Source organism: Salvelinus fontinalis, chromosome 32, assembly GCF_029448725.1.
Source record: "Salvelinus fontinalis isolate EN_2023a chromosome 32, ASM2944872v1, whole genome shotgun sequence".
Lineage (NCBI taxonomy): Eukaryota > Metazoa > Chordata > Actinopteri > Salmoniformes > Salmonidae > Salvelinus > Salvelinus fontinalis.
Genome location: NC_074696.1, coordinates 31,021,161 through 31,143,270, shown reverse-complemented (window position 1 = coordinate 31,143,270; position 122,110 = coordinate 31,021,161). Strand labels below are relative to the sequence as shown.

At 42.4% G+C, this 122,110-nt stretch overlaps 2 protein-coding genes across 2 annotated transcripts; both read right to left on the bottom strand.

Moving 5' to 3' along the window:
- Nucleotides 1-3,974: 3,974 nt before the first annotated feature.
- LOC129831075 (collagen alpha-1(XXII) chain-like) lies at nucleotides 3,975-63,321 on the bottom strand. Its single transcript, XM_055894100.1, has 63 exons — nucleotides 62,869-63,321; nucleotides 60,382-60,528; nucleotides 59,549-60,115; nucleotides 50,045-50,125; nucleotides 45,700-45,811; nucleotides 36,537-36,660; nucleotides 35,773-36,048; nucleotides 35,212-35,292; nucleotides 34,890-35,009; nucleotides 34,193-34,237; nucleotides 34,007-34,069; nucleotides 32,022-32,060; nucleotides 29,926-29,979; nucleotides 29,656-29,709; nucleotides 29,506-29,559; nucleotides 28,362-28,415; nucleotides 28,197-28,241; nucleotides 26,620-26,673; nucleotides 26,440-26,493; nucleotides 25,629-25,664; nucleotides 25,482-25,511; nucleotides 25,118-25,171; nucleotides 24,900-24,953; nucleotides 22,084-22,137; nucleotides 21,395-21,448; nucleotides 21,208-21,261; nucleotides 21,021-21,074; nucleotides 20,661-20,714; nucleotides 18,662-18,706; nucleotides 18,404-18,466; nucleotides 18,230-18,283; nucleotides 17,814-17,855; nucleotides 17,509-17,541; nucleotides 16,982-17,035; nucleotides 16,582-16,635; nucleotides 15,714-15,767; nucleotides 15,576-15,629; nucleotides 15,377-15,430; nucleotides 14,160-14,264; nucleotides 13,298-13,342; nucleotides 12,697-12,774; nucleotides 12,580-12,615; nucleotides 12,358-12,456; nucleotides 12,105-12,140; nucleotides 11,885-11,998; nucleotides 11,362-11,415; nucleotides 11,082-11,189; nucleotides 10,890-10,943; nucleotides 10,631-10,684; nucleotides 10,360-10,413; nucleotides 10,125-10,178; nucleotides 9,846-9,890; nucleotides 9,258-9,311; nucleotides 9,108-9,161; nucleotides 8,832-8,885; nucleotides 8,343-8,414; nucleotides 7,641-7,676; nucleotides 7,373-7,417; nucleotides 7,102-7,281; nucleotides 6,845-6,911; nucleotides 6,537-6,719; nucleotides 6,187-6,264; nucleotides 3,975-5,966 (listed from the first exon to the last, which is right to left on the bottom strand). The coding sequence occupies exons 2-63, from the start codon at nucleotides 60,473-60,475 to the stop codon at nucleotides 5,773-5,775; spliced, it is 4,875 nt and encodes a 1,624-aa protein (XP_055750075.1). The 5' UTR covers nucleotides 60,476-60,528; nucleotides 62,869-63,321; the 3' UTR covers nucleotides 3,975-5,772.
- A 13,800-nt stretch (nucleotides 63,322-77,121) lies between these two features.
- On the bottom strand, nucleotides 77,122-117,663 carry LOC129831074 (potassium channel subfamily K member 9-like). The gene is made up of 2 exons (XM_055894099.1): nucleotides 115,971-117,663; nucleotides 77,122-83,969 (listed from the first exon to the last, which is right to left on the bottom strand). Exons 1-2 carry the CDS (start codon nucleotides 116,569-116,571, stop codon nucleotides 83,035-83,037), a joined length of 1,536 nt encoding a protein of 511 aa, XP_055750074.1. The 5' UTR covers nucleotides 116,572-117,663; the 3' UTR covers nucleotides 77,122-83,034.
- Between the last annotated feature and the right edge of the window lie 4,447 nt (nucleotides 117,664-122,110).

Below are 122,110 nucleotides of genomic sequence, written 5' to 3'. Positions count from 1 at the left end.
GCCAGGGTTCTGGAACACTGTTGGTGTTGGCCAGGGTTCTGGAACACTGTTGGTGTTGGCCAGGGTTCTGGAACACTGTTGGTGTTGGCCAGGGTTCTGGAACACTGTGGGTGTTGGCTTGTGTTCTGGAACACTGGATGTTGGCTTGTGTTCTGGAACACTGGATATTTGGCTTGTGTTCTGGAACACTGTTGGTGTTGGCCAGGGTTCTGGAACACTGTTGGTGTTGGCCAGGGTTCTGGAACACTGTGGGTGTTGGCTTGTGTTCTGGAACACTGGATGTTGGCTTGTGTTCTGGAACACTGGATGTTGGCTTGTGTTCTGGAACACTGTTGGTGTTGGCCAGGGTTCTGGAACACTGTTGGTGTTGGCCAGGGTTCTGGAACACTGTTGGTGTTGGCCAGGGTTCTGGAACACTGTTGGTGTTGGCCAGGGTTCTGGAACACTGTTGGTGTTGGCCAGGGTTCTGGAACACTGTGGGTGTTGGCCAGGGTTCTGGAACACTGTGGGTGTTGGCTTGTGTTCTGGAACACTGGATGTTGGCTTGTGTTCTGGAACACTGGATATTTGGCTTGTGTTCTGGAACACTGTTGGTGTTGGCCAGGGTTCTGGAACACTGTTGGTGTTGGCCAGGGTTCTGGAACACTGGATGTTGGCTTGTGTTCTGGAACACTGGATGTTGGCTTGTGTTCTGGAACACTGTTGGTGTTGGCTTGTGTTCTGGAACACTGTTGGTGTTGGCCAGGGTTCTGGAACACTGTTGGTGTTGGCCTGGGTTCTGGAACACTCTGGGTGTTGGCTTGTGTTCTGGAACACTGGATGTTGGCTTGTGTTCTGGAACACTGTGGGTGTTGGCCAGGGTTCTGGAACACTGTGGGTGTTGGCTTGTGTTCTGGAACACTGGATGTTGGCTTGTGTTCTGGAACACTGGATGTTGGCTTGTGTTCTGGAACACTGTTGGTGTTGGCCAGGGTTCTGGAACACTGTGGGTGTTGGCCAGGGTTCTGGAACACTGTGGGTGTTGGCTTGTGTTCTGGAACACTGGATGTTGGCTTGTGTTCTGGAACACTGGATGTTGGCCAGGGTTCTGGAACACTGTTGGTGTTGGCCAGGGTTCTGGAACACTGGATGTTGGCTTGTGTTCTGGAACACTGGATGTTGGCTTGTGTTCTGGAACACTGGATGTTGGCTTGTGTTCTGGAACACTGTTGGTGTTGGCCAGGGTTCTGGAACACTGTTGGTGTTGGCCAGGGTTCTGGAACACTGTTGGTGTTGGCCAGGGTTCTGGAACACTGTTGGTGTTGGCCAGGGTTCTGGAACACTGTTGGTGTTGGCCAGGGTTCTGGAACACTGTTGGTGTTGGCCAGGGTTCTGGAACACTGTTGGTGTTGGCCAGGGTTCTGGAACACTGTTGGTGTTGGCCAGGGTTCTGGAACACTGTGGGTGTTTGCTTGTGTTCTGGAACACTGGATGTTGGCTTGTGTTCTGGAACACTGGATATTTGGCTTGTGTTCTGGAACACTGTTGGTGTTGGCCAGGGTTCTGGAACACTGTTGGTGTTGGCCAGGGTTCTGGAACACTGTGGGTGTTGGCTTGTGTTCTGGAACACTGGGTGTTGGCTTGTGTTCTGGAACACTGGATGTTGGCTTGTGTTCTGGAACACTGGATGTTGGCTTGTGTTCTGGAACACTGTTGGTGTTGGCCAGGGTTCTGGAACACTGTTGGTGTTGGCCAGGGTTCTGGAACACTGGATGTTGGCTTGTGTTCTGGAACACTGGATGTTGGCTTGTGTTCTGGAACACTGGATGTTGGCTTGTGTTCTGGAACACTGTTGGTGTTGGCCAGGGTTCTGGAACACTGTTGGTGTTGGCCAGGGTTCTGGAACACTGTTGGTGTTGGCCAGGGTTCTGGAACACTGTTGGTGTTGGCCAGGGTTCTGGAACACTGTTGGTGTTGGCCAGGGTTCTGGAACACTGTGGGTGTTGGCTTGTGTTCTGGAACACTGGATGTTGGCTTGTGTTCTGGAACACTGGATATTTGGCTTGTGTTCTGGAACACTGTTGGTGTTGGCCAGGGTTCTGGAACACTGTTGGTGTTGGCCAGGGTTCTGGAACACTGTGGGTGTTGGCTTGTGTTCTGGAACACTGGATGTTGGCTTGTGTTCTGGAACACTGGATGTTGGCTTGTGTTCTGGAACACTGTTGGTGTTGGCCAGGGTTCTGGAACACTGTTGGTGTTGGCCAGGGTTCTGGAACACTGTTGGTGTTGGCCAGGGTTCTGGAACACTGGATGTTGGCTTGTGTTCTGGAACACTGGATGTTGGCTTGTGTTCTGGAACACTGTTGGTGTTGGCTTGTGTTCTGGAACACTGTGGGTGTTGGCTTGTGTTCTGGAACACTGGATATTTGGCTTGTGTTCTGGAACACTGTTGGTGTTGGCCAGGGTTCTGGAACACTGTGGATGTTGGCTTGTGTTCTGGAACACTGTGGGTGTTGGCTTGTGTTCTGGAACACTGTGGGTGTTGGCTTGTGTTCTGGAACACTGGATATTTGGCTTGTGTTCTGGAACACTGTTGGTGTTGGCCAGGGTTCTGGAACACTGTGGATGTTGGCTTGTGTTCTGGAACACTGGGTGTTGGCTTGTGTTCTGGAACACTGGATGTTGGCTTGTGTTCTGGAACACTGGATGTTGGCTTGTGTTCTGGAACACTGTTGGTGTTGGCCAGGGTTCTGGAACACTGTTGGTGTTGGCCAGGGTTCTGGAACACTGGATGTTGGCTTGTGTTCTGGAACACTGGATGTTGGCTTGTGTTCTGGAACACTGGATGTTGGCTTGTGTTCTGGAACACTGTTGGTGTTGGCCAGGGTTCTGGAACACTGTTGGTGTTGGCCAGGGTTCTGGAACACTGTTGGTGTTGGCCAGGGTTCTGGAACACTGTTGGTGTTGGCCAGGGTTCTGGAACACTGTTGGTGTTGGCCAGGGTTCTGGAACACTGTGGGTGTTGGCTTGTGTTCTGGAACACTGGATGTTGGCTTGTGTTCTGGAACACTGGATATTTGGCTTGTGTTCTGGAACACTGTTGGTGTTGGCCAGGGTTCTGGAACACTGTTGGTGTTGGCCAGGGTTCTGGAACACTGTGGGTGTTGGCTTGTGTTCTGGAACACTGGATGTTGGCTTGTGTTCTGGAACACTGGATGTTGGCTTGTGTTCTGGAACACTGTTGGTGTTGGCCAGGGTTCTGGAACACTGTTGGTGTTGGCCAGGGTTCTGGAACACTGTTGGTGTTGGCCAGGGTTCTGGAACACTGGATGTTGGCTTGTGTTCTGGAACACTGGATGTTGGCTTGTGTTCTGGAACACTGTTGGTGTTGGCTTGTGTTCTGGAACACTGTGGGTGTTGGCTTGTGTTCTGGAACACTGGATATTTGGCTTGTGTTCTGGAACACTGTTGGTGTTGGCCAAGGTTCTGGAACACTGTGGATGTTGGCTTGTGTTCTGGAACACTGTGGGTGTTGGCTTGTGTTCTGGAACACTGTGGGTGTTGGCTTGTGTTCTGGAACACTGGATATTTGGCTTGTGTTCTGGAACACTGTTGGTGTTGGCCAGGGTTCTGGAACACTGTGGATGTTGGCTTGTGTTCTGGAACACTGTTGGTGTTGGCCAGGGTTCTGGAACACTGTGGGTGTTGGCTTGTGTTCTGGAACACTGGATGTTGGCTTGTGTTCTGGAACACTGGATATTTGGCTTGTGTTCTGGAACACTGTGGGTGTTGGCCAGGGTTCTGGAACACTGTGGGTGTTGGCCAGGGTTCTGGAACAGTGTGGATGTTGGCTTGTGTTCTGGAACACTGTGGGTGTTGGCCTGGGTTCTGGAACACTGTGGGTGTTGGCCAGGGTTCTGGAACACTGTGGGTGTTCTAGAAATACATGCTGGATCCAGGCTCACATTCATATAAGGAAAGTCTAAAAGACAATATATCTATTTGACTTTATTGGTGACCCGATTAACATTTCGTAACATCAACGTTGATGCGTTACATTTCTTCGCCTTTTTCAAGCCAAAACAATTCCCCTAGAGTGAGCAGTGGGCTATCTATTGTATTTTTTTACTGACTCTCTCTCGCTCGATCAGTCTTGTGAGTTTTAGAGAACGTATAATTGGTCCGCCAGGGGCGTGGGTTGAGTGAGGAACACATCCTTCAGACAGAATACTCACTGACCTTACCAATCAAAATATACAACACAGGGAAGAAGGAACTCATTTTGTATAGCACTTAACCATTTAGTTAAAACAATGTCTTTATTTGAGTCACTGTGTCCCCGACAGACTAATGAGCAGGAGGAAGAGAACGTGGCGTGAACCCAGGAAACAAGTAACTTTTGAGGAACGACTGGAACAAAGGCTGTGGTTTTAGTACCTTCTCTCTCCAGACTGTTTACAGCCAGACTCTGTGGAATCACCAGAGACTTAGGTAGAAACGAAAGGGGAAATGTAGTTTTCCTTTTAAAGTTTTCCATTTCATTTTGAAAAAGTCTTATGGGTTTTGTCTACTTGACAGCCTTCATGACAGCCTTCACCCATTCATGAAGTTTGATTCCCTTTGGTAGAACAATGAACATCGTACAAATAGGCAATTAAAGCTGTCACAAATGGTTTTGTTATTGACACAGTATCTTAGTTAGTAATAAGGTGGACATTCTAGTAAGAGCTCTACAGATACCCAGATAATCTAAGAGCTCAGTATTCACCCTGACCAGTACTGGTGGCCTGGCTATCATTATTCAAGACAATTGCACTATCATAAGCGTACCGGCAAGGCAAAACAAAACAAAGCATTAAGTTGTTCACCACCATCCACATGCTCATTAAAGATCCTCCCATGAAGCTCAGTATTGTTATTTTAGATTGTGCCTTAGTCACCCCCCCAAGGCTAATCTTCCTTCCCATCAATAATAATATAGTAGATAAAACCGTTGATTGGATAATTACCAGTTGACTCCAGAGGAGATGCCTACCTCTGGATCAATGATGTGGACACTGACAAATGGGCTGACGTTAAATCTAATGCTAAACCCATTCCAGGCTGACGACTGTGTACACTGGGAGACTGGCAACACTATTATGGCATCATTTGGTGTCAGTTAAATGGCCGTTCTGTAACTGTGGCTGCATCTCTTACCAGACCTGGGTACCGATAGTTTTCATTTTCTTTGAAATAGTTGTGAGCGTTTGATTGAGCTGATAGGTGTGCTGAAGTGCTGATAGGCAGGGTTTGCACTTTTGGGGACTATTCCATAGGTTCCATTGTGTGAGGCAAGCTCAATCAAGCGAAAACAAATACTATTTGAACCCAGGCCTGGTTCCGTGCTGCCACATTATAGCCCAGTAAGCATGACTGTAGTCGGTGGTCTTCTACATAGTCCTTTGAGACGGATAAGAACAATGGCAGTCCGTCTAAATTGAACAAGTTGTGTAATTCTTGATGACATTACCAAATATTAAATGCCCCTCAACCCTCCACACCCACTTCCCCTGGTCATTTACCCCCCCCCCCCCAAAAAAAAAAAACTAAGGCAGCACACTTCTCTTGAGCTCCCTCCACACTGAGAAGATACATCGTAATAGAAAGAAAAGTTATTGGTTCATCCTGACACATCCCAGTTCATAAATATCTGGACTTGGGTCCTGTAGCTCTCTGGCTGCGTTCGAAATGGCATCTTATTCCCGTTAGATGTTTCCATATCGGATGCACCTTCTGTGTGTCTCTGTCTCTTTAATTCCCCTTGACGTTCTTGGTGTGGGGTCGTGCTCCCAGGCTGGCATAGTAGGCACACTGGGAGGGGTCACACTGCCCTGGGGGTCCGCTGGGGCCTGCCTGGCCATGGGGACCTGGGTTCCCTGGTTCTCCCTGAGCTCCAGCCGCCCCGGGCTGCCCGTCCTTACCATAGCCTGGCATACCTGCTGGTCCTGGGGTTGAAATAGCAAAATGAATGGCAAAGAGTCACAATGAAGCAACTGCTGCTTTCTTAGGAAGTTCAAATGTCAGTCACTCACCCCACTCATGCTGGATAGCTCATAGTTTAGCAACAAAGGATCTCAAGATGGATACAAACAATCATCCATTTAGAATGATACTGTAGTAATAGAGACATTATATTGATATATTGCTGTAATAGATTTACTGTACCTATAGGACCTGATGGTCCAGTCTCTCCTCTCTGTCCAATTCCGTTTTCTCCCTTTTCTCCTCTGGATCCTCTCTCACCTGGATGTCACAGAGATGATGGACACAACACTCACAATGATGTTCTTACAGACAGTGTCTGAATCAAGAGAACCTCAATCAAGACCAATAAAGGCGACTAATATCAATCGGTGTAAAACATGTTTTCTGGGTATGGTGGAAACCTGAAACCTCTCATGTAGTGTTTTGACAATATTACATTCTAATATTATGCTCTCACAGTGTGTTTATCTGAACCAATAACTACAGGAAGTGTGACCAAAAACAATGGGACTTCACTTTGGATCAGTTACCTTTAGGACCCATGGGTCCCCTCATGCCGTCTCCTCCGTTCTGCCCAGGCATGCCAGGCTCCCCTGGTGGTCCGGGGCGACCGTTGCTCCCTTCTTTCCCCGAGGGGCCTGGAGGTCCGGGCCGACCTGCCGTGCTCTTCACATGGGCCGGCTGGATCTGGGCCATCAGGTACGCCATTTTGGCTGGAGGGGGAACACACGGACACACACAATTATGACTTGCACAGCTCATTTGAGGTCAAACGAACTTTGCATACATTGCAGATTGCACTAATGTCCCACTGTTCCTAACAATACTCCAGTCTCACCATCTAGCGCTTTCGCTAGTTCCTCCTGGATCAGCCGTCTCATTGTTTCCAGTGATGGTGACTCTCCCTGTGGAAGGAGAAATTAGCATGTTTACATCATCGAGTTGTAGATGTCTGTACTATTTTCTATAGCACTTTGACTGTGACTGAGATTGAACCAGAGTATTCGGTAAACCACAAGACTGTGTTCACCTGCTTAGCTAAAACCTGGCGGTTAACTCTGGGGGGCTACTGCAAGTATTCAAGTCACTACTCACCCGTGGTCCTGGTTGTCCGGGGTTTCCAGATGTTCCCTGAGGCCCAGTAAGACCCACCTCTCCTGGGGGCCCGGACATACCCATCATCCCTGTGTGGCCCTTACGACCTGGGAGCCCCTGGTTACCAGGCATACCTGGATCTCCAACAGGTCCCTTATCTCCCTTCCCACCTGAGTCGCCCTACAAAGACATCCAACAAAACAGACTCAGAGACAATATCAACAATGTTGTTTAAGGTCATTGGTTGGGCAGGTGTCCTGTATGAACTCACCCTCTCTCCTTTGACTCCACGTTCTCCTGCTCTGCCAGACATACCCTGTGAAACAGATAGAGTTGATATAATGTGCTGTGGGCGAGACTTCGCCCAATCCACGTCCCACATTATATCCATTGTAAAGACGCTAAAAGTATCTGATGAAAATTGAAATATGTCTCAAAAGAAATCTGTCAACAAACCAATCAATCAAATCAAATCATATTTTATTTGTCACATGCGCCGTGAAATGCTTACTTACGAGCCCTTAACCAATGGTTCTTACCTGTTTCCCCTCTGGGCCGACAGGACCAGCAGGACCCTAGATAGACAGACAGATCGAAGGCTGAGACATGTATATAGAAATACATTTGATCAAATCAGAAACGCTTGCATCACAACTTCCAATCTTCTTATGGCAGAACATCAACTCAGACTGTTCCAACATGAGTGGTAGGACTAGGAGGTAAAGAGTAAAAGTAAAGATACTTTAATAGAAAATGACTCAAGTAAAAGTGAAAGTCACCCAGTAAAATACTACTTGAGTAAAGTATCTGGTTTTAAATGTACTTAAGTAGTGGTTGAAAAAGTACTCAAATTTCCTACTTGGTTTGTTTTTAATTAATTTATGGATAGCCGGGAGCACACTGTTTCGTGAGTCCGCAAGATCAGAGGCAGTAGGGATGACAATGCGTTATATTGATAGATGCAGGAATTTAACCATATTGCTGTCCTTCCTGAGCATTTGAAATGTAACGACAACTTTTGGGTGTCAGGGAAAATGTAAAAAGTACATATTTTATTTAAGAATGCAGTGGAGTAAAAGTAAAAGTTGTCAAAAATATAAATAGTAAAGTAAAGTACAGATACCCCCAAAAAACGACTTAAGTAGTACTTTAAAGTATTTTTACTTTACACCACTGGCAACAGTAGCTTAGAACCCTAGTGATAATGTTTACATAAAAAAGGAGCAGGAACCCCTACTTACCGACGGTCCTTTGGGACCACTAAAGCCTGGTATTCCTGGGTTCCCAGGGTCTCCCTTGGCTCCAGCCTGACCCTGTAATACACACAGAAACATGGGGACTTGTGTCTTTCACATGGCGTAGTCATACTGCAGTCATACTGTAGTTGGAACACAGATGCAGCCCCACTAGTTATAAGGGATTTGGTGAGATTAACATAATGTTTAGCTATCTGAAGTTCTTGTGAACGTTGCTACGCTTGGGAGGTAAATCTCATAAAAGATCTTGCGGTGGGAGATGAAACAGCTGCAAGCGATTAATATTCATATTTACAAGGGCTTGGTGGGGCTGGCTGTAGAGTACCAGATACAGGGTAGAGGAAGCTGCTGTCTTCGCTAAATACAAACAGCATTTCACTGCATGTGCATGTTCCTGTTTTCACAGAAGCAACGACTACGATGTCTGCAATGTTAAGAGCATTTACTGCTGTATATAAATAAATGATCACTCACTGGAGTACCAGGGGCTCCTGCCTTTCCTGAAGGTCCTGGTTCACCAGGTTTACCCTTGAGAGAGAGACAGAGGTAGAGGGAGGGAGGGTGGGAGAGAGAGAGAGAGGAAAATAGGGAGAGAGAGAGAGAAAGTGGGAGAGAGAGAGAGAAAAAGTGGGAGGGAGAGAGAGAGAGAGAGAGAGAGAGAGAGACAGTGTCACTTTCTATTAGCTAGGTTGTCATCGTGATGAATCTGGTGTCAGCAGATAAAGGAAGTATAACATAAAGGTGACTTACATTCTCCCCTCTCCGGCCAGCCAGGCCTTCTGGTCCAGGTGGTCCAGTATTACCCTTCAACAAACAAACACAACGCATATATTATTAAGACATTCCCTGTATGCTGATAACTACAGAGTTATGATTGGTTATATTAGTGTTCCCACTCACGTCTTGGCCAGGTTTACCCTCCGGTCCGTTACGTCCTTCCTTTCCATCTTCACCCTGATTGGTCGAACACAGAAACATATTAATCAACGCAACCAATCCATTCACAGTTGGCCTCTCTTTCGAGTCTGGGGTCAAGGCGAGACACTTCACTTTTATACATCCAATATGGTCTATAAAATCCATAGGTTAACGTGGCGGTAGACAGCAGTCTATGTAACAAAAGCCTCTCTTAAGAGTCGTGTTATTGGTGATGCACTAGGGCAGCGATGGCATAAGGAAGTTGCAATCATGAGCGGTCCATCTCTGTCAGAGAACAGGCTAGAGGGGATGTGAGCCTGGCACTGTGTCTCAGTAATGAGGCATGCTATTGGTCACACTATATTGAGACACGCTATTGAGGCAGATATTGTAGCCTAGAGCTGAGAGACATTTAATGAGAGTAGGCATGTGTCACAATTTTGAGCATGAGATTATTTGATCTTGACAGACCAGGGAAGACATATGCCTAACATTCATAGTCACCACATTACAGCCTCCTAGTCATCAACAATGTGTTGAGAATTGTGACATGGGAGTAAATGGGCTGACCTTTGAACCTGGTTGTCCAGGCTCTCCTCTGTGACCCTTGAAGCCCTGTGTGGAAAGAATGATCAACATGAATACACCACCAATGTTCTCTTAATATATCTCCATTAGCCACAGTCTTAAATAATCCTCACTTAGTTACATTCACTTTTACATTTTAGCAGATGCTCTAATTCAGAGTGATTTTGTTCTTACTGGTCCCCCATGGGAATTGAACTCACAACCTTGGTGTTGCATGTGCCATGCTCTACCAACTGAGCCACACAGGACCTAGTTACTTACAGGCATTCCCCTGAGACCTGGTTGTCCTGCTGTTCCTGTCTCTCCCTGTTTACCCTGAAATTACAACACAGAGTTAGATTTCACACCAAGGGAATGATGTGCAGGTAAATATGAAGGGGACACATATTGTGCCATGTATAAAAAGGGACCATTATGGCTGATCAAGCCCCAACAGGATATACAGAACATAGAGAATATCCTGGGAATATAGTCAGGCCATATCATGTGTACTCACAGGTTCTCCTTGTTCTCCTGGTCGGCCATCTTTGCCAATTTTACCCATTTGACCCTGTTGAACAAGGTTATTCAGCATTTAGCCTTTTTGTTGTTAGCCTTGGGTTTCAAACTGTTTATTCACATTCCACTCTATAAATGACACGTGTGTTTCCATGGACAGATTGAAAGCGATGTTATAGTGGTATTGTTACTATCACACCAATACTATTTGAAGTCTTTAGCAGGTCATTTCGAGTCCTTCACAAAACTTGATCAACATTGTTTCTCACCATTAAGCCTGGTAGACCTGGTGGCCCCTGGATTCCCTTTATCCCCTCCTTGCCCTGCAGAGACAAAACAAACACAAGACAGTTCCACAGTTTCAACCATGATAAATCAACAACAGCACGATGACGATTAATGTCCTCTGCCACAACACTCATCCCAGTTGACCTATACGGCCAGCCAGTGGGACGAGGCTGATAGAAAACTGATGACATGTAGTGTAACATGCTGTCTGGAATTAAAACACATTGACAACATCCTGACTTTTTCTCCAGGGCCTCCTGCGGGACCGATGGGGCCGGGTTGACCGTCGTTACCCTACAGAGAGACGAAGAGGGAAGAGTCAGAAAGAACATTCATTCTACTGGCAATACTAAATAGCAAAAAGAGCAGGCTGACAGATGATGGGATAATGGTAGGTTCTGTTAGCACCACCAGGCAGGTACAGGTACTCACAGGATTCCCCATGATGCCAGCAGCACCGGGGTGGCCAGGGGGTCCGGTGTGACCCGTTTCACCTTTGTCTCCAGGTCCTCCTTGGGGTCCTCTATCCCCTTTCACACCCTGTGGAACAAAGAACAAATAATACATATCACCTCTGGCCACTGTGTTATACAGCAGGTGACATAACACACACAAATCACAGGATGTTTTCAGGTCTTCAACTCGATAATTCATATTCTATGGAAGATGAATGGGTGTGGTTGATAAGCAGGTGTGGTTGAGAAGGACTTGCCTTCTCTCCGTTGGCTCCTGGGGGTCCAGTGGGTCCGGTCGGGCCTGCTTGGCCCTGTAATGATAATGACAGAGACACCATCAGTCTCTGGGCAACTAACGGCTCTCTCTCTACATCTCTCTTTCTGGTCTGTTTGTCTTTCGTCTCTCCCCCCCTCTTTCTCCCTCTCCCCATCTCTGGCTCTCTAAAAAGGCCATCTGCAGCCCTGTCTCCAGGTCTTGATCATTCACTGCACCCCCCCGGAGGACAGGAAGCCTAACGATGCTGAGAGCCAGGCTGTTAGCTTACCGAAACTTCAGTCAAACACAGTGTGATGGATGCAGGAGACTCCTTGCTCTTCTCCTAGGCTGCTGTCTGAGAAATACTACTTCTATGAAGTTATACAAAGTCCCCTTTGCAGTGTTTCGAGCATGAAGAAGCGGTATGGGAAGGTTCATAATGATTCAGGATGTGCATCTCCCAGTAAGGGATACCTTTATCAGACAACAGATGGAATAGCAATGTACTATGACTTTGTCCTTACTTGGTACCCGTCCTGTCCATTCTTCCCTGGGGGTCCAGCGGGTCCCTTGTCTCCTGGTGTCCCTGGGAGACCAGGCTGTCCCGGGGGTCCGGCCGGGCAGTCTGAACACACGTCCTGAAGGACAAGGAGAAACACTTAGCGATGAAAGAATATGTCCGTGTCAGGCTGATTTAACAAGATAGAGGCAACAGTACTATGGTAATGGGGTTCTCCTCCTTACCTTCAGATTCAAATCTGACAAGTCTGCTGCTGCTCCCTGAAAGAGATTGCGTCCATTATTATGCAAAGGTTGATTGGACTGATACACTTCACACTGATAATCACATCATGCGTTTGAGTACATCCCCATTGGTGAGCCATCGCGTCAGTGCCGTGACAAAGAAGGTACGGTATAGTGAAGGTACAATATTTGGTCTCAGTTTGCTGTGTTGTTGGGACGTTTCCGACCCCATTTACTGTACTGGTCAACTTACTGGCTCTCCTGGGGATCCCTTCTCTCCTGGTCGTCCTGGTAAACCATGGTGTCCTGCAGGTCCCTGTGTACCAGCGACGCCTGACAGACCTCTCATGCCCTGAACCAGGAAACAAACAGCAGTCAGTTGAACTTTTCTTTGAACATTACTCAGTTTACGTTTTCACTTTGTCACACTAAGGCTGAGCATAATTATGACAAAATGTAAAAAATGTTTTTTTACCGGTGATCCAACGGCACCATTGGGCCCTGAAGGTCCCTGTAAAAGATACATATGTTCTCAGACATGTTCAAAATAATGTGCCTGCGTGTGTGTGTATGTGTGTGTGTGTGTCTCTACCGGGGGTCCGACTTTGCCTTCTCCTGGAGGGCCCCTGTCCCCTGGAACACCCTGAAGTCCCTGGGATCCGGGTTGGCCCTGGAACAGACAGAACCTTGGTTACCATCCAGTAAGACACCAACAGAACCTTGTTCACCATCCATCTAGGGTACATTGTGTCCTGTTAATGCAATAGCCAATACTTTCTAATGACATTACTGTAACATCGTAACGTTTGGCTCAGAGAGTTCTGCTGTGCTGAGCAGAGTGGTTGTTGATCTCTGCAGGTCTTCGCTGCTCAGGCAAGATACATCACGTGTGTTTATTTCTAACAGAATCCAATCGGAAGTTTCAGTATTCAGTGTGGCAATCATAAAGGTGACCAGGGAGAATGGTTTAACAACAACAGAGGCAGAATCAACAGAATTCTCTCTCCTGCTCCTCAAAAAGTTGTTGTTAAATCATTGTGTCACAGAAAATTGCTTTAGTGCAACCAAAATTAATCATTTTCTTCCTATGCTAGAGAATAATCCTTTTTTGCTTTGTCACCAGATAGAATCTGGCTTCAAAGCACTGTTTCTCCCTACCCCTCCTCCCCCAACACAACTTAAAAATGAGTTACCTTCTGTCCGAGAGGTCCTTCAATTCCCCGCTGTCCAGGGTCACCCTGTAATATAATATCACACATAACACTATTATGAGCCCACTGGCTGGTCAAATCAAACACTAAGCATTTCAAGTCTTATAGCAGGACATGTGGTCCTCCACCTCCTTGGACTACGGTAACAGAAACCACTTTAACGTAGTGGAGATTAGTCAACTAGTGTAATGTACTGCTGTATGCATGATGGTTATGTGCCCCTATATCCCCTGTACAATACTTTTGAGGCTAGGGTTATGTGTTATGGGCCAGCAGCTGACAGTAGTAAAATGGAACTGTTATAAACCACACACACCCAGCACCTGTACACCGTCCTGCTGGGTTCCTTCATTAGTTTCATGTGATAAAAGCACAAACTGACTATGTGCTGTTTGTTTGCTTTCTCAGCACTATCACCATATGCCTGTGGTGTAGAAAATGAGTAAACAGGTTCCAGGTCAAATCACTGGCATAACTGTATAATGTGGGTTGTACGGTACTAACATAACCAGTCATATTTGAATATGGTTGTATTTAAATGCATGTTGATTTATATACATGTGCAGCCAATACCCGTACAGGATGTGAAGGGCTTTCCATTTGAAACTCCAGAGCCTGAGGTTTTAATTGCCTGATTGGATAAGTGCCAACAAACTCTGGTTCATATTTCTTAGAGTCAAGTTAGATGTGTGTTAACTCTGCAGTCAGGAGATTTCCCTCACTGCTCCACCAAACCAGGCTAAACTCTTGATCTTGGTTATAGTGGTGACTCTGACAGGAGAAACTGCTAGCCGAAATAACGAGGTTTGAACATCTTATGAAGAGTGATGTTTCTGCGTCTTACGTTCTGTCCGTCTTTGCCCTTCCCTGGTAGGCCAGGGAGTCCTTGTATGCCTGCATCTCCAGGAGGGCCTGGGGGGCCAGCACGACCCTCCTTCCCCAACTCTCCCTGGAAACCATAGCATAGTCATTCATGCAGCACAAGTTACAATAGAAGGTCCCTAGAACACATGAGTTAAAATATGATGTCCCTAGAACACATGAGTTACGAGTTACAATATGTTGTTCCTAGAACACATGAGTTACAATATGATATTCCTAGAACACATGAGATACAATATGATATTCCTAGAACACATGAGATACAATATGATATTCCTAGAACACATAAGATACAATATGATGTCCCTAGAACACATGAGTTACAATATGATGTCCCTAGAACACATGAGATACAATATGATGTCCCTAGAACACATGAGATACAATATGATATTCCTAGAACACATGAGTTACAATATGATGTCCCTAGAACACATGAGATACAATATGATGTCCCTAGAACACATGAGATACAATATGATATTCCTAGAACACATGAGATACAATATGATATTCCTAGAACACATGAGTTACAATATGATATTCCTAGAACACATGAGATACAATATGATGTCCCTAGAACACATGAGATACAATATGATGTCCCTAGAACACATGAGATACAATATGATATTCCTAGAACACATGAGATACAATATGATATTCCTAGAACACATGAGTTACAATATGATATTCCTAGAACACATGAGATACAATATGATATTCCTAGAACACATGAGATACAATATGATATTCCTAGAACACATGAGATACAATATGATGTTCCTAGAACACATGAGATACAATATGATGTCCCTAGAACACATGAGATACAATATGATGTCCCTAGAACACATGAGATACAATATGATATTCCTAGAACACATGAGATACAATATGATATTCCTAGAACACATGAGATACAATATGATATTCCTAGAACACATGAGATACAATATGATATTCCTAGAACACATGAGTTACAATATGATGTCCCTAGAACACATGAGATACAATATGATATTCCTAGAACACATGAGTTACAATATGATGTCCCTAGAACACATGAGATACAATATGATATTCCTAGAACACATGAGTTACAATATGATGTCCCTATTACAACACATTTGAGATCGCATGTGTTTTGATGCATATAGCAGTGATAAGATTACTGACCCTCTCTCCTCTCTGTCCAGCTATTCCAGGTGGTCCAAGGGTTCCAGGGATGCCCTATGTCATAGACAGAGAGAGAAGTTCAGGGCACACGTTAGGTTAAAAGTTCGTTTAAAGCATTAGGGATGTCCTCGAACACCAACATACACATTCCATATGTTTAAAAGGTTTTTGGGTTGTCATTTCCACAAAATGAACCTACTACATTGCCAGGCAGTCCACGGGTGCCCTGTGTACCCTGCAATCCTGGAGGACCCTGGAAGAGAAACAAGGCTTCATTCACAACTGTCTATATGTAAAAGTATTATCAAATATACAGCCTTAAGGACCCAAAACTTACAGGGTCTCCTTGTCTCCCAGTCTCTCCTTTAGGGCCGATGTCTCCTTTAGGGCCCTGAATTGAAGGGGATAACAAACAAACTTGCCAGTCATTTAAGGATATGAAGGACGCTGAAATCATTCACTATTGTATGTCAAATTAGGTCGAAGTTTGATTTTCCATTTTCCAATAGATGACACCTTATTTAGAGTCCTATAAAATATACGGTGCAGAGAACGCCGACGGAATCACGGAATCCAGACATTAAAACAGATTTCAACAATATCTTTTTTATTATTGAGCTTAGCAGGGAATGAACTAAATGTATTGAAAAGTATTTAATTTGTCCAGGTTTATCATAAGACATGAATAGAATGCATCAGTGATTCGTATTTCCTGCAACTTTGTGAAGACCCAACAGCATGAGAATGCCCCTCTCTACCACTTTGTCTAGCCGTTACCGAGGAGGCTAAGGAAAACCGTCTTCTCAATGAAATATTAACTACAAAGTATCCTATGCTTACCTGGCAGAAAGATATCATGATTATTTCATCAATTCAGGTTATTTCTTTTGCAAAGTCTACCATCACTTGTGCAAAACCACCGCTAAACAAGAGCCTCTTGCTAGGTACCCACTTGAAATAAAGGGTAACTAGGCTACAATGTTTCCCAGACGTAACAAATTGTCTCCTGGTGTGGTTTAAGCATTGTATTGGACTTAGAACATACATTTTTGTTGTTTTTCTAACAAAACAGAGTTAGGCCAAAATTAAATGGATTTTATAGTGCCCAACTTATGTTATTGTTACTACATGGGTTGTGAATAGGTGAGTGTCCAATTATAAATAACATTTGATTGACTGACTGACTGATTGATTAAACTCCTTACCTGTGGTCCAGCCAGTCCTTTGAAGCCTGGTTCACCAGGCAGTCCTCGTTGACCCTTCAGACAACAAACAGGTTAGTAACATCCCCAGAATTATGTTCAACATCAAACAAATTATACCGTATTTTGCTCTTTTGCAATGCCAGATGATTCCTTTTAAAGCCAAACACACAGTGCCCACCCTAGTGGTGGAGTGCTGTCACTATTTTAGTACACATAGAGAGAGCACTGGAAGTGCAGCATGGTTGATGTCCATTTGACTCTACCAAATAAAGGGGGCACTTTAATCGATTCACATCTCTACTGACATCTAGTGGAGAGTTTGGAGCATTGCTGATTTTCCCAAAATGCAGCCTAATGTTACTCCTTTGGTAAAAGGCTAATTTTATTCTGAATAACTCACCATCTCTCCTGAATTCCCCTGCTCTCCCTTTTCTCCTCTCGCTCCAGGATTTCCCTATGGAGAAAGAAAAAGGATGAATGCATGTCCAAGTTGGGAAATCTAGCTGTATAGTAATACGTGTTGTGTACAGTTTCTAGGACTGGCCACACTCTGTTATTTTGCATCAACTAAACATTACATAAAAAATGCCTATACATGCATTAGGCATGAAGAACATTTCTCACACAGAGCAGTTTCTACCAGCCAGGTCACACCAGATCGACTTCAGTATTCAACGTTTTTCCAGGTCCCCAGGATGTCAGGAAATGCCTTCAATACAGTCCACTGGGGGCTACGTGAGAGCCTATTACATCTAGTAGGCTAGCGGCCTGAAATCGCGCGCTCCAGCCCCTAAGGATCGCGGGTTCAATCCCAGTGCTAGACACTGGTTTAAATGTTTTATTTTCTGGTTTAACCGCCCCTGGACAAAAGTTGAATACTGAATAAGTTGAAGACAGTGAGATCTTGTTGGTTTCTACAGTACTTACAGGCTCACCAGGCTCAGGGATAACATTGGCCACCTGAGAGAAAAACCCAACAGATAGAGACAGGTTATCCAACAAGCATCCTCAGATTACAATGCACTTTTCCAATACGTTTTTTGTTTGCTTAGTTGTACATGGATCATTAAAAAAAAGAATCATATATGCATGACACAAATATTATTCGGATAACAGATAAGTCAATTTTCACAGTTCAAATTTACTCCAATACGTCGTGTCCTTCAATGAGGTTTATGACAGTGTCTTAATATGGTCTTTTGCTCCATTCAACATCCCTTGACTTTACTCACATTTCCTGGTATTCCTGGAGTTCCCTTGGGTCCTGTGTCACCCTGAGGCAACACACACACACACACAGTGTGGGAATGTTAATTAGCTCATTACAACACACTAGTCCCCTGGTGGTAGTTAGTGAGACAAAGTGGAGAGGAAGTCTCTGTGACTAATACACCCTCTGATACAAGCAGGAATTATCTTTCATGCAGCTAACATAGCTTTTATGCTAATAAGCATGCTTATCCAATCCCTCTTCAAACAAAACGCAGTGTAACAAGAATCTTGTTCATTGTTACTGACTGTCAATAACACATTCTAGTAACAGTAAAGGTAAGAGATCGTACGGCATTTAAAGGATGTTGTGACACACAGTAGCTAGCTGTTTACATGAGAGTCTTTGCAGATCTATCGTCTCATATCTCTGTCTTACCTTGTCACCTCTGTCACCCTTTGGCCCGAGAGAGCCATCTTGTCCCCTGTCACCCTAAAAAAAGAAAACACAAGACATAAACAAGACCGTAGTACACAAGGAGATTTAGATGTGAGCTGCCGTTGGGCTGAAGCAGGAATGTGGCTTCAATGATGGTTATGAGATCAAACTCACCTGTCCTCCTTTCTCTCCTCTTGGTCCAACGACCCCTGGTTGTCCCGTTAAACCAACTGGTCCCTGTAAAACACACACACACACACACACACACACACACACACACACACACACACACACACACACACACACACACACACACACACACACACACACACACACACACACACACACAGAGAAAGATTAAGAGCATGTGGGATGGGACACTTTGAGTTGAGTATAATGATTTAAGGTGATAGCCATGTATTATTGGCTTACACTCTCTCCTCCAGGTCCTCTTGGTCCCGGTGGTCCTTCTTCACCCTATAGGAGTGACACATTCAGTCATCATGAGATCCTACGATTCCTCAGACCATGCTTGACATTTCTGTAGCACTGTCTATTAACTACCTTGCAATCATATCCGTTTGCATTCAAATGGGGAGCTGTAAGGAGCCATATGCAATTATAAAATGTTAAGTCTATAAATGCCCAGCAGTGGCAGTCAGTGCCGTTTAAGATAAGGTTGGACGATTTTTTTAATGAGCATGGCCTTATTTCCATTACAGCATATTGGATGGCTGTCATTCATATTGCATTCACCCAGTTCAATGTAACAGCGATACGTTTAGGCTTCTACATGATACTCGAATTTTCCCTATACCCATCATGAGGTTGCTCCAGCCTAGCCTATGAATGAAAGTTTACGACGTACGTGAACACAAGTCGAGAGACAAAATTGAGGTGACACAGTGACACTTGCACACTCTTGCCTGCATCTAGCTGATAAATCTAGCTATCCAACAGTTGCAAACGAGAGTTTCTATTGGACAAATGCAAGTATGTTTATCCTCGTTTTGTTCCGTTTGCTTCCGTTTAAGAAACGTTTTTCAACAGAATCGGCAGAATGAATACACCCCTGATCAAGCGTAAACACACAGTCCCGTTGTAGTCTTCGCATCCATGCGCTCTCCTCTTACCTCTTCCCTTTGCTTGTGGACTTCAATGCACAACACATCAGATGTATGTGACCAGATGAAAAAAACGTTCCAAGCCAAACCTCTACACACAGCCTACATCGTTGTCATATTCAGCATAGCTAATAGAACTAACGCGCAGGTATACCCGCTACAGTAACGTTACAGTGTAGTCAGTAAGCAGTTACACCGGTGGGCCTGGTGGCAATACACTTGCAAAACCAAAAGCTTAGCTTGACTTGAGTTCCAGTGTTCTGTTGGATAGTCATAGCCAGCTAGCTAATATAGCATCCCTCTGGTTGAGCAGGGTGTTTCAGTAGGCTAAACTAGCTAGCTCCATTTGCTAGCTAAGTGAACCTGAGTTTTAAAAAAAGACACTCTCACTATAGTATATATATTTCTCTCTTGCTTCTCCTTCATTTTGGAAAAAATGAATTCGTTCAAAACTGTTCAACTATTGTCTTTCTCTATCTTTGAGTCAACTACTCACCACATGTTTTGCACTGCCGTGCTAGCTAGCTGTAGTTTATGCTTTCAGTACTTGATTCATTCTCTGATCATTTGATTGGGTGGACAACATGTCAGTTCATGCTGCAAGAGCTCTGATAGGTTGGAAGACATCCTCTGGAAGTTGTCATAATTATTGTTTAAGTCTATGGAAGGGGGTGAGAACCATGAGCCTCCGAGGTTTTGTATTGAAGTCAATGTACACAGAGGAGGAGGGAAGCTAGCTGTCCTCTGGCTACACCATGGTGCTACCCTACAGAGTGCTGTTGAGGCTACTGTAGACATTCATTGAAAAATAATGTGTTTTAATCAATTATGTGGAGACGTGATTATATTTAGTATAGTTTTATCTTAAAAGGATAACTTTATAATGTTTTACCATTTTTGTTTTATGAAATTCACTGAGGAAGATGGTCCTCCCCTTCCTCCTCTGAGGAGCCTCCACTGATGCACAGGTATATCTCAGAAGGTTTCTATCCAACTCCCTGAGTTGAAACATAATGCCATTAATTTAGTTTTGCTACTCCTTTTCCTATTTAACAATCCCTCCAGCTCAAGTGAAATGGATACTTTAAAAGTCACCTTTATAGACTCCATATACACTTTAGTCTGCTGCATCACTTTTATGACGAGCCATTGATATGGCCAGGGTGTACAGACATAGGTTGCATCTAAAATGGCACCCTACTGTAATTCCTATGCAGTTCACTACTTTTGACCAGAGCTTTATGAAGTGCCCTATTTAGGAAGAAGGTTGCCATTTTGGACACAGACAAAGAGTAGTATCACTGTACCTTAGGACCAGGTTTACCAGGGAAGCCATCCAATCCAGACTCTCCTCTAGGCCCCTATGGAGATGAATGAAAATCACAGCTTTATACATTTATGGTATTGTATCAGATATTATCCCAACTAACACATTACGTTGTCACAACGTTGCAAATAGGTTGTGAAAGAAGGTTGGTCATGGCATTACCATGTGACAACAATCTGAGAACATAAACGTGTCAGTAGGGATAACACGCTGGTACACTGTCCTCCATGCCTTTGGAATGCTGCATGTTATTAGATGTTTCCTTACTGTTAGTAAGGAATAAAAACCTGAAACATTCAGTTGGTTAGGAAACATGAAACACTATTATTACTACACTGACCTTGTCTCCGTCATTTCCTGGAACTCCGTCCAGCCCATCGTTTCCAGGTAAACCCTTTCAACAATAAATGTTATATAGGGATACATCTGGGACATGAGTACTTTGACAACTCAATGGTACATCAGTGAATCATATAACATGTCAAACATGTAACATGTAAATGTGAAACAAAATAGAGTAAACTTACAGCTTTGCCAGGCTCTCCTGGTTTCCCTGAAAATCCAATCTCACCAGGTAGACCCTAAGCAAAGAATATACATATAGTTTAGCTTTCTATTATTTCATTTCCTCTATGAGCTTTTGGAATGACAGCTGACAGTACATCTGCGCTGTACAGACTTCAATGTAAAGGATTGTTGGTGCACAGAACTCACAGGAGGTCCAGTTTGTCCAGGGTTTCCTTGCCCTCCAGGAGGCCCCTGGGGACCCTATAAAGAGAGACGGCATCATCAATAAAGACTGTCATCAACCTCAGTCCAACAGGCAAGACATTCTAGGCATCATCAATAAAGACTGTCATCAACCTCAGTCCAACAGGCAAGACATTCTAGGTTGGCCTGATATTCAGGCATAGCTCCAGGCTGTGGAAATATCAAGAGTTATTCCTGGAAGGCTAGTCACACGGTCAGGAAAAAGTCCAGGCCCTAAGGCGCTAATTATTGCTTTTAAGAGCGATATGGAATCTAAATTAATTGATGTCATATGGATGAGTTCCCGAAGTGGCAGAGCATATTTTCCCTCCAGTGGAAGTGTTTACTGAAGCTAGTGTTGAGAGAGCAGTAATGTCAGGTATGTGGTCCCTGGTGAGTAGTTAACATCAAGAAGAAATTGTTTTTCAATGAGCCAGAGCATGATATAACAGCTGTGCTGATAACTGACACATGCTCCATTCATAATATCAAAAAGAGATCTTATGAAGCAGCGAGTCATACTATTACACATAGCCTTCCTGTTCCAACAGATTGTTTTGTCATGGAATATATCTGTAAATGATCTGATACTGTAGGACACAATAAAAAGTACCTGCAATATATAGCACATAGACATAAAATAGTATTCTTACAGGAGGTCCGGGTAGCCCATCAACACCAGGTAATCCACTTTCACCTTTCTTGCCCTGAAAAAGATAGACAAAAAATCAACCATCATACATCAACACATGTCACAATGGGAGAAAATAAACCTGTGCAGGAAAACATGTTTATTCACTTAGTACAATCAACCCTTTAAAACCTTTGTTGCTCTAGCAACTCCTGTATTCAACTCTTTCTCTCATTCTCTGAACTGTGATATACTGCCCTCTGCAGGACTGTTTAAGCTACAGCGTCATGGTTAACCTGAGACGCCTTAGTGCTGTGACTGATATATGTAAAGGATGGGGGGTGGACAATTCTTTGAGGCTTGTCAGAGAAACAGTTGACTGATGATGGCTGTGGTGTGGACTGCGGTGTGTTTGAGGAACCAGGAGAACCGTGTCGGCCATGACAGCCCCATTATCACAGCAGACATCCCCTCAGTGACTTCACATCCTCAATACACTTACACACACACACACACACACTCAGACCATCCCACATCACACCGCAGCAGAGTTCACAGCAGCAGTAACAACAACACTGAGGTACAGTTAAGTGCTACAAGCCACAGCAGAACAGCCAAAAAGGTAACTGGAGAAAATAGATCAAGCTGTAACTAACTGTAGTGTTGAACAGAACAGAGAGGACTAGGCCATGGTCCGCTCTGAATACCCCACAGTTAACAGGCTAAACTAAGAGCTCCAGTAGAGATAGCAGACACAAGGAGGAAACAGCAGGTAGGTAGCCTAGCAGTTAAGAGCGTTGGGCCAGTAAATGAAAGGCCACCGACTAGTGAAAAATCGGACGATGTGCCCTTGAGCAAGGAACTTAACCCTAATTGCTCCTGTAAGTCGCTCTGGATAAGAGTGTCTGCTAAATGACAAAACATGCCAATACTACAGAGATAGGGTGATGCCTTCTCCATACTGTGCCAAATACAGTGACATCTCCACATCCATGTGAGAAGCATATCATTTTCTAAATGTATTGCAATGACAAAGGTACTCCTCAACACAATACAGTGACAGATAGAGCCCCTTTTGTCATAGTTAGAAAACATCTCATTCCATCAACTGTGTGCTATCTAAACTCCAGCTGATGTTACATCCTACTGCTCGCTCCAGGAGGTCTGGCTCAGTCAGATTACCCAGCAAACCAAAATTAATTCTATGAACATTCCCAAAACGTTCTAATAACACAAAAACGGTCCATTCCCAGAACCCATTTTGTTATTGCATTACCTGGAAACCTAATATGAACCTTGGGCGGGTTCTACTAAGCTATATGGAATTGTTTTAAGAAGGTCATACCAAGGACCATTTAGCTATTGGATTTTGAATTTTAAGACCCCTTGAAGTATCCCCCCAGAATTCATTTTTACATTTATTTAACCGTTTATTTTTGTCTCAGTGTCCATGTATACTTCCAGAATTTAAAAAAAACTGGTACCGGGGACCTTCAGACAAGTCTTGTGAGGCCTGTGAGCATCCTAGTGCAAAAAAACAACAGAGGGGTCATATTAGTGTGTACCCCAAACTGTTCGGTCGCTACGGACAGAAGTTGGCAGATCGGCTGTACCGACTTCAGACGAGACCCAAGACGCTTGTGGGGGTCGTAGAGCAAAACGGAGAGTCTCATCTTTCCACAGAGGGGTCATACTATTTTGTAGGCCATTCAGACGCTACAGACAATTTTCGGGATGTCTCATGGTCTGACAAACACCGCTCTATCTCTGTCACCTATCACTGCAGATGCAGATGTGCAACATAGACGGATGCATTGGATTGAGACGCATACCATGCAAAAAAAACTGATATCTCTAGCTTAAACTGACAGATTTGAACATTTTTTGGAGGATTTTCTTTTTTAAATCAAAAACATTATTTAAATGTTTTTGGGACGTTATTGTGATGTAATGCCAATAAAACAAATTGAATTGTTAGATAAAACCCTAAATACAACTTAATGGAAATGTTAGCTAATATCCTGGGAATCTTCCCGGCTTGCTGGGTAGTCACTACTGTCAGAGCAAGGCTTCCTGTCTCTGTTACAGCCTTCTGTAGTGTTTTGTGGTGTTCCTGGGGTAGGACTGTTGACAGGTCTGAAGCGGTGGATCTACTATTCATTGTAAGTCGCTCTGAATAAGTCTAAATGACTAGAATGTACATACAGCGTTCAGTATAGGGGAATGTGACTGTTGAAAGGTTTGACATATTGAAGGTACAGGATTATATACGTGGTTCCACCACAACAGGAGGCAAGAGAGTAGCCAGCCGTTAAGCTGCTCATGAACCCATTAAATGCATCCAGAGATATGTGCAAAAAAGACCACATCGACAATGGCAATACAGAAAATGACGGTGTAATGTTATCATCGGCATTTTCTTGCCTAGAATAGAATATCCGTGTATTTATTGTTAGGATATCGACACGGATGTTAAGGTTCATAAACCTTTTACACCATCCCTGTTTCTGTGAGACAGTTGACTTCTGCCCCTGTAGAAAAACAAAGGGACGATTCCAACAGCAGTCCAACAGCTGTGTACTGCTGTATTACAGATTACTGTGTACTGTCAACATGCAGTCACTATGACTACAGTGCTTTGATACCGAGAGAAACATGTTTTACTTTTGAGTACCATGTTGAGAAAGTTAGCTTTATGGTTTTGAGAATATGGGAGGAAACCTGTTTGTGCCACGCCTAAACCTCTTATGAAGAAAGTACCAGTGAGGTCAGATGTAGGCCTACAGTATAACTGTAATCAAAGGCATGTAAATCCTATAACAAAGGTTAAACTCTTACCCTTTGGCCAAACTCTCCAGGTTCGCCAGGTAAACCAAGTTGACCAGGTGCACCCTGGGGGGAAAAAGCACTTGTCATTTTTCTACCTCAGCTTTGACTCGTAAAGCTATAGAGCCAGTGGGCCTTTTTGCATTCGTCTGTTATCTATACAGATAACATAATTGGGATAAAGATCAAGGTGGGGTCTACAGAGGAAGTAATAAATTGTGGTTCCTTACAGGGGGTCCTGGGGGGCCGTCAGGCCCTGGAGGGCCACGAGGTCCTGGAGGTCCCTGGAACACAGAACAGACAGAAAGACGTAACAGAGTCAGAGTCCATGAGAGACAGACATCATTTAATAACAATATACTGTACGTCACAAGAGCATTATACTGTCCATGTTACTGCAGCCATTACTGTGTAGTAACTCAACCTCTGTGCAATCTAGTGTACTTTCCTTCATGACCTTACATGACACACTGTTATTCTATGGCAACAGATGGAGACTTAGTAATGCAGTTGATAGTGTTAAAGATACAGACCCATGCACAAAATACTGAACAGAAAAATATGAAGAGAAAATGAATATATCCATGTACTCACATCCACTCCCTTCAAGCCCTCGCTTTGAACCTGTGTGGTTTAAATAACATTTTCAGTATGTGTTTTTACAATCACTCTACGTTGTATCAGGTTGGCATTGGCATCCATGCTAGTGGAGTATACAGCACATGACGTTAAAATACTTACCATATCCCCAGGCATTCCAGCAGGTCCCATCTCTCCCTGCAAGACAGTGAAACCAGACAGGAATTTAAAAAACGTTTTGAAAAGTTGTCTCTTTAAATCATTTGTGTGGTTTATGGGGTAATATTTCAGATGGCAAATATACATTAATTTCAATGACAAGAGCAATAGTAGTTTCTGGTATGTAGTGTTATGCGAAGTTTAACTTTCCATACATTGCTTGAGGTGTGTGTGTGTGTGTGTGTGTGTGTGTGTGTGTGTGTGTGTGTGTGTGTGTGTGTGTGTGTGTGTGTGTGTGTGTGTGTGTGTGTGTGTGTGTGTGTGTGTGTGTGTGTGTGTGTGTGTGTGTGTGTGTGTGTGTGTGTGTGTGTGTGTGTGTGTGTGTGTGCGTGTGTAATTATAGACATACAAGATTAATGTGTTATCATATCAGACAGATTAATGGGCCACCTTTGATGGTAAAAGAGGGGGATGATGGGAAAATAGGTTGGAAAACAGAGGTTCGTCTGGAAAACACAGACTGTAACTTAGGAGTTCAGTCTGGCGAAAGATTTTGTAGATAACCTCTCTTTTTTAAAGGTTTACCTGCACTGATCGTGATATTATGTGAATGTTTTACCAGCTAATGCACTGATTGCGAGTCTCTCTGGATAAGACCTTCAGCCTATCAATCCTTAAATGATGCATAGCTTATCAACTCTTGTTTCATGTGTTTTCTTGCGTGTTCTTTGAGGAAAGTTTTGTCCCGATTCACATACTGTATTGTTCATGATCATGTGTTGTATTACAGTGTTTGATAGAGAGAAGACCATACCTTTTCCCCTCTCACTCCAGCGGCTCCAGGTGCGCCAGTCAGACCTCCCAAACCCTAGACAGTAAATCAAAACAAAACACCATTCTGAAATGAGCAGTTATTACCAGTGAAAGAAAAATTCAGGTCTTTCTCTTCTTTAAACGTCGGTATGCACCTGCAGAACAGAAAATGACAACTCACATCTTTTCCAGGAACACCAGGTTTCCCAGGGAATCCGTCAATACCTTTGTCACCCTGTGAGGAAGAATGAACCGTGTTCAATGTTGAATAGAAATGGCCTTCTAGGCACATAAGAGATGAGATTCTAAAGTAACCTGCTATGACTACCAATAACCTTGCCACATCTTCCCAGCTGTACTGCGTTCTATCTAAGACTTTGTTGTTGCAACACGTTTTCCAGCAGGTAGCTAGTGCTGAAAACATCACACACATGTCTCGCATGTCTGTCAGGCTTTGTGACTGTTCTATCTGGCAACAACAAGGATACCCCTGACCCCTATCTGACCCCGAGATGACTCTCCTAACCACCACTTCCTGATCTGAACCACCACGTCCTATTCTGAACCGCCACTTCCTGTTCTGAACCACCACTTCCTCTGTCACCTCCAGAGAAGTAAATGCTTCTCCAGACTGTTCTGTTCTCAAGCCTACTCCATGGCTTTCTGTCAGGGTCGGTGGAGGTTGGTGGAGAAGACCCATGTGGTATGTACAGTACTGTACAGGGTTAATGATTCTTCACTTTATGTGTTGACAGCCTGGACTATGAAGGACATGCAAAGATGTTCTGTTTCGCAACCTCAGAGACGTATGTCAACGACCAATGGATGTGGTACACATGGGTTATGAGTGTGTTATGAAGTCTTTATGTAGGTGTTACCGTTTTCGCCTCGGCTGTCAGTTCATTTCACCCAACCCACCATGTAAATAATCTTCTACTCTTGCTGTGAGCGTACATCTTAAACCCTTCTCCTTGAACCCCGGTCGATCTCTATGACACTTACCAGCACATCTAAGTCCTATCATTTCACATCATCACCCAACGCAGAGGTCAATCTGTATCTCAAAAGCCTGATAACAACCATGGTTCTCAACGACCCACTTGACATACTGTGTGAAGCCCAATAGGCCAGGAATCATATAGGCTACACAATCTTGGGTGCTACTTCAGTATAATCATTATAATCATATCGCATTACAATCACTCTGACTGATTGACTAGTGTGTTCTGTCCTAGTCAATGGCCAACAGCAGCAGTGAAAGTCTATATTTCAGGAAGTCCTTAAAGTTTAGAGGAAACTGAGGCATTGACACACAGTACTGTAGGTAGCTAGCCCCTAGCTAGTATTATTAGGATCCGCCCCCTTGGGCCCAGGACAGGAAATGTGGAGAGTGCATCAAGGAAGCCAGTCCACATCTGTCTGAACCATTACTCCCCTCTGGGATTGAGGTCTATATTCCTTCTCATAAACTACGGACTTAACCCTTAAATAGGACAAATCTGTCAATTGTTTAAAATTCTATTACCTTTATTTCAATTTGTATCCCCGCAGGGAATTGGTGTACCCACACCTGCACAAGTGTGTCAGCTAAGTGTGTCAGTCGCTGCTATTTTTAGAGTTAACCAAACCTGGTGGAGCTTTCTATTCTCAACTCTGTACATGCAGTTATATTTGATTTCTTTAACCAGTCATGCTTGTGATGACCTATGATACTTGACGATCATTTGAATCAAATATAGGACATGTAACAATACTTACCCTTAATCCTGCTGATCCTTTATCTCCTTTCAAACCCTTTTCACCCTAACATAGTACAACACAGACATACAGTAACATCCAAAGATACTTTTAGAAAACATAGGTTTGTCTGAAACTATTTACTTGGCTTATGTATGACATATTTTCATTGTTGCTTCTACTCACACCGACACCTTTGGGTCCAGATGAACCAGGAAGTCCTGAGTCTCCTTGAATTCCCTGTAGGAACAAAATGACCAGACATTATATTGATGGATAACAGATGCTGAGTAAAGACCAGTAACCTACAGATATGGTACTACTGATGCAATGTTATTTCCCAATCATTTCAAGTTGAGCAGTAATATTACATATTAGGTCATATGAGGGGTAAGAGATTAAAAGGGGTAGAGGGGAAAAAGCCCATTTTGCTGTGTCTAACTTGACAAGTTAACTTGCGAGGTACAGATTCTGTAGAGGCAAATAAGCAACCAGAACAGCAACAACACCTGTTAGCATTGTGACCCTCTAGGGGGACCCTGACCCCTGACCTTTGTTCTGACTGTGCCAAGTGTGGGAGTGTCGGAGTGCAATGGAAAGCCACCGATGGCCTACGCTAGGCTCCCTGAGGAGCAATGGTCTTAGCTACAGTATGTATTAGGTAGTGATTAAACTCACCACAATACGAAAGTATCCGTATTAACATGGAATTCACAGTTACAAGGACATGCTATGTTCAGGCTTTTGACTCATTTCCCTGGTGTATAGTCTAAAAAAACATGAACTTACACAATTGAAACTTTCCATAGTTCTGTCAACAGGGAGACTTTCTCTTTAGCTGGGAGTCTGGGACTGAATGGTCACACAGCACATTGGCAAAACCTAACCGCTCTCTCCCCTTTTCCCTTCTCTCTCTTTCCTCTCTCTCTTCCACACTTTCCTTCTTGCTCTCTCTCCCCCTCTTACCCCTCCCTCCCTCTCCAGCTGTCTCACACAAGAGAAGTCAGCAGAAGACAGCCAGCCAAGTCACAGGAAATCAATAGCAAGCAGAGAGGTAATTGTCCATCAAATGTCTAAACGCCCACCAAGACACAGAACACAAAGAACAAGGCTGTCTTTGATATCAGAGTAGAAAAAAACGAATATAAACTCTGCTGCCTACATTCTTTAAGCTTTCACTTAACCTGCCATAAATCCTCCAACACAGTGTCAACCACAAGAAAAGGGTTTGCAAAGAGCATATTGCATGTAGTTATGAAAGTACATTGGCTATTGTATACTCTCCAAGGCCAACATGGAATTAACAAGGAGAAATAGAATGTTCACCCACCTTTGGTCCCAGAGGTCCAAGTAATCCCTGATCGCCTGCCAGCCCTGATTCACCCTGTTACAATAAAGCAGAAAGATCCAGAAGTTAATCAGAAAGGTTTACATTATAATTACAGTAAGAGAATATTAGTGTAAGATGGTTGTCTCATACTCTTTCTCCATTAGATCCATCTTTCCCAGCAAAACCTGCCGCTCCACTGGTTCCCTGGAAGTGGTTTTAAAGCACAATCATCTACAAAGTATATCATTCCTGTCTATTGTACATGTCCTAATGTAGAATCTACTTGCAAGCAGCGGCAACAGATGCAGTACGTCAAGCCTCACCATTTAATGAATCACCTCTGTGACAGACATGTCCTGAGAAGTACAGAACAGTGGAAAAGCATCATTATAAAAGCAAAACTCTTAAGGATCAACTCACCTTCTCCCCTTTGGATCCTTCATTGCCGGACGTCCCCCGTCTCCCGGGATCACCCTGTAGAGAGAGGAGAGGAGGTTAGGGTGGCTGGACACCGCTGATGCCTAGGCGTAATGGCGTAACAGATGCTGACAGCGGCGACGTGTTGTGAGACAATATGGTGGGGTTCACTTCCTGAACAGGGATTAGTAGATTACTGTTAGAACATGTAGTACACAACAAAAAAACATAACTGCTTTTGGGACAAAACAGAATACACACACTGAACATAACCAAGCAAGGACGAACAGTTAGTACACAACTTTTGAACAATGGTGTTGGGGGCCAAACGATAACAGCGGTTCGGTCCGCTTCTCGAAGACCCACAGTGTTCTAAACGCAGAGGTCAGTTCATACACACAGCCAAACTCAACCCTAACTCAACCTTACTCACACACAGCCTACCCAAACTCAAACTCAAGGAACAATGGCTTAGAACGTTTTTGTAGCCTTTTAACATTGTAGTTTTGGTTTGTGCTCTGATGTCATTCTTTGTGCCAAGGAATCCCTCCAAAGCATAGAGTCTTAGAAGAGAAAAGTGGGAGTGTTTAATTACATAGTGCCACTAAGCCTTCGACCACCAGAAAGACTTCACTGTGACTTCACTTCATAAATCACTTTCTTTAGAAGTCAAAATGTTCCCCTTTCATTACTCTCAGAGCTCGTATCACTTTGACGCACGTCCCGTCTTCATCAAAAGAGAGCAGCATTGCAACAGAAATCATCATACAACCAATGGCAGCCTATAATGAAAGGACATTATACACAAAATACGTTTGTACGATCGTCTAGTCTAGACTGTTGAGGATGTATTTACTACAGTAGCAAGCAGAGCATGATGAATTCACTTTTCCCACTTACAAGTCAATGTGCCAGCATGTCCATTCTGACCACACCTGTGGGTGTACTAATTAACGTCAAGTTTTGCATTCTGTTTGTAAAGTTGACACAAACAGAATTGTAAAAACCCTATAGTAGAAACATGGATTTTCCAGAAGTAGAATGAAATAGAATAGTCATTCTATTTCTAAGGGTTTTGCAGACAGCGACAGATAAATAGATAGTATAGAAGCAGAAATGCACTTCAAACAGTAAACTCCTCAGACATTAGGTGCGTGTTCCACTTCTTCTCCAACTAGCTCTGGAAATTCCACCACCACATCATGTCAGCAATTAAATAAATTGCCAGGATTCAGGCATGCATCTTTTTTTAGCTAAGGGTGGCTGCTTGTGTTGTGAGTCAACATGGCTGGAGTGAGTCCATGACGTTGAGACTGTTGATGTTGAGTCCTAACACAGTGGATATCAAGGCAGGAAGTTACACTGCCTACATATCGCGTGCATTTTGAAATGACAGCACACTCACTACAGGTGCAGCTGTCAGCACTAGACCTGGGTTCAGATAGTATTTAATGCTTTTCAAATACTTTGAGTGCTTGATTGAGCCTCTCTGATTCAGAGGGGTTGGGTAAAATGTGGAAGACACATTTTGGTTGAATGCCTTCAGTTGTACAACTGATTAGGTACCCCTTTCCCTTCCCTGGCTGGAGTGGCAGATTGGTGTGGTTTTGGAACTATCTACCAGGCAAGCTCATTCCAGCAAACAAAACTATTAAAAAAGTAAAATCTTATTTGAACCCAGATTTAGTGTAGTCTGAACTGGGCCAAGCCAGTGTGTGTGTTTAACAGAACCACATGGTGTGCTTCTAACGGAGCAGGTGTCTGCATGGGAAAGGGAAAGGGAAAGGGGGAGACCTAGTCAGTTGTACAATTGAATGCATTCAACTGAAATGTTTCTGTGCTTGTCCTGTGCTTGTAATTCTCACTATGACATGTATGGCCATTTTCCTAATCCCCAAAAATGGTGTGGTATGGAAAAAAATCATATTGTTTTTCTACAGTGCTACTGTACTTTAGGAGATGTAATTCTGTCTTTGTGTGATAGATCCAATGAGAGACATCTTTGGTTGAAGAGGGTTAGGATATGATGATGCCCATGCACTGTTACTGTTATTATTATTATGACGAGAGGAGTTTCACTGTCAAAACCATGACCTTACCTTCTCACCTGTGTCTCCCTTGACAGATATTACTTTGCCCTGCAAATAATCAATCAACATGGATCAATTATTATCGAGGCTGGAGAAAGAAAAGACAGCAGAAAAGACAAAGGAGGTGCATGCCACTTAAGATAACGGAAACTTGGAAGTCTAATATCTACGTAGAGTAACACATCATCTAGCAGGAACTTTAAACATGATTGATTTGTATCATATACTTCACACACTACGACAAAACACTCTAAACAAGCTATGTTCTAATATGACTGTTTAGTATGCTTACTATCAACTGTTTATCTTTCAAATGTCAGGCCCGTACAGATCTGCTATTTTAATTTGATATCCTGTTGTCGCTCAGCTTTTTCCAGCACCGCAGGAAATGCAAATTGTAGTGTATTCAAAGTTTAAAGGGTTCTAAAGCAGTAGGAACCAAAAGAAGCCATATTACAGTACAACCTATGTGTTGTGATAATTGCATTGTTCCAAAACCTGTTAGTTCATATGCCTTGCGACTGTGATATATAGGCCTAAGACAGAGACAATGAGAAGACAGTGGCAGAATAAATTCAACCACAATTTAGTTTTTTTCACAAAACCGGAGAGCAACCTCTGTCCTGTGAAGTCCACAAAGCGTATTGCACGTAACACACAGTTACATGATCTACAGTATGGTCAAGCAAGTTAATGTTTCCAACATTTTCGGCCCACTAAACAACTATTAATTTAGAACAACAGAGAGTTACTGCAAGTCGCAAAGAAAACAGGAGCTGCCTCCACTATTCCAGCACCATTTCAACTTCAACATTTCAACATCATCAAATCACCTCTGCTTAGTATAATACAGTGACAACTAAAAGATACTAAAAACTATTTAGTCTAATCAACGTAAGCTAAATATCATGTGGCTGTCCATGGTTCTGATTTCTGTGTAAGCGGGTGTGTGAGTGTACGAGTGTTCGTGCAAGTAGAAAAAACACGTTGACTCACCCTACTTGTAGAGAAAAGCCAATGCCATCCTCCTCTCTTTCATTTTGACGAAATGGTCTATCACTGTCATACAGTACACACTTTCATTTTTTGTTGTCCTAAGCTACCTGGCTAAAATGCTTGCTCGCTGACCTAACTTTCATTCATGGGCAACTTTAGCTAGTTAATATTAGTCTTCTACATCTAGCTACATATTGAACTTCCATCCTCTCAGGCCAGGGGCACAATGTATTAATTAATGGTTGGATCAGAATTGCCATTATAATCATTGGCCAGTACGGAGAATTAAGTAAAACCACAAGTCTAAATCCCTATCTTCATCCATGGCTAATTTAGGAAAGGGGCTACCTAGCGACCGGAGGACAACAACACAACGAGATGCAACAATTCAAGTTGTTTCTGACATACAGTATGCTCTCAATGCCAAATCCATGCCGCCTTACCTTGACACATTTTTGTGGTGCGCCAGGACCATTCACAGTTGAGCACGCTCAGTTTAGCTCAATGCTGATTGGCACAATTTGTATAGTTTTTTGTCAAGGGAGGCCAAATACTTGCTGGCTTCCCTTTCATTCAACAATGGCAGCAACAATGTCATACTCGTTTGGACCAGACAGCGTCAGATCGCATACACGCTCACTCGGATCATTTCTCCTGTGAGATACGTTCAGCCTCTTACGATTTGAAGGAAACTTATGGAACTCAGAGAAACAAAATAATTTTTTTTTTTTTTTTTTTTTGGGGGGCTGGCTTCCCTTGGCATCCAGAAATACATGCCATTGTTCCAAAGTTTGTAATTTCCACTTTAAAATGTCAGACTTGAGTTGCACTAACGAATCAACGCCTACAAAAATGTCCATTAACTAAATACCCATAATAATTCACATTTTCTGTTGCTGCAGGATCATTTTCCTACTGTGAGAAACAGGGTCGAATTAAGATAGCAGATAAGTAAATGGGACAGTATGGTTGACATTGTCACAGTAATGTTTTCATACAGTTTCTCCTTTGGCTCCCTTGAAGCCAGAAGGTCCAGCCGCTCCCAGAGCACCAGTATCACCCTGTAAGAGTAGGCATGTGACATTATGACAGAGCACAAGAACGAGCCCAGAGAAATTGATCCAGAAAATAGGAATATTGTTGTATCACACATGAGATACAGCTTAGGAGGAGCGTTAGATGACCTTTTCACCCTTGGGCCCGGCAACGCCAGGAACACCGATCTCTCCCTGTGATGAAGGAACATTTATTGATCCATTATTACATCAGGTAGTCACATTGAAAATTAGATCTCTTTTGCAAGTTAGTAAAACATTAAAGGGTTACTTCAGAATTTCGGATGAACACAATTTTTATGTCTCTGTGTCCAGTACAAAAGAAGTTAGCTGTAGTTTTGCGAGCCATGCTAACTAGGGTTAGTGCAATGACTGCAAGTCTATGTAGACTTACAGTCCTTATGCTAGTTAGCAATAGGCACTAGCGCTGGTTAACAACTTCCTTCAAACTGCACGCAGAGACATAAAATGGTATCCACGAGTTCATCTGACTCTGGGGAAGTAGATACAGGGCCTCATTGCCAAAATCACTAACTATCCCTTTAAATAAACAGATCTTTGGAAACCGTAAAACACATATAGAGGAGCTATGACCTATAATTAAGTGATAAGGCAGGAGGGGGTGTGGTATATGGCCAATAAACCATGGCTAAGGGCTGTTGTTAGGCACAAGGTGCCTTATTGCTATTGAAAAACTGGTTACCAATATAATTACAACAGTAAAAATACATGTTTTGTCATACCCGTGATATACAGTCTCATATACCACGGCTTTCAGCCAATCAGCATTCAGGTCTTTAACCCCCCAGTTTATAATAGATCTTACCCTCTCTCCAGCGGGACATGAGCAGTTGACCGCCTGGGGTCCTCTCTGCTGCTCCCCCCTTGTAGGGGTGGGGGTGGGAATCTCTATGGGAGGGGCCTCCGTCACCACCTTCTTGGGGCACTGGAATTAAAAAACAGTATTACCGTCTGAAGGTGAGCCAGGTAACTGTACATGACAGAGGAAAGGAGAAAAGGGAAAGATGTCTCTCAGGAAGCAGTGAGGTATGATATGCATTCTGTCCAGCAGAGTGGCCCAGGCCCACCACAGTGACAGATGATTGGTTGACTCACTGGTGCCCTGTCTGTCTGACTGTCTGACTCACCGGCCCGGTGGGCAGATCACAGCAGGTCTCCAGCTCAGCGTGTTTGGAGTCACAGTAGATGATCATTCTCTGAAGGTCAAACTGCAGGGACAGAAAGTCACAAAGTTAGCTAAACATACACTACAGTACAGTAAATGAACACAGAATCACAAGATGCACACTACAGATGTAGGATCTTAATTTGAGCCAGTTTTCTACAGTAGGAAAATAGTCCTGCAGCAACAATTATTATGTGGATTATAATTTATGGCCATTTTTTGTAGGGGTTGATACATTTTTCCTTAGGGCAAATCAAGTCTGACATTTAAAAGTGGAAATTACAAACTTTAGGACCCTTTTAAAATCTTGAATACACTACAAGTGTACATTTCCTGCTGTGCAAGAATTCTCAGCAACACAAGTGATGAAATTAAAATCCCACATCTGTAGTCTAGAAATACAACATAAAAAGTATTTCCTTAATCCACCATGTTGTTCCACCACATACGGTAGCATACTTCCATTCCCCTGACCTTCCCACTGCTCTTAAGCTCAACCCTTATAAAACCACCCAGCACTCACATCAATGGGCACGCTGTCGTACAGCCTCTTCCCGATCACAGTCTTCCCGTGGATATCAATGTCCTCCCTGTCCCCGATGGGCAGGGTCTGGATGAGTTTACAGTCCAGGTACAGAGACACCGCCTTGGCCTCGACGCTCAGGGCGATCTTGTGCCAGTTCCTGTCGAACAGGTTGTCCACCTCTTCATTCTTGAACACAGCTCTCACTGCATCTTTGGTCAGCCCCACTGCGTTGTATTCCACTGCCTTGTTCTCACCGTCCAGACGGATAGACACCTGGGTAGGATCGACGGAGGAAGGATCAAGTGAATAAAGTTGAATGTGTTAATGATGAAAGGTTTCTCAAATGCATGTGATAGGCAAATACAGGGACGCAACTTTCACTGGGGACGGGGGACATTCTGAAATTGCACCCCCCCCCCCCCCCCCCCCCCCGCACAGTATTATCATTGAAACGTGATACAAAACGAGGGACGGTGTGCTTTAGGACCATGCAGATGCCCCCAAGCGGTCTGGTAGGCTGTTTGGAGTGTTTATCTGACTGCATAAAAAAATTAAAAAATAAAATGTCCCCCCCAATTCAAAAACCAAAGTTGCGCCCCTGGGAAAATATAACATATTCTCTGATATTCAATGGTACAAATTATCAGGAAAATAATAATAATGCCTCTCTGTCTGCATGCCAGCCCCAGCAACTGGCAATCAAATAGACTCAGCATGGAATATGTTGATGCACACACACACACAGCACTATGAAAACCCACCTGTGGAATTCCATACTTGTCAAAGATCTGCCAGAGGTACCAGTCCTCTCGTCTCGAGGTCTTCCTGAACTTGAAAGTCGTCACAAAAGCATATTCATCTGGCAGACCTTGAGGGAACACGTCTCTGGAAAACATCAACAGCACAGAGGGTTGCCAATCAATCACCTCATCCACGCTACATGAATGCATTATCACTGGATTGTACAGTAGGTCACTGTAGTATATCTACTGTTGTAGGCCTACATGTCATTCTTACATCTGTTTGGTGTATATATGTAGGCCTACATGTCATTCTTACTACACTATATATGTTTGGTGTATATATGTAGGCCTACATGTCATTCTTACAGCTGTTTGGTGTATATATGTAGGCCTACATGTCATTCTTACTACAGTATATCTGTTTGGTGTATGTATGTAGGCCTACATGTCATTCTTACAGCTGTTTGGTGTATATATGTAGGCCTACATGTCATTCTTACTACAGTATATCTGTTTGGTGTATATATGTAGGCCTACATGTCATTCTTACTACAGTATATCTGTTTGGTGTATATATGTAGGCCTACATGTCATTCTTACTACAGTATATCTGTTTGGTGTATGTATGTAGGCCTAAATGTCATTCTTACTACAGTATATCTGTTTGGTGTATATATGTAGGCCTACATGCCATTCTTACTACAGTATATCTGTTTGGTGTATGTATGTAGGCCTACATGTCATTCTTACAGCTGTTTGGTGTATATATGTAGGCCTACATGTCATTCTTACTACAGTATATCTGTTTGGTGTATGTATGTAGGCCTACAAGTGTGGTGGTTAATTTCTGTATTATCAAACGAGGAGAGTCAAACTTATCACACAAGTCAGAGTTATACTTAAACGGAATCTTTATTAGTGAGAGCTTTGCAATAGCGATGGCTGGTTCAGATGAATCGTTGTGAGCCCCGAAACAAAAGTACAAAGGTCTTTTATAGCCAAGATACACCCCTTTCAAACTACATGACGAACAAAAGATATATAGAATGGGTCACAAGGTTAAGATTTGTATGAAAGAAACCTATAATTCACAGCAGACAGTATCTGCTGTAAAAACAGTCATCTTTGTGTACAGACCAGGGTCTGGCCCTGGGGTCATCTCTCCCTGGTAACATATAAAACAGAAACATTCACTCATGCTCTGGAATGCTCTTTAGGTTTTATCACCCAAAAGACATGGTAAATACCCTGTCAGTGTTATCTCCCAGAGGCCCATCCTCAGTAGAACACACACAGAATAGTTATAAGAATACTATATTCTGTTGCGTAAAACTACCATCTGATGCAATAAAAGTATCATAACATAATCTTGCAATTTTCCACCATACATGTCATTCTTACTATATCTGTTTGGTGTATATATGTAGTCCTACATGGCATTCTTACTACAGTATATCTGTTTGGTGTATATATGTAGACCTACATGTCGTTCTTACTACAGTATATCTGTTTGGTGTATATATGTAGGCCTACACGCCATTCTTAGTACACTACATCTGTGTGGTGTATATATGTAGGTCTATATGCCATTCTTACTACAGTATATCTGTGTGGTGTATATATGTAGACCTACATGTCGTTCTTACTACAGTACATCTGTTTGGTGTATATATGTAGGTCTATATGCCATTCTTACTACATTATATCTGTTTGGTGTATATATGTAGGCCTACACGCCATTCTTACTACACTATATCTGTGTGGTGTATATATGTAGCCCTACATGCTATTCTTACTACAGTATATCTGTTTGGTGTATATATGTAGGCCTACATGCCATTCTTACTACAGTATATCTGTTTGGTGTATATATGTTGTATATATAGATCATGTCTACATTAGATGACTGATCATGTCTACATTCTATAACTGATCATGTCTACATTATATAACTGATCATGTCTACATTAGATAACTGATCATGTCTACATTAGATAACTGATCATGTCTACATTAGATAACTGATCACGTCTACATTAGATAACTGATCACGTCCACATTAGACAACTGATTGTGTCTACATTAGACAACTGATTACGTCTACATTAGATAACTGATCATGTCTACATTAGATAACTGATTGTGTCTACATTAGACAACTGATCATGTCTACATTAGATGACTGATCATGTCTACATTAGATAACTGATCATGTCTACATTAGATAACTGATCACGTCTACATTCTATAACTGATCATGTCTACATTCTATAACTGATCATGTCTACATTAGATAACTGATCATGTCTACATTAGATAACTGATCATGTCTACATTCTATAACTGATCATGTCTACATTCTATAACTGATCACGTCTACATTCTATAACTGATCATGTCTACATTCTATAACTGATCACGTCTACATTCTATAACTGATCATGTCTATATTAGATAACGGATCGTGTCTACATTAGATAACGGATCATGTCTACATTCTATAACTGATCATGTCTACATTCTATAACTGATCATGTCTACATTGATAACTGATCATGTCTACTTTCTTCAACTGATCATGTCTACATTAGATAACTGATCATGTCTACATTCTTCAACTGATCATGTCTACATTCTATAACTGATCATGTCTACATTAGATAACTGATCATGTCTACTTTCTATAACTGATAATGTCTACATTAGATAACTGATCATGTCTACATTCTATAACTGATCACGTCTACATTCTATAACTGATCATGTCTACATTAGATAACTGATCATGTCTACATTCTATAACTGATCATGTCTACATAAGATAACTGATCATGTCTACATTAGATAACTGATCATGTCTACATTAGATAACTGATCATGTCTACATTCTTCAACTGATCATGTCTACATTAGATAACTGATTGTAACGGTGGTCCTCCTCCTCTTCAACCGAAGAAGAGGAGTAGTGATGGAACCAAGGCGCAGCGTTGTGAAATGACATATTTAATAAAGACACGACAAAACAACAAAGACAGAAAACGAACTATACTAGAATTTACTAACAAAAAAACAAAACGAATGTGTAGACAGACCTGAATTATATGAACTTACATAAAACACGAAGAACGCACGAACAGGGAAAAAAGACTACACAAAAAGAACGATGTACAAAACAAACCGAACAGTCCCGTATGGTGCGACTGACACAGGAGACAACCACCCACAACGAACACTGTGAAACAACCTACCTAAATATGACTCTCAATTAGAGGAACGCCAAACACCTGCCTCTAATTGAGAGCCATACCAGGCACCCCTTAAACCAACAGAGAAACAGACAACATAGAATGCCCACCCAAACTCACGTCCTGACCAACTAACACATGCAACAAACTAACAGAAATAGGTCAGGAACGTGACACTGATCATGTCTACATTCTATAACTGATCATGTCTACATTAGATAACTGATCATGTCTACATTAGATAACTGATCGTGTCTACATTAGATAACTGATCGTGTCTACATTAGATAACGGATCATGTCTACATTCTTCAACTGATCATGTCTACATTAGATAACTGATCATGTCTACATTAGATAACTGATCATGTCTACATTCTATAACTGATCATGTCTACATTCTATAACTGATCATGTCTACATTAGATAACTGATCATGTCTACATTCTTCAACTGATCATGTCTACATTAGATAACTGATCATGTCTACATTAGATAACTGATCATGTCTACATTCTATAACTGATCATGTCTACATTCTATTACTGATCGTGTCTACATTAGACAACTGATCATGTCTACATTCTATAACTGATCATGTCTACATTCTATAACTGATCATGTCTACATTAGATAACTGATCATGTCTACATTAGATAACTGATCATGTCTACTTTCTTCAACTGATCATGTCTACATTCTATAACTGATCATGTCTACATTCTATAACTGATCATGTCTACATTAGATAACTGATCATGTCTACATTAGATAACTGATCATGTCTACTTTCTTCAACTGATCATGTCTACATTAGATAACTGATCATGTCTACATTCTTCAACTGATCATGTCTGCATTCTATAACTGATCATGTCTACATTCTATAACTGATCATGTCTACATTAGATAACTGATCGTGTCTACATTAGATAACTGATCATGTCTACTTTCTTCAACTGATCATGTCTACATTCTATAACTGATCATGTCTACATAAGATGACTGATCATGCCTACATTAGATGACTGCTCATGTCTACATTAGATAACTGATCATGTCTACATTCTTCAACTGATCATGTCTACATTAGATAACTGATCATGTCTACATTAGAATACTGATCATGTCTACATTCTATAACTGATCATGTCTACATTCTTCAACTGATCATGTCTACATTAGATAACTGATCATGTCTACATTAGATAACTGATCATGTCTACATTCTTCAACTGATCATGTCTACATTAGATAACTGATCATGTCTACATTAGATAACTGATCATGTCTACATTCTATAACTGATCATATCTACATTCTATTACTGATCATGTCTACATTCTATAACTGATCACGTCTACATTCTATAACTGATCATGTCTACATTAGATAACTGATCATGTCTACATTCTATAACTGATCATGTCTACATTCTATTACTGATCATGTCTACATTAGATAACTGATCATGTCTACATTCTATAACTGATCATGTCTACATTCTATAACTGATCATGTCTACATTAGATAACTGATCATGTCTACATTCTATAACTGATCATGTCTACATTCTATAACTGATCATGTCTACATTAGATAACTGATCATGTCTACATTCTATAACTGATCATGTCTACATTCTATAACTGATCATGTCTTCATTCTATAACTGATCACGTCTACATTCTATAACTGATCATGTCTACATTAGATAACTGATCATGTCTACATTCTATAACTGATCATGTCTACATTCTATTACTGATCATGTCTACATTAGATAACTGATCATGTCTACATTCTATAACTGATCACGTCTACATTCTATAACTGATCATGTCTACATTAGATAACTGATCATATCTACTTTCTTCAACTGATCATGTCTACATTAGATAACTGATCATGTCTACATTCTTCAACTGATCATGTCTACATTCTATAACTGATCATGTCTACATTAGATAACTGATCATGTCTACATTCTATAACTGATCATGTCTACATTCTATAACTGATCATGTCTACATTCTATAACTGATCACATCTACATTCTATAACTGATCACGTCTACATTCTATAACTGATCACGTCTACATTCTATAACTGATCATGTCTACATTAGATAACTGATCATGTCTACATTCTATAACTGATCATGTCTACATTCTATAACTGATCATGTCTACATTCTATAACTGATCATGTCTACATTCTATAACTGATCATGTCTACATTCTATAACTGATCATGTCTACATTAGATAACTGATCATGTCTACATTCTTCAACTGATCATGTCTACATTCTATAACTGATCATGTCTACATTAGATAACTGATCATGTCTACATTATATAACTGATCATGTCTACATTCTATAACTGATCATGTCTACATTCTATAACTGATCACGTCTACATTCTATAACTGATCACGTCTACATTCTATAACTGATCACGTCTACATTCTATAACTGATCACGTCTACATTCTATAACTGATCACGTCTACATTCTATAACTGATCACGTCTACATTCTTCAACTGATCATGTCTACATTAGATAACTGATCATGTCTACATTAGATAACTGATCATGTCTACATTCTTCAACTGATCATGTCTACATTAGATAACTGATCATGTCTACATTCTATAACTGATCATGTCTACATTAGATAACTGATCGTGTCTACATTCTATAACTGATCATGTCTACATTCTATAACTGATCATGTCTACATTCTATAACTGATCATGTCTACATTAGACAACTGATCATGTCTACATTAGATAACTGATCATGTCTACATTAGATAACTGATCATGTCTACATTAGATAACTGATCATGTCTACATTCTATAACTGATCATGTCTACATTCTATAACTGATCATGTCTACATTAGATAACTGATCATGTCTACTTTCTTCAACTGATCATGTCTACATTAGATAACTGATCATGTCTACATTCTTCAACTGATCATGTCTACATTCTATAACTGATCATGTCTACATTCTATAACTGATCATGTCTACATTAGATAACTGATCGTGTCTACATTAGATAACTGATCATGTCTACTTTCTTCAACTGATCATGTCTACATTAGATAACTGATCATGTCTACATTCTATAACTGATAATGTATACATAAGATGACTGATCATGCCTACATTAGATGACTGTTCATGTCTACATTAGATAACTGATCATGTCTACATTCTTCAACTGATCATGTCTACATTAGATAACTGATCGTGTCTACATTAGAATACTGATCATGTGTACATTCTATAACTGATCATGTCTACATTCTTCAACTGATCATGTCTACATTAGATAACTGATCATGTCTACATTAGATAACTGATCATGTCTACATTCTATAACTGATAATGTCTACATAAGATGACTGATCATGTCTACATTAGATGACTGATCATGTCTACATTAGATAACTGATCATGTCTACATTAGATAACTGATCATGTCTACATTCTATAACTGATAATGTCTACATAAGATGACTGATCATGTCTACATTAGATGACTGATCATGTCTACATTAGATAACTGATCATGTCTACATTCTATAACTGATCATGTCTACATAAGATGACTGATCATGTCTACATTAGATAACTGATCATGTCTACATTCTATAACTGATAATGTCTACATAAGATGACTGATCATGTCTACATTAGATGACTGATCATGTCTACATTAGATGACTGATCATGTCTACATTAGATAACTGATCATGTCTACATTAGATAGCTGATCATGTCTACATTCTATAACTGATAATGTCTACATAAGATGACTGATCATGTCTACATTAGATGACTGATCATGTCTACATTAGATGACTGATCATGTCTACATTAGATAACTGATCATGTCTACATTAGATGACTGTTCATGTCTACATTAGATGACTGATCATGTCTACATTAGATGACTGATCATGTCTACATTAGATGACTGATCATGTCTACATTCTATAACTGATCACGTCTACATTCTATAACGGATCATGTCTACATTCTATAACTGATCATGTCTACATTAGATAACTGATCATGTCTACATTCTATAACTGATCATGTCTACATTCTATAACTGATCATGTCTACATTCTATAACTGATCATGTCTACATTCTATAACTGATCATGTCTACATTCTATAACTGATCATGTCTACATTAGATAACTACATTAGATAATAATGAATGGTTAAAAAGTAGGCCAAGGCTGCCTGTCACCTCAATATTCAGCAACTGTTGGTGGTGCAATGGGCAACCAACTTCACCAATCAACCGTTTATTGTAAAAAGCAACCAATGACGGCAATGCCCTCCTCGGGTTCTAGGAGGAGACAAAATGGGCATTTGCATCCTTAATCCCTCACAAGTAAATTTAGAAAAACGTGTTGCTTTGAAAGCTACTCGAAGACATATAGCATAACAAATCCAGCTGTTTAATCTGTAATGTGCGCAGCATTTGTCCTTTCTATTAGGATAAAGCGAATTGGGAACACTGCCACTACCTCACTCTCCAACCGTGATGCGCATGAATTGAGTAGTGATGGGCATTTCGAGTTTTTTCGGTGAGCGGCATCATCTGGCTCCGTTCACAAAAAAAATAGGATAATTTGGCTCCCACATGGTTCAAAATGCTTAACGCAAATATGCAAATCAGGGAGTCAAATGAACGGCTCTTTCACCGATGCGATTCGGTTCCTAACATTCAGCATAAAGAGCCATTCAAAAAGAGTTTGTGCTAACCGGATCCTTTGGATGTCCCTACCCTAAACCCTAACCTTAACCCTTACCCTAACCATAATCTAACCCTAACCCTTACCTTAACCATTTTAAATGTCAACGTCAAAGGGGTAGGGATGTCCCAAGGTCCCAGGTAGCAAGGACCGTTCAAAAAGACCTGTTTGTTCGCGACCCATCACTAAAACTGAGGAGTGAACTGAAGTGAAGATGAAATTGGGCAACTCTTGGAAAGCAGTGGAAATTGATGAAAACTATTATTACAGGTGTGATGATGCTGATGGTGTGTCAAGACAAATTATTTGTTGACAACTGTAGCTACGGACAGAAGTGACTTCACGTAGCAGGTTAGTAGAATTAACGCAGCAGGTTAGGAGAAGTAGCATAGTAGGTTAGGATAATGAGGTTAAGGTTAGGAAAAGGGTTAGGGTTAAGCTTAGCTAAAATGCTATAGTTGTCAACAACAGTTATTCAGATAGCCACTCTAGCTATAATCTCAAGTGGATGCTAGCAAGCTAGGCAGTGCTAGATATCAACAGCCAGTCCAGTAGGGTCTGGAAGCTATAGTGAGTTTTGATTGGTCAGTAGCGTTGCGATATCGCTGAGTATTTGCATAAAGTTCAGCTTTCCCCAACGGTTCCCCACCCACTTCACTCAATTGAAAATGAATGGGGCTCTGTTGTTTCATCACCCCCAACGTGTTGTGTTGAAATGCAATGTAATCCCCAAAGCGGCAACTAAATGAAGGTGTGCTGCTAGCCACAGCCATAAAAACCATCAGTATCATAACCCCGGAACCCATTGGAGGCCATTTTCAAATGTAGCCTGTAAAAGCATTTACACAAGCAGCCCAATTCTGATATTTTGCCCAATCATCATCAAAGAGCTGATCTGATTGGTAAAAAGACCAATTAGTAGAAAAAAAAGATCAGAAGGTAGAAACGTGTTGGTGTTATCAATAAAGACGTTTTTTTTTAAAGACTTCCACTGACCTCCAACAGTTGAAATGTATCTTCACTTTGTATTAGGATAGGAAGATTGTGATGGAAGACCTGTCAGCAACTCAACTCAATCAATCAATGGCCGCAGCCTGGGAATTAAATGTAGCCCTACTTGTCACAGCAAATAAAGAATTGTTCACTCACTCGGTCTGTTGTACAATAGGCATGGTCCCAAGTCGAATATAGGAGCTCTGGCCCTCATCAAACCTTGGTCCCAGTATGTTTTCCACTTTGAAGTATTCCATCAGGTCGAACCCTGCAACAGACGGGACAGAAGATAACATGATTAGCCTAGAGTTGTAGCTGAGTAAATCAAATACATAAAGTGGTTTGTAGAACTTTCTTCTGATCACAAACAGAGGGAGCACTGATCATGATAAGACCAGAGCAACACACTAGAACCCATCAAAAAGAGCTATAGTTTGGAAATGACTGACATACAAATACCCAAGTAGATCAATGATATTTACTGTATACTGTTTCTCACAATATATATGTGTGTATCCTCACTAGCGAGATAGATTGATGCAGTTAAATTTGGGGGGGGGGGGGGTTGAGAGAGAGAGAGCCACAAGGAGTCGCTAGAACACAATGGGACAAGGACATCCCAACCCTCCCCTAACCCGGACGACGCTGGGCCAATTGTGGGCCGCCTCATGGGTCTCCAGGTCACGGCTGGCTGCGACACAGCGCGAGATCGAACCCGGATCTGTAGGAACAACTCTAGCACTGAAATGCAGTGCCTTAGACCGCTGCGCCACTCGGGAGGCCCCTGAGAAAAGAAAAGTTACAGACAGAAGGAAATCCTCTCTGTAGTTTGTGGTTACCTACTAATTGACTGCTAGAGTAGCCATTTGACTTCCCAGACTGGTTTAGACGTAGGGTCTCCTACCATTCAGCAATCCTATTGAACAAGTGGCGAGATTGACTGGGGCTTTCACCAATCAGAGTGAGAGGAACCCTTTTAGTCACTCAGTATGCCTAACTCATTTACATCTGAGTGTTGAGAGATAGACATTGGTTGTCTGGTCTGACCCAACATGGTGAATAAATGATGAGAAGAGTCAGCAGAGAACCATAGAACCATAGACTGGCGACCATGATAATCATGAACAGACGATCACGGCAGCCTAGCCCAGTGCTCAGATGTTACCATCTGTCCGGATCAAAAGAATGCATTGTGTCTTTCTCTTTCCCAGTCACTGCACTCATTTGGCGTTCCCCACAGAGCCAGGTCGACCCATTGGCCGTCTCTGGCTGTTCAGAATAACTTTTTGGAGGATGATGATTATACAGCATCCTCTGCCAATCCAAATTACAGGTCTGTGCTACAGCCCGGCTCGTCCTTAAAGCCACGGGACTCAACGAGTGCACAGAGCACGGAGAGTATTTGCACAGTGCAGCACGATGACAGAAGAGAAAACAGAGCTATTAAAAACATCACAGCTAGATTATGGGTAGTTGGGTACCTCCTTGACCACGACCCACCCAGATTACATCTGATCTCAAAGTGTTTCCCCTACCATAATTGTCTAGGCGGGGTGGGGCGTGGCAGCTAACCCCACAGACCAGTAGACCTGTCTGTCTGACTGTCTGAGTAATTCACACTTTCTTGCAGTGGGATGAAGTAGATAGATGCAGCTGGTCAGAGGAATGTTTATTGTCTCAGACAGTTGATGGGTTATGGGGTCCCTTCGACAGTTATCCAACAGCATGCTATGACAGGGCTATTGGGCACCTGTACGTTTTAAGGTCATTGTTTTGTTCGTGGCTAATGGTGTATCTGCAGCCTGTGTGCTTTGCCACCTGCCTGTACGCTTCAGCAGCACTGTCACATGACCGCCTTCATAATGGAACTTAACTGTCCCCTGAACAATGTTAAGTATCACATATTGACATTCACAAGGCATATTTCTTCTGACTCATGTCCATATGGGAAATGTGATTCAAATCTAGCTGAGAAAACGTGTACTGTAGCCTGATTAAAACTGTCTCCAGAGTGATTCTCTGTAGCATTCATAGCAAACTGCATTCTAGACTATAACTTATGAATGATATCTGCATTCATAGGATGAAACAGCAGGTTATTCAAGCTGGTCCTAAGTCAAACAAACAGTGCAAATGCAATTTGACCCACTTTTTTTTGTGAATTATGCCAGACTGTATTTACAGGACAACAGGACCATGGACTGCAGTACTGAGATCAGATGGATAACAGACAGCATTAGTAAACTCCCTGCCCATGGTTCTTGGGCCCTGCTAGCATTGCCATAGTGACTTGATTGTTGTTTAAAAGGGTGTGTCCTCTTCAAACCACAAACACAAATACACTCACACACACACACGCAGCTGTTCCATTGGAGCACCAATGACATAATTGCAAATATGAGTGTATTTTAGACCTCTGCCTTTTAACAAGTGGAGTTTCATGTCCTCTGGCAGTAAATCTATTAAACAGAAAAACTTAGTGGGCCTGATATCTAGCGAGGCCAGAATAAGGGTGTGGCTCCACTTAGTTTAAGCTCCAACAGAAAAGCCACAAATACAGTGGTGTGTGTGTGTGTGTGTGTGTGTGTGTGTGTGTGTGTGTGTGTGTGTGTGTGTGTGTGTGTGTGTGTGTGTGTGTGTGTGTGTGTGTGTGTGTGTGTGTGTGTGTGTGTGTGTGTGTGTGTGTGTGTGTGCGTGTGCGTGCGTGTGTGTGTGTGGATTAACCCATATCTGTCAATCAATCAAACCCACACTGGGATCTGCCTCAACAATTCAGCTAAATGTAATATACTGTATATGAAATAAAACATACTTGCCATTTAAGAGACACTTTTATCCAAAGGGAGTTTAAAAAAACAAATTTATTGTAGTTGTGAATGTGAAGCATCTTCAAACAACTTTGGCTGCATAGTTCTAGTGATTTATCCAGATTTCTTCCTCTTTATATTGCAGTTTATAGTAAAGGCCCAGCCACATAATTAGAACTGGTGTGTCTACTAGAGGATGTGATGTATCCAGTCTAGTCAGTGGGAACCCCCGGAGGAACTGTCGTTTCAAACACCAGAAACAAACTGCAGCTCTGCCAGAAGGCCTCAGCTTCTCAGACAGGTTTACAACCCACGTTGTTAAACCTCTGTTCTTCCCCGGATAGGGTTTTCCTGAACTTGGCTGAAAAGCTGTTTCAGTAGCTCCACACGACTGAGTTAGGACTCGGTCCCCGAATGCCCTAGTGTGCTCCCCCAGGGGTCTTATCCGCTAAGGGCTTGTGGGTGTGCAGGCTTTTGTCCCAGCCATGCAGTAACACCTCATTTAGCTAATCAGTCTTATTTGAAAACTATTATTTTTGGCTAGATGAAAATTGGCCTCCTCTGCCTTTTGCACTACTTGGTGGTATCAAAACCTTGACTTTTGAGTGAAAAGATTTAGGTGGTGGCAGTAAATCACTCAGGAGAAGTAAAGGAAAAATAATTAAGCAGTAAAACTCTGAAGTATGTTATTGCAATTATTCACACTGATTTGTCACGCTAGGTTACGAAGCAAATTATCATTTTGAACAGCCTGTAAATCTAACATTTCTCACTGCTTGATGTTCTCTAAGATCAGATATCTCAGTGCCATTACTCCAATACTTGTATTCTGATCTGCTTTCATGATATTTTACGCGTTTCACACTAGATTGACAGTTTCCTTTCCCCAGGTAAAGAGGCTGTAGCAGGAGTCAGACATCCCTCCTGGTCCCTGACTGTTTTTCCACTTAGCATGATGAATGTGAGGGGGAGGCATACAGTAGACAGGAACTCTGATCCCTTAAGACTGTAAGACAACGTCCTACCTATCTGGTTAAGCAATACTGCTCCATATTTCTCAGAAACTATTTTTTGTATAAATCCTGGTAAATACCCACTGAAAATAGAGACCACATGAACAACTTGTTAAGAACCTGCTAAGGTGCCTTAATATAACTAGTAAATACAGAACTAGACCATAATAATTCATTTTAAGTTGTCATAGATATTACTATAGTCTGTGTTCATTTAGCAAAACGTCCCACCTTCTCTTGTAGTTGGATGGAAAGTCTGTGGTTCAACACAAGGGAAGTAGGCTGCTTCATGTACAAGCTCTGATACTTTTTGTAACATTATAACAACAGGAAACTAGTCCCAGCAAATGGATAAATGAATAGGTATGTTTTGGCTAGGTTCAAATACTTTTTCTTTCGTGTTCTCTAAGGAAGGTCTGAAGTGATGGAGGAGAGGGTAGAGAAAGTCATTTAGCAATTCATTTACCATCTGGTCTTAGTACAAATGTTCATGAAAAACAGGTATTTGTGTAGTGGGCCTATTTTCAGACGTTGTTATTCACCATGATTGCATAGATCCAATGATACTTGCAGTCAGATGAACGATACATGGCACTTTAGCTATTAACCATTCTGTTAGACGAATGTGAAACATTCAGAAAAGTTGATCAGTGAAAAGGGGAGAAAAAAAGCAGTTTTTACCTGGAACTTCCTCCAATCCATAGCTGGTACTGTTGGGTTTGAAGCGGTCTGGTTGGACCTTCATATTGGGGCACAGCACGTCTGAGGAGAGAGCAGAAGAGCAGAATTAGATTGAAGTAACAGAGAATCTTATTTTGATCAGTTTGATCAAGAAAAAAATAAATCTTTTACAGAACGCAAACCTATCCTAGAAACCTAGCTACATCGTTTTCATTCAATAGAATCATTAGTTTTAACTAGATGATTGGAGTTATGAAGGGCGTGTCCCATTGAAACGGGATATTTCATTGAAACTATCGGTAGATACTCCAGTAGGAGTACAGTGCCTTGCAAAAGTATTCACCCCCTTGGCGTTTTTCCAATTTTGTTGCATTACAACCTGTAATTTAAACAGATTTTTATTTGGATTTCATGTAATGGACATACACAAAATAGTCTAAATTGGTGAAGTGAAATTTTAAAAAGGATTTGTTTAAAAGAAAATCTAATGAATAAATAACGGAAAAGTGGTACATGTATATCTATTCACCCCCTCTGCTACGATGCCCCTAAATAAGATCTGGTGCAACCAATTACCTTCAGAAGTCACATATTTAGTCAAATAAAGTCCACCTGTGTGCAATCTAAGTGTGACATGATCTGTTACATGATCTCAGTATATATACACCTGTTCTGAATGGCCCCAGAGTCTGCAACACCACTAAGCAAGGGGCAGCACCAAGCAAGCGGCACCATGAAGACCAAGGAGCTCTCCAAACAGGTCAGGGACAAAGTTGTGGAGAAGTACAGATGAGATTTGGGTTATAAAAAAATATCAGAAACTTTGAACACCCCATGGAGCACCATTAAATCCATTATAAAAAATTTTAAAGAATATGGCACCACAACAAACCTCCCAAGAGAGGGCCGCCCACCAAAACTCACAGACCAGGCAAAGAGGGCATTAATCGGAGAGGCAACAAAGAGACCAAAGATAACCTTGAAGGAGCTTCAAAGCTCCACAGCGGAGATTGGAGTATCTGTCCATAGGACCACTTTAAGATGTACACTCCACAGAGCTGGGCTTTACGGAAGAGTGGCCAGAAAAAAGCCATTGTTTGAAGAAAAAAATAAGCATAAAGGTATGTGGGAGACTCCCCAAACATATGGAAGAAGGTACTCTGGTCAGATGAGACTAAAATGTAGCTTTTTGGCCATCAAGGAAAACGCTATGTCTGGCGCAAACCCAACACCTCTCATCACCCCAAGAATACCATCCCCATAGTGAAGCATGATGGTGGCTGCATCATGCTGTGGGGATGTTTTTCATTGGCAGGGACTGGGAAACTGGTCCGAATTGAAGGAATGATGGATGGCGCTAAATACAGGGAAATTCTTGAGGGAAACCTGTTTCAGTCTTCCAGAGATTTGAGACTGGTACGGAGGTTCGCCTTCGAGCAGGACAATGACCCTAAGCATAGTGCTAAAACAACACTCGAGTGGCTTAAGGGGAAACATTTAAATGTCTTGGAATGGCCTAGTCAAAGCCCAGACCTCAATCCAACTGAGAATCTGTGGTATGACTTAAATATTGCTGTTCACCAGCAGAACCCATCCAACTTGAAGGAGCTGGAGCAGTTTTGTCTTGAAAAATGGGCAAAAATCCCAGTGGCTAGATGTGCCAAGCTTGTAGAGACATACCCCAAGAGACTTGCAGCTGTAATTGCTGCAAAAGGTGGCTCTACAAAGTATTCACTTTGGGAGGAGGGGGGTTGAATAGTTATGCACGTTCAAGTTTTCAGTTTTTTTGTCTTACTTCTTGTTTGTTTCACAATAAAACATATTTTGTATCTTCAAAGTGGTAGGCATGTTGTGTAAATCAAATGATTAAAAAATCTATTTTAATTCCAGGTTGTAAGGCAACAAAATAGGAAAAATGTCAAGGGGGTGAATACTTTCGCAAGCCACTGGAGCGATGCATGCACCATTCCCAGCGGTGACAGTTTTAGACTCACACACACATACATACCTCACAGGCCTGGGATGGCCAAGTGATGCCAGTGGTGACAGATAGGAAAGGCAACAGCCCCACTCAGGGTTAGTTTACATTGGCAGAGAAGTCTTTTGTATTTGTAGGAGGGAAGATCGCATCCTGACTTGTCTCTGTGTTGTTGCTGAGGTAACAGGTATCAATGCTGCTGACACAATGGGATGGGGTCCTTTGTATGATGTTCAAACTGGGATGGAAGCTAGTGGCTCAGTTGGAGACAGTGGAGGCTGGTGGGAGGGGCTATAGGAGGACCGGCTCATTGTATTGTCTTGAACGGAATACATGTAACCATATCAAACATATGAACCCATATGTTTGACTCCATTCCATATATTCCATTCCAGCCATTACAATGAGCCCAGCCTCCTATAGCCCTTCCCACCAGCCTCCTCTGGTTGGAGAGGGGGTATATGTACTGTACATTTCTTTGCCCATCTCACTCTACTTTCCTGGAATGCTGCATGGTTTGTTGTAGGATGTTCATGTGCAAAAACAGGCATGTTAGAGACACCAATTCTCATTCCATTGATCTCTATTAGTAAAATCTCTGAAATAGTTGTCAGCTATGATGACTGAAAGGAGAGCAGACACACTGACACTAAAAGGTGCTGAATGTGAAATTATTCAAAATTCCTCAACTTGTGTAAATATAGTCCACATAGTTGCGTTAAGGCCAGAGGAATTTAGTTTTAACTCACATTATTGCCTTTGAACTGTGATGCTATGATAAATTGGCATGAGAGGAATTAACGGCACTTAACCAAATTAATTGTTAATCTCAAGTGTGTGTGTGTGTGTATGTGTGTGTATGTGTGCATGCGTGTGTGTGGTGCATGTGAACTTGTGTGTGTGTAAAGCAGGCAGAAACCCAAACCGCGGAGCAGATTGTGTCTCTGATGATCATGCACTATCAGACCCTGTAATTTTCTTTAATTGCGGATATAAAAAGGACTTTGTTGAGTTAAGGAGGCTTTAACTTTACTCTGGACGGGATGGCTCCGTCTCTTGACATGCCCTGTTCTTTCTAACTGCAGAGTCAAGTGTATAATGTCCTGCGAAAATTCAGGTAGACAGTTTATCCCTGGTAGACTGTTACAGTGTGTCACAGTGTTCGTGCCTGGCTGCCATAATAAGTTGTTTACTGTGGCAGGAAAGGAAATAAGCAACCAACCACTTCTACATTTGATGTGGTGTCTATCTCTGTGATGTGTTTTATGTTGTTTGACTGTTTGTTTGTGTATCCTTACTTGTTCAGTTTACTTGTGATTTTATTGTTTTTACTTTTTACTTTTTACTTTTACACTTTTATTTTAAAGGAAAATTCCACCCCAAAACTATCTTTTGGTATGTGTTTCATTAGTCCATTGCTGATATAGTCCCAAAATGTTTTAGATGTCAGCAATCAAGTTTTCAAGATATATATAATATATATAGAGAGAGAATAATAAAGAAACCCTGGAATGAGTAGGTGTGTCCAAACTTTTGACTGGTACTGTATATACACACCTACTCATTCAAGGGTTTTTCTTTATTTTTACTATTTTCTCACGGGTACTATATATATATAATACAGAAATATAGACATTATAAAACCTACACTCGATCCCTCCGATGTCAACAACTACAGACCAGTATCCCTTCTTTCTTTTCTCTCCAAAACTCTTGAACGTGCCGTCCTTGGCCAGCTCTCCTGCTATCTCTCTCAGAATGACCTTCTTGATCCAAATCAGTCAGGTTTCAAGACTAGTCATTCAACTGAGACTGGTCTTCTCTGTGTCACGGAGGCGCTCCGCACTGCTAAAGCTAACTCTCTCTCCTCTGCTCTCATCCTTCTAGACCTATCGGCTGCCTTTGATACTGTGAACCATCAGATCCTCCTCTCCACCCTCTCCGAGCTGGGCATCTCCGGCGCGGCCCACGCTTGGATTGCGTCCTACCTGACAGGTCGCTCCTACCAGGTGGCGTGGCGAGAATCTGTCTCCGCACCACGTGCTCTCACCACTGGTGTCCCCCAGGGCTCTGTTCTAGGCCCTCTCCTATTCTCGCTATACACCAAGTCACTTGGCTCTGTCATATCCTCACATGGTCTCTCCTATCATTGCTATGCAGACGACACACAATTAATCTTCTCCTTCCCCCCTTCTGATAACCAGGTGGCGAATCGCATCTCTGCATGTCTGGCAGACATATCAGTGTGGATGACGGATCACCACCTCAAGCTGAACCTTGGCAAGACGGAGCTGCTCTTCCTCCCGGGGAAGGACTGCCCGTTCCATGATCTCGCCATCACGGTTGACAACTCCATTGTGTCCTCCTCCCAGAGCGCTAAGAACCTTGGCGTGATCCTGGACAACACCCTGTCGTTCTCAACTAACATCAAGGCGGTGGCCCGTTCCTGTAGGTTCATGCTCTACAACATTCGTAGAGTACGACCCTGCCTCACACAGGAAGCGGCGCAGGTCCTAATCCAGGCACTTGTCATCTCCCGTCTGGATTACTGCAACTCGCTGTTGGCTGGGCTCCCTGCCTGTGCCATTAAACCCCTACAACTCATCCAGAACGCCGCAGCCCGTCTGGTGTTCAACCTTCCCAAGTTCTCTCACGTCACCCCGCTCATCCGCTCTCTCCACTGGCTTCCAGTTGAAGCTCGCATCCGCTACAAGACCATGGTGCTTGCCTACGGAGCTGTGAGGGGAACGGCACCTCCGTACCTTCAGGCTCTGATCAGGCCCTACACCCAAAAAAGGGTACTGCGTTCATCCACCTCTGGCCTGCTCGCCTCCCTACCTCTGAGGAAGTACAGTTCCCGCTCAGCCCAGTCAAAACTGTTCGCTGCTCTGGCACCCCAATGGTGGAACAAACTCCCTCACGACGCCAGGTCAGCGGAGTCAATCACCACCTTCCGGAGACACCTGAAACCCCACCTCTTTAAGGAATACCTAGGATAGGATAAAGTAATCCTTCTAACCCCCCCCTACCCTTAAAAGATTTAGATGCACTATTGTAAAGTGGTTGTTCCACTGGATATCATAAGGTGTATGCACCAATTTGTAAGTCGCTCTGGATAAGAGCGTCTGCTAAATGACTTAAATGTAAATGTAAATGTAATGATGCATTTTGCATCATAAGATGTTATATTGTGAAAGTTGCATGTCTTGAAAACTTGATTGCTGACATGCAAAACATTTTGGGACTATATTAACAACTGACTAACGAAACAAATACAAAAATATAGTTTTTGTGTTGAGATTTCCTTTATTTAAGCATTTCCAAACATGTAAACCAAATAGGCTTTGCTGGTTGGTGGTTATAGGATGTCTTTAATTCAGTTTTTAAAGAGATGGTTGGAGTAATACTACATACCTATTCTGGCCAACAATTACAATGCTAGCTTTGAAAGGACAGCCGTGCGTCACTGTGTTTTAAGATTCAGCCATAACTGAAGGTCTGAGACTCTGCTCACTGCAGAACTAGCCACTCCCTCTCCTTGTGGCCCAACAGCTATAATTAAGGGCAGAGCCCTTAACTTTTTTGGGCCCAGTGGTATCTCATAGGCCTCATACACCAGCAGTAAAATACCATGCAAAAGCAGCATGTCCTAATCAAGTAGAGCTGAATCTGCATTGTGGGGTTCACCATACTGTATATCTGTTGCTGAGGGACAAGAGAGAGCCATGAGAAAACAAGTGTTGAAAACAAATTGTCTCACCATTTAAAAGAAGATGGAGAACAAGCTATGAAGGGAAAATACTGACGTTTTGGTGCAGGTACAGCCGAATAGCACGTAAATATTATTACGATACTAACCAGGTTTCCAACCAACCTTTTTATGAGAGTGAAGTACAGTACATGTTGGATACATTTTTTTAAGACAGGCCTGATGGAAACAGAAAATTGGTCGTTAAACTTTCCAAATGTTGACAAAATAAAATAGGCTAGACAAGGTAGGCTAGCTATTTTTATGATGATGATCAAATTAATTGTTACAAAAATGGCTGTGGAAGCATCTTTATTCGCAAATGTTGATATAATAACTATCATATCGAAGTAAACTTAGAGTCACACGATGATGTTGTGTGTGGTCCTCCCACTACGACTCCGGAAAGCATGCAGTTTATTAGACTACAGATGAAATAAGTTATGATGTACTTCACAGGGTGGTGAAAGTGCAAGGTGATGAGCTTCATGCTCCTTTTCAATAAATATCCAGGGTCTTATTCTGGTGACATGATGATCGAGGCTTGGCTGTCATTTAGAACAATTGAAAAAGATTTAGCTCTTTTTGTCCATCATAATCTCATCATGTAGGCTATACTCACACTGTATCTGTGAGCTGTTGGCTACAGTGCACGTGCCAAGGCCAGAGAGAGAGCACATTCCCACTTTTGCACACCAGTATCTCTTCTTGCACATGATCATCTGATGATTTATCACTCCAGTGTTAATCTGCTAAATTGTAATTATTCGATTTATTGCCTACCTCATGCCTTTTGCACACATTGTATATAGATTCTCTTTTTTCTACCATGTTATTGACTTGTCTATTGTTTACTCCATGTGTAACTCTGTGTTGTTGTCTGTTCACACTGCTATGCTTTATCTTGGCCAGGTCGCAGTTGCAAATGAGAACTTGTTCTCAACTAGCCTACCTGGTTAAATAAAGGTGAAATAAAAAAAATAAAAATAAATGTAACGCAACATTCATTGTGACAAAAACATCAGTAGAGTTGGAAATGCGATTGAAACCCATTTAACTTGTTTTTTGTATTTGGTAGATGGGAATTTAACTGCAAAAGTTATTTTTATGTGCGCTACGTCATCACGCACAGCCTTTTATCTGCAACATGTCAATTGCATGGAAACACATTTCTGAGGGGAAAATGCGCATATAGTTTTCATGCAGATTTTTAGAACGTCCGTCTGAAAATCTATCGGCAATTGGATGGAAACCTAGCTATTGTCCACCATAATGTTGAGATATATTGTCAAAAATAATATCCCAATATGTAACTGTATCGATTCTCTTTTGCGCCATCACTAATTAACTCTGGGAAAGAGATATCTGCGGAAGAATGGAAATGCCATGTCATGGATTGCGAAGTCATGCAAGGTCAAGTGTGTCCATGCTCTTGTATCAACAGGAAACAGAGTGGATCAGGTGATGGGACTTATTTAGCCTGTTGTTTATTATTAAGTTGAACTAAAAACATCTGTATATGATATAGAAACATTTGGTTTAATTAAATAAATAAAATGCTTACTCGTTCAGGCCTTTGGTTTCCAGACTAGGTAGTCTAAAGTGTTATTGCACTTTGCTCAAATCTAAAAGCATAATAGCCCTAATTTGTAGAGTGGACTTCTATGGTTCCCAAAAATAGAATCCAAAACATTCAACTGAAAACAGCCTCTAACTAAGGAGTGTACCTAATTCAGTCAACTGTATTACCTCATAAGTACAATTATGGCTGTTGAATAGTCTTTGATTTGGCAAACACGCCTTTCTCGTTCACTGAGGTTTAGTTGAGTTAAAGTTAAAAGGTTTCTGTGTTTATATATATATTCTCCCAGCACTGTGTTTAACGGTGGTGGTAATGTTAGATGAAAAGGTGAAAACATACAACGTGGAATTCATAAACTGCTCTTTAGGACCTACTTGAAACTTTAGAACTGTAATTTTCAGGGCAAAAATAACTTGGGCCGCTCTGTGCGGTACCCACTTATATTCTTAGATACACTAACATGGTGATCCTAGAGATTACAGAAGGAACAATTTTGGGTGGCGAATTAACTAGTTGTCCAAGGTAAAGAGGTTCTGTGTAGTGACCCCCTGAGTACCCTTATCCCCATATCGTAATAGATCCTATGTCCGAAAGCATGTGCCATTACGACTAGAGAGGAATGTATAGACTGACTCCGAGGTGGGTATATTAACATTGGAATCTGTGGTCTCAGAGGGAAGGGTCAGGGTTAAGAGCTTCCAGAGGAATCTCCTAGCATCCTGCCAAACTCAACTGGTTAAAGTATCACTACACAAGGACGCCTGTCGGACTTAAATAAAGAATAGAGGCTCTGATTACAGTGTGATTCTGAGTTAACACTAAATACAGCTCTGAGTATTGTACTATCCTGTTGTGCTTTTTAGCAGTAAGTGAGATTATGTGTGCATCCAAAATGGCACCCAATTCCCTACATAGTGCACTACTTTTGACCAATGGGGTGGCATTTCAGAGACAGGCTATGTTGAAATGATGGTCCAACACTTGTCTCGCGACGAGGCCCAAATCGCCAGGTACAGTCATGTGACCGTGTCATTTCATCTTCCTTATTTACTGTCAGGGTTTCAGGCAGGTTAGTGCTATCCGGCATCCATGGGACGTCCCTACCCTAAACCCTAACCAGGGTTTCTAAACCATACTATGCTGTCTTAGCCCTAACCTTAACCTTAACCTATATCCTTACCCTAACCATAACCCTTCCCTAACTCTTTTTCAATGTCAACTTTAATAGGGTGACGTCAGAGTTGAGAGGTCCCAAGGATTCCGTTGATACGCTACAGTTCCAGGCACACGCTGCTTTCGTGTTCAGATCATTTTAGTGGGGAACGCAAACTCTGGAGTGTGAAGCATCCAACCAATCATATTCCACCTCCTGTCCTGAACATACAATACATAGTCACTACTCCACTTTCCTCACCAGCCCAGAGCCATCCCAGACCACACACCTCACTGTTTTAGCATTTTAATACAGCACAGTATATACGTGTTGTTATTTTTAATTGCATTTGTAACATTTGTACTGAACGTTTCCCTGTCGGAGGATGTGTAGTAGTGTAGCTGGGTCCTGGAGAAGACATTGAGGTTAGAGTAATTCAGGCTATCCAGCGTTCCACACCTCTTAACCAAGTCACTGGGGCAAGTGGCCACAAAAATGTATCGGTCTCAAAAACTGTAATTTATGAGTCGATCTCTGCTTAACGCTCACGCCTCACATATATCATGTCACAGCCAGGCAAAGACAAGGAAGTACAGGAAGGACCGTCTTAGCTGAGGGAAAAGGCCTAGTCGAGAGGGAAGCCAATTGAAATGGCTCATGTACTGTAATTGAATTAAGGTGTGTGGTGGAGTTTTGGGTTAGAGTCTTGGTTAGAGGTGTAAAATGGTTAGTTTTGGAGTGAAAGTTCAGAGTGATATAGATATCTTTAAAGTTCAAAGTCACAGATTGTATAGTAAGAAGGTGGAGGCTTTTGATTGATAGAAATAACTGCATTTTCAACTGAATTTAAGACCCAATTCTGATATCCTGATTGTATGTAATGTAGACATCTTGTTGGAATCTGTTTTCTCAAAACTGACAAACTAAAGAGTAAAGGCAGTCACAGAAAAATCCTGCACCTGGTAATCTACTCTCACAGAGCCTCCTTCTCAGCCTGTGATTGGTTACTTACTCTCACAGAGCCTATGGGATTGGTTACTTACTTTCACAGAGCCGTCTCCTCAGCCGCCCTCTGATCTTGTCGATGGCGTTAAAGTCTGTCACATGGAACACGTGAGCGTTCTTAGGTTCCGCAGCGATCTCTTCGAGCTCCACCTTCAGAGCCTCCCCGATGCCCACTGCGAACATCCTCACCCCGGCCTTCGCCGCCGCCTTGGAAGGCTCCAACACATAATCCTGGCTCCTCCCGTCCGTCAGGAGGATAGCCACCTTCTGGATGCCCCTGGCGGCAGGCCTGGCCCCGGCCCGCTCTGTGAAGATGTTGGTGGTGGTGTAGCTGATGGCGTCCCCGGTCATGGTGTTCCCTCCCAAGTAGCGGATGTTCCTGGAGGCCCTCTTCACCTCGTCCATGGTGCTGTACCGTCCCAGGTTGAACTCTGTGGTGGGCCGGTCGCTGTAGCGTACCACGGCCACACGCGTCTTGTCCGGGCCCACGTCGAACGACTCCACCAGGTTGGAGACCCACTGGCGGATCTTCTCAAAGTTCTCCTTCCCCACACTGGATGACGTGTCCAGGATGAACACCAGGTCATAGTGCACGTTCTTACAGCCTGAGAGGAAGTGAATGGTAGTATGTTAGAAGTCAGACCTGAGGAATTCCCAGTACTGTACATAAAGATAGTAAGAACCAGGCTTTGGTTCAAATAGTATTTCATTTCTTTCTAACTACTGAAGATGGAGCAAGCCACACTAGTGCCAGGTGAGCACGGCTTCTACTTTCAGGACTACTCCACTGCTTCCAGACAAGCTCAGTGTGGCTCAAAGTACATGAAAAAAAAATACTTTTGAACCAGCTATTAATAGCTGATGTCCTTACCTGCCCTGCTCTGAGCGTCAACCCTCAGGCCTGAGAGCGTCAGGACCAGTATGACCAGGACCAGGGAAGCCCTGCATCCCAGTCGCAGCTCCATATCAGCCTCTGGTCTTTTGAGCTTAGGTTGTGATCACCATCAAAGTCTCCAACCTGTAGACATCAACAGGTCACCATTACAAACTACCAAGAAGCAGACAGGTGTGAGAGACTACTGGGCCTTTCTAGGGCCTAAGCCTCAATATTATCCTTGAGTATTGGAATGCAATATCATGTTAAATGTCTTCTGATTCCGATAAACAGCTTTTCTTTGGGGAATATTGATTTCACAAAAAGCTACAAATCCGTACGCAACTCTCATTTACTCATCGAGGTAGTAGTCAACGGATCTAAATGTACGCATCTCTTCTGGAAGTAGATTGAGGAACGTGTCAGTTGACGCTTTTAGAGAAGGCCAATCGAATCCTAGAGTGACTAGAGTGACTGGGAGTGAAAGGCCTCTGAGTTTTGAATTGGACAGAAATCAGTGGCAGTGCTCTAGTATTATCATGATGCTGTTGGAACACAAACACCAACTCCTCTAGAACTTCCTGTGTCACCATGGAGAGGTTACAAGGTGGTGTCTCTCATCTGTCATCAACCTCCTCTATATCTTTAAGTCATCCTTACGGGAAGAGTGTCTGTCTGATTTAGCAGCAGTGAACTAAGATCAGAGACAGATACAGTATACTAAGTCCGTGGGCCCAATGCTACACTGTCATCAGAGGGCTAGACTAGTGGTGTGTGGGGAAAGCTCTGTGTGGCTTTGGTGTATGGAAGTCTGGTGATGTGGCAATGGCTTACCGTTCTCCTTCATAATGCTTTATTGCTGCTTTATCCTTTAACACTAAGTGTTATATAGATCTTGCATAGCAATGACAGGATAATCAAATCCAGGAATACAGCTATGTGAATGTTTTAGTGAAATGGAGGGACACAGTGGAACCCATTTTAAAAAATGTGTTTGTGAACGTGAATGGGATTCCTACTAAGAACTAGGAACATGACCAAGTTAAGTTCTGTTCTCATACGATGTATCCTCTCCTGTCTTGTGTTCTACAGTTTCATCACAGGGGAGTGCCCACAGCTACTTAACAATTGTGTGATGTCCTACACTTTGCTTGATTGTCCATTATCCTCCAGCAGCATGGTCAACATGTGAACACCCTGTGCAATCACCATGATGCTGGGTTAAACCTGTAGTCTGGTTAGTTTGGCAGCAGCTTACTTTATCTGATATACCACAGAGCTATTTATGCCCTGGAGCTTTCTTAGGTTTTACTGACACTATTAATGAGCTCAATGCCTACTTAGTGAAATGGCTGCAATTGCTGTAATTAGTGTGTATTTAAAGCTGACAAAAATGAAAATATGTCTCAAGCGCCCACTCAATGCATATAGCCTACTGGAAAAGTTTTCAGACTTGTAAAAACTATCCACCCATCCACCCGCAATACATATGATAGGCCTACATCTTGAATAACTATTCAACAGATGGCTCATCTGAGAGATCAAATTATGAAACTAAGGAATTCTGTACTGCTACTTTGCATTTAGCATAATTTTGTTCCATCAGATTAACATTTTGACAATACCGCAGTCCCTGCTGTCACCACATATACTCCCTATATCACGTAAGCTTTCAAAAAAGATTCAACATGTTGACTTTGAAATACTTTGAAATAATAAAAAAATAAACAGATAAAAAACATTGGGATGTGACTTATTCAGCAGCCCAAGCCCCAATCCTGAGCCCAGATCTCCCCCGTACAAACTATGGTCTGTATCCTGCATGGGGCCTGTGCGTTTCCACCTCCTCTCTCAATGGCAGACCAGGGACTACGATCTAGATGTCTATTCCAGAAACCTGACCTCGATCATCCAGAAAATGATGTAAAAAACAGCAGGAGTTTTCCAGTCGAAAGGGAAAAAGGAAATTAAGATGGACATGGATCTTGTAGCTCCTCCTGACGGAGCATCCAACACATGGCTCCTCCGAGCACCTCTCACAAACAATTTATCACAAACTTAAAAATCTAAATGCACAAAAACTACCCTCCAAAGAAACAATATAAATAGCCAGAAATAAAACCATTTTAATGGGACAGATTGATGAAACTTTTTACTGCAGTGGGCTAAATCAGGGTCACACAGTGTGTTTCTTGGGAGTCTTAAACACATCTACTTTGAAGTAAAAGTATACACCTCACACACATGGTTATGGACTTAATAAAAGAAGACGTGTCAGATACAGAGTTTGAATGTATTACATTTTGAGTTTGCATCCCATTATTACACTTTATATCACAGAAGACGGAAATATAACAAACTGTTTGACATAGAAACACCGGATTTTCGGTGTTTAAAAAAAACATGTTTATGAAAAAAAATCTTAATAACATTCCACCCATGAGGCCAATAGGTCATTTGACTGCAGGAAAGGCCTACTCCTACCTGGATTGCAGATCACTTAGTTTCACTGGAGGTCTGTCTCTCACTCTGTGTGGCTCCTATCCTCCAGTTCTCACTTGTTCCTTAGCTCAGCATTAACGCACCATCCCAAATCCAACGGTAAATCCCCCAAATGTCTTCCTTTACAGGTGCGAAGAAATGTAATCCTAAAATCCACCGCGATGTCAATCCAAGTGTTGATAAAAAGTCCAAAGTGAGGTGAGCATCTGCTACAACCTCTTGGATGGGTGGATAGAGAGGGAGAGAGACGGAGAGGGAAGAGGGAGGAACTGACTGAAGTTGAAAGTGTAGGGTTTCGCTAGTGGACGAGGTGGTGCTCTAGCTAGCTGTTCAGCTCACAGACATAAAAACAACCCTGACAGGCCTGGCCAATTATAGACCAACTTTCTGGATATATTTTAGTCTCTTTTTTTTTCTTTATGGCTGCCGGGGCTGCGCCCATCTGAAGTGTTGCTGCCCTCTGAAACAGAATGCACACAGCTTCTCTCTCAGCCCCCCCGCCTCCTCTGTCCATCCACTCCAACCCTTCAGCCATAACCCTGCCTCAGATATAGCCACAAAAGAGCTGCCCTAGGTGCCTGCGGAGGACCGTGGTGATGGGCGAGTGGTGGCCGTGGTGGGATGGTTCTATTCTAGCAGGGGACTTGCTGTATGGTGGTGAGGGTGTACTTGAGTCAGGAAAAAGATTAGCGTGTGCTTGAAGATTTATGTGTCTTGTGCTCCTCCTTGTGCTTGTGCTATCTGTCTCTTATGTAGTAGAATTGGACAGCAATTGTGCATTCTGAAAAGTGCTAAATGATTTAAAACAACATGGGGAAATGTCTGTTAACCAAATGGAGAAGTAATGTTTACTTGTCAGTCATGTTCCCTGCAGGAGGGGAAAGAAAGGGGAAGCAGTGGTCTTGTTCCAGCGGTTTGGTTTCTCTCTTTCCCTCTCTCTCTTAGTGAAGTTGCCAGATATCCTGTCAGAATGGCATGTCTCCCTTTCCCCAATAGCTGCCTCAGAACTCCTCTCCCTCTCCCAGTCGGTCCCCTCTGTGCTTTACACGTCTCTCAGGTTGAGGTGCCTTGTTTGAACTGTAAAGTGATTGATACCGGTAAGTGTATTAAAGTACACAACAGAGTCAACGTTAAAACAACGTTGTGTCCTGGTTGTGTGTTTGCTCAGGGGGAGTTGAGATATGTAAAAAAAAAAAAAACTACAAAATTTACGATTCACAAATGCGTATAATAAAGGACAAATATAAGCATCCAACCAAAATGATTATTATTGTACATCATTGACAAATACATACATTGGACATAATGGCTATACATTCTGAGATCCTATTTGTGATTAACTTTGCAGTCAGTCAATCAGGGCAAGTGAGTACAGGCCAGTCTAACTACGTGGTGTGAAACGGTAAGGAAGTCTGGTGGTCGGCTTATGGTCTGGGGGAGATGGATATTGCTGTGCTACTGGTGTCAGACTGACTCATTGAGGGTTTTGGTCGTAGGGTTCACATATATATTCAAACAATTTATGAATTCACTGTCAGAATGCAGCAGGACTCAAGGCAGAAAGTAGTGTGTTAGAAGCCTCTTGTGTCGCAAGTCTGTCAATGAGAGCCTAATACGCCTCACTTGATCGGATGTAGAATGGTTGTGGAATGGTTGTGATGTGGTTTTGCATGTGTTTTCTCATTGTCAGTTCGTTTTGACATACCTGCGAAAACAATTGTACTTGAAATCTCACATGTGTTTCAGGAGACTTCTTCTTTTCTCTGTGATAAACATACATTACCTAAATCACATTCCCATAACTACTGTCTGGAATGTCTACATCCAGATTTAGGGAATGATTTGAAAAGAAATGGGTCACCTCAAAACTTGGATGTCTAGACTAGAGCAGCATCGTCTCTGTGAGTGTTTCACTTGTTGCAGTGAGGGATTGCGGTTGTTCTGTTACCAAACACACATAGAGCGGTAATGCATGCTGATTGGAGGAAAAACATTGATTAAAGACATTCTTCTAAGATTGCATGTACTACAGGAATCTACTGCCTGACGAAGTAGCTAAGGTGCAGAAAGATGATAGAATTAACTGAAGGCCTAAATACACAGTACCCAAAGTGAGGGGTGGCTGTTTCAGAAAAGAAGGCATATTTCAAATCTCTTTATTTGCTGTTGTCAATCTTAACATCCGGTTACTGCTGCGGCTCTGTTGGTGAGCTCTGTTACTAATCCATGCCATTGTTTGGACTAGATAGAGCTGTTTCAGTGGTCGTAGATGAAGCCAATGTATCCATCTGATGAGACCTTGATCATAGTCCCTGAATGCAGGTCAGTTTCGCATAGCTTTACATAGCTATTGGGACGCTCAAATAGGATTATGTCACCTGCATATGCAGACATATTTCATCCAAAATATGACATCGAATAGCCTGTCAGGATGTCTACAATGGTTAAATGTAATGTATTACGAGCATCATCTTTTTATAAAATAATAAATAAATAATATGTTTTTGGTCCATAATATACTTCTATATTTATCCTCTGTACAGTATACTGTACATATTGCCTGCCAGGGTAATTGGCATTGTAACTGGCTTGTTGCTTAGAATAGCAGATGCTGTGTGAAATAAGATGCAGGGGCTTTTCTATAGTAATCTCCAGGTGATAAGCACATGTAAACACACGACTTAACACTGTCAAGTCTGTTTTCGCTACTTCCTGGTCTGCTCAAAGGGAGTCAGGGGTAAACTTCTTATGGCTGCAAGGGGCAGCACTGAGTAACCTGAAAATAGGTGGCCATTTCAAACGGCCTCCTACTCAATTCTTGCTCGTACAATATGCATATTATCATTTCTATTGGATAGAAAACACTCTCTAGTTTCTTAAACCGTTTGAATTATTTCTCTAAGTGAACCAGAACTCTTTCTGCAGCCCATTTCCTATCCGGAAGTGAGATTTCCAAATGCGAGGTCTCTTTTCAAGAGCTTGTCTATAAAAGGGCATGTCACTTGGGACCATAGAAACACGTCATACGCCTTCCCCTGGGTGTCATGCGGAAGTGAGAGCAGAAAGGACTTGAATATCTCGTTCAGGGATTGAATACAGCCTCTTGGAGTGAGAGGACCGCCATAATTTATTTTCTCCATGGCGCGAAGTTGGACTTTGTATTGCCTCCTGGAAAACTGTCGTTATACGTGAATATAATCTCCGGCTTCGATTTGACTTGATACATGTCACAATATTATCCTAAAGTATGTTTTTTCAATATAGTTTAATTATATTATTGAAATTTATTCGGGACTTTAGACGTGATGCTTTGGAAGAATTCTTTCATGAAGGAGAGGTTAGCGCCGCACGGCCAGTGTGCTTGCTAATTCAAGAGGGAAATAGTTCGTTCTGGATCCAAAACAAAGACGGTACTGGACAATGGACCCCTTTACAACATTCTGATGGAAGATCAACAAAGATAAGGACCCAATTTGGGATGCTATTTAATATATCTGTCGAGCTGTGCTATCGCTACCGATTACTTGGAATCAATGCTTTTGTGTGTTAGCCATTGCAGTAAGCTAATATAACGATATATTGTGTTTTCGCTGTAAAACACTTAAAAAATCGGAAATATTGTCTGTATTCACAAGATCTTTGTCTTTCATTTTGCTATACACCATATATTTTTCTGAAATGTTTTATGATGAGTAATTAGGTAGTTGACGTTGGTGTCTGTATTTACTCTGGCTACTCCCGTGCGATTTCTGACTGTAGCTATGATGGTAGCAGTAATGTAAAACTGATTTATAGCTAAAATATGCACATTTTTTGAACAAAACATAGATTTATTGTGTAACATGTTATAGGACTGTCATCTGAGGTAGTTTTTTCTTGGTTATTTAGGTTGGTTCTAGGTTAGTTAGGTTGGCTTGTGCATGCTACTTGCAATCTACTTGTGCTGTGAAAAATGTCTGTCCTCTTTTTTTATTTGGTGGTGAGCTAACATAAATATATGTGGTGTTTTCTCTGTAAAACATTTAAAAAATCGGACATGTTGGCTGGATTGACAAGATGTTTATCTTTCAAATGCTGTATTGGACTTGTTAATGTGTGAAAGTTAAATATTTAAAAAAAAATAGATTTTGAATTTCGCGCCCTGCACTTGAGCTGGATGTTGTCATAGGTGTACCGGCGTCGGGCTGCAGCCATAAAAAGGTTTTAAGAGGTCCAAGATCAGAGGTCAGAGGTCAAAGGACAGCGTCCTGGCGGTTTCTCGCTGCCATTCTCCGGATGACTTTCCGGACACTTTCAGCGGGTTCTCCGGTGGTTCCGGTCTGGCATTCTTCCTGGAAGCCTTCTCCAGTATGTGACTGGCCGCCTTCAGGGCTTTCTCAGAGCCTTCTCTGTATTCTCTGCCCTCAGGGCTTTTCCTTGCTGGACACCTTGGGCCAGCTTGGCCTCTTCCCCAGGTAATCCTCCTGTTGACATGTTAGATTTGCTCTGATCCTCTTCGAGGTGCTCTGCCCTCCTCAGACGCAGCCTCCTCCCACCGGTATCCTGCTGGAATGTGCCGGCCACTTGGCATGCGCTCTCCTCGCCATGTGGTGCTAACACCTGCTGGGCCTGAGCTTTGGCGCTGGTGGGGAGAGAGGAAGAGGGAGAGGCTGGTTTGCTGATAGGGGGAGGAGGAGGGCCTTTAACATTAATACCAGCATCTTCCGAGAGCCTGTCTCCTGTCTGTCTCTGGATTTGGTTGGCACGAGCTAGCTGCGCTCTCCTAACCTTCTGATGTCGCTGGGCCCTGGGTGCTGTTTCATTCAGCGGTAAGGGATGTGGGGCTGGGGTGGAGACACACTCTGCCGTACCTTTAACCAGTCCTGGTCCCTCTCCTCTCACCCCACAGTCTTTCACCTTCCTGGAGCAGGGTTGGGCGCCCACCGTCGTGTCCAGTTTGCGGGAAGCAGCCTTGGCCTCCAGCCCAATCCCCTTAATCTTCTGTCTCTGTGCCTTCTGTACCTCCCTGGGCAGCTCCAGAGGTGCCAGCTTCAGAGGCCGCCGCGGGGGCAGGTTCTTCCCCTCCTTCGAGCCAGGCAGGGGAGACCTGGACCGGAAGGAAGGAAGGAAGGAAGGAAGGAAGGAAGGAAGGAAGGAAGGAAGGAAGGGAGGGAGGGACGGACGAACGAACGAACGAAGGAAGGAAGGAAGGAAGGAAGGAAGGAAGGAAGGAAGGAACAAACAAACAAACAAACAAATGAACGATTGCATGAATGAATTAACAAATGTTTACATAATACATACCTGACCAGGAGCAAGGAGTCCGTTTGGGTGGCAGGGCCCTCCTGGCCTGGCGTGGGCAGCATGGCAGACTCCGGCATAAGCCGACCCACCATCACCCCCACTTCCTCCTCTTCCCCTCCCTGTGTGGCTGACAGATGGAGGGCAGGTGTTTTGGAATCACAGACGTTTTTAGGCGCCAGCAGGGGCTTCTGGCCAATAAGATGCATAATGCTATTTTTAGCCTGAGAGGTCAGCAGGTCTTCTGGTCGGGGCAAGCCCTGTGACAAAACACACATCACTCACAAATTAGAATCACTTACTCAATTACATTACAGGACTATCTAACACAGCCAATCAACACTGAAAAGACTTCAGATGAAATTATAGCAAAGTATTGAATACTTATAAAGTAGACCTATCAATACCAAATACTGTATGCTCTCGAGGTATTGACGAACGGTTTGCTTTGTAAACTCGTTGTATACGTCTTGTTGAGTCTGACATTCCACTGCAGATTTCCACAAAGAGAGCCAATTTAAAGCTTCAACCCACTCAAAAACATTGGCATAGGAATGGATCATTTATATTTCAATGATTTTTCTATAAAAAACCTTGATATCAATAATGAAACATCTTCCTTGAGATTGTTTTCCACAGATCTCAATATTCTCGTCAGTTTTATGAGGAGCATTTTCTATTCTTTGTGATTTCTCAGTTCATAAAGACTGTTGAAGTATATATAAATACTTTAACAGTCTGTACTCAGTGGTCTATTACGTCGAACAATAAACAAATTCATCAGAAAACTAATCAGAATAGCAATTTCCTGAAGATGACAGTTGTTCACTAAACCTAGATCACAGCTCTCCTGTGTAGCTGTATGTTACAGGAACTGACGCGAGCACCAATCATTTCTTCCTCTTCTACATATTCTTGTGAAAATGTTATAGACTGCATATAACAAGCAATGTCAGATACTTTCACTGCGTGCACACACTAATAGGCATCATGCAGTGTGTCCTACTGCCAATGCACTGCTCTTTCCATGACATAGACTGACCAGGTGAATCCAGGTGAAAGCTATGATCTCTTATTGACAGCACTTGTTAAATCCACCTCAATCAGTGTAGATGAAGGAGAGGAGATACGTTAAAGAATCATTTTTAAGCCTTGAGACAATTGAGACATGGATTGTGTATGTGTGCCATTCAGAGGGTGAATGGGCAAGACAAAATATTTAATTGCCTTTGAACGGGGTATGGTAGTAGGTTTGTGCGCAGCTGGGTTTTTCACACTCAACAGTTTCCTGTGTGTATCAACAATAGTCCACCAACCAAAGGACATCCAACCAACGTGACACAACTGTGGGAAGTATTGGCGTCAACAGGTGCCAGAATCCCTGTTTAATGCCTTCAACACCATGCCACGACGAATTGTGCTAAGTTGCTGGATATTGGTGGGAACTGGAAAATGCTGTCGTACATGTCGATCCAGAGCATCCCAAACATGCTCGATAGGTGACATGTCTGGTGAGAATGCAGGGCATGGAAGAACTGGGACATTTTCAGATTCTAGGTACAGATCCTTGCGACACGGGGCCGTGCATTATCATGCTGTAACATGACAATGAGCCTCAGGATCTCGTCACGGTATCCCTTTTTTATTCAAATTGCCATTGATAAAATGCAATTGTGTTCGTTGTTCGCAGCTTATGGCTGTCCATACCATAACCTCACCACCACCATGGGGCACTCTGTTCACAACGTTGACATCAGAAAACCGCTTGCCAACATGACGCCATATACGTGGTCTGCGGTTGTGAGGCCTGGTAGGACTTACTGCCAAATTCTCTAAAACGACATTGGAGGCGGCTTATGGTAGAGAAATTAACATTAAATTCTACGACAACAGCTCAGGTTAACATTCCTGCAGTCATCATGCCAATTGCATTCTCCCTCAAAACTTGAGGCATCTGTGGCATTGTGTTGTATGACAAAACTGCACATTTTAGAGTGGTCTTTTATTATCCCCAGCACAAGGTGCAACTGTGTAAAGATCATGCTGTTTAATCAGCTTCTTTATACGCCACACCTGTCAGGTGGATGGATTATCTTGGCAAAAGAGAAATGCTCACTTACAGGGATGTAAACAAATTAGTGCACCCAATTTGAGAGAAATACACTTTTTGTGCTTTTCGAACAGTACTGGGATCTTTTTCAGCTCATGAAACATGGTACCATCACTTTACATGTTGCGATTCTATTTTTGTTCAGTGCATATATACACCCAATAAGATACAACACAACTAAGAAGGGGATAGGTAGGTGATGATAATATACAGCTATAATACTTACAGGTTTGGCAAATTCCTCTTGCTTGAATCTTTGCCGAATACTTTCTTCCCAGAGAGAGCCCATGAGGAAAGGCTGTTGTTGTGCTGTGTATAGCACTGGGTTGAAGGCAGGGGATGGGAGGATACTACAGTAAAAGGCAGGGAAGGTAGGTTTTAGTTGCCTGCTGACTGGCTGTGAGGTCATTAGTAGGATTAGGGTCAGCAGGCAGCAGGGCCATCTGTAATGATCCCAAATCCAGCTCAGGGACACCTGGAGAGAACCATGACTCCAAATGGTAGTGTTTTCATACAGGGTCAGGGTGATGGTACTGGACAGCAGCTTGCCAGACAGCCTGGAGACTGGTACTGGTTTCATCCTCGAAAACCATGACTCCACATATAGCAGACCAGGGTAGTGTGCAACAGTGCCACGTGCAGGATAGTTATCAAGTACTGTTTTCATTCTTTATTAATGACTGTAGCCTATTGACTAGAAAATGTCATGAGATCAATGGTATTTTGTTCAAATCTAATTTAGGAGTAAATCATAATGAATGGGGACTGGTAGTTTTGTATTGTTACCACTAGATGCCGCCACAGGACACTGAACTCTGTATCAACTGTGGATGTTTTAGTGTGTGGTCATCTCACAGCATCACTGGATAGAAGTCAAGTAGTAATTCCAGAGATATGGAATTTGGAGAACTTCTGAGGAAGCTAGGGATGTGTACCTGATCTTGTCTGTCAAAATATCAAAATAGCTCAGGGCTTGATTCAATCTATATCGCTGAAGTTCAGCGTTATAGTGCGCTTGAAATGTAATGGTAATTTCCGATTGAGCCGACATATGCAGAGTTTACCAAGAATGCAGTGTCTGCGAATGCGGGAACATTGCCTTTACATTTTAATCACGTTGTAACACGGAACTTCAGTGCTACCGATTGAATCGAGCCCTTACTTCATTTCTACATAGACTGATAGAGAATTATTCGTTTGCTAGCTGGCAGCAGAGTATGGTATATTGTATGTGCCACTATGCATGGGAGTGATATAGGCTAGAAAAACAAAAGTGACTGTGATCTTGGTGTGATCGGTAGCCTATTGCATATGCCATGCAGTTACCTACTCACATTCCACTCCTGTGTAAATCTATTTGAACAGGTTAGATTAGACGTGAGACTCTAGTGTGCTGCCTGCAGGAGTGCCTGTATCTCTACATCAGTCTCAAACAGCAGCAAGTTTGTACACTATTTACCTCCAGTTTACCCAACTGCCACTTTTATTCATTGTCAACAAGGTGGTGTAGATTTTTGCTGGGGCTTAGGCACTGGTGGGCGCATGCCCTCCCACTGGGGAGCCAGGCCCAACCCAATCAGATTGAGCATTATTTGTCTTTTTACCTGAGCACAGTACTTGACTTGGGGAGTAGCTCACCGGAACTGAGTACCAGCACTAAACATTTTCTTCTGCATGAGTTCCTGCACTTCCTTTAGAATATCAGCTCAAAAGTGTTGAGGAGTTCCTGCACTTCCTTTAGAATATTAGCTCAAAAGTATTGAGGAGTTCCTGCACTTGCTTTAGAATATCAGCTCAAAACTATTGAGGAGTTCCTGCACTTCCTTTAAAATATCAGCTCAAAAGTATTGAGGAGTTCCTGCACCTGAATATCAACAGTACCGGCACCCACAATGAGTACTGACATCTATTTGAGTCCAAGTCAAGCACTGGCCTGAACATGCATACACCATCAGATTGAATGCATAGTGGGTGGGACAACAAAGGGGAAATGTACCAAACGTGAAGGACACCATCCCACAGTTGTGTCAAGTTGGCTGGATGTCCTTTGGTTGGTGGACCATTCTTGATACACACAGGAAACTGTTGAGCATGAAAAACCCAGCAGCGTTGCAGTTCTTGACACAAACAGGTGCGCCTGGCACCTACTACCATACCCTGCTCAAAGGCACTTACATTTTTTGTCTTTCCCATTCACTCTCTGAATGGCAGACATACACAAACCATGTCTCAAATGTCTCAAGGCTTAAAAATACTTCTTTAACCTGACTCCTCCCCTTCATCGACAATGATTGAAGTGGATTTAACAAGTGACATCAATAAGGGATCATAGCTTTCACCTGGATTCACCTGGTCAGTCTATGTCATGCCTGGGCAATTATTTTCCATGGAGGGCCACATTAGAATATATTTTTGCCATCGCGGGCCAGAATCATATTACAGGATTATACATCACGTGTATGACCGTGTTGACAGATATATCTACTGTAAATCACAGCCAGATATGCTACTTATTTTATGCACAGAAATAAACCACATCCATGTTCTCCTTTTGGCAGATATTTTCCTTGTTTAACATGTAATAAACTGCACAGAGGGAACCGTACACTGTGCATAGTCTCTATGTCCTGGAAAGAGCAGGTGTTGTACAACCAATAGTAATAATAATAATAATACATTTTACTTGGCAGATGCCTTTCAGGACACTCAAGGACATCGTACATAACATCTAGTGCTGTACATGAAATCTATTTCATTTAAGCCTACGTAATGAATTTGAATTACGCTTGATTATTTACCAGGAAAAAAACAATATACTGTAAACAAATTTCTTATCAATTTCAAAAGAATAGGGGGGTTCTGGCACGTGTCACTTTGTACTGATACCATGTGTAGTAAACCGCAGCTATCGCTGTGTAGGCTAGGTTACACTGTGTAGGCTACTCACCGTTATCTACTGTAGCTAGCTAAGGCTCACTAGTCAACTTGGCAAGCAAAAACAAGTCACCTGGCCAACCAAAGCTCACTGTTACATTTTATCAAGAGACCGTGAATGGAAGAGGGTGTTGGAGTATTTGCCAAGATATTTGATATCAGTGACTTGGCAACGAAGGGCCTCCAGTCCCCCTCTATATTAATTACTGATTGCATTGATCTAATCCAGGACCTTAAAGAGACTTTCAATACATTCAAAGACAATGATCTGCACTACAACAATGTTTTCATTCAACACTTAGAAATCATGAAACACGCTTCTCCACTTCGACCATAAGTCCAGTGAAAGTTATTTCAATTGATGCTTCGACGTGCCTTGCAGGTAATAGGAAGCATCAGCTGGCCTATTACCAGTGTTATCATTTAGCCTATCTTGAGCCTTGAGTTTTATATATAACTTTGCCCTGTGCTTCTCCACGCATTTACTATAGTTAGGCCCTATTTAGGCTTCTGATCATTTAATTGATATCACACAATACACTTGATCTCCTGCACCCAGCAGAGAATTCACTCAGTTTGCATTTTGTCTCAAATTGATCTCGATTAAGAAAAGGTGGGTGACCACTGTTTAAGTCTGTGTAGGCTATGGCTGCCTATTGGGATTATTACTGTTATATCAGGGCATTATGTTCTACTCTCATAATCTATGAATAATAGGCCTACGGTTTATTTTGTGTAGGTCTTTGTGAGTCACATGTTAAATGCATGAGTCATGGATTTATGTAGGCCAACGAGACCATTTAGTCTGTAATGTGAAATCACATGTTAGTTGTGTGCGATCGATTACAGTAGGGCATAGGGTAGGCTATGCTTTTATGATAATTTAATGATGATTTGTTGGCCCTTCCATCAACTGATTTCTGCCTGTTCCACTGGATTTTGGTTTTCATGAATTCTCACATCATGGTGGTTTTCAGCCAGCTGGTTTTCTTTCAGGCAGTTTTATTCCCAAACCTTCTCATTCATGTGCCATACACATCTTCCATCTTCCCAGTAAGTCATTCATATATTCACTAACTTCCCAAACAATCACAATCATTCCCAAACAACATAAAATAACATTTGTTTCGGTTGCACCATCAGCACCTGCTTGCTGATATATAAAACCCCTCCTCCGTCCACCCAGAGGAAACGTGGCTCTGCTTAGATGATTATTTGAGCTGTGGTGAAATTACAGGCTTAATGTTGAACGGAGAGCAGCAACACGAACGCCACCACCCCTCTAGGCTTTGAACTGAGGGCCACGACGCAATGACACTCCAACGCCCTTCCACCCAGCCTGTTCTTATTGTCCTCCTCCATCCCTGACGTCTGTGGCTCTGGCAGTGTAATTAGCATGGTGTGGGATGAGGAGGAAGACACAATAAGAACAGGGGTTGGATAAATAGGACTGCAGTGATCACCACGCTCTGCTCTGCAGAGATCCCACCTACTGAAAAAGGGCAGGGGAGCATCCAGCGGCAGAACACAAGCCTCTTCATGAGCACCGCTCATTTTTCTGACTGTCAGCGTCCTCTTTCCGGCGCCCCCCTCCTGCATGTCTATACCCAGACTTTGGCTTAGCGGCCTAATGTGCTCTTCTAGTGTGCAGGAGACCTGGGTTTGAGCACCTCCTATAAAACCACACACACAGTACAGTATACATTCATATGCATCTTCCCCAGGCATTGACAGCTATTTCCAGATATAGACTTTTAGTGAAATGTACAGCCTGTCACTATTATTACACACATACCGTACCTTCTCTTAGTCAATATGGCTTCTCAGTGGATGTAGCGATCGTCTGTTGAATTAGGTGTGGACCAAAGCGCAGCGTGGTAAGTGTTCATGTTGTTTTTATTTAAACAGAACACTAAACAAAATAGCAAAAGAGAATGAACGAAAACTAAACAGTCCTGTCAGGTGCAGCAACACAAAACAGAAAACAACTACCCACAAAACACAGGTGGGAAAAGGCTACCTAAGTATGGTTCTCAGTCAGAGACAACAATAGACAGCTGCCTCTGATTGAGAACCACACCCGGCCAAACACACAGAAATAGAAAACATAGAACACAAAACATAGAATGCCCACCCAAACTCACGCCCTGACCAAACCAAAATAGAGACATAAAAAGGATCTCTAAGGTCAGGGCGTGACAGTGCATCACTGTGGTTCTTTTACATTTCACACCAAGCTTGTGGAACTTTGGTGCTGATTTCTTTCTTTGTAATAAGGTGACTTTCTCAGTACTTTTCTCAATCTCCTCTACACCCGTACATTGTATGAGACATGTATTGGCCTCTTGTGGCATTTCAGCACAACAGTCCATCTCTTTGGGGTTTGGAGTGAATTAAAGTACATTCGATATGTGTCTTGTCTGGTGCTTTAATTGCAAGCACACACAGGTTTACTCCAGTTAGTCTTTATGATCACAGAAAGAGGGATAGAGACTTAACTAAGTCAGTGAGTAAGATCCTCGCTGTCACCTTGTATAATGATTGGAGACAGGTGCAGGAATACGTAATAGAGGGTTTTATTTTCTCCAACCAAACAAAAGAGCGATGTATAAAACCATTAAACAAGTGCACAATGGCACGTAGCATGGAAGCCGATACAACAGCACTGGGACTCACAAGACCAATGGACATGGTAACAATAACCGACAAGGACAATAGAGAACAGAAGGCACATATATAACATACAAATCAGGGGGAATGGGAAGCAGGTGTGCGTAATGAGACAAGACAGTCCGGGGTTGGTGGTAATGATCCAGTTCAGTGACACCTAGAAGGCCGGTGACGTTTACCTCCGAAGCTGGTGAACAGAGTGAGCAGCAGTACCAGGAGGATCCGTGACAGTACCCCCCCTCTGATGCGCTGCACTAGCAGCGGGACGACACCGGCTTCGGGGACAACCACAGGAACGTGGTGCGGGTCGGTCAGGGCACTGATGGTGAACATCCCTGGTCAGCGAAGCGTCCAGGATGGGTGACCAGTGCGCTATCTAAAAGATTCCTGGCAGCTCCGGAATCAATCAGAGCTAACGGGAGTGAGGGGCTAGGGTATTCAGGGAATTTAATGGGAAAACAATTTGGTTGAGTTGACAGAAAAGGAGCTGAGATCTTGCATCTTACCTGGGTTGGAGCAGGATAATTCCCTGGCTTGTCACCTTCGTCTATTTGTGGATAGAGGGCAGGTCGGGGAGAAATGACCCCTTTCTCCACAATAGGAGCAGAGGCCCAGATTCCTCCTTCTCCTACGCTCTGCCTTGAGCAAACGTGCAGAGCCCACCTCCATCGGCTCTGGCCACAGAGCAGGTGTAGCCTCAGAGTACAAGCTCACCCCCTCTCGGCACTCCACAGGGTGATCAAACACAGAGCGGAAGAGGAGGGTGAAGCGCTTGTAGGACTCGACCTCCGGTCCGCCCGTTTCCCAGACCGCGGCACCCCAGTCCAGGGCCCATCCGGTCAGTGCCGAGATGACTGTGGCGACCCTGTCTCTCCCGGAGACAGCCTCAGCGTAGCGAGCGAGGTACAGGTCACATTACAGAAGGAATCCCTTGCATCTCGCTGGCGCGCCGTCAAAGCCCTCGGGGAGGGAAAGGAGTATTCTGCGGACCGGCTCAGATGGGACAGAGGCAGGTAGTGGTGTGGGGGCTGGTACCGGAACCGGTGCTGGAGACTGGAGGGACTACACATTTCCCTCCAAATGCAGGATGGTTGCCAGCACGCTGTCAATGGCGCTGCCGAGTCGGGAGACACAGTCCTCGTGATGCTGGACTGTCTCTACGATGGTCGACAGCTCTGTCTTTCCTGCTGTCTCCATTTAGGGGTCAGTTATTGTATAATGATTGGAGACAGGCGCAGGAATACGTAATAGGGGGTTTTATTTTCTCCAACCAAACAAAATTGCGAAGTGTAAACCTCTAAATAATGCACAGGACGAGACCCGTATAACAAGCGCACAATAATACGTAGCATGGAAGCCGATACAACAGCACTGGGACTCACAAGACGAACGGACATGGTAACAATAATCTACAAGGACAATGGGGAACAGAGGGCACAGATATACACATACTAATCAAGGGGAATGGGAACCAGGTGTGCGTAATGAGACAAGACAGTCCGGGGTTGGTGGTGATGAATCCAGTTCAGTGACACCTAGAAGGCCGGTGACGTTTACCTCCGGAGCTGGTGAACGGAATGAGCAGCAGTACTGGGGGAATCCGTGACACTCGCTCACATTTATATCCAGTCTAAATCAGATTCCTCTCTGGGACGGTTGCCTCTAGATCATTCTGAATCGTAATGTAGAATTAGATCTTATTTGTCTTGAAGTGTCTTGTATTTTGATCAGTTTAGACGTCGGTGGTCACTCTCTCCGGGCTAGATATGTTCTCTCTCTTCACATGTCCTTAAGCCAACACTAAAATGACTTTTTAAGCCCCATCGTGTATCTGGAAACCTTGAGCAAATATGAGCTTCAGTTTGGGTTAGAGCGTCAAATTAGATGCCAGTCGTATCCCTTCTGGAGGGGGATTCTTAATAAATGCACTATATTCATGAATTCATAACTTCTTCTTGGAGGAAAACCTAATTGCCCCAACAGGTAAGGTTTTGAACTCAATCTTTTAACTGCAATAGTGTATATCTTGGTAAGGAATGAATTTAGAAATGTATGAGTTTATATAATGTTTTTTTTTTTCTTGGCAGCGTACAATGTAGTCTGTCATGGGGTGAATAGTGAATACTGTACTTGGCTACTGTATGTCAGTGGGATGTGGCGACTGTGTTGGGAGCTGACCAATACAGCAGTGTTACAGTCGTGTTATAGTGGGGTTACATTAGTGTGACCAATACAGCAGTGTTACAGTCGTGTTATAGTGAGGTTACATTAGTGTGAGACAAAACACAGACCACAGTCAGAAGGAAGAGTTTGAGGTGTGTACTACCTTGGCTGCTGTTGCTATGGGTGAATAGTGAATACTGCACTGTGCTCTCTCATATAGCATAGGCATATACACTGAGTATACAAAACATTAAGAACAGGCACCTGCCAAATAAAATGTATTATTATTATTATTGAGTGTACAAACATTATCAACACCTGCTCTTTCCATGACATAGACTGACCAGGTGAATTCAGGTGAAAGCTATGATCCCTTAATGATGTCACTTCAATCAGCGTAGATGAAGGGGAGGAGACAGGTTAAAGAAAAAATGTTAAGCTTTGAAACAATTGAGACATGGATTGTGTACGTCTGCCATTCAGAGGGTGAGCAGGCAAGACAAAACATTTCAGCACCGTTGAACGGGGTATGGTAGTAGGTGCCAGGCGCACCGGTTTGTGTCAAGAACTGGAACGCTGCTGGGTTTTACACGCTCAACAGTTTCCTGTGTTTATCAAGAATGGTCCACCAACCAAAGGACATCCAGCCAACTTCACACAACTGTGGGAAGCATTGGAGTCAACATGGGCCAGAATCCCTTTGGACCGCTTTCAACACCTTGTGACCCAACGAATTGTGACCCGACGAATTGAGGCTGTTCTGGGGCAAAAAGAACGGTGTTAGGAAGGTGTTCATAATGGTTGGTATAGTCAGTGTAGCTGACATTTACAGTAGTGTTACAGTTGTAGTGTTGTAGTAGATTTACAGTAGTGTAAGACCAGAGACCAGAGTCAGAAGTCAGAGGGTTTGGGCCGTGTGAGAAGGAGGCTCATAGTTTTTATTCAAGTGGTGTCATGGCTTCACCCAGGTCACCTGACCAGGAAGTCACCACACCAAATCATGCACACCCAAAAATGAAAACATAAACATAAATGGTTGTTTACTCAACAAGTTGCTCTTTCCCATTTATTGAAAAGAGAAAGCCCATACCGCTGCATGTATTGACATCAGGAGTTTTCCAAAACTGTGAAACAAAAATGTCCATTGAGTCAATCTGGTCATTTGTTAAAGCAAATTGATAAAACGTGTCATGTGGAGATGGTATGCATTTAGCATTTTTGTAATGTTAAAATAAACATGGTACATGGCATTTGTTCATCAGACCTAAAAAAATTATATTCTATTGCAAAGGATTATTTTTTTATCTCAAGAAATTAGAGAAATTAATAAACAGTAACATGGAATCATACAAGTAACCCAACAGCCTTCTAGAGTTCATCATGACACATATAGTTGTGCAATATGTGTCTCTTTGTCCCTGTAATAGGAGAACTTGGCACTTTGGACTTCTGGGCAGATAGAGAGCTGGCCGGCACACGGTGATATCTGCCACATTAAGCCTCAGGCATTAGGAGGACATGCAGAATGTAGAAAGAACGGCCAATAACCACCTGAATCCAGAATACTTTCTGTTTCTGTGTGCACAGCTTGGAGGTAAAAAGCCAAATGTATTACTTCGAAAGAGCAGGGATAATTCAACAACTAATATAAATACCACAAGTCAATATCAATGACATTCGTACAATGTGTTTTATATATGTGTTAACAAACATCTGTTATCTGTTGACTCACTCAGCATTTAATCCATGCATGGTAATATGGCACATTTCCTGGCAAGCAAACCCCAGTTACAATTATTGTTTTACTCTCTTGTAAATCATTGTAAGCATTATCATGTTGGCATCACCTCACCATGGTATGATCAGTCATTAAAAGCCAATATTGACTCATAATCAATCAAAATGACTTTAACATTGACTCTCAACCCTTAATATCCATGTGCATGTCCACCATCTATGCCAATAAATTACACATATAGTAGTTTAGCTAAATGTAAGAGTGATTTCTCCACCTATACCCATCATTCACCTCAATAATTCGACAAGCGTAGAACCTGTGGAAGTTCTGCCTAAATAAGTACTTTTTAAGTTGTAAATCAGCCGGCTTGTGTCTGTGTGGTTTGCCGAAAATAAGTAAATTTCTGCTTTGGTTTTGCATTTGTATGAAGTGTACATGAATCCTTAGAGATGGATACATATTTTATAAGGACAATGTTTGATTTATTTCTCAGACATAAAATGTGCCTACAGGTATAGAAACGTTGAAATATAGTTTTTTAAAGGCACATATGCTAAAATGTGTAAAAATGCTAACGCATCTGAGCTGTGGAAAGGCCGTTTTATTCCAAAGGATGAATACTTACAATATATGTACTGTACAGTAGATATAAAGTAGTCTGTATATTTACATATGCATTTCTAGGGTCATCTGAACATTCTAGAACCTTGGATGTTCATGTTTTGTTATTTTCATTTAAGACAGACACTAGGTATGTTTCCATTAACTTGTCCAGGGATTTTTTTGTCGACATAGAAAGTAGATGCAATAATTGTCTGCTAGGGTGCGTTTCCATTTAACTATCTTGTGTCGCTAAAAACAGCTGGACGTAATGACATCACAGCTAAACCACAAAACCTTTTTGCAAAAACCTAGTCTTGAATAAAAATGTATTGGTAGAATTGTTTCCATTACCCATTTAAGCAATTTCAGCATTAATAAATTGGCAACAGCCTGTATGCCCTCTCATCTATCTCTTTCATGTCTCAGGTAGCCCGCGAAAGTCAGCATGGATACTAGAATGCAATAATAGACTAATATGTTCCATAATAATTCTCATGTGCCAACATGTCGCCAAGGTCTATGCACTCCTGTAGATCTGAAATAATTGGATGCGAAACTTGCCAGACAACCATAAAAGCAAGGCGAAGCAATTCGGGCATTCTTGAAAGTCAGAATAATCCTTGTCTTGCAAAGAAAAATTATTTATATAGATTTTTATAAAATAGATGTTGCAAGCAGTATGCATTTAGAATTGTGAAGTGGACCTTTATAGTCAACCTACGTGATGACATCACTTTCCCCACGTACCTTCAAAATTATTCGGCAATCATCGTTTCTTAAAAAAACGTGTTTTCCATCATCATTTGCCGCAACAAATAAAGTTAGACAAAGGAAACATCCTGTCAAACGGATAAAAATGTTGTTGATCTTTAGAAAAATGTCTCCAATATCTGCCGTTTTCATTACACATTGCAACGATTTTTTTGCGACATTTCTTTTGTTTAATTAACCTGTGTCAATGGAAATCTGCCTAATGGTATCCATGGCATTTATCCCTTTGCCCTGTTGCCGACTTAATTGGCACATTTTGTGCTTAACGAATCAATGCCGAGTATTGCATTGCTCCTTCATCTCGTCAATTTTCACCCATTGATAGCCATTTGACTGTCATTAAATTTCAATGTTTTGGATTAAACCCAAGGATAACATCATTGTATACATCTCAAATGCCTGTCATTGTGTTCGTAGGCTGAAGGCGTGTATATATTCTTAGTGACACAATTGAAGTTTGGACTCTTGGATTACACCTGTCATCAACATTAACATTCTTATAGAATAGCAGTGGTACAGTATCCTGACCTGCTCCTCTATGGCTCGATACAGTGAAGATCTGTATGTGTGTGCGCGCGCTCTGAACCCACGCTGGTCTATAGTACAGGAAGCTTCGCTTAGTAAGATGATGCATCTCAATATCCTTTTCCTGGAAAATGTGTACTATTTAAAAAATAAATTGATATGTATTGTTTTGTTTGGCAGGTGCATTCGGATTTCCGGGATATCTTTTCGTGATTTGATTCGGGGACCAGAACCTAAATAGGCTATCCATTCAAAACCTGAGAGCAAAGGTCATTGTACAATTTTTCAGAATGGAAAAAAAATGGAAAAACAAATAAGCTGTTTAGCCTACACTATACATCATTACTTTTAAGTGGCTAAATAAATTAAGTATATTTTTAAATCATTATTATGATTATTTGCTATCAAAATTCAAATAAATTGCAAGGTTATTATTATTTTTTCTCATACATCTATATGCATACCAGTTTCACAAGTACATGCACATAGCAACTTTTTCAAACTGGAAAGCCATAAAACCTTGTTACTCCTTTTCTCATCCTCATATTTTACACAATCTGAAATCCAGAAAGAAAACATCTACAGACACAAACCATAATAATACCAAATCTGCTATTTTAAAAAAAGAAACAAAAATGAAACACTCATTTGATGACTTCTAATGCACATGCTAAGATTGGCAACAATATTTTGGCATGATGTTCTGTAAATAAATCATTTTGCTTTTTTTCCTAGATAGAATTGCTTATAGAAAATAATACCTGATGCTTTTTAAGTCATTTCAAAAGCACTTAACTGCAATCATTTTAAGTTAAGGTGAAACAGGCATACTCACTTTAAAAAAATAGCATTTCTCCATTACAATGCTAAGTGTGCATCATTTGGTACATTGTTACCAAGATCCTATACTATTTTAATGAGCCGGCAATAAGGAAAGTTGTAATAACATCTGATGGTTCTGATTTGTATTTCTCAGATGGGACAATTCCCTGGGACAATAAGTGTCCATGCTTCATGCGTTGAATCCCTCACGAGAAAAACAAACACAATTCATGTCCAAAAGGTTTTCCATTTCTTTCCGAAGCTCCTTCCTCTTCTGTCAATCCCTATGAATCGCTTCAATATATTACATCCTTAGACCAACCAAAAGAAACAAAACAAAAGTTCTAAAATAAGATTTGGTTAGGAGCAACATTGGAGATGCATTGTACTTGTATATAAAAAAGGAAAGCTAGGAGTTGCCTGTGTAGATAGGCCAACCCAGTCTGATGATCTGTTCCATTTCAACGTTTTACCATTTAGGCAAAAACGTTGAAATGCAACATATAGTTCAAAACACTATGATGCACTAGGCTCAGATAGATTTCCTTCTCTTCATGAGTCGGCGATTGTCTGTGAAGCTGTGGAGGCCTGGGGAGACTGAGCTGATGGGCGAGGGGAAGAAGCTGTTCTTTAGGGTGCTGGGAGAGATCTCCTCGATGCGGTACGACACCGAGTGAAAGTACTGGTGGGGGTTCAACTGGGAACTAAAGGAGTTCTGGTGGGAGAAGGCACATTCTATCCCTCCTCCCCCCCCCCCCATCCCTCCCCCTACTCCCATCTCTCCCCCACAGCTACCAAACTCATGTGAGTGGTAGTTCATGCAGGAGCAGACAGATGGCACATCGGTGACCTCGGAGCAGAACTGGCCCTGCGTTTCCCTGCGCCTCCTCCCTGCACCTCCTCCTCTCCCCAGCGTGTCCTCCTGAATGTGGATGATCATGCTGTTTCTGTTCCCCGCCAGCGAGGCCCTCTCCTCTGCGTCTCGCCTCTCGTCCTCACTGTTCATGGTCAGGAACCTCAGCACCACCAGGTTGAGGAAGGCTCCTATGACAGTCAGGCCCACCAGGATGTACATGAAGCTGAAGGCCACGTACAGGGGCCTCCGCTGCAGGGCCCGGTTCTTCTGCAGGGCCACAAAGTCCCCGAAGCCGATGGTAGTCAGTGTGATGAAGCAGTAGTAGTAGCTCTGGAAGAAGCTCCAGTCCTCGTAGTGGGAGAAGGCGGCCGCCCCGATGCACAGCGTCCCGATGCAGGAAAAGAACCCCACCGTCACCATGTTCTCCATGGAAACATCGGTGATGTGCATGCCACAGCACTTCTTGATGCGCTTCAGGAGGGACTTGACAAAGGTGTTCATCCTCTCGCCCAGGCTCTGGAACATGACCAGGGTCAGGGGTATCCCCAGGACGGCATAGAACATGCAGAAGGCCTTCCCCGCGTCTGTGCCGGGAGCTGCATGGCCATAACCTGCAGGGAGACAACAGACCACAGTCACCAGGATGTAATAGTACAGCAGCATGGTAGAACAGCATGGTCATACCCTGCAGGGGAGAGAAGACACAGACAGTGATCAGGACCTAACATCTATGGTATAGTAGTATGGCAATAACCTGAAAGAGAGACAACAAACCAGAAACCGGGACCAGTATGTTACAGCGATGGCTGGATAGCTGCCAGGGTTGGGCTCAATTCACTTTTCAATTCAGTACATTCAGCAAGTCAAATAGCTCATTCATTTCCTCAATTGATTGAATTAAAAATAGAACCCAGCCCCACCAAGCCACTTATCATCAACTCAACTGTCCCAGTTGGCTTTTAGATTTGTTTACAGATAGTACCCAGCGAAAAATCCCCAAAGCATCCTGATGTCCCTCTGCCAAGATGGCTATTGAATAAGAGCTGAGCTCCACAGACAGGGCCGGTATTGAATAAGAGGGCAGCACAGAAATGGGTCCAGTCACTCATCTGAGTACGGCCCAATGATTATAAGGTTGTCCAATTAGTGGGAACTTTCCTCTCCCAGTCCTGTGAGCTGCAGGGAAGTGTGGGAAATGTAGGAGTTATTGGATGAGGAAGGAGTCGTACAGGAGCCAATAAGGCTTTTAGAATAATTCAACTTTATCTTTAGGCTTGCAGTTGCTGACTCAAAGACACACACTCACGTGTGCACACACACTCACGTGTGCACACACACACACACACACACACACACACACACACACACACACACACACACACACACACACACACACACACACACACACACACACACACACATACTGTAAACCCAACCTGTGCTCATAACTAAAAAGATAATAATTGTGTTGTTGATCGTCCAGATATGGAATATGATTAGATCTAACACAGATGTAGGGTAGGCTATACATGCTTTACTATACAGTACAGTACAGTATATGAGTGGTTTTGAATATGAAAGGCAATGCTGAGAATACATGTTCCATTTCCGTAATCCATTTCTGCTGTATCCCTAACAGACATAGTATGTAGGTCTAACTCACAACAACCGAAGCTGTAGCCAAATAACACCCACCATTCTTTTCCATGGAAACAACTGTTTTGACAAAGATACATTACTCTCCTACTATTTTTCACAGACCCGTTGTAACCTGAACTAGTCCATTGGCCTTTGTGTTTCTTTACTATTGATTTCATACATTCCCTGATGGGCATCCACCCACTCAAGCACGTGAGGAATGATTCTATTTATAGGCTCAGGACTAGATCTATCTGATTTGTAGCAAGCAGGGAATGGGATTTTATGTGCATATAAAGTGTGCCCCCGTGACCCAATATGCTTTACTCCTGCAGCTTCTCTGGACTAGATTAAGTAGGTAGCAGATTCGGGCACACAGTTCACAGTGTGCATTGTATTTAGACTTATTTAGCAAGCAAATGGAAGGGAAAACTGATTTGAAGGTCTACGCTACCTAATACACAGAGCCTTCAGAAAGTATTCACACCCCTTGACTTTTCCACATTTTGTTGTGTTACAGCCTGAATTTAAAATGGATTAAATTGAGATTGTGTCACTGATCCACACACAATACCACATACTGTCAATGTGGAATTATGTTTTTAGAAATGTTTACAAATTAATTTAAAAAATGAAAAGCTGAAATGTCTTGCGTCAATAAATATTCAACCACAAAGACCAGGAAGGTTTTTTGATGTCTCGCAAAGAAGGGCACCTATTGGTAGGTCGTTAAGAAAAAATGTGGAGATTGAATATCCCTTTGAGCATGGTGAAGCTATTATTAATTACACTTTGGGTGGTGTATCAATACACCCAGTCACTACAAAGATAAAGGTGTCCATCCTAACTCAGTAGCCGGAGAGAAAGGAAATCGCTCTGGGATTTCCCCATGAGGCCAATGGTGACTTTAAACAGTTACAGAGTTTAATGGCTGCGATAGGAGAAAACTGAGGATGCATCAACAACATTTTAGTTACTCCACAATACTAACCTAAATGACAAAGGAAATAGAAGAAAGCCTGTACAGAATGAAAATATTCCAAAACATGCCTCCGGTTTGCAATTAGGCACTATAGTAAAACTGCAACAAATGTGGCAAAGAAATTCACTTTATGTCCTGAATACAAAGTTTTATGTTTGGGGTAAATGTCTAGCAATGATCAACAACCATTTAAAAAATAATTTTAAAGAGAATAATGTGCAAATATTGTACAAAGTTCTTAGAGACTTACCCAGAAAGGCTCACAGTTCTAATCGCTTCAAATGGTGATTCTAACCCGGACTCAGGAGTGTGAATATGTATGTAAATAAGACATTTCTGTATTTCATTTTCAATACTTTTTCAAACATTTCTAAAAACATGTTTTCACTTTGTCATTATGGGGCATTGTGTGTAGATGGCTGAGAAAAAAAGTCCTAATCCATTTTGAATTCAGGCTGTAACACAATAAAATGTGGAATAAGACAAGGGGTATGAATACTTTCTGAAGGCAATGTCTCTCATCAGATACAAAATTTTGAACTGTCTGCCCCCAACATGAGAAACCAAACATGATAATTTACAATGAATGTACACATATATAAAACGAAGGTCCGGCTTCCAGATTAAGCCTACTCCTGCACTAAAGCTCCATTCGTTGCCCTTCTGCAACAAAATGCCTTGTGTGATATATACAAATGATTAAGTATGTTGTTCCACGAGGTGAAAAGTTTAGCACTATGAAGATATCCAAAAATGTTACGCTGAAAAATGGTGTAACGGCAGCTATGACTGTGCCTTCATTCATATGTTTATTTATTCATGTTCCTACCCCAGTCCTCTCAGTGATACAGTAGACATGTGGTATTCATAAAATGAATGAACTGCATTATTAACCCAGAGCCTGGTACACTGTTCTGTCTGAACAAATGAAACACAGTTATTCTATCAGACTGATTCTCATATTCCTCCTCGAAGTTTCTTAAAAGTGTATGTCAAAGTTCTCCAAGCAGCCACCAAAAGAGTTGGATGGCTCACTTGCATCTGATAACGGAAAGGTGCAAATCTCACATTGTCAGTAGGAATCTGTCTTGCTCTGTTTTGCACCACATCAGTGAACCTCCACAGCTCGGTCTATCTCTCAACACAGACAGAGAGATGACTGAAAGTGTTGTTGAACACCTGCCAACTAGGATGTAGATCAGTTACAGTGTATGGCGGTGTGTTGATGCTGATAGTAGAAGTGTGATATTCATTCAAATACAACGAGGGCCCCAATCACAACACTGATACGGCCATATTACTCAGTTCCAGCAGCATTTACGTCGACGTCTCTAGCTTCAAAAGTCCATGAGAACCACCTTTGTTACAGCAGCTAGCTATTAGATGTTACTAGAGATAATCTGTGTACACTCCATCCCCTTGCTGTGCTGCTCCCCTTGCCAGTGTTTATTCATCACCTTTAGATGGATGTTATTGATTTTATCACCCTCATCTTCATCAGCTCTGTGTTCTGTCTTTCAATCAAGTTGGGAGAGAAAACACCTTCTAAGTGATTACATGGATTTTCTGAGACCAAACTGAGAGCCAAAACCAACACAAGTTGTTTGGGCATTACCAGGAGGATTGTGAGGATGTTCTTAACAGAATTGCTTCATAACATTTCATTGCAACTATAAAGACAGGAGCTAGCTAGATAACGTTATTCATAGCCTATTCATGGTGTTTTTTTTAAAAGTGAAACATCTCTGGATGGGTCTTTCCAGCTATTACATCGTGTACACCTTCTAACAGCAGCAAACAGCTGTCTTTGTTCCCTCTTGCACATTCAACAGCCTAATTCATATTGATTTTAATGGCTCAAATTATTCCTGGGGAGTAATCAGGTGGTAATGAGTTACATTGGCAGACAGACATGACGATGAATGGATAAATCCTATTTGATTTATGGCACTACTTTATGACTCTGCTGAAATTGGCTCAACACCGTCCACTAGGCTATGGAGTAACACGTGTGTCTGATACGTGCGTCTGATACTGTACTCTTACATAACCGAACCATCAAAGCTGTCCCATTTAGTACAAAGGCATGTATTAGATATTGATACAATCATCTTTACCGCTTCAGACACTGTGTGTGTGTGTGTGTGTGTGTGTGTGTGTGTGTGTGTGTGTGTGTGTGTGTGTGTGTGTGTGTGTGTGTGTGTGTGTGTGTGTGTGTGTGTGTGTGTGTGTGTGTGTGTGTGTGTGTGTGTGTGTGTCCACTTTGCTCCTTCAGAAACAAGTACCTCTGTCTCACTCAGTTCCACACAGAGTATCTGGCATCAAACCTCACGTCCTCTGTACTCAGTCTCGCAAAGAGAGAAGGGATAAGGGCCTAGACACATTGCTAAGCTGACAGGATGCACTTCTCTAATGTACAGTATAAATCTTTAATTAAGACGTTAAGAAACCCACTGACCCCAGAACTACTGTTACCAATGTCCTTGAACAGATTCAACCATAATTGGGGAGAGATTGGACATGTAGCTTTTCTGCGTTTCTCTCGGTGTTAGAGTCTGAGCTTTAACAGTAAGACATCAACTCCTGCTACTGACTAGAGGAACAAATAAGACAAATGTATGCTCCTTCCCTCTGTCCTTGCACATCGTTTGAAGGCATTTGTTTCTATAATAACAGTTATGTACAACCATGCTGTTGTGCTTTCCTAATAAACGAGTGCATCTGTAAATATAGCGTACAGTAAAATATTGTCTCATTTTGCAAGATTGTCAGACCAGAGGGATGGTTGTCTAATTGTTGTAGTAATGACTTGGTTCATAGAGAATACACTGTCTTCTATAAGCTGGCCTGATAAAGTGCCTGTTTGATGTTGGATACTTGGTTTTGTGTTGCTGTGTTGGACTCTGTGATTGGATACTTGGTTTTGTGTTGCTGTGTTGGACTCTGTGATTGGATACTTGGTTTTGTGTTGCTGTGTTGGACTCTGTGATTGGATACTTGGTTTTGTGTTGCTGTGTTGGACTCTGTGATTGGATACTTGGTTTTGTGTTGCTGTGTTGGACTCTGTGATTGGATACTTGGTTTTGTGTTGCTGTGTTGGTCTCTGTGATTGGATACTTGGTTTTGTGTTGCTGTGTTGGACTCTGTGATTGGATGCTTTGTGTTTTGTATTAGTGCTAGACTCTGATTGGAGACTTGCTGGACTAATTTGTTTGTCCTGCTATAACCACTCCATTACCAGTTGTTGTCAAGGGAACCAACACATTTAATCTGCTGAGCAGAGACCTGTGTGTCTATGTGTGTCTGTGTGGGTGGGTGTGGGTGGGTGTGGGTGGGTGCCTGAGTACGTGGGTGTTTGTATGTGTTTATAGATGTGTACAGTGATGCACTTGACTATACAATTGCTGAATGCTCCCCTGGGCCTTTATATTTAGCAATTTAACATGGCACTTACAAGACTGCTATACAAATCCATACACACTATGTTGGTCAAGTCAAAGCGTGTGATGCATCTTTGATATCAGCAGGATTATCCAATTTAAACATCATGGTGCTAATCCTGTATCTCCTCATCTTTGCTCAAATATTTCAAGGCAAGATAATCAAATCAAATCAAATGGTATTGGTCGCACACATATATTTAGCAGATGTTATTGCAGGTGTATTGTAATGCTTGTGTTACTACCTCTAACAGTCAAACAATTCACAACAATACACACAGATCTAAAAGTAAAAGAACAGAATTAAGAAATCTATAAATATTAAGATGAACAATGTCGAGTCCGGAGTATATACAGTACCAGTCAAAAGATTGGATTCATTCCATTTTTTTTTTTTACTATTTTCTACATTGTAGAATAATAGTGAAGACATCAGAACTATGAAATAACATAATCATGTAGTAACCAAAAATGGTATAATTGAGATTATTCAAAGTAGCCACCCCTTGCCTTGATGACAGCTTTGCACACTCTTGGCATTCTCTCAACCAGCTTCATGAGGCAGTCACCTGGAATGCATTTCAGGTGCATTACTTTAAGACATGAAGGTCAGTCAATCCGGAAAATTGACTGTTTCTTCAAGAGCAGTCGCAAAAACCATCAAGTGCTATGATGAAACTGGCTCTCATGAGGACCACCACAGGAATGGAAGACCCAAAGGTACCTCTGCTGCAGAGGATAAGTTCATTAGAGTTAACTGCACCTCAGATTGCAGCCCAAATAAATGCTTCACAGAGTTCAAGTACCAGACAATTCTCAACATCAACTGTTCAGAGGAAACTGCGTGAATCAGACCATCATGGTTGAATTGCTCCAAAGAAACCACTACTAAAGGGCACCAATAATAAGAAGAGACTTGTGGCGGTGCTTTGCTGGTGACACCGTCTGTGATTTATATAGATTTTGAGGCACCCTTAACAGGCATGGCTAACACAGCATTCTGCAGCGATACTCCATCCCATCTGGTTTGCGCTTAGTGGGACTATCATTTGTTTTTCAACAGGACAGTGACCCAAAACACACCCCCAGGCTGTGTAAGGGCTATTTGACCAAGAAGGAGAGTGATGAAGTGCTGATGAGTTGGACTGCAGGGTGAAGGAAAAGTAGCCAACAAGTGCTCAGCATATGTGGGAACTCCTTCAAGGCTGTTGGAAAAGCATTCCAGGTGAAGCTGGTTGAGAGAATGCCAAGAGTGTGCAAAGCTGTCATCAAAGAAAGGGTGGCTACTTCGAAGAATCTCAAATATAAAACATAATTTGTTTAACACTGTTTTGGTTACTACATGAATCCATATGTGTTATTTCATAGTTTTGATGTCTTCACTATTATTCTACAATAGAAAATAGTAAAAAAATAAGAAAAACCCTGGAATAAGTAGGTGTGCCCAAACTTTGGGCTGGTACTGTATATATATACTGTATGTGATGGGAAGTATAGACAGTATGGATAGTATGTGGATAGAATATTTTGTATATCTGTAGAATACGTAGTATAGAATAGTATACAACAACAGTTGAATAGGATGGCATCGACTAGAATACAGTATATACATATTAAATGAGTAAAGCAGTATGTAAACATTATTACAGTGACCAGTGATTCCATGTCTATGTACATGGGGCAGCAGCCTCTAAGGTGCAGGGTTGAGTAACCGGGTGGTAGCCGGCTAGTGAATGCTATTTAACAGTCTGATGGCCTTGAGATATACGCTGTTTTTCAGTCTCTACTGTACTGTACTGACCTCACCTTCTGGATGGTAGCGGGGTGAACAGGCCGTGGCACAGGTGGTTGTCGTCCTTGATTATCTTTTTGGCCTTCCTGTGACATCGGGAGCTATAGGTGTCCTGGGGTTCAGGCACGGTGATGCGTTGGGCAGACCGCACGACCCTCTGGAGAGCCCTGCGGTTGCTGGCAGTGCAGTTGCTGTACCAGGCGGTGATACAGCCTGACAGGATGCTCTCAATGGTGCATCTGTAAAAGTTTGTTTGGGTCTTAGGGGCCAAGCAAAATTTCTTCAGCCTCCTGAGGTTGAAGAGGCACTCTTGTGCCTTCCTCACCACACTGTCTGTGTGGGTGGACCATTTCAGATTGTCAGTGATGTGTACGGCGAGGAACTTTAAGCTTTTCACCTTCTCCACCTTCTCCACCCTGTCAATATGGATGGGGGCGTGTTCCCTCTGCTGTCTCCTGTCCACAATTAGCTCCTTCATTTTGATGACGTTGAGGGAGAGGTTATTTTTCTGGCAACACTCTGCCAGGGCCCTCGCCTCTTCCCTGGAGGCTGTCTCGTCATTGTTGGTAATCAGACCTACTACTCATGTGTCGTTTGTAAACATGATGATTGCGTTGGCCACGCAGTCATGGGTGAACATGGAGTACAGGAGGGGTTGCCCTCATTATTAAACTCTGGGCCCTGGGTTCAGACCCAGGGCCCAGAGTTTAATAATGAGCTTGGAGGGTACTATGGGGTGGAAGGCTGAGAGTTAGGCAATGAACATAAGTATTCCTCTTGTCCTCTTGTCTGTGGACCTATTTGGGCGGTATGCAAATTGAAGTGGGTCTAGAGAATACAAAACCCAGCACAGTGCTACTCATAACACCTCTCATACTGAGGTGTTGGTGAACCTGCTCTCCATGTCATTCCTAGCCATATAAAATGTCTTGTAATGTATGCACGCATGACTGTAAGTCACTTTGAATAAAAGTGCCTACTATCGAGGCCCCTCGCTGGTGTGCAGAGAAGGGTTAATTACTTGAGGAGTTGATAAAACTGATGTATCTTAGCTTGTCTGTTCTGGGAGGTTAATCCACCTCACATTATTCCAGTGGCCCGGAGACATTAATTGCCTGTGAGCCATGGAATTATAATGAAGGTCAGGACAGGAGAGTTGGACTGCAGGATAGGAGGTGGAGCAGTAGTTAGACTGCACAACACCTTGTGGATCTCTTTCTGAGGACCTGTCACCAGTCGCCACACTGACAAGAGCTAACTAACTATGAGCTAACTGCACTCCAGAACAGCATGTGCAGAGAAGACACTCAAACACTCCCTCCACGACTCTGGACGGCTCTATGTTGACACAACGGCCCAGAATGAAGTATCCTTAAATCACCATAGGAAACTTTCATTTCTGTTTGTTTGTAGTTCTGGAGAACCTGAGAGAGAGGTAGAGAGGAAAGCCAATGGAGATGAACTGAATGACATGAAATATCTCAATGGCAAAATAGTATCAATAGCCCCTCATTGCAATTGCTGTTGCTTGATATGGCAAGTTCAGTATGTGTAGTCTATAGTAGACTAATGCTTTGTGAAGGATGAAGCCAACGCTTGGAAGTATTTGTTTAATAGATTTATAGTTTCTCTATGATGAAAGTACAAAAACAATATCTGTCATCTCAGTTTACAGAAAACTTCCCACACACACTCTCAAACACAAACCAATATGTAGGGACGTACACACACAGTCGAGTGCGCACACAAACACACTCATACACACACACACACACACACCAGGCTGTTAAGATATATACAGTATTACCTGCCGTTCAAACATCAAATTTGATCAAATCTTATTAGATAACCTTCTTGTCTACACCCACTCACCCACTCTACCTTTCTGCCCTACATCTCCTGTGAGGCACACACACACACACACACACACACACACACACACACACACACACACACACACACACACACACACACACACACACACACACACACACACACACACACACACACACACACACACACACACACTTGTCTCATTGAAAACACAGGGGTTGGGTAGGTTATTATATTACAGCATTAAAGGACAGGTGACTCATTCGTCCCTTAACAACAACAAAGGAAAGAAAGACTTATAATGATGTTTTACTCATTTCCACCGTCTGAACACATGCTGGGAGCAGCAGGCTTTGAAGTGTTTGGTCTGAGGCATGATTTGTTTGTCTTTCTCTTGCTGGGTGTCTGGTGCTCCTAGACTGATGCCAGAAGGGCCACCCTGAGTTACTGAAGAAACACACAAACGAACATGTTGGGGTGTGAGGTGTCGCAGATGGTTCAGCACAGCACTTGGTACTAGGAGAGACAAATTCTGGGAACTTTCAATAAATTCCCTGGTTTTCCAGAAATTATGTTTGGAGGATTCTGGATTTCCTGCTTATTCCCTCCTGATTCCGGGAATCTTCCAACCGGGATAACCATGGAATTTATTGAACGTCTTCGGAGGTTTGCAAGCCAACTCAGCACTAATACAAAGTTCACAGCAGGATATTGAAGAGAAGAGGTATTAGGATAGAGGAGGAGAGGGGAAGGAGCAGGGCAATGATGTAGTGCATATCTCTGTTTTACGTATATTCAGCATATACTGGAGTTCTGTTCATTAGGTTTATCATTGTTGTCTTTTCATGCAAATATACCCCAACACCTTCAAAGTTATCGTTGAAATATGTGTGCAAGGGGACCAGTAATTCACTTCTACAAACAGTAGTGCTTGTTTCAATGTTTACCGATCAAAGACCAAGGTGGAGCTACTGCCATTACTGCTTACACCTGCCAAGGGTAACGCCCCTTTATCCTTCTCAAGGTGAGTGAGTGGACAAAACTGTGAAAATGAGTCTAAATTATAAGAAACTATCAAATAAACCGATACCGAAGCTATTTACAGAAACAGCTACACAGACAATTATAATGTTCAGCAATAACAGAGTTGGTGTGGTTAAGTATTGATGCTATTTAACCAGTGTGGTTGAGTATTGCTTTTATGGAGGTTTACTCAACCTCCATAAAAGCAATACTCAACCACACTGGTTAAATACCATCAATACTTAACCACACCAACTCGATGTGGATGTCAATCATATAAAGGTCAGTAATTTGTGCTATAGTCACAGTGGCGTATACGTTATTCGTAAAAAAAATCTTGGGCCAAAATAACATTATAGATTATTATTCTGAGGCGAATTCCATATTGGATTTCAGATTCCGATGAGAAGCATTTGAGTGAGAATACTCTCTCTCTTCCTCTGTCTATTACATTCTCATTCAACTCACTCACTCACTCACTCACTCACTCACTCACTCACTATCTCACTCATAAACACATACTCACTCACTCACTCTCTCTCTCTCCTTCACTCACTCACTCATTCACTATCTCACTCATAAATACACACTAAATCACTCACTCTCTCTCTCCTTCCCTCAATCACTCACTCACTCTCTCTCTCCTTCACTCAGTCACTCACTCACTCACTCAGTCACTCACTCACTCACTCATAAACACACACTCACTGGTGCTGTCATTTAACACAGTGATCTCAGAAGCCAGGGTGGTACCTCCTCCAGGATTGTAAACCACCTTTCCTAGAAACATGTCAGGCCAGACTGGAACACTGTGAATTATTGTGTACTTCCTCATCCCCTCCAGCCTCCACTGAGTTAGTACTGTAGATGACGTAGTGGCCCAGTCTGTGACATAGTGCCCTCCTCTGACTCCCTAGTGCCTCTACTCTGCTGCTCAGCTGATTGGTTGCACATAGAGCCACCATGTCTCCTACTGTGCCATCTTCAGCTCTGATTAACAGACATGGAGCCAGAGACAAGGGAAATGAGTAGAGCTCTGCTCTGTGGAATATTACCAACTTATCAGAGCTCTCCCTGTGTGTGTGTGTGTGTGTGTGTGTGTGTGTGTGTGTGTGTGTGTGTGTGTGTGTGTGTGTGTGTGGTGTGTGTGTGTGTGTGTGTGTGTGTTGTGTGTGTGTGTGTGTGTGTGTGTGTGTGTGTGTGTGTGTGTGTGTGTGTGTGTGTGTGTGTGTTCTCTCTTCTCTCCCCCCTCTCTATCTCTGTACCTAGCCTGCCTCCCAGTACCAGTTGTCGCTGTGGAAGGTCTACAGGTCTATTGATGCTCAGTGCCCAGCACCACACTAAGGTTGTTAAGTGCTGCTAAGCAACATGAGGTTGGTGGCACCTTAATTGGGGAGGACGGGCTTGTGGTAATGGCTGGAGCGGAATCAGTGGAATGGTATCAAATACATCAAACTCATGGTTTTGATGTGTTTGATGACATTCCATTAGCTCCTTTCCAGCCATTATTATGAGCCGTCCTCCCCTCTGCAGCCTCCACACAGTACTCGCTGACCCCCGCCATGCCCCTCGCCTCCCTTTCCACTCGTAATGAGGAGCTACTGCATGGAGCCTTAGTCAGTAGTTAACCTTTCATCATACAATGACCTGACATAACATACAGGTTGTGTACCTTCTTTTCTTCTCTTGGTAACTAGTCCGATGCTGACAGGTTGTAGTGTTATAAAGGTATTGGTATGATAAATCTTCTGTTGGTAACTAGTCTGATGCTGACAGGTTGGCGCCCCCCTCGGGTTCGTGCCGTGGGGGAGATCTTCGTGGGCAATAATCAGCCTTGCGTCAGAATAGTAAGTTGATGGTTGAAGATATCCCTCTAGTGGTGTGGGGGCTGTGTTTTAGCAAAGTGGGTGGGGTTATATCCTGCCTGTTTGGCCCTGTCTGAGGATATCATCGGACGGGGCCACAGTGTCTCCCAACCCTCCTGTCTCAGCCTCCAGTATTTATGCTGCAATAGGGGCTAGGGTGGCCTGTGTGAATTTAAGTATGCTCTCTCTAATTCTCTCTCTCTCTCTCTCTCTCTCTCTCTCTCTCTCTCTCTCTCCTCTCCATCTCCAATCTCTCTCTCTCTCTTCTCATCATCCTCTCTCTCTCTCTCTCTCTCATCACTCTCTCTCTCTCATCTCTCTCTCTCTCTCTTTCTCCCTCTCTGTCTCTGTCTCTGTCTCTGTCTCTGTCTCTGTCTCTGTCTCTGTCTCTGTCTCTGCTCTCTGTCTCTGTCTCTGTCTGTCTCTCTCTGTCTCTCTGTCTCTCTGTCTCGTCTGTCTGTCTCTTGTCTCGTCTCTCTGTCTCTCTGTCTCTCTGTCTCTCTGTCTCTCTGGCTCTCTCAGTCTCTCTGTCTCTCCTGTCTCTCTGTCTCTCTGTCTCTCTGTCTCTCTGTCTCTCTGTCTCTCTGTCTCTCTCTCTCTGTCTCTCTCTCTCTCTCCGTCTCTCTCTCTCTCCTCTCTCTCTCTCTCTCTCCTCTCTCTCTCTCTCTCTCTCCTCTCTCTCTCTCTCTCTCTCTCTCTCTCTCTCTCTCCCTCTCCTCTCTCTCTCTCTCTCTCTCCTCTCACTCTCTCTCTCTCTCTCTCAGCTCTCTCTCTCTCTCTCTCTCTCTCTCTCTCTCTCTCTCTCTCTCTCTCTCTCCCTCTTTCTCCCTCTTTCTCTTTCTCTTTCTCTTCTCTCGGAGGACCTGAGCCCTAGGACCATGCCTCAGGACTACCAGGTCTGATGACACCTGGCTGTCCCCAGTCCACCTGGTTGTGCTGCTGCTCCAGTTTCAACTGTTCTGCCTGCGGCTATGGAACCCTGACCTGTTCACCGGACGTGCTACCTTGTCCCAGACCTGCTGTTTTCAACTCTCTAGAAACAGCAGGTGCGGTAGAGATACTCTAAATGATCGGCTATGAAAAGCCAACTGACATTTACTCATGAGATGCTGACCTGTTGCACCCTCTACAACCACTGTGATTATTATTATTTGACCCTGCTGGTCATCTATGAACATTTGAACATCTTGGCCATGTTCTGTTATAATTTCCACCCGGAACAGCCAAAAGAAGACTGGCCACCCCTCATAGCCTGGTTCCTCTCTAGGTTTCTTCCTATGTTCCTGCCTTTCTAGGGAGTTTTTCCTAGCTACTGTGCTTCTACACCTGCATTGCTTGCTGTTTGGGGTTTTAGGCTGGGTTTCTGTACAGCACTTTGGGACATCAGCTGATGTAAGGGCTTAATAGATACATTTGATTGATTGATTATAGTGTTATAAAGTTATTGGTATGATAAATCTTCTCTTGGTAAGTAGTCTGATGCTGACAGGTTGTAGTGTTAGAAAGGTATTGGTATGATAAATCTCTACACTTTACCCAACATGCCCTCCTTACCCAACTGTCGTGGAAAACCAGCTTTTTGCTAGTGCTCTGTGGCCCCCTCTTGACTCTTGGGGCCCGTGTCATTAGTCTCTGCCTGGCCCCTGACTTCCCCCTGTCTTCTCCAGTTGGAGGGCTGTTCAGCCGGGAAGGAGCTCCACAAACCAGACAGCCCCAGAACAGATACTGTTCAGCCGGGAGGGAGCTCCACAAACCAGACAGCCCCAGAACAGATACTGTTCAGCCGGGAGGGAGCTCCACAAACCAGACAGACCCAGAACAGATACTGTTCAGCCGGGAGGGAGCTCCACAAACCAGACAGCCCCAGAACAGATACTGCACAGAAGGGAGGGAACTGCAGTGGAAAGGGTCATACTCTTTCTCTCTATTTCTCCTAACTGCATGATAATCACAGTACATAAACAGTCACATGCTGAACATAAGCCAGAATATCAAATCAAGCTTTATTTATATAGCACCTTTCAGACATGGATGCAACGTAATTCGCTTCAAAGGAAAAAAACGGAATATTTACTACACACTTAACATCAGAGGATAAAAAAACTAAATAATAACAATACAGATTGAAAGATTAAAAAGCACCCCAATGAAAAGCTGAGCTAAAAATGTGTCTTTTAAGATCTCTTATAAATATGTCCACAGTTTCAGTCCCCCTCAGGTTCTCTTCCCGGCAATTCCAGAAGCTGGGGGCATAATAACTAAAGGCTGTCTCCCCATGCTTCTTGGTCCTAGGCTTTGGGATAGGTAAAAGGCCAGTGCCAGAGGTCCTGAGGAACCTACTGGGTACATAACTTAAAAGCATGTCTGACATGTATCGGGGTGCATAATTGTTGACTGATTTAAAAACCAACAGAAGAATCTTAAAATGTATTCTAAAACTCACAGGCAGCCAGTGCAGAGACCTTAATGCTGCAGCATACTGTATGTTTTGCAGTTGGCTTTCTGGGGTAGACCAGACAGGAGAGCATTACTGTAGTCAAGCCTGCTTGCAATAAAAGCATGGCTGATTCTGTCTGTATCAGCCTGAGAGAAGCTTAATTGTAAGTAATAAGTCATTATTTTTCTAAGAAGCTGGAACGTATAACAGGGAACATCTTTCACGTACAGAAGCTTTTTATAGTAGATATTTGTGCTCACGCTGCACACACATGGTCTATTTCTAAGCTACTGCTCACATTCTACGCTACTGCCCGTTACCTCACACTTCTGCATGTTGTGACTATCACTGTTCACATAGGGCTATTTATAGTTCAGCTTTTTAGCACATTGACATACACGCACACGCACACGCACACACACACACACACACACACACACACACACACACACACACAATGCCATTCCCTGCTGTGAACTGCAGGGGGAGCTGTGAGCACAGTGTCGATCAACTCTGGGGTTTATTAGACTATGCAAGCCATGAAAATCCACTGTACTGCAGCCCTTCCGTATGTGTGCTCTCTTCTACTACTGTGGCTCTATTGTTTTCCAGCCTCTAGGGACACACCGTTTAGAGTCACAGACACCACTTGTAGAGCACAGCATGCTCTAAACAGCCAGAGCAGTTCTTTCTGTGGCAATGGGTAGAGCTGATTTCACTGTTCCCACCACCATGTCTCTGGGGAGAACATCTACTGTGGTTGTGGTAGGCCAGTCTGCTTTTACAAGGCAAACTACGGCCTCTTAATGAACAGAAAAGGTCATTAGGTGAGTGCTTACCTTCGTCCTATTTCACACATGTTTTTTTACATATCCCACTCCCCTGAGACACCCTTGGAAAGTGGGGTCAGAGCTAGGAATCAGCCATTATTGATGGCAACCCAGGAGCAATTATGGTTAAGTGCCTTGCTCAAGGGCACATTGACAGATTTTTCACCTAATCAGCTCTGGGATTTGAACCGTCAACCATTTGATTACTAGCCCAACACACCTAACCACTAGGCTACCTGCCACCCCAGAGATAAAGCATGGATAGGATATCATAACTAAATGAGTCCTCCCATCACATAGATAAACCATATAGGAAGCAACACAGAGAAAAAGTAGTGACAACATCAACACATGTTGAGTTAACAACATGGACATGACACACCACATACACATTTCAGGAGAGGAATGCTTGAGAAGCAGAAGATAGTGAGCTGAGACCTAGCTGTTAGGCATTGTTGTGGTCTGCTGCTGGCTCACCCGATGAGGTGGGGTGGTCAGAGTGGACCAGGGGAATTAACTTCATGGATCAATAGCCTACTCGGAACCAGAAGAGGAGCAATGCTGAGCTGGAGGCGCAGGACTGGACCTAATGGGCTAAATGTCACAGCTCTTAATGCAGCCCCACCCACTGGCCAGGCTACCTCAACCCCCAGATCAGACTGCTATGTACAGATCTGTAATATTCCAGCTCAGAGAAGGTTCTGTGGGAACATGTTTGGTTAGTACCGATGATGGTCATGAATATCCAATCCAACTAGTGACTTTGTTGCAACAAGCCCCGAAACACCTTGTCATTCTGCATGCTGTGGTGTGATAGGGGTGACTGGGCTCTTTTACAGCTTATTATTCATTATATTTCTATTTTCTAAAATAAATATATTGTTTAGGCTACAAAATAGTGAAATGGTAAAAAAGTGTGGATTTTCTTTACAGCTGTTCTTCAAAACACACTTCAAATCATTAGAAGTAGTTTTGCTGATTCAAATGGACATTTATCATTGCACATTTGTTAATATGTATATATTATTATTATATATTAGTATTTTTATTATTATACATTTTTATTGTTTGTGTTGTTTTATTTCACTTTGTCCTGCATTGTTGGAGTTCAGAGCGCAATAATTCCACTGTACCCTGAAATTACATCTGCAACCCTGTACATGTGACTATTATACTCTCGTATCTAAGGAAAAATGCATATTTCTGGTCTGCTGTAATTCTTCATATGCGTCATTAATGTCAGCTGAGAGTCATTACGTTCATTAGGTTCTCCAGCCCTAGTCTTAAACTTTCAAAGTCACACTATAATTTGATAACAACTTATTTACTGGTTCCCATATTCATACAGTGCCTTGCAGAAGTATTCAAACCCCTAAGATCTTTTCACATTATTGTGTTACAAAGTGGGATTCAAATGGATTTAATTATCATTTTTTTGTCAATAATCTACAAAAAACACTTTGTAATGTCAAAGTGAAAGATTTCTGTTGTTCTGTTTTGGATAAATCATAACTAGGCAAGCCTAAATTAGTTCAGGAGTAAAATGTGGCTTATCAAATGACATAACAAGTTACATGGACTCACGTGTAATAGGCGTTGGCATGATTTCTTTATGACTAACCCTTTCTCTGTCCCCCATACATAAAACATCTGTCACGTCCCTCAGTCAAGAATTGAATTTCAAGCACAGATTTAACTACAAAGACCAGGGATCTTTTCAAATGCTTCATAAAGAAGGGCAGTGATTGGTTTATGGGTAACAACAACACATCAGACATTGAGTATCTCTTTAAGTATAGTATAGTTAATAATTATGCTGTGAATTATGTATTAAACCACCCTTACACATCTAAAATACAGTCGTCATTCTGAACTGAGCTGCGGGACTGGAATGAAGGAAAATTAAAGGGAGAGGGGGATACCTAGTCAGTTGTCCAACTGAATGTATTCAACTGAAATGTGTCTTCCGCATTTAACCCAACCCCTCTGAATCAGAGAGGTGCGGGGGGCTGCCTTAACCGACATCCACGTCTTCGGCACCCGGGGAACAGTGGGAAACTGCTCAGGGATGTTACCATGAGGCCATTGGTGATTTTAAAACAGCTACAGATCCAACAGAGGATGAATCAACAACATTGCATTGACTCCACAATAATGACCTAAACGACAGAGTGAGAAGAAGACCACAAATATACAGAATACAAATATTCCAAAACATGATTCTTGTATGCAACAAGACACTAAAGTAATACTGCAACAACAACAAAAAACCCAGCAAAGGAATACACTTTGTTGCCTAAATGCAAAGCCTTATGTTTGGGGAGAATCCAACACAACACATCACTGAGTAATTGCCTCCTGATTTTCAAACATGGTGGTGGCTGCATCATGTTATGGGTATGCTTGACTTCTGAGTTTTTCAGAATAAAAATAAATGGGATGGAACTAAGCACAAGCAGAATCCTAGAGGAAAACCTGCTTCAGTCTGCTTTACACCAGAGACTGGGAGAGGAATTCACCTTTCAGCAGAACAATAACCTACAACACAAGGCCAAATCTACACTGGAGTTGCTTACCAAGAAGACAGTGAATGTTCCTGAGTGGCCAAGTTACAGTTGACTTAAATCTGCTTGAAAATCTATGGCAAGAGCTTGAAAATAATAATGGGAAAATATTGCACAATCCATGTGTGCAAAGCTCTTATTGACTTACCTAAGAAGACTCCCAGCTGTAATCAATGCCATAAGTGTTTCTAACATGTATTGACTCAGGGAGCTGAATAGTTACACAATTACTTTATTTTAGTCATTTAAAAAAATGTGATTAATCTTTCAACAAAAAAATTGAATTTTTCTTCCACTTTGACATTACAGAGTATTCTGTGTAGATTGTTGACAAAAAATGGCAATTAAATTAATTTTAATCCTACTTTGTAACAATACTTTTGCAAGGCACTGTATATCAAACGTTACATATGTTTTAAGGCATAATGCAATATTTAAAGTGCATAAATCAATATATTAAACATGATTACTTATTTTTTATGCATTATTAATATCAGTACCCCTTTAACGCCAGTTACGCAACAGTTTTGAAAGATTCCTGCTTATTTTAATGTATTTTTTATAAGTATGGCTGGATAAGAAAAACTCTATGTATTTAATGGCATTTGATGTGTTATTTTAATATGAAGGTTTCAAGGCTAGGGTTGTTAGGGAATAAGATTAATTCATTAAATATATTTTTTTCAATGTTGTTCCTACTTGTTGTTCATAAATCTCAGTACTGGTCCAGATGCTTTAAAGTGTTGGTTTACGTGTCAGGAGATAACACATAACACAAGCCAAAAGGTACACTTGTTTTCCCCAAGACTTGCAGAGTTCAAGTGTTTAATCACTGTCTTTAACCAGAGAGAAACCAGAGACAGCAGGGGGTGATTGGATGGAGAGGAATCCTGCAATACTCTACCTTCTTAGAACAAAGACTAAAAGCCAAACCCTCACCAAAAAGTAATGCCATTACCTAGCCCAACACTAGCACATACTGAAAGTATGTGATTGAAAATACATTGGAGAATATTACATGTAAAAAGTACAAGAAACTCCCCACACAGGTACTCTAGATACTTCCTGTTTTCAGAAGAAAATATCTGCACAGGCAGTAGCCATTTTGCTACACTTTCTTCACAACCTCTATTTCGCAGACAGTGATGAAGAGAACTATATCGGCTGTAAACTCAGCACAAAGTGAAACACAGGAGGGGCTCTCCTTTGGTAATAGATGTTCCATGCAAGCTGCTCTTTGAAAATGGGGGTGATACTTAAATGAATAGAACATGAAAAATGAGTTTGATGAAACACGCAACACGCTGTGGAGCCCACTGTGGGTTTCAAGAGCATCCTCACCATGTGAACATTACACTGAAGGCTCTTAAGACCAGGGGACATATCCACAAAGCATCTCAGACTAGAAAATTGGTGTTAAGTGCTGAGAATAGAGACATTTTATTCCTACTCTTACGTGTAAAAATAAAAGCTATGCATGAAGCCTCTTTAGTCATAAGAGTCCTACCTAGTTGACAGATATTTAGGACACCTCATGAGCTGAGTTACCAGCAAGTATCTTGATAATAGAGAATGCAGTCAGTGGAACATGCGCTACATGCAATTGCTTTGGAGTTGTAGAAAGAATGTTTTAGAAATGTCTATATGATCAATCCATATATAATCTAGACCTCATGTGAAAAGGATTTCACATGAGCCCTATTCCACATAATATGCATACATGCTTATAACCACATAGGCTAATAAATAATCACATCTTTTTCTTTTGATTATTTAATTAACCTACATCATGTTATTTCAAGTTATCCCTTTGGAGGGCAATAACACCTAAAAAATGCCTGAAGTAAAGACATCTAGGGACTATGATAACGTTGATTGTAGTCGATAAAATGATAGACCTTTCAAACATTTTATGCAACATTATCAGCGAGTGATTTGATGCCAACTGTGTCAGAGCGATTTAGAGTTGTTAAACGGGAATGGGGAATGTGTTGATATACTGAATGGACACAACATTAAGAACACCTTCCTAATATTGAGATTCACCCACCCTTTTACCCTCAAAACAGACTCAATTCGTCGGGGCATGGACTCTACTTGTGACCCGTTTCAGGAAACTAGGCGTATGTCGCAAGTCACGACTTCACAGGAGAGCCGTTTGAACGTAAAAATGTGCAAAATGTGTTTTGGGGCAGAAATGCCATCTCAAACATGTGAGTTACACCCCTTTTTCCCCTCAGAACAGCCTAAGTTCATTGAGGCATCGACTCTACAAGGTGTCAAAAGCGTTCCACAGGGATGCTGGCCCATGTTGACTCCAATGCTTCCCACAGTTGTGTCAAGTTGGCTGAATGTCCTTTGGGTGGTGGACCATTCTTGATACACTCAGGAAACTGTTGAGCATGTAAAACCCAGCAGCGTTGCAGTTCTTGACACAAACCGGTGCGCCTGGCACCTACTACCATACCCCGTTCAAAGGCACTTCAATATTTTGTCTTGTCCATTCACCCTCTGAATGGCACACATACACAATCTATGTCTCAATTGTGTCAAACCTTAAAAATCTTTCTTTAACCTGACTCCCTTTCATCTACATTGATTGAAGTGGATTTAACAAGTGACATAAATAAAGGATCATAGCTTTCACCTGGTCAATCTATGTCATGGAAAGAACAGGTGTCCTTAATGTTTTGTACAGTCAGGTTTAAACAGGATTCCTGAGACATTTCTGAGATGCTTTGTGGATACGGGCCCAGGAGTCTCTGGGAGCTTTCTAGTCCTCAAAGTAACCAATACAGTCTAAACAAAATCTCCAAACAATTGCTGTCAAGACCACACAAACACACACCTCACCCCACCAAAAATGTGCTGCCACAACTTCATTTGCAGAACCACACACAAACACACCTACACACCTACACACACACACACACACACACACACACACACACACACACACACACACACACACACACACACACACACACACACACACACACACACACACACACACACACACACACACACACACACACACACACACACACACACACACACACACAGCACCAAACAACAATCACTGTCAAGACCACACTACCCCATTGACAGAACTCTTCACCAAACGATCTTTGTCAACAGCGGTTGGAGATGACAGCCCCTGAGGCACACACACCCTTCCATATACACAAAACACACACACCGTACACACAAAGTACACACACACACATCCCAAACAATCACTGTCAACGTTATGGTCCGGCTGATGTGGCTGTAGGAAATGACAGCTAAGTAGGGAAGGAGGGACAGAGTCCAGCTGTGAAGTGCCTTTGGCTACCGAGAGCTGTCAATCCCGCTGGCAGCAGACAGAAAAGTGAGTGTCCACTGTCATCATTCTCCACACTAGATGCTATCATCACGCTGGCAGACAGATGAGACATAGAGGCCGAAATGGCACCCCGCTCCCTATATTGTGCACTACTTTAAACCAGCGCCGATAGGGAATAGGGTGTATTACACAATACAATGTAGGAAATAGGGTGTATTACACAATACAATGTAGGGAATAGGGTGTATTACACAATACAATGTAGGGAATAGGGTGCCATTTCAGACGCAGCCAGAGAATCAGCTGGTGCTGTGTAGCTCCATCAGTCATACATATGACACATCACCTCTCTCCTGCACAAATTAGCAGCATAGGGTCTAGAGAGATACGGCCAAGGTAAACACGTAATGATTTATATTTTCCCTGTGCTACAGACGGCTATATCGGTCCACTAATACAGGACAAGTAAAGGCCCAGTGCACTACTTTTGCGACGAAAAACATATTTTCAAGGGGGTGCTGCAGCACACTCAGCACCCCTACTTCCCGCAGCTATGCTGAGGTCAACTCCACATAGCTCTTAGAAACAAAGGTGCTATCTAGAACCTGAAAGGGTTCTTCATCTGTCCCCAGAAGAGAACCCTTTAAAGAAAATCAACACAGTCTGAGTCACTGTCATTCAACTACACTAATAGAAAAAAGGGTTCCAAAAGGGTGCTTTAGCTGTCCACATAGGTGAACCCCTTTCGGTTCCAGGTAGAACCCTTTGGGTTCCATGTTCTACTTGGAACCAAAAAGCGTTCTACCTGGAACCAAAAAGGGTTCTCCTATGGGAACAGCAAAAGCACCCTTTTGGAACCCTTTTTTACAAGAGTGTAGTTAATTGACAGTGAATGAGACTGTGTTGATAGTGTTAACAGTGAATCAGACTGTGTTGATAGTGTTAACAGTGAATCAGACTGTGTTGATAGTGTTGACAGTGAATCAGACTGTGTTGATAGTGTTGACAGTGAATCAGACTGTGTTGATAGTGTTGACAGTGAATCAGACTGTGTTGATAGTGTTAACAGTGAATCAGACTGTGTTGATAGTGTTGACAGTGCTTATCCCCTGTCTATTGCAGCGACTGTACCCAGAACATGGTGGTCAGACTTTTATAGCTCCAGTAGTTGCTGTTATGGTAGAAAGACGTGGGCAGTGTTTGTATTGGAGAATCTAACTAGTCGTGACACACAACAGCAACACAGCGCTTCAAAGAGCTTATTCCTGGCTCCCATGAAAGCTATTGTTCTGAGAGCAATAAGAATGTCAGTGCACCTGTCCTACACTCAGGTGTACACACACACACACACGCACGCACGCACGCGCGCACACACACACACACACACACACACACACACACACACACACACACACACACACACACACACACACACACACACACACACACACACACACACACACACACACACACACACACACACACACACACACACACACACACACACACACACACACAAGGCAATGGGAGCTTTTCATCTCACACAGCGTCATCAGAGATTTAAAGATATTGTTGCCTTGAATGATGTCAATCTATACACACCGTTTTCACACTTAGCTGTAATCCAGTAAGACATCAACAGCTTTTTCAATTTTGATTGAGCAGTGCCATGTTTCTTGCTCTGTATTAGAGGGAAAGAAATGTAAATGGCCTATTAGACTAATACATTTTGTGCCTTTTGAAGAGAGTACTTTGTGACTAATGCTCTGTGTCCATGTCACGTTCCATCAGTGTACCCCATTACCAATTCAAAGGCATGATTTAATCGCAGGCCCGAAATCACTACAGGGAAAAGCTCTAGAAGTGTTTTCCCACCCCAGGATACATACGGGCCCTGGTGGACGTAGCGCAGTAACTAGAGAATAGGGTGTCCTTTGGGACGAAGCCTGTAATAACGTGTTACATCACAGCCTCTTTAGTAACCTGTGCTTATTCCATCACTGTACTCTATTCCCTGGACTGTACATGACAGACTCAGCAACTCAGACCCCACTTCTGCAAGACATGGGGTTTTTCACCTCTGGGTCTACTTTCGGCCCACCACAGGACTGTGTTAGCCTGTAAAACTAAAGTTTATTCTGTGCAGCTAATGCAAGGCCTTAGGTCTCTGGTAAACTAGTCATACGAGTGTGGTTCACCATCGAAACCACGTCCATTACAAAAGCACCCTTTGCCTATGCAGTCTTTCTTCACACACTGATGTACAGAGCCAAGAAACGTCTTCTCGTTCCAAGCAATTAGTCAGATAAATTAGTGGAATCAACCCCCAAGCCAATGTGGACACAGTGGAAACGTGAGTTAGACCTGCAAACAGAGCAAAATCACCACGACGACACGGCACGCAGCGTCTCCACGGCAACAACCAGGGTTCTAACGCGGCTACAGCTGTTCTCATATGCGCTCATCTCACCTCAGCTTCTAAATCAGGACGATCACAAGCTATTTATAGATTACTAGCAGTTAGCAGTGTTGGTGGCCATGGTGATGATGAGGAGGATGAGGAGGATGATGATGATGATGATGATGATGATGATGATGATGATGATGATGATGATGATGATGATGATGATGATGATGATGATGATGATGATGATGATGATGATGATGATGACGACTTTGTTTGAATATCAACTGTAGTTAAAGTAGTCAAGTTCAGGGAATAATTCTACAGTGTCTGATTTTATTTTATTACACACAATGAGCAGAGCCAGATTCCTACAGCAAAGCTACAGTAAAGTTCTCTCTCGAATGACTTCTCAAAATCAATTTGACGATATGACAGTTCTGTATCCAGAGTTGTGGGTATCAACTTTCTTTGTTCACCTATGTTGTGCACGCACACACACACACACACACACACACACACACACACACACACACACACACACACACACACACACACACACACACACACACACACACACACACACACACACACACACACACACACACACTGTACATAAAAAACATCACAAATCATGTTGTTTCAACTAATTATTATTAAGTGACTGGCCTTTTTTACTAAACGTTTCAGTAAAGGTGTTACATCAATTTTTTTAAACATTTTGGCCCAAACTTAGCTCCAACCTAAGAAAATGTGGGCAAAAATTCTGTCAACTTAAAATGATGTGTTTGCTCAATTTGTCTCATATGTTAATTCAACCCCAAAACATGTTGGCTTGTTACCAGAAAAAGTCTGTGGAACTAGTTACACACACAGTGCTTTTAACATACAGTGTTTTCAACTTACATATTTGACACATGATTACATTGTGCGTGTTCATTTATATAATAACTGGTATTCAATATGTTTTCACCTGGGATTTGAACTCAAAACCTCTCGGTTTATGGCATCCCGACCTTCCTGCTACACCCCTATGTCTCTATCAGTTAACGTGTTAATGTGTTAAAACTTAATGTGACTATTCTCTCATCATTGATTTGATTGACTTAAGTGTTCTGTATAGTTGTCTAATGTTGCTGGGTCATATTACTCTGTTTAATGTTACCCCTTAATCACTATTAAACATGAAATAGTTTTTATTGAGATTTACTTTGAAGTGCAAAGCGCAATACCATTGAAATCAGGCATTGGCACAGACATGGTGGTGTGGGAGGAAGAATGGAATACTGCACTCAAGAGATTGTGAGTTCAAATCCCAGGTGAGAACATATGTGTGTAACTAGTTCCATAGCTTTATTGTTGCTGGTAAAATGCCAAAATAATAATTTCTATTTGAATAAACATATGAGACAAATTGAGCAAACACACAATTTAAGTTGACTTACCTTTTCTCATGTTGGAGCTAAGTTTGGGCCAACTAAAAAGGGAAAAGGCTGTGCACACGCACACACACACACACACACGCACACACGCACACGCACACGCACACACACACACACACACACACACACACACACACACACACACACACACACACACACACACACACACACACACACACACACACTGAGAGGTTCCCAAGGTTCACTCTGCCCTTCCGATGTCTATCCAGCCGGCGCTAACACCTACAGCCAACATTATCAGCCGTGTGTACATAACATTCACCATTTGTGTTTAAGTTGTTTTTTTAACCCCTCACATGGCAAGCCGTTAGTGTCAAGTCAAGTGACTCATCCTACTGCTGAATGTTTGGATGGAAAAACAAATAGTTTGTTTCTTTATCTGAATTTGGAACGTGTCTCTTACAATGTAATAACCTCTGTATAATTGAATTTCCATAACTATCATGTAGATAGGCTATAGCAAGATTGATTAATTGGAGAATATTTTTACATTTTACATTTTACATTTTAACATTTACATTTACATTTTAAGTCATTTAGCAGACGCTCTTATCCAGAGCGACTTACAAATTGGAAAGTTAATACATATTCATCCTGGTCCCCCCGTGGGAATTGAACCCTGGTCCCCCCGTGGGAAATGAACCCACAACCCTGGCGTTGCAAGCACCATGCTCTAGTTCATATTATTCAAACATAACAGGCAACTAACCCCTTCCCCATCTATTGAAACCAGAAAAGCATGAGCCACGGGCTGAGTATGAGCCAGGTCAGGTGAACTCATTATGACTCAAGCCATCAATGCACGCTACAGCCATGCATAGCCATGGGCTGATCCACTGATTAAACACTTAGTACAATAATAAACGTATAGGCTATACATGTATCTCACAGTACTGGCCGTGGTCCTTTACCACATTACAGATTGTGAAGAAACATGTTTTCCAAAAGAAAAGGAGGTTGTGTTCATACTGTTGACCTCTGTTTTCATGAGGCAAAGTCCCCCTGGTATCCTTTACTTTCCTATGGGATGTCTCAGTCTGCACCTAAGTCAGGGGTGTCAAACAAACGGCACGCGGACCGGATCCAGCCCATGAGGGGTTCCAATCAGGCCCGAGGCTGGTTAGAGTCAAAAGAAAAGGAACAAACTCAACATGCTTTAAAATGACTAAAACCGTTACCGATGCACAATCATTATCATTACCTTGGCCTATGTGATTGCATGCCTTGCTTGTGCGCATGTGAGTGTTTGTAGGCTATGTTACCTTCATTTTCCACGCCTCCACAAGGTGGAATGCATCCCCAGAAATACTTTCTACTTCTCCTGGATTGTAGGAAAACATACTGTACTTTCTGAAAGGCTCATGGGTTATGACATACTTTATAATGAATCGGTAAGTGGAGCTGCTTTCTGTAGCCTCTGTACAGCAGGCTGTGTTGCGTGTCTTTGAACAGGTTTCACTGGACCTTTAAGAATCTGAACACATAACTAAACACTTTTCTGTAGCATTTTTTAAACGCAGCGAGGCATTTGGAATTTCACCGAAAACGCGTCACGGTGTTTAGATTGTAAACGCCAGAACATGTTTATTCGTTGTAACACTTTTTAAACACATGCACACGTTTATACAACACCTAACATTGTATTGTTTTAACAGGGTGTAAAGCAGTATTTACATATTTCCCAGCATGTGTGCTTTTGTGTGGATCGTGCGAGATACCCACCCATGACTGTGTTTATTAGTGACACAGACATGATTGTTGCATTCAATTATTATATTTCTGAAGCCTTCTTCAAGTGACTGCCTAACTGAATGTATTTCAATTAAAAATAAACCCTTTAATGACCACATATTATATATTTAATGAGGCCTTTAGTTATGGCCTAGACATAACTATGGCCTAGACTCCTCCTAATTATGGCCTAGACTCCTCGACATTATGGTCTAAAAATCCTGGCTCATGGGCCACATCAGACCTGCAAGTCACAATATGCTGGTTTGTGAAGTGATTAGAGAGAGGATATCCAACAATTTGAATATGTTATAACCCACAACTTGCACTCAGAGTGACTGCTATGGTGAAGGTTAACAAACAAGACTACCTAAACCATCTAAACTGGAACAACCATCTCAGTAACAGGTACAATATGTCCAACCCCTTAAAGATTTGATTTGTTCAGAAAAATATAAGTGATTTATCTTTGTATAGTATACGATCAATGAATCAATCAATGTGCATGAGGAAACAGATACAGTATTAAAATAAACTATTCTAAATATCAATCTGCAACAAAGCATGCTGGGAAATATTATAATGGGGCCCCTCCCACATCTTTGAAGTCAGCACAGTCGAGTAACAACAATACCATGCGATTGAAAGATTTCTTGAATCAAATGTCTCGTTCAGTTGTGCTGAAATGTAGGTAAGGTGACAGACATTCCTAACACTGATCTGAATAAAAGGCATGGAAAGTCACATCTATTTATAATGACCAAATGCACTCTAAACAGGACTGTGGGAAAGTACACACTAGTGTTTAAAACCTGAACACTTAGGAGTTATAGGTGTTCTCCTGGTTGGAAGTTGACTGGAAAAGGTTGACTGTCATATTTATTCTTGCATTGTAAATACCTCTTTTTAAGATTTGAACACCCATTGGCAAATCTAAATGCCTAGTGTTTAAGTATAAACACTGAGGTTTAGGTTATAAATGTGTCACGTTTCATGTTCCATGTGTCCACATCATTAAGGAATTATCATGGTCCACACATGATTAAAAAAAAGTTATATAGCTGCACCATTGAGAGCATCACGACTGGCTGCATCAACACATGGTACGGCAACTGCTCGGCATCCGACACCAAGGTGCTACAGAGGGTAGTGCGTACGGCCCAGGACATCACTTGGGCCGAGCTCCCTGCCACCCAGGACCTCTATACCAGGTGGTGTCAGACGAAGGCCCTACACATGTTCTACAACTCCAACCACCCAACTCTCTGCTACCACACAGCAAGAGGTACCGATGCACCAAGTCTGGAACCAACAGGAGCCTGAACAGCTTCTACCCCCAAGCCAAAAGACTGCTAAATAGTTAGTAAAACAGTTAACCAAAGCTACCCGGACTATCTGCACTGACCCTTTTTGCAGTAACTCTTTTGACTCATCACATACACTGCTGTTACTGTTTATTATCTATCCTGTTGCCTAGTCACTTTGTCCCTACCTATATGTACATATCTACCTCAATCACCTCGCACCCCTGCACATGGACTCGGTACTGGTACCCCGTGAATATAGACAAATGTTGACTCATTGTGTATTTATTCCTTGTGTTAATATTTGTCTATTTTTCTATTATTTCTATTTCTATTTTTGTCTGCATTGCTGGGAAGGGCCCGTAATTAAACATTTCACTGTTAATCTACACCAGTTGTTTACAATGTATATGAAAAATACAATTTGATATGATGGTTATACAGTGTAGGCTATAGCAAGATTGGAATAATATCTGATTCATGGGAGACTGTGTGTTTAAACATGTCTGCATTATTCAAACATAACAGGCACCTAACCCCTTCACCATCTGTTGAAACCAGAAAAGCACATATGAGCCAGGGCAGGTAAACTCATTATAACTCAAGCAGAGACAATCTACAGCCAAACATAAACGATGATAACCAGGTGATAATGCCAGGAGCTGTTCTTTCAGGGCTATAGCACTAATAGCTCATGGGAAAGCGCAGTCTCAATGTGTCACTGCTGAAAACAGTGGTATTAAATCCACTGTAGGCTATAATTTCATTGTGATTTTGAATATGTATCCTAAATGATATAAGCTGAAACAAACAACGGGAATATGGCCAAACTCTAAAGGGATCATTTCACATTCAAATGGACAAATAAACAAATAGACCTGAACAGTCCATTGTACATGTAGCTACAACTCTAAAAGCACATTAAAATGCATGCGCTTTTAGTGTTGTTAGCTGCTGTAACATACACAATATAATGGATGCATACTACCGTCATTTTCACTCTCCAGTAGTCATTTAAGTGTTGCTAGGCACATCTGAAGACATGCTTAGTGCATTAGTTTCCTTTGCACCGTTATGTGCCCGTGTTGAATAATATCATATGTAGATGGTGTCCATAATGTAGAAGGTTTCACACCACCTCTCTGCTTCAGAGGGGATGGGTTAAATGTCCCTTTCCCTAATAGAGGTCTAAAGCCCACCCACTCTGGTCTTTGATACAGTTTAATCAGACGTTGCTTGGGGGAAATTAATATTGGTTGTTATCTCCAAAACAGAAACGTTTCAGGAATTGGGAAAAAATGTATATATTTTCCCCATTAACGAAAATACAATTATGAAACTTCAGATGCTATTTTGAAAATATGTTCTTGGTCCAAGAGTCGTGAAATGTTCAGAGTACATTGGGGGGAGTTACTCCTTTCAATAAATGTTTTTAGAAATGTATTTGCGAGGTTTTCCTCGGACAGCAACGTATTTCAAAAACAAATAATAAAACATTCACTCTTAATTTTCGAGTAATGTAGGTCTAAAAAGGGTTAATGTCTTTGTGTTATTCAACTTGTTACGGGTCCCTATGTTACCCAGGCCTGATCGACAGGTTAAATATGTCAATTCTGACATAAATAAATGTCTCTGTATGTCCATGAAGTCATGTAGGCCTACCAGTTTACTAAATGTGGGCCTTTAGTAAAGAAACATTGCGTGCAAAGCTGTGTGCCTACTCTCAGTGTAGAAACAATGCTCTCTAATCTACTGCCTGGATTTTTTTGGTCCTTCACAAAGACCATTAGGATTTTGTCTTGTTTTATAGAAATGCTGATTCACCCTAAAACGATTGTTTGCTTAAAGATATTTCTATATTATGGCGGAGATCAAATCCAGCTAGACCTTTCACTGTAATTTTGGCAATACCACTTCAATCAAGAAACTAGCATGTTCATTGAGGCCCTAAGCTGAATAAAGGCCATGCAAATGCCGACATTAAAGGCACCAGGCTACTCTGAATATGTGCTAAAGTTGTAGGCCTATAACCTACAGTACGCCTGTTGACCCCGTTGGTATTTTCTACACGTATATCCTATAGCATATATACTGTACATCTGTTTTGTATGTTTTCTTCTATCAAAGTGGATATACCTCAGGATACGATTCGTTGGAGGACAAGGACCTGATCGTTTGGCCGAGAAAGGGTTATGGGCGTTTTATTCGGCCTGCTCGTGTATGGCCAGCTGCAGATCATCCCTCATGATGTGGTTGATGGCAGCGCAGCTCACAGGAGCTAGAGGAGCTGTCCTTTCAGCACCACGTGCAGCGCAGCTCATGTTCAAGCTGCAGCAACAGCTGATGGAACGAACTTCAGTTAAGGTTACATGCACACAATCATAACGCGGGAAGAGGGGGGGGGGGGGGGGGGGGGGGGGGGGTACTAGTATAGGCCCGGTCCACTACTTTTGTGAAATAACTGTTTATTATTTTTTAAATAAAATAATTTGTATTCATTCATTTTCAAGGGGTGCTGCAGCACCCTCAGCACCGCTACTTCCCCGTCAATGCACACAATAATGCGATTATTATTGCCTGTCAGGTTAATATAATAGTTTGTTTAAAACGTTTACATGCTTTGCAAAAATAACGATTACCCCAATAATCCTGTTTACATGGAAACATCTGAAAGCAGGCTACTGATGAGACATTTGATAATTGCAGAACATCGTCAAACAATATAAACGTTCTACCACAGTGACCATGTTATTTTTGCAAAGACTATTTGATTCTGGGTTCAGACATATCATTTTTGTATGTGAAAACTACTTATAAGACGAATACTTTTCCGAACTCACTTAACTCGCTTAATGGTGCTGGCACATGCGCAGATCAAATTGACCGCTGGGCCGTCGATTAACTTCTTTACAAATCCTAATAATTCGAAAGATTGCTCAGAAAACCCGGTGTTTTAATCGGTGTATGCTTACTTCGATTATGACCTTACACTGATTAAGATACGCAGAGTAAGGTGTTTACATGACTAATGCAATACTCGGCCTTCTGCCATAATCAGTTTAATGTCGAGTGTTTTGTGTGAATGTAAACATATTGATGCCTTCACAGTTTTTTATATAGTGTTGGCGTGTTATCAATCAGAGCATTTTGTAACCTGCCACTTGCATGATCTGCCATTAAATCCTGGATTCAAACATGTTGTCTACAGGGGTAACCAATGCAGATGCAGCAACAGTCGTGCAGTTCAAATTATTATACATGTAGGCTTATCATTATTTGGTTTCCAAAAATGTGTTCAAGCCTATCTCAGTGGCGTCGTAGGCCACTCCTACTTTGATGGTGCATTGTGGTACTCGGGGGAATGGTTGCATACATAGTAGCCTAAGTCTGCTTTTCGTGTAGGCTATTGATCTTTTCTCATTAAATTGATGAGCTGCTGAAATCTATAATGGAAATTGTCAGTTTATCCAGATAGACAGACACATTATGTTGTTGCTACTGATTATAGTGATGCCTTTTTTCCAGATCTATAAAGTTGATGTGCCAGAAACATTGTACACAGGTGGCATTTTACTGTTATTGCGTCATCATTTTGTTTTGCCTGTTAACATACCGGAGTTATTTAGCAAAAACTACATTTTACCTACTTTTCTAAAACAATTGATGTTGCATAATGAACAGGTTTAAGGGTTAATACCGGGTAGTGGGCATAGACTACCTGTTGCTGGACTAAGTTTAGTGAAACACATGTCTGCATAATGCTGTGTTGACTTTAATTCGTTGTGCTATATAGTGTTGTAAGTGATATAGTAACTATTTAAACTGTAGCCTACTAACCACCTAACATCCACGGCCCATGACTGTCATTAGGCTATAGTCTACACTTTAAATCTCCGCATGAATGACATTATATTGACACAGTGGTTGTGCGTAATCCTGTTACGCAATTAAATCTCCATGGACTGTAGACTGCAGACTCACCTATGGTGGTGATGACTGTGATGGCAAAGTAAAAAGATCCCGCAAATTTCCACTGAACTCCGGCCCTGTGGGGCTCGGCCTCCATAATGATGGTCTCCAGTTTGCGGTAGTCGTCCTCGCTAATGTTGTATTTCCCTTGGAGACGCTTCTCCTCTGCCTCCAGCTGTTCTTTCTCCCGCATCTCGAAGTCAGACTCCAGGGCATCGAACACCGCGGCACCGACCAGCAGGTACGTGAACGTGCAGATGATCAGGGACAAGGTCCGCACGTTCTGCCGCTTCATGACCACCAGGAACCGGCGAGTGAGGGGCTCATGTCCCCTCCGATCCCCCGGGAAGGCTGCGCAGCAATCGGGAAAGCGTTGGCAGCGGCTGAAAGAGGAGGGACAGACTGGCGCGTGTTGGTGACGGTGGGTGCGGTGGACAGAAGAGCAGTAGTGGAGACTGCTATGTGTGTGATCCCTGTAACAGGTCCCCAAATCCTGCTCCGGGTTCGCAGAGAGACACAGGAGACTGCTCGATCGCCGGGACCACGAGCCCTGCAGCCTAGACACTCTGCGCAAAACCTGCCCAAACCAAGTCCTCCAAGCGCGTAGTGCCATCAACAAGCAGCTGCTAGATTCCTGCTGTCTTCTTATCGAAAAGTCAACGTTTTTTTTACGAATTCAATTTAACACATGGCAAAATAATATTCAATTATTTTTCTTGTGAATCTGTAAATGCTTGATGCGGAATTCTCAGGTTGTGCATGCATTCCTGGAAGATTTAAAGAGAAATTAACCGGTTCAACAGAGGTTGGATGCGGGTGAAGCATAGGCTATTTTCGCATTTGCTCCCAGTAAGTTTCAGTAAGCAGCAACCTGTTCATCTCGCTACCTCATCTGAAGTGTCAGGCTATTTTTAACAACGAACCATCCCCCCATTTGTACATAATCAATTGACTGTGTGGAATCTAGAAATACAGCTCAGAAATATAAGGCATCGCCAGAAGTAATTTCCATTTGATTCACAATGTGTTGGGCTGAGTCCTCGATAAGATACACGAGGAGAGGAACAACACAGCGCAGGATCCGCCAGAAAAAAAGTCTACTCACTTGATTCGCGCTCTGTGGATCTTAACCTAGGCAAAACTCAACAAAGATCTAACACTGTGCACAGCGTAATTCCTGTCCATTGCGGAATTATTCACTACCGATTCCTTTCCTCATATCGGATCATATTGCCATGATTTATGGTAAAGATAAAACTATCCCAAAACGGTGACTGGAAGAGCTACTCGTCATCAATAAATCTACATTAACTACAGGTTTCATTTCAAATGTTCCCTTCTTAGAATAGTGCCGCAGAACAAAACGTGCATTGTCACTGTATAACCTACTCAAGCAACCCGGAGCAGGAAAACCCGAAATACCGGTATAGCCTGGTGCTGTCTCATGTTAGGCGCGCGGTGACTACCGGCTCAGCTGCGCCCACCAAGTGCTCTCCAGGCCCGAGCTGATTTCCCCGCGGGCTTCCAATTAACTGGAGTTAAATTAGAAAAAGGTTCGGGTTTTCCTCGTTAGTAGAAGTTACTCGAGGCCATCAATTAACGCTAGAGAGAGAGAGAGAGAGAAGCACTTTGATGATGAAACCGAACACTGCGTGTCCTCACAGGCTAAGGATGCTGAGTGTGTGGAATCTCCTGTCAGAAGTGTGGTAGGCTAGACCATTTAGGAGACCGTTGAGATCTGATTCTCCATCTATTGTATTTTAGGACATTCTATTTTAAGACATTCTAATTGTTAAACATGTTTACTTAAAGCCGTCTTCCTCCCGAGGGGCATCTCTTAATACACCCCCTGTCCCAGGTCACCCCTTCTCCTCACACCCCTCCTGCAGCGTCCACTCTCACTCATTATCAACACGAGATTACTTCCAAACACATGACCAACTCACATACAGTGCCTTCAAAAGTATTAAGACCCCTGGACTTTTGTTACGTTACAGCCTTATTCTAAAATTGATGAAATATGTTTTTCCTCGTCAATCTACACACAATGCCACATAATGACAAAGCGAAAATAGTTTTTTTAGAAATGTTAGCAAATTTATTTAAATAAAAAACAAAAACACCTTATTTACATAAGTATTCAGACCCATTGCTATGAGACTTGAAATTGAGCTCAGGTGCATCCTGTTTCCATTGATCATCCTTGAGATGTTTCTACAACTTGATTTGGAGTCCACCTGTGGTAAATTCAATTATTTGGACATGATTTGGAAAGGCACACACCTGTCTATATAAGGTCACACATTTGACAGTGCATGTCAAAGCAAAAACCAAACCATGAGGTCTGTCACGTTCCTGACCTGTTTTCCTTGTTTTTGTATGTGTTTAGTTGGTCAGGGCGTGAGTTGGGGTGGGCATTCTATGTTATGTGTTTCTATGTTGGGTTAAATGTGTTGCCTGATATGGTTCTCAATTAGAGGCAGGTGTTTGACGTTTCCTCTGATTGAGAACCATATTAAGGTAGGCTGTTCTCACTGTTTGTTTGTGGGTGATTGTTGCTGTGTCTGTGTTTGTTGCACCACATGGTACTGTCTCGTCTCGTTCGTTCGTTCTTTCCTGTTCGTGCGTTCATAGTTTTTTTTGTGTTCACAAGTTCAGGTCTGTTTAACGTCGTTTGTTGTTTTGTAGTTTATTCAAGTGTTCTTCGTGTTTCGTCTTCATTTTAATAAATCATTATGTCTACATACCTCGCTGCGTGTTGGTCCGATCCATGCTCCTCCTCGTCTGAGGAGGAGAACGAATATGACAGCCGTTACAAGGTCGAAGGAATTGTCCGTAGAACTCCAAGACAGGATTGTGTCGAGGCACAGATCTCGGGAAGGGTACCAAAACTTTGATGCAGCATTGAAGGTCCCCAAGAACACAATGGCCTCCATCATTATTAAATGGAAGAAGTTTGAAACCACCAAGATTCTTCCTAGAGCTGGCCACCCGGCCAAACTGAGCATACGGAGAAGAAGGGCCTTGGTCAGTAAGGTGACCAAGAACCCAATGGTCACTCTGACAGAGCTCCAGAGTTCCTCTGTGGAGATGGGAGAACCTTCCAGAAGGACAACCAGCTCTGCAGCACTCCATCAATCAGGCCTTTATGGGTCGGGTGGACAGACGGAAGCCACTCCTCAGTAAAAGGCACATGACAGCCCGCTTGGATTTTGTCAAAAGGCACCTAAACAAGATTCTCTGGTCTGATGAAACCAAGATTGAACTCTTTGGCCTGAATGCCAAGCGTCACGTCTGGAGGAAACCTGGCACCACCCCTATGGTGAAGCATGGAGGTGGCAGCATCATGCAGTGGGGATGTTTTTCAGCGGCAGGGACTGGGAGACTAGTCAGGATCGAGGGAAAGATTAACGGAGCAAAGTACAGAGAGATTCTCGATGAAAACCTACTCCGGAGTGCTCAGGACCTCAGACTTGGGCGAAAGTTCACCTTCCAACAGCACAACGACCCTAAGCACACAGCCATCCAACCTGACAGAGCTTGAGAGGATCTGCAGAGAAGAATGAGAGAAACTACCCTAATACAGGTGTGCCAAGCTTGTAGCCTCATAATCAAGAAGACTGTAATCACTGACAAAGATGCTTCAACAAAGTACTGAGTAAAGGGTCTGAATACTTATGTAAATTACATATTTCACTTTTTTCTTTTTAATAAATGTGCAAAAATGTCAAAACTGTTTTTGCTTTGTCATTATGTGGTATTGGTGTAGATTGATGAGGGAGGAAAGTAATTTAATTAATTTTAGAATAAGGCTAACGTAACCAAATGTGGAAAATGTCAAGGGGTCTGAATAGTTTCCGAATGCACTGTATGATTAGTCTGCTAGCCAGGCTAGCCCAACACCAATGAAACGCTAAATCACTGTATCCAGTAGCTGCTGTCCATGGTGCTAGTTTACAGGCTCGCATGCATGTGCACTGGAAGGACTGGGGAGTACTGTGTCGCAGTACAAGAATGCATCTGTCTATTGAGATGGGTGTTCAAAGAAATCGAATCTGAGGATAATATTCTTCAGCTGTCAATTCCTAATGTTCTTTAAGGTAATTCAATATGATATATGTCTATATTGCCATGATTGTGTAATGAACGACACAAATATTGTAACAACATTGCAGAATTCTGCATTTCAGCTTAAATGAAATACCTTTTAACATGGCAAACGGATCATTCTAAGGGGTAGATATGCCCATCTACCCATGCCTCTCACAAACTCCTCTTTATCCAACAAAATAGATGACTAAACCTTTATATGATTTCAAACTGTGGAAATCTGTTCAACATTAATGATCTACAGGGTCTAGACAGGATGACAGTTTTTACATATTCTCAGGGTCAATATTTTGTCAGATTCTTGTTGTTGTTGCTATATTCTGGTCTAATGTCAGTTTCATTTGTATGGAGGACAGAACTCAGCACGCACCCAACCCGCTCACTCTAATCAAGGGCATGTCGTGCCAATCCTTCAATAGACTCTGACTCTATCATTTAGTCTTTTGACTCTTGAGGGAAGTGTGAACTTAAAATCCCCTTGAACTTTGCAATAGCATACTTGAATACGCTCAACTGTCAGTTCTCTGCCTTCTACTTCCCCCACCACAGGTACGATGTCATAACCCCAAAGGCCTCCTCTTCACAGCTGGTATTTAAGACACTCCATCCTCATTTCCCCATTTGACCTTTAAACCCTTTGGGCCATTCGTCTATGACAGCTAGGGTAACTATGGTGACCCAAAGGGTTTATAGGGAAAACGCATCCCTAAGGAAGGCTCACATTAGCTCATTTTAACCATGCCTAATCGGAAAACAAAACCTTTTGTTCTCTCTGAGAAGGGTCATACTGGCTATTAGTCTATACCAGGTGGCCAACCCTCCTTCTGAAGAGATACTGGGTATGCAGGGGTTTGATCTAGCCCTACTCCAACACATAGCTCCCCAGGAAGAGAGTGACTGGCCACCCACTGGTCGATTTCTACCATCGTTTGAGACTTACTGCCATGAAAACGATCAACGAGTACCTCCAAGTTTATTAAGTGAAGTTCCCTTTACAGTGTAATTAGCCCAGAGTGCTTTCTATTGTAAGTTACTGATGGGTAGTACAACTATCTGTCCTAAACCTCTCCCTCAACATCAACAAAACGAAGGAGCTGATCATGGACTATAGGAGACAGCAGAGAGAACACGCCCCCATCCACATTGTCAGGGCTGCAGGGGAGAGGGTCAAAGCTTCAAGTTCCTCGACCTGCGCATCACTGACAACCTGAAATGGTCCTTTCACACAGACAGTGTGGTGAATAAGGAGCATCAGCGTCTCTTCAACCTCAGGAGGCTGAAGAAATTCGTCTTGGCCCCTAAAACCCTCACAAACTTCTACAGATGCACCATTGAGAGCCTCCTGTCGGGCTGTATCACCACCGGGTACAGAAATTGCACCATCCGGAACCGCAGGGCTCTCCATAGAGTGTAGTGGTCAGCCCAATGCATCACAGGGGGCACAATGCCCGTCCCCCAGGACATCTAGAGCACCCGGGTTGACAGGAAGGCCGAGAAGATCATCAAGGACCTTAGGCACTCGAGCCACGGCCTGTTCACCCTGCTACCATCTAGAAGTACAGGTGCATCAAAGCTGGGACCGAGTGAATGATAAACAGCTTCTATCTCCAGGCCATCATACTGTTAAACAGTCACCGCTAGCCGGCCTCAGCCCAGTATCCTGTACTGAACCTAAGTTGCTGTTACTAGCCAGCTACCACCCGATACTCTATCCTACACCTTAGAGACTGCTGCCCTATGTACATAGTCATTGAACACTGGTCACTTTAATAATGTTTACATACTGTTTTACCCACTTCATATGTATATAATGTATTCTAGTCATGGCTCATCCTATGTAAATACTGCTATACAAACATTTTCTATTCGCATACTGCCCATACTGTCTATACACACCATTATATAAACTGAGTGTACAAAACATTAAGGACACTTGTATTTTCATGACACAGACTGACCAGGTGAATCCAGGTGAAAGCTTTGATCCCTTATTGATGTCACTTATTAAATCCACTTCAATCAGTGTAGATGAAGGGGAGGAG

What these genes read in the sequence shown, in the direction of transcription:
- LOC129831074 (XM_055894099.1), bottom strand. Translation starts at nt 116,571, where the DNA reads ATGGCACTACGCGCTTGGAGGACTTGGTTTGGGCAGGTTTTGCGCAGA. An exon ending in CACAGTCATCACCACCATAG is followed by an intron (nt 83,970 to 115,970) that starts GTGAGTCTGCAG and finishes GTCTCCCTGCAG; the next exon opens with GTTATGGCCATGCAGCTCCC.
- LOC129831075 (XM_055894100.1), bottom strand. Translation starts at nt 60,475, where the DNA reads ATGGAGCTGCGACTGGGATGCAGGGCTTCCCTGGTCCTGGTCATACTG. An exon ending in AGGGAGCCAAAGGAGAAACT is followed by an intron (nt 32,061 to 34,006) that starts GTATGAAAACAT and finishes GATTATTTGCAG; the next exon opens with GGCAAAGTAATATCTGTCAA. An exon ending in CAGGTCTACCAGGCTTAATG is followed by an intron (nt 10,414 to 10,630) that starts GTGAGAAACAAT and finishes CTTGTTCAACAG; the next exon opens with GGTCAAATGGGTAAAATTGG.